Below are 144,179 nucleotides of genomic sequence, written 5' to 3'. Positions count from 1 at the left end.
CCTGATTCCTTTCCGCCGCCATTTTCTTGGTCCTCCTGCTGGCGGAATCGCTTCCGGCGCCATTTTCTTGAAGACACACTGCAGTGTGTCTTAAAGAAAATGGCGCCGGAAAGCGCGGACTGCGCAGGCGCCGATTCCGGCAGCAGGACCAAGAAAATGGCGGTGGAAAGGAATCAGGTGGCGTAAATAACAAATTGCTGTGGCATGAAGTGTCACAGCTTCATGCCACAGCAATTTGTTACTTACGCCATTCCTTTCCGCCCATTTTCTTCGTCCTCCTGCTGCCGGAATCGGCGCCTGCACAGTCCGCGCTTTCCGGCGCCATTTTCTTGAAGACACACCTGCAGTGTGTCTTCAAGAAAATGGCGCCTGCAATGTGTCTTCAAGAAAATGGCGCCGGAAAGCGCAGACTGCGCAGGCGCCGATTCCGGCAGCAGGACCAAGAAAATGGCAGCGGAAAGGAATCAGGTGGCGTAAATAAATTGCTGTGGCATGAAGTGTCACAGCTTCATGCCACAGCAATTTGTTACTTACGCCATTCCTTTCCGCCCATTTTCTTCGTCCTCCTGCTGCCGGAATCGGCGCCTGCACAGTCCGCGCTTTCCGGCGCCATTTTCTTGAAGACACACCTGCAGTGTGTCTTCAAGAAAATGGCGCCAGCAGTGTGTCTTCAAGAAAATGGCGCCAGCAGTGTGTCTTCAAGAAAATGGCGCCGGAAAGCGCGGACTGCGCAGGCGCCGATCCCGGCAGCAGGAATCGGCGCCTGCGCAGTCCGCGCTTTCCGGCACCATTTTCTTGAAGACACACTCCGGCTCCTCTGCCTGTGACTGGTCAGTCAGAGGGCAGCGCCGGCGTGCATTAAGCGCGTCATCGCGCCCTCTGAACTGTCACTGCATAGGACCCGGGAGACGGAGCCGCATGCAGCGCTGGAACGGGGAAAGGTGAATATACTTACCCTCCTGGTGGTCCCTGACTCTCCGGTGGAGATCGCGGTATGCGTTCAGTGCTTACGCATACCGCGATCTCCTGGGAGCGTCACTCTGTGGGGGCCAGACTGCGCCAGCGCTTGCGCTTGCGCAGTCTATAAAGGCTTCGGACAGAGTGACGCTCCCAGCGTTATATTATAGATACTGTACTAATGCGGAATATAGAACAAGCAATCAAATGAGAGCAGATTCAAGTCCCCAGAAAAGGAAAATTACCTGTAAAAAAAAGAAATAAAAGATGGCCACATGTATATAGGATCCATCTTTGGGCTCCACATTTTAAAAAAGATATTCAGAAGTTAGAATCAGTACAAAAGATCGTAATTAGATTCTTAAAAGGGATGGATGGTTGGAAACATTGAGTTTGTTTAGCTAAGAAAAAAGATGCCTCAGAGGAGATCTCATATAAATGTGTGGTCAGTAGTGTTGAGTAGAGTTGAGCGACCTTGACCTTTTTAGAGTCGAGCCGGGTTTCGCGAAACCCGACTATCTCAAAAGTCGGGTCGAGTGAAATCGGCCGATTATGACGTAAAGTCGGGATCGACCGAAACACGAAACCCAATGCAAGTCAATGGGGCAGCATAGTCGGCAGTGAGTGGGGGCCAGGAAAACACCTAGAGTGCCCATTTTAATGTCAAAACCATCCATTCTTCTTAATGAAGCTTGTCAAGCGTAATTTACCTTATAATAATTGGAAGGCATTTGAAATTGGGGGTCATTTGGCTAAAGTTGTGTGGGGTAGGGCTGGTTCAAGTAATTAGTGGGCCCAGGAAATCTGGACCACGTCACGGCAGTGGAGCAGGGAGAGGTAAGTATTTCAGCTTTGCAAGTGCTGTGATCCTGAGCAAGCAGGGGGGGCCCACTTGTTGGCATTGGCACTGGCACAGGGCCCCTCAAAGTACAGCGGTGTGTTTGCACGGCGGGGGCGCCTCCCACCGGCAGCAACACTTTTGCGTACTATGAGAGGCCCTGTGCCAGTGACGTCGCCAACTAGTATTCCTCCCTCCACCTGATGAAGGAACCTGCACTTTCATCTGCACCTTCCTCTTTGTCCCCGTGTAAGGTGGTATGGTATGCGGGAAGAGCAACCTGACTTTCAGCAGGGTCACAATGTTGTTGTGTAGCATGCACGGGGAATGTTGCGTTATGGGTCAATGTACCAGCAGACTCATCTATCACTGGCTGGGCAATGGGCACGATGAAGTGGAAACACAGATATAGGCCCAAAGAATAAAGTGGGCTAAATGCAGTTCAAAATTGGTAACACAGGAATAACCAGGGGGCATTGCAGTGGAGGACAACTGGAATGAGAGGCTGACACAGAGAGTAGGGCCAAATCAGTAAGTAGTCGAAATGCAGTTCAAAATTGGCAACCGTAGTAAACAGGCGGCACAGCTTTGTTCAGTGGAGGAGAACAGCAAGGAGTGGCAGACACCGATAGTAGGCCCCAACCCAACTAGTAGGCCAAATGCAGTCTAACATTAACAACTACTTAACAAGAGCCTGAAAATGGAATTTCAGGACAGGAAACCAGGAGAACAGCAAGGAGTGGCAGACACCGATAGTAGGCCCCAAACCAACTAGTACGCCAAATGCAGTTGTTCCATTTAACCACAATTTAATGAGAGCCTGAAGATAGAAGCTCAGGAAAGGCAACCTGGGGAACACCTTGGAGTGTAACACACCATCTCTCTCCACCCCATACCCATTTTGTAGGCCTAATGCAGTGTAGTTTTCTACAACTACTAAACGAAAGTCGGAAGACCGAAGCAATGGCAAGGAAACCTGGGGAACACCTTGGAGTGTAACACACCATCTCTCTCCACCCCATACCCAATTTGTAGGCCTAATGCAGTGTAGTTTCCAAGAACTACTAAACGAGAGCCGGAAGATCGAAGCTCAGGAAAGGCAACCTGGGGAACACCTTGGAGTGTAACACACCCTCTCTCTACACCCCATACCCAATTTGAAGGCCTAATGCAGTGTAGTTTCCAAGAGCTACTAAACGAGAGCCGGAAGATCGAAGCTCAGGAAAGGCAACCTGGGGAACACCTTGGAGTGTAACACACCCTCTCGCTACACCCCATACCCAATTTGAAGGCCTAATGCAGCGTAGTTTCCAACAACTACTAAACGAGAGCCGGAAGATCGAAGCTCAGGAAAGGCAACCTGGGGAACACCTTGGAGTGTAACAAACCCTCTCTCTACACCCCATACCCAATTTGTAGGCCTAATGCAGCGTAGTTTCCGACAACTACTAAACGAGAGCATGAAGATCGAAGCTCAGGAAAGGCAACCTGGGGAACACCTTGGAGTGTAACACACCCTCTCTCTACACCCCATACCCAATTTGAAGGCCTAATGCAGTGTAGTTTCCAAGAACTACTAAATGAGAGCCGGAAGATCGAAGCTCAGGAAAGGCAACCTGGGGAACACCTTGGAGTGGAACACACCATCTCTCTACACCCCATACCCAATTTGAAGGCCTAATGCAGCGTAGTTTCCAACAACTACTAAACGAGAGCCGGAAGATCGAAGCTCAGGAAAGGCAACCTGGGGAACACCTTGGAGTGTAACACAACGTCTCTCTACACCACGGAAGGGCTGATTCTTAGGAAGGAAGGCTGTTGGAAATAAGCATTGCGCGTCCGAGGGTGATTATATTCTTATTAGGTATATACTCACCCTCGGACGCGCCCTGCTTCTTTATTTGGAATGAATGTTTATTTGCAATGTGGTGTTGACTTTCTCTATTATTTTGGTAATTAATGATTTTATTATTTTCATTGTTTTGCATCTTCTCGGCAATAATATAAAGAAGACGCGACAGGACAACACTCGGTGGATGCCATATGTGTGTTTTCAATTTAAAAAACCTTTCAGTTAACTACTTGCAGGAGAAAGTAATTGTAGCTGGTGGCCATTTTTAGTACTGTACCAGATTTTAGTTGTGTGTTTGTTTTTAATGTTAAAATGTCTGCATTTGATATCTCACCAGTATTTTCTTTTTTATAAGCAAAATACTTTTTTTTTTATTTTATGATGTTGGTTCAAGGGGTACACGGGCAGCAGTAGACAGGTCAGTGGAGGCCTAGTGGAAGGAGGGACCGCAGACAGGCTTCGAAGCCCTAACATAATAAATTGGGCTGCCTGTAGGCAATTTAAAATTGGTTCCAGGGGAACACGGGCAGCAGTAGACAGGTCAGTGGAGGCCTAGAGGAAGGAGGGACCGCAGATGCGCCAATGTTTCCCCCATACCAAATTTGTAGGCCTAATGCAGTGTAGTTTCCAACAACTACTAAACGAGAGCCAGAATATCGAAGCTCAGGAAAGGCAACCTGGGGAACACCTTGGAGTGTAACACACCCTCTCTCTACACCCCATACCCAATTTGAAGGCCTAATGCAGCGTAGTTTCCGACAACTACTAAATGAGAGCATGAAGATCGAAGCTCAGGAAAGGCAACCTGGGGAACACCTTGGAGTGTAACACAACGTATCTCTACACCACGGAAGGGCTGATTCTTAGGAAGGAAGGCTGTTGGAAATAAGCATTGCGCGTCCGAGGGTGATTATATTCTTATTAGGTATATACTCACCCTCGGACGCGCCCTGCTTCTTTATTTGGAATGAATGTTTATTTGCAATGTGGTGTTGACTTTCTCTATTATTTTGGTAATTAATGATTTTATTATTTTCATTGTTTTGCATCTTCTCGGCAATAATATAAAGAAGACGCGACAGGACAACACTCGGCGGATGCCATATGTGTGTTTTCAATTTAAAAAACCTTTCAGTTAACTACTTGCAGGAGAAAGTAATTGTAGCTGGTGGCCATTTTTAGTACTGTACCAGATTTTAGTTGTGTGTTTGTTTTTAATGTTAAAATGTCTGCATTTGATATCTCTCCAGTATTTTCTTTTTTGTAAGCAAAATACTTATTTTTATATTTTCTGATGTTGGTTCCAGGGGTACACGGGCAGCAGTGCCCTGGTCAGTGTAGTAGTAGTTGAAAGAATGGACCGCAGACAGGCATCGAAGGCCTAAAATAAAAAAATTGGGCTGGCTGTAGGCAATTTTAAATTGGTTCCAGGGGTACACGGGCAGCAGTGGTGTGGTCAGTGGAGGCCTAGTGGAAGGAGTGACCGCAGACAGGCATCGAAGGCCTAAAATAATAACACATGGCTGTAGGCAATTTTAAATTGGTTCCAGGGGTACACGGGCAGCAGTGGTGTGGTCAGTGGAGGCCTACTGGAAGGAGTGACCGCAGACAGGCATCGAAGGCCTAAAATAATAACACATGGCTGTAGGCAATTTTAAATTGGTTCCAGGGGTACACGGGCAGCAGTGGTGTGGTCAGTGGAGGCCTAGTGGAAGGAGTGACCGCAGACAGGCATCGAAGGCCTAAAATAATAACACATGGCTGTAGGCAATTTTAAATTGGTTCCAGGGGTACACGGGCAGCAGTGACCTGGTCAGTGTAGTAGTAGTTGAAAGAATGGACCGCAGACAGGCATCGAAGGCCTAAAATAAAAAAATTGGGCTGGCTGTAGGCAATTTTAAATTGGTTCCAGGGGTACACGGGCAGCAGTGGTGTGGTCAGTGGAGGCCTAGTGGAAGGAGTGACCGCAGACAGGCATCGAAGGCCTAAAATAATAACACATGGCTGTAGGCAATTTTAAATTGGTTCCAGGGGTACACGGGCAGCAGTGGTGTGGTCAGTGGAGGCCTAGTGGAAGGAGTGACCGCAGACAGGCATCGAAGGTCTAAAATAAAAAAATTGGGCTGGCTGTACGCAATTTTAAAATGGTTCCAGGGGTACACGGGCAGCAGTGACCTGGTCAGTGTAGTAGTAGTTGAAAGAATGGACCGCAGACAGGCATCGAAGGCCTAAAATAAAAAAATTGGGCTGGCTGTAGGCAATTTTAAATTGGTTCCAGGGGTACACGGGCAGCAGTGGTGTGGTCAGTGGAGGCCTAGTGGAAGGAGTGACCGCAGACAGGCATCGAAGGCCTAAAATAATAACACATGGCTGTAGGCAATTTTAAATTGGTTCCAGGGGTACACGGGCAGCAGTGACCTGGTCAGTGTAGTAGTAGTTGAAAGAATGGACCGCAGACAGGCATCGAAGGCCTAAAATAAAAAAATTGGGCTGGCTGTAGGCAATTTTAAATTGGTTCCAGGGGAACACGGGCAGCAGTGGTGTGGTCAGTGGAGGCCTAGTGGAAGGAGTGACCGCAGACAGGCATCGAAGGCCTAAAATAATAACACATGGCTGTAGGCAATTTTAAATTGGTTCCAGGGGTACACGGGCAGCAGTGGTGTGGTCAGTGGAGGCCTAGTGGAAGGAGTGACCGCAGACAGGCATCGAAGGCCTAAAATAATAACACATGGCTGTAGGCAATTTTAAATTGGTTCCAGGGGTACACGGACAGCAGTGGTGTGGTCAGTGGAGGCCTAGTGGAAGGAGTGACCGCAGACAGGCATCGAAGGCCTAAAATAATAACACATGGCTGTAGGCAATTTTAAATTGGTTCCAGGGGTACACGGACAGCAGTGGTGTGGTCAGTGGAGGCCTAGTGGAAGGAGTGACCGCAGACAGGCATCGAAGGCCTAAAATAATAACACGTGGCTGTAGGCAATTTTAAATTGGTTCCAGGGGTACACGGGCAGCAGTGCCCTGGTCAGTGTAGTAGTAGTTGAAAGAATGGACCGCAGACAGGCATCGAAGGCCTAAAATAATAACACATGGCTGTAGGCAATTTTAAATTGGTTCCAGGGGTACACGGACAGCAGTGGTGTGGTCAGTGGAGGCCTAGTGGAAGGAGTGACCGCAGACAGGCATCGAAGGCCTAAAATAATAACACATGGCTGTAGGCAATTTTAAATTGGTTCCAGGGGTACACGGGCATCAGTGGTGTGGTCAGTGAAGGCCTACTGGAAGGAGTGACCGCAGACAGGCATCGAAGGCCTAAAATAATAACACATGGCTGTAGGCAATTTTAAATTGGTTCCAGGGGTACACGGGCAGCAGTGGTGTGGTCAGTGGAGGCCTAGTGGAAGGAGTGACCGCAGACAGGCATCGAAGGCCTAAAATAATAACACATGGCTGTAGGCAATTTTAAATTGGTTCCAGGGGTACACGGGCAGCAGTGGTGTGGTCAGTGGAGGCCTACTGGAAGGAGTGACCACAGACAGGCATCGAAGGCCTAACATAACAAAAATGTCAATACAATGGTATTGTCAGTGGCAGGCATTGAAGGATGTCAGCGCATAGACTAAACATTGGTGGAGCTGTGAGATAATTTTGCAAGTGGTAGAGCACTGTTTGAGCTGGGGTGGGGGGAAACTGTCTTGTGGCCGGCGGTACAGGTCCAGGGCCCCTCATATTACAACGGTGTGTCTGACGTTGGGTGCGCACCACCACCGCCAGAGACACTTTATTGTACTAGGAGGGACCCAGTGGCAGTGCCGTCGACCAAAAGCGGGCTCACCCACCTCTTCAGACAAACTGCACTCTCACGGGTGCTGTCGCCAAGTGTCGATACCACGGCCCCGTGTGGGGAGTTTGGCCATTTAGTGAGGTGTAAACATGTCGTATGCTGGACAATCAGGTGCTGAAAATTACGAGATTGGAAAAGGCATTCAGAATAGTCCACAGGCAAGACCTTTTCATAGGAAAGCTAGGTGTCAGCCGGGCAAGGTGGGGCAAAAGATTTCGAAATCCAGTTGTGGTTCATTTTAATGAAGGTTAGATCATCTACATTTTGGGTAGCCAGACGAGTCCTTTTTTCTGTTAGTATTGAACCTGCAGCACTGAATACTCTTTCTGATAGGACACTAGCTGCCGGGCAAGCAAGCTCCTGCAATACATATTCTGCCAATTCTGGCCAGGTGTCTAATTTTGATGCCCAGTAATCAAATGGGAATGACGGTTGAGGGAGAACATCGATAAGGGATGAAAAATAGTTTGTAACCATACTGGACAAATGTTGTCTCCTGTCACTTTGAATTGATGCTGCAGTACCTGTCCTGTCTGCGGTCATAGCAAAATCACTCCACAACCTGGTCAGAAAACCCCTCTGGCCAACGCCACTTCTGATTTCTGCCCCTCTAACTCCTCTGGTCTGCTGGCCCCTGCAGCTCGTGTGAGAACGATCACGGGCGCTGTGTGCAGGGAATGCCAGAAGCAAACGGTCAACAAGAGTTGATTGTTTGGTTGCTAATATTAGTTCGAAGTTCTCATGTGGCATTATATTTTGCAATTTGCCTTTATAGCGAGGATCAAGGAGGCAGGCCAACCAGTAATCGTCATCATTCATCATTTTAGTTATGCGTGTGTCCCTTTTGAGGATACGTAAGGCATAATCCGCCATGTGGGCCAAAGTTCCAGTTCTCAAATCTGCGGTTGTGCTTGGTTGAGGGGCAGTTTCAGGCAAATCCACGTCACTTGTGTCCCTCAAAAAACCAGAACCCGGCCTTGCCGCGCCACCAATTTCCAGTGGCCCCGGAAAAGCTTCCTCATTAAAAATATAATCATCCCCATCATCCTCCTCGTCCTCCTCCTCCTCTTCGCCCGCTACCTCGTCCTGTACACTGCCCTGGCCAGACAATGGCTGACTGTCATCAAGGCTTTCCTCTTCCTCAGCTGCAGACGCCTGATCCTTTATGTGCGTCAAACTTTGCATCAGCAGATGCATTAGGGGGATGCTCATGCTTATTATGGCGTTGTCTGCACTAACCAGCCGTGTGCATTCCTCAAAACACTGAAGGACTTGACACATGTCTTGAATCTTCGACCACTGCACACCTGACAACTCCATGTCTGCCATCCTACTGCCTGCCCGTGTATGTGTATCCTCCCACAAAAACATAACAGCCCGCCTCTGTTCACACAGTCTCTGAAGCATGTGCAGTGTTGAGTTCCACCTTGTTGCAACGTCTATGATTAGGCGATGCTGGGGAAGGTTCAAAGAACGCTGATAGGTCTGCATACGGCTGGAGTGTACGGGCGAACGGCGGATATGTGAGCAAAGTCCACGCACTTTGAGGAGCAGGTCGGATAACCCCGGATAACTTTTCAGGAAGCACTGCACCACCAGGTTTAAGGTGTGAGCCAGGCAAGGAATGTGTTTCAGTTGGGAAAGGGAGATGGCAGCCATGAAATTCCTTCCGTTATCACTCACTACCTTGCCTGCCTCAAGATCTACAGTGCCCAGCCACGACTGCGTTTCTTTCTGCAAGAACTCGGACAGAACTTCCGCGGTGTGTCTGTTGTCGCCCAAACACATCATAACCAATACAGCCTGCTGACGTTTGCCAGTAGCTGCCCCATAATGGGAGACCTGGTGTGCAACAGTGGCAGCTGCGGATGGAGTGGTTGTGTGACTGCGGTCTGTGGACGAGCTCTCGCTTCTGCAGGAGGACGAAGAGGAGGAGGAGGGGGTGCGAACGGCTACAGCCAATTGTTTCCTAGACCGTGGGCTAGGCAGAACTGTCCCAAACTTGCTGTCCCCTGTGGACCCTGCATCCACCACATTTAACCAGTGTGCCGTGATGGACACGTAACGTCCCTGGCCATGCCTACTGGTCCATGCATCTGTTGTCAGGTGCACCTTTGTGCTCACAGATTGCCTGAGTGCATGGACGATGCGCTCTTTAACATGCTGGTGGAGGGCTGGGATGGCTTTTCTGGAAAAAAAGTGTCGACTGGGTAGCTCGTAGCGTGGTACAGCGTAGTCCATCAGGGCTTTGAAAGCTTAGCTTTCAACTAACCGGTAGGGCATCATCTCTAACGAGATTAGTCTAGCTATGTGTGCGTTCAAACCCTGTGTACGCGGATGCGAGGCTAAGTACTTCCTTTTTCTAACCATAGTCTCATGTAGGGTGAGCTGGACTGGAGAGCTGGAGATCGTGGAACTAGCGGGGGTGCCGGTGGACATGGCAGACTGAGAGACGGTGGGAGATGGTATTGTTGCCACCGGTGCCCTAGATGCAGTGTTTCCTACTACGAAACTGGTGATTCCCTGACCCTGACGGCTTTGGCCTGGCAAAGAAACCTGCACAGATACTGCAGGTGGTGCGGAAAATGGTGGCCCTACACTGCCGGAAGGGATGTTGCGTTGCTGACTAGCTTCATTGGCCGAGGGTGCTACAACCTTAAGGGACGTTTGGTAGTTAGTCCAGGCTTGCAAATGCATGGTGGTTAAATGTCTATGCATGCAACTTGTATTGAGACTTTTCAGATTCTGTCCTCTGCTTAAGGTAGTTGAACATTTTTGACAGATGACTTTGCGCTGATCAATTGGATGTTGTTTAAAAAAATGCCAGACTGCACTCTTTCTAGCATCGGATACCTTTTCAGGCATTGCAGACTGAGCTTTAACCGGATGGCCACGCTGTCCTCCAACAGGTTTTAGCTTTGCCACGCGTTTTGGGCAAGATACGGGCCCGGCAGATGGAACCTGTTGCGATGTTGATGCCTGCTGTGGCCCCTCCTCCTCCGCTTCAGAACTGCTGCCGCCTGCACCCTGTTCCCCCAATGGCTGCCAATCGGGGTCAAGAACTGGGTCATCTATTACCTCTTCTTGTAGCTCGTGTGCAACTTCGTCTGTGTCACCGTGGCGGTCGGTGGTATAGCGTTCGTGATGGGGCAACATAGTCTCATCAGGGTCTGATTCTTGATCAGCACCCTGCGATGGCAATGTTGTGGTCTGAGTCAAAGGACCAGGATAGTAGTCTGGCTGTGGCTGTGCATCAGTGCACTCCATGTCAGATTCAACTTGTAATGGGCATGGACTGTTAACTGCTTCACTTTCTAAGCCAGGGACGGTATGTGTAAAGAGCTCCATGGAGTAACCCGTTGTGTCGCCTGCTGCATTCTTCTCTGTTGTTGTTTTTGCTGAAGAGGACAAGGAAGCGACTTGTCCCTGACCGTGAACATCCACTAACGACGCGCTGCTTTGACATTTACCAGTTTCACGAGAGGAGGCAAAAGAGCTAGAGGCTGAGTCAGCAAGATAAGCCAAAACTTGCTCTTGCTGCTCCGGCTTTAAAAGCGGTTTTCCTACTCCCAGAAAAGGGAGCGTTCGAGGCCTTGTGTAGCCAGACGACGAACCTGGCTCCACAGCTCCAGACTTAGGTGCAATATTTTTTTTCCCACGACCAGCTGATGCTCCACCACTACCACTACCCTCATTACCAGCTGACAATGAACGCCCCCGGCCACGACCTCTTCCACCAGACTTCCTCATTGTTTTAAAAACGTTAACAAACGAACGGTATTTGTTGCTGTCACACAACTTACACGGTGAGCTATAACTTCAGTATGATTTAGCTACCCCTTTACAGGTGGGTGAGACCACAACAAAAATCAGCCACAATGTTACACACTCTGTTGTTGTTGGCAACAAATGAGATGGCACACACGCAGGACTGTCACTGAAGCGCAAATGTAAATATTTATCTCCCACTGATTTGTGTTTGTTTTTTTTAAAAGGGAGACTTCAGAAAAAAAAAAATTAAAAAAAAATTATTTTTTACAGAAGAATTTATAATACAAATAAAATGAAATGATTGTTTCAGGGAGAATTTAGGAAAAAAAAAAAAAAAAAGGCTTTGTAGGGCCCACTGAGTGAGAGAGGACGCACACAGGAGTCAGGAGTGGCACACAAGCCCAGAGGCCAATATTAATCTCCCACCGATTGATTTAGTTATTTTTTTTGGTAGATTTTGGAACCCAAATCAAGCAAAAAAATTAATAGGCTTTCTATGGCCCACAATTGGGGAGAGAGAGAGATGGCACACCCAGGAGTCAAGACTGGCACACAAGCAGAAGGGGCAATATGAATCTCCCACAGATTTTTTTTTTTTTTTTTTTTCAGGGAGACTTGAGAGAAAAAAAAATACAAAAAAAATGATTCTTTTTCAGGAATAATTTAGAAACCAAAGAAAATAAAATGATTGTTTCAGGGAGAATTTAGAAAACAAATAAAACAAAAAATAGGCTTTCTAGGGCCCACTGAGTGACAGATGACGCACACAGGAGTCAGGAGTGGCACACAAGCCCAGAGGCCAATATTAATCTCCCACTGATTGATTTAGTGATTTTTTTGGGTAGATTTTGGAACCCAAATCAAGCAAAAAAATTAATAGGCTTTCTATGGCCCACAATTGGGGAGAGAGAGAGAGATGGCACACCCAGGAGTCAAGACTGGCACACAAGCAGAAGGGGCAATATGAATCTCCCACAGATTTTTTTTTTTTTTTTTTTTCAGGGAGACTTGAGAGAAAAAAAAATACAAAAAAAATGATTTTTTTCAGGAATAATTTAGAAACCAAAGAAAATAAAATGATTGTTTCAGGGAGAATTTAGAAAACAAATAAAACAAAAAATAGGCTTTCTAGGGCCCACTGAGTGACAGATGACGCACACAGGAGTCAGGAGTGGCACACAAGCCCAGAGGCCAATATTAATCTCCCACTGATTGATTTAGTGATTTTTTTTGGTAGATTTTGGAACCCAAATCAAGCAAAAAAATTAATAGGCTTTCTATGGCCCACAATTGGGGAGAGAGAGAGAGATGGCACACCCAGGAGTCAAGACTGGCACACAAGCAGAAGGGGCAATATGAATCTCCCACAGATTTTTTTTTTTTTTTTTTTTTCAGGGAGACTTGAGAGAAAAAAAAATACAAAAAAAATGATTTTTTTCAGGAATAATTTAGAAACCAAAGAAAATAAAATGATTGTTTCAGGGAGAATTTAGAAAACAAATAAAACAAAAAATAGGCTTTCTAGGGCCCACTGAGTGACAGATGACGCACACAGGAGTCAGGAGTGGCACACAAGCCCAGAGGCCAATATTAATCTCCAACTGATTGATTTAGTGATTTTTTTCAGGTAGATTTTGGAACCCAAATCAAGCAATAAAATTAATAGGCTTTCTATGGCCCACTATTTGTGAGAGAGATGGCACGCTCAGGACTGGCACACAAGCCCAGAGGCCAATATTAATCTCCCACTTTTTTTTTTTTCCAGGGAAAATTTATAAACCCAATAAAAAAAATAATAATAAATAGGCTTTCTATGGCCCACTATCTGAGAGAGAGAGATGGCACGCTTAGGACTGGCACACAAGCCCAAAGCCCAATATTAATCTCCCACTGATTGATTTAATGATTTTTTCAGGTAGAATTTAGAACCCAAATCAAGCAAAAAAATTAATAGGCTTTCTATGGCCCACTGAGTGAGAGATGGCACACACAGGAGTAAGGAGTGGCACACAAGCCCTGAGGCCAATATTTTTCTCCCACTGATTGATTGATTGATTTTTTCAGGTAGAATTAGGAACCCAAATCAACCCAAAAAATAAATAGGCTTTCTATGGCCCACTATTTGTGAGAGAGATGGCACGCTCAGGACTGGCACACAAGCCCAGAGGCCAATATTAATCTCCCACTTTTTTTTTTTTTCCAGTGAAAATTTATAAACCCAATAAAAAAAATAATAATAAATAGGCTTTCTATGGCCCACTATCTGAGAGAGAGAGATGGCACGCTTAGGACTTGCACACAAGCCCAAAGGCCAATATTAATCTCCCACTGATTGATTGATTGATTTTTTCAGGTAGAATTATGAACCCAAATCAACCAAAAAAATAAATAGGCTTTCTATGGCCCACTATTTGTGAGAGAGATGGCACGCTCAGGACTGGCACACAAGCCCAGAGGCCAATATTAATCTCCCACTTTTTTTTTTTTTCCAGGGAAAATTTATAAACCCAATAAAATAATAAAAAAATAGGCTTTCTATGGCCCACTATCTGAGAGAGAGAGAGATGGCACGCTTAGGACTGGCACACAAGCCCAAAGGCCAATATTAATCTCCCACTGATTGATTTATTGATTTTTTCAGGTAGAATTTAGAACCCAAATCAAGCAAAAAAATTAATAGGCTTTCTATGGCCCACTGAGTGAGAGATGGCACACACAGGAGTAAGGAGTGGCACACAAGCCCTGAGGCCAATATTTTTCTCCCACTGATTGATGTTGTGATTTTTTCTGGTAGATTTTGGAACCCAAATCAAGCAAAAAAATAAATAGGCTTTCTATGGCCCACTGAGTGAGAGATGACACAGACAGAGATGGCACTCTAGCAGAAATGTCAATCTTAATCTCCCACAAAAAAAAAAAAAAGGAACTGTCCTTCAATTACTATCTCCCTGCAGTAATCTCAGCCAGGTATGGCAGGCAGCAATAAGGAGTGGACTGATGCACAAATTAAATAAAAAGTGTGGACAAACAAACAAGATAGCTGTGCAGAAAGGAAGGAACAAGAGGATTTGTGCTTTGAAAAAAGCAGTTGGTTTGCACAGCGGCGTACACACAGCAATGCAGCTATCAGGGAGCCTTCTAGGGCAGCCCAATGAGCTACAGCGCTGAGGAAAAAAAAAAAAAAAAGGAGCTTCCACTGTCCCTGCACACCGAAGGTGGTGTTGGGCAGTGGAAATCGCTACAGCACAAGCGGTTTTGTGGTTAATGGACCCTGCCTAACGCTATCCCTGCTTCTGACGAAGCGGCAGCAACCTCTCCCTAAGCTCAGATCAGCAGCAGTAACATGGCGGTCGGCGGGAACTCCCCTTTATAGCCCCTGTGACGCCGCAGACAGCAAGCCAATCTCTGCAATGCCCTTCTCTAAGATGGTGGGGACCAGGACCTATGTCATCACGCTGCCCACACTCTGCGTTTACCTTCATTGGCTGAGAAATGGCGCTTTTCGCGTCATTGAAACGCGACTTTGGCGCGAAAGTCGCGTACCGCATGGCCGACCACGCACAGGGGTCGGATCGGGTTTCATGAAACTCGACTTCGCCAAAAGTCAACGACTTTTGAAAATGTTCGACCCGTTTCGCTCAACCCTAGTGTTGAGCATTCCGATACCGCAAGTATCGGGTATCGGCCGATATTTGCGGTATCGGAATTCCGATACCGAATTCCGATACTTCCCGCGTATCGGATACCGGAATCGGAAGTTCCCAGAATTCAAACTGAACGCAGCAGCCAATGAGGAATGATTGGAAGTGTGGGCACATCCTGTTTAGCATGGTGGGCATGTAAGTACTGGCAAGGCTTGGATTGGCTGCTGAAATGATGTCACTCTGCACTATAAAAAACGCTGCCGCCATTTTGCGCTCACTCTGCTGTGATTTCAGTTAGGGACAGGACGCTGTGTTCTAACTGAGGGCCAGTCGAGCTAGCTAATTGCTTTATTTTCCTTTCCAAAGGCTAATTTAGCAAAACGCTGTGTGTTCTTCACTGTTCACCTTGCTCTTGCCTTGCAGCGCTGTTTTAACAGCGTTCTGCAAGGTCTGTGTGTGTGTGTGTGTGTGCAGCTCACTCTGTAGTCTGTGTGCAGCCATATACCCGGTTGTATTCAGCTCAGGGGGGGTTCACACTGCCTCACACAGTTGTCCTTTTTTGCTCTTAGTGCAGCCTGCTGCACATTTTTTCTCAAATTTCCTATTAGTGTTTTTCCACCAGTCTCCAGCTCTATTGTGGAAAAACACTACATAGGATAACCTAGAGGGGGGTTTTTGGGCCTTGCAGCGCCGTTTACGGCTGTCTGCACGGTCTCCGTGTGAGCCCAGCTCGCCCTGTAGTCTGTGTGCAGCCATAGCCGGTTGGATTCAGCTCAGGGTTCGTTACTGGCTCATACCTTGAGAAAAATTTTACTTTTTTTCAAATAGTGCAGCCTGTTTAAAATTTGAAAAAAAAAAATTCCTATTAGTGTCTTTCCACTCGTATCCAGCTAAATAGTGGAAAAACACTATAGGATAACCTAGAGGAGGGTTTTTTGGCCTTGCAGCGCCGTTTACGGCTGTCTGCACGGTCTCCGTGTGAGCCCAGCTCGCCCTGTAGTCTGTGTGCAGCCATAGCCGGTTGGATTCAGCTCAGGGTTCGTTACTGGCTCATACCTAGAGAAAAATTTTACTTTTTTTCAAATAGTGCAGCCTGTTTAAAATTTGAAAAACAAAAATTCCTATTAGTGTCTTTCCACTCGTATCCAGCTAAATAGTGGAAAAACACTATATAGGATAACCTAGAGGAGGGTTTTTTGGCCTTGCAGCGCCGTTTACGGCTGTCTGCACGGTCTCTGTGTGAGCGCAGCTCGCCCTGTAGTCTGTGTGCAGCCATAGCCGGTTGGATTCAGCTCAGGGTGCATTACTGCCTCATACCTTGAAAAACAATTTCCTTTTTTTCAAATAGTGCAGCCAGTTTAAAATTTGAAAAAAAAAATTCCTATTAGTGTCTTTCCACTCGTATCCAGCTAAATAGTGGAAAAACACTATATAGGATAACCTAGAGGAGGTTTTTTTGGCCTTGCAGCGCCGTTTACGGCTGTCTGCACGGTCTCCGTGTGAGCCCAGCTCGCCCTGTAGTCTGTGTGCAGCCATAGCCGGTTGGATTCAGCTCAGGGTTCGTTACTGCCTCATACCTTGAGAAAAATTTAACTTTTTTTCAAATAGTGCAGCCTGTTTAAAATTTGAAAAAAAAAATTCCTATTAGTGTCTTTCCACTCGTATCCAGCTAAATAGTGGAAAAACACTATATAGGATAACCTAGAGGAGGGTTTGTTGGCCTTGCAGCGCCATTTACGGCTGTCTGCACGGTCTCTGTGTGAGCGCAGCTCGCCCTGTAGTCTGTGTGCAGCCATAGCCGGTTGGATTCAGCTCAGGGTGCGTTACTGCCTCATACCTTGAAAAACAATTTCCTTTTTTTCAAATAGTGCAGCCAGTTTAAAATTTGAAAAAAAAAATTCCTATTAGTGTCTTTCCACTCGTATCCAGCTAAATAGTGGAAAAACACTATATAGGATAACCGAGAGGAGGGTTTTTTTGGCCTTGCAGCGCCGTTTACGGCTGTCTACACGGTCTCCGTGTGATTTAAACTAGCTCTGTAGCCCGATCTGCACCAAAAAAAAGTTAAGTTCACCAAACACAACTTAACACTTGTGTAGGCCACATTTGAAAAATAATAAAGTTTAGTCCACAATTTACAACATTAGTGTTTCTTACACCTGTTAGGAGGAGCATTTCAGGAATAAGCACACTAAGGCCTTAGTACTTTTCTGCTTATCTTTATCTGTCAACCAAGATGAAGAGGGCAGGGAGTAAGGCACGTGGGCGTGGGCGCGGAGCAGGGAGAGGAGCAGGGAGAGGACGTGGTGATTCTGCGGGCGCCGGTGACTCGTCGTCACTCAGTTTCAGCAGGGAACAGTCCTTCATGCGCAGCTTTGTCGGAGAGCGCCGTGCACCGCTGCTACGTGAAGACCAAATTGAAGCCGTTGTCGGGTGGATGGCAGCTAACGCCTCGGCATCGACTTCAGTTAGTGCCACATCCTCTCAGGCACAGAGCACTGGAGAGCAGCCATCTGTCTCTTCACCACCTGCCAAATTGGCCAGGCAGTCAGAGAGCCCAGGACAGGAGCCGTCTCTACTTCTGTTCTCTGAATCTCTTGGCTTGGAAACAGGGGGCCAGCCAAGCAGCATTGGAGAAATGGAAGAAGAGGCAGTGTGCAGTGATGCCCAAAAGCTTTATCTCTCTGACTCTGAAGAGGCAGGTGGGCCAGTGCCTCCGGTGACCACAGCGCAGTACGCATCTGATGATGAAACTCAGGTGCCGCTTTCTGATGCGTACTGTGCTGCCGAGACTACCCAGGAGGAGCAGTTGGTGGCAGAGGGTAGTGGAGATGATGAGGTCCTTGACCCATCGTGGCGTGAGGAACAGGAAGGTGGTGGGAGCAGCTCTGAGGAAGAGCTTCCCCTTACGGGCCAAAGAGGGAGAGGGAGGGGGAAGACTGCGGAGCCTGTAGCCTCCACTTTGGCACCCGTTAGGAGCCTGTCTCTTTCCAAAGCCAAAAAGGGCGCTCCCAAGACTTGCAGTGCCTGGTCCTTTTTTGACACAGTTGCAGATGACATTTGTTTTGTCAAATGCAAGCTGTGTCATCAGAAAGTAAAAAGAGGTAAAAGTGTCAGCAACCTCAATACCACAAATATGTGGAAACATGTGCGGAACAGGCACGCGGTGGAGTTACAGAAACACAGTGAAGACGTAGGCCAACCAACAGCGGCAGCTACCACCTCTTCATCTCGTGTTGCCTCTTCCTCCACTGTTGTCCAGAGACCTAGTGTAATTCCACCCACAGCACCACCTTCCCAGTCATCCTCACACTCCCAGTCTACTCTACAGCCATCGGTAGTCCAGGCATGGGAGAAAAGGCGGGCATTCTCGGCCAACCACCCCCGAGCACAGGCTCTGAATGCAGGCATTGCCAAACTGTTGTCCCTGGAAATGCTCTCGTTCAGGCTGGTGGAGACTGACAGCTTCCGTGACTTGATGGCATTGGCAGTCCCACAGTACAAGGTGCCCAGCCGCTTTTACTTCAGCAGGCAGGCTGTCCCTGCCCTGCACAGGCATGTTGAGGCAAACATAAAACATGCGCTACTGAACGCCGTCAGTAGCAAGGTCCACCTCACCACCGATGCGTGGACCAGTCAGCATGGACAGGGGCGATATGTTTCCCTCACTGCCCATTGGGTTAATGTTGTTGAGCCAGGTACAGATCGTGCGAGTGGCGCAGGACGTGTCCTGCCCACTCCAAGGATTGCAGGAATCCAGTCTGTACGCATCGACTCCTCCTCTTACACCAGTTCCTCTGATTCCTCTCTGCAGGATCCGTCACAGTCCACCTCCACATGGACCCGTGAACGTTTACCTATGACCGACATGAGCACAGCCGTGGCCAAACGTCAGCAGGCCGTCTTGAAACTAGTTTCATTGGGGCATCGAAGCCACACAGCGCAGGAGCTCTGGAATGCCATCAAGCAGGAGAGCGATGTGTGGTTACTGCCAGCGAATCTCCAGCCAGGCATGGTAGTGTGTGACAATGGCCGAAATCTGGTGGCAGCTTTGGCCCTTGGCAACCTCACTCACATCCCATGTCTGGCACATGTGCTCAATTTGGTTGTGCAGAGTTTTCTGAGGGACTATCCGGATCTTGATGCCCTGCTGCACAAGGTCCGCCTAGAGTGTGCTCACTTGCGGCGTTCCAGCTTGGCCAGATCCCGCATTGCTGCTCTGCAGCGCCGATTCCGCCTTCCGGAACACCGCATCATATGTGACCTACCTACCCAGTGGAATTCCACGTTACATATGTTGGAGCGGTTGTGTGAGCAGCAGCAAGCAGTTATGGAGTACCAGCTGCATCAGGCGCAAAGAAGTCGCAGTCAGCGCCGATCAGACTTCACAACCACAGAGTGGGCCACTATGAAGGACGTCTGCCAGGTTTTGCGTCCTTTTGATTATTCCACGCGGATGGCAAGTGCAGATGATGCACTAGTCAGCATGACTGTCCCCCTTATCTGCCTGCTTCAGCAAACTTTGCAAGGGTTAAGGGATGATGTGGTGGAAGAGGTGGAGGATGAGGAGTCACCTTTTCCATCAGCTTCTGGAGAGTCAGCGCCACGTGGTTCCTCACAAAGGGGTACGCAGGGGCCAATTTGTGAGGAGGATGAGGAGGAGTCAATGGAGGAGGAAGAGCTCCGTCCAGAGGAGGGAGCGACACAATTGTCCAGTGGTCAGTGTGTACAGCGAGGGTGGGGTGATGACGAGCGGGCAGAGATCATGTCTCAAGCAGGGGACAGCGTTTCTGGGCCAGTTGGCACTCTGCAGCACATGGTGGATTTCATACTGCAGTGCCTGAGAAACGACCGCCGCATCGACCACATTCTCAACATGCCTGATTATTGGGTGTTCACCCTCCTCGATCCTCGCTACCGGGACAACGTCCAAAACCTCATCCCTGCGTTGACCCGGGAGCATAAATTGCGGGAGTACCACGACACACTGGTGAATTCCATCATCTTCTCCTGTCCAACTGAGAGGAGTGCTGCTAGTGCTTTACAAAGCAGCTCAGTGCGTCGAGGCAGTGGGGGAGGCTCTGCCCAAAGAGGGAGCAGAAGCAGTGCCTCTGCCCAAGGCAAGCCCAGTATGGCACAACTCTGGCACACTTTTGTGTGCCCGCCCCAAATGTCTACACCATCACCGGCGGCTCCAGTCAGCAGGAGGCAACGGTTCCGTCAGATGGTGACAGACTACATGGCTTGCCCTCTTACTGTACTCCCAGACGGCTCTTCCCCGTTCAAGTTTTGGGTCTCTAAGCTGGATACATGGCCAGAGCTAAGCCAGTATGCATTGGAGGTGCTGGCTTGCCCTGCGGCTAGTGTCTTATCAGAACGTGTCTTTAGTGCCGCAGGTGGTGTACTAACAGACCGTCGCATGCGACTATCCTCCGATAACGTTGACCGGCTTACTTTCCTGAAAATGAACCAGGCCTGGATCTCGCAGGAATTTGCCACTCCTCTGCCTGATTAAGTAATTGGGTGTCATCCAGGTCTCCTGCTGTGTTCATCTTTCTACCACCTGAACTGCTATTCCTGGGCTCCAACACCGCCAGTTGCGGCTCAGAAGTGCAGGCTGCACAGTAAAAACATACGACCCAGTGTTATTGGGTTTCAGTAACGTCAGCTGATCCCCAGCTGTGTAGCCGGCAATGTGTCCTGCGACCGCCACGCTGGCACAACAACCTAAATGTAAGGGAACCTGTCCCCCCCCCCTGTCGTTTGTTACTGAAAGAGCCATCTTGTGCAGCAGTAATGCTGCACAAGGAAAAGGTAGCTCTTTTTTTTTAGCTCTTTGCACACGCAGAACTTAACACTTATAAAATGTGTTCACTGATACCGTTATACCGTCCCGGAGCTGGGACTTTCCTTCGTAATGTGACGCAGCACAGCCGTCATTCCTACCCCCTTGGTGCCATGCGCTGCCTCCTCAGCGTTGTTTTAAGCTGTCACGGAGCCTGCGCTGTTCTGTTATCCCTTGGGCATGCCCTATTTGCGCTGCCTGTCTTCTGACATAATTTGGTGTCAGGCTGGCTGCGCCTGTGCGGCCGCGCTGCCCGAGATCCCGCCTCGCAGTGTCTTCTGATTGAGTCACACTGCGGGCCTGGGATCCATGGGCATGCACAGTGCATATCTTCCCCTCGGGCTCTCGCTCATTTCCCTCCGCCTTCTTTAGACTGTGCGCCGTCAGCTGATCTCTAGCATGCCACGGCCGTGACACCGCACAGTCTGAAGAAGAGGGAAGGAGGGGAGTGAGAGTCGAGGTTATGCACTGTGCATGCCCATGGTTCCAAGGCCCGCAGTGGGATTACGTTAGACGAGACTGCGAGGTGGGATCTGGAGCAGCGTGGACGCACAGGCACTGACAGCCTGACACCAAATTATGTCAGAAGACAGGCAGCGCTAATTGGGCATGGCCAAGGGCTAACAGAACAGCGCAGGCTCCGTGACAGCTTAAAACAACGCTGAGGAGGCAGCGCACGGCATCAAGGGGATAGGAATGACAGCTGTGCTGTGTCCCATTACGAAGGAAATTCGCACCTCCGGAACGGTTTAACGGTATAAAGGGACACATTTTTAGTGTTTACTTCGGTGTTTGCAAGGAGCATAATTAAAAGAGCAACCTTTTCCTTTTGCATCCTTAGTGCTGCACAAGATGGCTCTTTCAGCTACAAACGTCTTGGGGGGGGGTTAAAGGTTTCCTTTCAACTTGCTCCAATCAGGCTTCGGCCTACACGCTGTTCCTCTGCTCCTCCTGCTGTCCCTGGGCTCTAACACCGCCAGTTGGTGCCTGGAAGTGCTGTGTGCACAGTCAACAGTCGCTCCTCTGTTATTGGGGTTCAGTAACGTCAGCTGATCCCCAGCTGTGTGTGCGGCAATACCTCCAATCTGCTCCTCCTGCTGTCCCTGGGCTCTAACACCGCCAGTTGGTGCCTGGAAGTGCTGTGTGCACAGTCAACAGTCGCTCCTCTGTTATTGGGGTTCAGTAACGTCAGCTGATCCCCAGCTGTGTGTGCGGCAATACCTCCAATCTGCTCCTCCTGCTGTCCCTGGGCTCTAACACCGCCAGTTGGTGCCTGGAAGTGCTGTGTGCACAGTCAACAGTCGCTCCTCTGTTATTGGGGTTCAGTAACGTCAGCTGATCCCCAGCTGTGTGTGCGGCAATACCTCCAATCTGCTCCTCCTGCTGTCCCTGGGCTCTAACACCGCCAGTTGGTGCCTGGAAGTGCTGTGTGCACAGTCAACAGTCGCTCCTCTGTTATTGGGGTTCAGTAACGTCAGCTGATCCCCAGCTGTGTATCCGGCAACGTGTCATGCGACCGCCACGCTGGCACAACTAAAATGTAAGGGGACCTGTCCCCCCCCCCCTAGGCGTTTGTTACTGAAAGAGCCACCATGTGCAGCACTAATACTGCACAAGGGAAAGGTCGCTCTTGAAATTATGCTCCTTGCAAACGCTGAACTACACACTCATGTAATGTGTCCCCTCACACCGTCCAACCGTCCCGGAGGTGGGACTTTCCTTTGTAATGTGACGCAGCACAGCCGTCATTGCTACCCCCTTGGCACCGTGCGCTGCCTCCTTAGCGTTGTTTGATTCCGTCATGGACCCTGCGCTGTAATGTTATCCCTTGGCCATGCACAGTTTGCGCTGCCCGTCCTCTGACATCATTTGTTGTCGTCCTGGCTGCGCCTGTGCGTCCACGCTGCCCGAAATCACACCTCGCAGTGTCGTCTAATGTGATCCCACAGTGGGCCTGGTATCCATGGCCATGCGCAGTGCATATACTAGCCTCTCACTCCCCTTCTTCACGCTTCTTCAGACTAGGCGGCGTCAGCTGATCCCTAATAGCATGCCACGGCCGTGACGCCGCACAGTCTGAAGAAGCAGGAAGGAGGTGAGTGAGAGGCGATGATATGCACTGCGCATGCCCATGGATCCCTGGCCCGCAGTGGGACTACATTAGATGACACTGCAAGGTTGGATCTCGGGCAGCTTGGACGCACAGGCACTGCCAGCCTGACACCTACATGATCTCAGAAGACGGGCACCGCTAACTGTGCATGGCCAAGGGATAACATTACAGCGCGGGCTCCGTGACAGAACCAAACAACGTTGAGGAGGTGGCGCCCGGCACCAAGGGGGTTGGAATGACGGCTGTGCTGTGTCACATTACAAAGGAAAGTCCCACTTCCGGGATGGTTTGACGGTGTGAGGGGACACATTATATGAGTGTGTACTTCAGCGTTTGCAAGGAGCATAATTTTCGGAGCCACCATTTTCCATGTGCAGTATTACTGCTGTACAAGATGGCTCTTTCAGCAACAAATGCCTGGGGGGGGGGGGTTAAAGGTTCCCTTTCAACTTGCTCCACTGCAGGCTTCAGCCTACACTCTGCTCCTCTTTGATTCCCTGGGTTTCAACACTGTCAGTTGCCACCTGGAAGTGTTGTCTACACAGAAAAAACACTAGGTGATGTGTCAGTGGGGTTCAGCACCGCCAGCTGTTCCCCTGCTGTGTAGTCGGCAACGTGTCCAGCACAAGCCACGCTGCCACAACAGAACAAAAGCTGCCACCAGTGCAGGCTTCGGCCTACACTCTGCTCCTCTCCTCCTCCTGCTGACCCTGGGCTCAAACACCGCTAGTTTTTGCCCGGAAGTGCTAGCTGCACAGAGAAAAACACCAGCCAATGTGTTAGTGGGGTTCAGCACCGCCAGCTGTTCCCCTGCTGTGTAGCTGGCAACGTGTCCTGCAAACGCCACGCAGGCACATGAACTGAAATTGAAGGGAGCCTGCCCCCCACCCCCCCAGGTGTTTCTATGTATAACAGCCACCTTGTACAGCAGTACTGCTGCATTTGTACAAGGTGGCTGACTTTTTCTCCTTGCACACGTGGAACTCAAAAAGTACAAAATGTGTCTCATTACAGACCATTACAATGTCCCTGAGGTGTGACTTTCCTTTTTAATGACACGCAGCACCCCCATTGTTAGCGCTGCCCGTCTCCTGACATCATTGGTTGGCTGGCTGTGCCTGTGCGTCCCCCCTGCCCGACACAACGCCCCCCGTTGTCTCATATATTTTGACTGCGAGTGTGTGATTGATGGGCACGAGCAGTGCATATGTTCCCCTGTCTTCACTCCCCTCCTTCCGCCTTCTTCTGACTGTGCGGCCTCATGGCCGCGGCATGCGATAAGGGATCAGCTGAGGCCGCCCAGTCTGAAGCAGGTGTAAGGACATGTGTGAGCGGCGAACATATTTACTGCACAAGGCCACGAATCCCAGCACCGCAGTGTGACTTTAGGAAAAGCCACTGTGGGTCTGGGATTTATGGCCATCGTTAACCGCAACGGCCAACATGAAATGAGGTCATGAGACGGCCTGCACTAACAGGGTATTGCCAAGGGATAACACAAGAGCGCAGTTTCCTGTACTGCAAATAACAACGGTAAGGAATCTGCGCACAGCACCTAGGTGTAAATTTGTACACCTGTGCTGCGTCTCCTTAAAAAGACTAGTAGTCACGCCTCCACTACTGTTTGACAGTATAATGGGCTAAATAGTGTACGTGTTTAATTCAGCGTGTGCAAGGAGCAAAATTAAATAGAGCAACCTTTGACTTGTGCATCATTAATGCTGTTCAAGGTGTGGCTCTTGTACCTTGCAACACCTGAGGGGGGGGTTAAAGGTAACCTTTGAAATTGGTTCAACTAGGCTTCGGCCTACACTCTGCTCCTCTACTCCTCCTGCTGACCCTGGGCTCAAACACCGCTAGTTTCTGCCCGGAACTGCTAGCTGCACAGAGAAAAACACCAGTCAATGTGTTCGTGGGGTTCAGCACCGCCAGCTGTTCCCCTGCTGTGTAGTTGGCATCGTGTCCAGCACAAGCCACGCTGGCACAACCGACCAAAAGCTGCCACCAGTGCAGGCTTCGGCCTACACTCTGCTCCTCTCCTCCTCCTGCTGACCCCGGGCTCAAACACCGCCAGTTTCTGCCCGGACATGCTAGCTGCACAGAGAAAAACACCAGCCAATGTGTTAGTGGGGTTCAGCACCGCCAGCTGTTCCCCTGCTGTGTAGTCGGCATCGTGTCCAGCACAAGCCACGCTGGCACAACTGACCAAAAGCTGCCACCAGTGCAGGCTTCGGCCTACACTTTGCTCCTCTCCTCCTCCTGCTGACCCTGGGCTCAAACAACGCCAGTTTCTGCCCGGACATGCTAGCTGCACAGAGAAAAACACCAGCCAATGTGTTAGTGGGGTTCAGCACCGCCAGCTGTTCCCCTGCTGTGTAGTCGGCATCGTGTCCAGCACAAGCCACGCTGGCACAACTGACCAAAAGCTGCCACCAGTGCAGGCTTCGGCCTACACTTTGCTCCTCTCCTCCTCCTGCTGACCCTGGGCTCAAACAACGCCAGTTTCTGCCCGGACATGCTAGCTGCACAGAGAAAAACACCAGCCAATGTGTTAGTGGGGTTCAGCACTGCCAGCTGTTCCCCTGCTGTGTAGCTGGCAACGTGTCCTGCAAACGCCACGCAGGCACATGAACTGAAATTGAAGGGAGCCTGCCCCTCACCCCCCCAGGTGTTTCTATGTATAACAGCCACCTTGTACAGCAGTACTGCTGCATTTGTACAAGGTGGCTGACTTTTTCTCCTTGCACACGTGGAACTCAACAAGTACAAAATGTGTCTCATTACAGACCATTACAATGTCCCTGAGGTGTGACTTTCCTTTTTAATGACACGCAGCACCCCCATTGTTAGCGCTGCCCGTCTCCTGACATCATTGGTTGGCTGGCTGTGCCTGTGCGTCCCCCCTGCCCGACACAACGCCCCCCGTTGTCTCATATATTTTGACTGCGAGGGTGTGATTGATGGGCACGAGCAGTGCATATGTTCCCCTGTCTTCACTCCCCTCCTTCCGCCTTCTTCTGACTGTGCGGCCTCATGGCCGCGGCATGCGATAAGGGATCAGCTGAGGCCGCCCAGTCTGAAGCAGGTGTAAGGACATGTGTGAGCGGCGAACATATTTACTGCACAAGGCCACGAATCCCAGCACCGCAGTGTGACTTTAGGAAAAGCCACTGTGGGTCTGGGATTTATGGCCATCATTAACCGCACCGGCCAACATGAAATGAGGTCATGAGACGGCCTGCACTAACAGGGTATTGCCAAGGGATAACACAAGAGCGCAGTTTCCTGTACTGCAAATAACAACGGTAAGGAATCTGCGCACAGCACCTAGGTGTAAATTTGTACACCTGTGCTGCGTCTCCTTAAAAAGACTAGTAGACTAGTCACGCCTCCACTACTGTTTGACAGTATAATGGGCTAAATAGTGTACGTGTTTAATTCAGCGTGTGCAAGGAGCAAAATTAAATAGAGCAACCTTTGACTTGTGCATCATTAATGCTGTTCAAGGTGTGGCTCTTGTACCTTGCAACACCTGAGGGGGGGGTTAAAGGTAACCTTTGAAATTGGTTCAACTAGGCTTCGGCCTACACTCTGCTCCTCTACTCCTCCTGCTGACCCTGGGCTCAAACACCGCTAGTTTTTGCCCGGAACTGCTAGCTGCACAGAGAAAAACACCAGTCAATGTGTTAGTGGGGTTCAGCAACGCCAGCTGTTCCCCTGCTGTGTAGTCGGCAACGTGTCCAGCACAAGCCACGCTGGCACAACAGAACAAAAGCTGCCACCAGTGCAGGCTTCGGCCTACACTTTGCTCCTCTCCTCCTCATGCTGACCCTGGGCTCAAACAACGCCAGTTTCTGCCCGGACATGCTAGCTGCACAGAGAAAAACACCAGCCAATGTGTTAGTGGGGTTCAGCACCGCCAGCTGTTCCCCTGCTGTGTAGTCGGCATCGTGTCCAGCACAAGCCACGCTGGCACAACTGACCAAAAGCTGCCACCAGTGCAGGCTTCGGCCTACACTTTGCTCCTCTCCTCCTCCTGCTGACCCTGGGCTCAAACAACGCCAGTTTCTGCCCGGACATGCTAGCTGCACAGAGAAAAACACCAGCCAATGTGTTAGTGGGGTTCAGCACCGCCAGCTGTTCCCCTGCTGTGTAGCTGGCAACGTGTCCTGCAAACGCCACGCAGGCACATGAACTGAAATTGAAGGGAGCCTGCCCCCCACCCCCCCAGGTGTTTCTATGTATAACAGCCACCTTGTACAGCAGTACTGCTGCATTTGTACAAGGTGGCTGACTTTTTGTCCTTGCCCACGTGGAACTCAAAACGTACAAAATGTGTCTCATTGAGACCATTCCACTGTCCCTGAGGTGTGACTTTCCTTTCTAATGATACGCAGCACCCCCCTTGGTAGCGCTTCCCGTCTTCTGACATCATTGGTTGGCTTGTTGCGCCTGTGCGTCCGCCCTGCCTGAAACATTGCTCCTCGTTGTCTTATTTTGACTGCGAGGGTGTGATTGATGGGCACGAGCAGTGCATATCTTCACCTGTCTTAACTCATCTCCTTCCGCCTTCTTCAGACTGTGCAGCCTCATGGCCGCGGCATGCGAGAAGGGATCAGCAGAGGCCGCCCAGTCTGAAGCAGGTGTAAGGACGTGTGTGAGCGGCCAAAATATTTACTGCTCAAGGCCACGAATCACAGCACCGCAGTGTGACTTTATGAAAAGGCACTGTGGGTCTGGGATTTATGGCCATCGTTAACCGCACCGGCCAACATGAAATGAGGTCATAAGACGGGCAGCTCTAACAGGGCATTGCCAAGGGATAACACAAGAGCGCAGACTCCTGTACAGCAAATAACAACGCTCAGGAAGCTGCGCCAAGCACCAAGGCGTTATTTGGGACACCTGTGCTGCGTCTCCTTAAAAAGCCAAGTCACGCATCCACTACAGTTTGACTGTAGAATGGGCTAAATTGTGTACATCTTTCATTCAGCGTGTGCAAGTAGACAAATTAATAGAGCAACCTTTCACTTGTGCAGCATTAATACTGCACAAGGTGTGTCTCTTGTACTTTGTAACACCTGAGGGGGGGTTAAAGGTTTCCTTTGAAATTGGTTCAAATAGGCTTCGGCCTACACTCTGCTCCTCTCCTCCTCCTCCTGCTTCAACACGGGCTCTAACATCGCTAGTTTTTGACCGCAAGTGCTAGCTGCACAGAGAAAAACACACGCAATTGTGTTAGTGGGGTTCAGCAACGCCAGCTGTTCCCCCACTGTGTAGCCGGCAAAGTGTCCTGCAAACGCAACGCAGACACAAAGCTGCCTCCAGTGCAGGCTTCGGCCTACACTCTGCTCCCCCTGCTTACCCTTAGCTCCAACACCGCTAGTTGGGGCTCTAGGAAGACAATCTTTAATAGGCAACGCATCTGGGTTCCAGCACCGCCAGCTGGTTCTCGGCAGTGTTCTTGTCACAGGTACTCCCTCGTGCCAAGCCTGGTTTCAGCACCGTCAGCTGTTTCCGGGTTGTGTCAAGCTCACTGAGACGCCTATGCTTGCCCCGTCGTGGTGCGGTCGGGTTAGCCAACTCCAGGGTGCCTCCAGTTTAGGAGCTTCCTATGTGGGCTGCGTGAACTGGTAGTCAAGGCTGGTTCTGTAGTGCCAGTAGGCCCAGCTCCCCCTGTAGGACTGTTGGGGTTCGGTAACTGCGGCTGCCTCGCGGCCTAGCTGTTCTCTCCTCTCCTGTGGGCCTTGGGGTCCACCACCTGGTTCCAGCACCGTCAGCTGGTTCCAGGCCGAGCCTTTGGCTTAGGTGCCTCTTTCCTGGGTATCCGAGTTCCGCCAACGTCAGGCGGTCCTTGGTAGTGCTTTTAAGCGCGGGCACCTACAGCTTAGTAACCGGGTTCCAGCACCGCCAGCTGGTCCTCGGTCGTGCCATTGGCTCTTGCACACTGGGGCAACGCATCTGGGTTCCAGCACCGCCAGCTGGTTCTCGGCAGTGTTCTTGTCACAGGTACTCCCTCGTGCCAAGCCTGGTTTCAGCACCGTCAGCTGTTTCCGGGTTGTGTCAAGCTCACTGAGACGCCTATGCTTGCCCCGTCGTGGTGCGGTCGGGTTAGCCAACTCCAGGGTGCCTCCAGTTTAGGAGCTTCCTATGTGGGCTGCGTGAACTGGTAGTCAAGGCTGGTTCTGTAGTGCCAGTAGGCCCAGCTCCCCCTGTAGGACTGTTGGGGTTCGGTAACTGCGGCTGCCTCGCGGCCTAGCTGTTCTCTCCTCTCCTGTGGGCCTTGGGGTCCACCACCTGGTTCCAGCACCGTCAGCTGGTTCCGGGCCGAGCCTTTGGCTTAGGTGCCTCCTCCTGGGTATCCGAGTTCCGCCAACGTCAGGCGGTCCTTGGTAGTGCTTTTAAGCGCGGGCACCTACAGCTTAGTAACCGTGTTCCAGCACCGCCAGCTGGTCCTCGGTCGTGCCATTGGCTCTTGCACACTGGGGCAACGCATCTGGGTTCCAGCACCGCCAGCTGGTTCTCGGCAGTGTTTTTGTCACAGGTACTCCCTCGTGCCAAACCTGGTTTCAGCACCGTCAGCTGTTTCCGGAGTGTGTCAAACTCGCTGAGACGCCTATGTTTGCCCCGTCGTGTTGCAGTCGGGTTAGCCAACTCCAGGGTGCCTCCAGTTTAGGAGCTTCCTATGTGGGCTGCGTGAACTGGTAGTCAAGGCTGGTTCTGTAGTGCCAGTAGGCCCAGCTCCCCCTGTAGGACTGTTGGGGTTCGGTAACTGCGGCTGCCTCGCGGCCTAGCTGTTCTCTCCTCTCCTGTGGGCCTTCGGGTCCACCACCTGGTTCCAGCACCGTCAGCTGGTTCCGGGCCGAGCCTTTGGCTTAGGTGCCTCCTCCTGGGTATCCGAGTTCCGCCAACGTCAGGCGGTCCTTGGTAGTGCATTTAAGTGCGGGCACCTACAGCTTAGTAACCGTGTTCCAGCACCGTCAGCTGGTCCTCGGTCGTGCCATTGGCTCTTGCACAATGGGGCAACGCATCTGGGTTCCAGCACCGCCAGCTGGTTCTCGGCAGTGTTCTTGACACAGGTACTCCCTCGTGCCAAGCCTGGTTTCAGCACCGCCAGCTGTTTCCGGGTTGTGTCAAGCTCACTGAGACGCCTATGCTTGCCCCGTCGTGGTGCGGTCGGGTTAACCAACTGCAGGGTGCCTCCAGTTTAGGAGCTTCCTATGTGGGCTGCGTGAACTGGCAGTCAAGGCTGGTTCTGTAGTGCCAGTAGGCCCAGCTCCCCCTGTAGGACTGTTGGGGTTCGGTAACTGCGGCTGCCTCGCGGCCAAGCTGTTCTCTCCTCTCCTGTGGGCCTTGGGGTCCACCACCTGGTTCCAGCACCGTCAGCTGGTTCCGGGCCGAGCCTTTGGCTTAGGTGCCTCCTCCTGGGTATCCGAGTTCCGCCAACGTCAGGCGGTCCTTGGTAGTGCTTTCAAGCGCGGGCACCTACAGCTTAGTAACCGGGTTCCAGCACCGCCAGCTGGTCCTCAGTCGTGCCATTGGCTCTTGCACACTGGGGCAACGCATCTGGGTTCCAGCACCGCCAGCTGGTTCTCGGCAGTGTTCTTGACACAGGTACTCCCTCGTGCCAAGCCTGGTTTCAGCACCGCCAGCTGTTTCCGGGTTGTGTCAAGCTCACTGAGACGCCTATGCTTGCCCCGTCGTGGTGCGGTCGGGTTAGCCAACTCCATTGTGCCTCCAGTTTAGGAGCTTCCTATGTGGGCTGCGTGAACTGGCAGTCAAGGCTGGTTCTGTAGTGCCAGTAGGCCCAGCTCCCCCTGTAGGACTGTTGGGGTTCGGTAACTGCGGCTGCCTCGCGGCCTAGCTGTTCTCTCCTCTCCTGTGGGCCTTCGGGTCCACCACCTGGTTCCAGCACCGTCAGCTGGTTCCGGGCCGAGCCTTTGGCTTAGGTGCCTCCTCCTGGGTATCCGAGTTCCGCCAACGTCAGGCGGTCCTTGGTAGTGCTTTTAAGCGCGGGCACCTACAGCTTAGTAACCGGGTTCCAGCACCGCCAGCTGGTCCTCGGTCGTGCCATTGGCTCTTGCACACTGGGGCAACGCATCTGGGTTCCAGCACCGCCAGCTGGTTCTCGGCAGTGTTCTTGACACAGGTACTCCCTCGTGCCAAGCCTGGTTTCAGCACCGCCAGCTGTTTCCGGGTTGTGTCAAGCTCACTGAGACGCCTATGCTTGCCCCGTCGTGGTGCGGTCGGGTTAGCCAACTCCAGGGTGCCTCCAGTTTAGGAGCTTCCTATGTGGGCTGCGTGAACTGGCAGTCAAGGCTTGTTCTGTAGTGCCAGTAGGCCCAGCTCCCCCTGTAGGACTGTTGGGGTTCGGTAACTGCGGCTGCCTCGCGGCCTAGCTGTTCTCTCCTCTCCTGTGGACCTTCAGGTCCACCACCTGGTTCCAGCACCGTCAGCTGGTTCCAGGCCGAGCCTTTGGCTTAGGTGCCTCCTCCTGGGTATCCGAGTTCCGCCAACGTCAGGCGGTCCTTGGTAGTGCTTTTAAGCGCGGGCACCTACAGCTTAGTAACCGGGTTCCAGCACCGCCAGCTGGTTCTCGGTCGTGCCATTGGCTCTTGCACACTGGGGCAACGCATCTGGGTTCCAGCACAGCCAGCTGGTTCTCGGCAGTGTTCTTGACACAGGTACTCCCTCGTGCCAAGCCTGGTTTCAGCACCGTCAGCTGTTTCCGGGTTGTGTCAAGCTCACTGAGACGCCTATGCTTGCCCCGTCGTGGTGCGGTCGGGTTAGCCAACTCCAGGGTGCCTCCAGTTTAGGAGCTTCCTATGTGGGCTGCGTGAACTGGTAGTCAAGGCTGGTTCTGTAGTGCCAGTAGGCCCAGCTCCCCCTGTAGGACTGTTGGGGTTCGGTAACTGCGGCTGCCTCGCGGCCTAGCTGTTCTCTCCTCTCCTGTGGACCTTCAGGTCCACCACCTGGTTCCAGCACCGTCAGCTGGTTCTCGGCAGTGTCTTTTGCTCTTGTACCTTCTGCTCCCCATCCTGGTTCCAGTACCGTCAGCTGGTTCTGGGCAGAGCCTTTGGCTTAGGTGCCTCCTTCTGGGTATCCAAGTTCCACCAACGTCAGGTGGTCCTTGGTAGTGCTTTCGGGCACGGGTACCTCCTGCTTAGTAACCGGGTTCCAGTAACGTCAGCTGGTCCTCGGTAGTTCCATTGGCTCTTGGACCTTCGGCTACCCATCCGGGTTCCAGTACCGTCAGCTGGTTCTCGGCAGTGTCTTTTGCTCTTGTACCTTCTGCTCCCCATCCTGGTTCCAGTACCGTCAGCTGGTTCCGGGCAGAGCCTTTGGCTTAGGTGCCTCCTTGTGGGTATCCGAGTTCCGCCAACGTCAGGCGGTCCTTGGTAGTGCTTTTTAGCACGGGTACCTCCTGCTTAGTAACCGGGTTCCAGTAACGTCAGCTGGTCCTCGGTAGTTCCATAGGCTCTTGAACCTTCGGGTAGCCATCCGAGTTCCAGTTCCATCAGCTGGTTCTTGGCATTTTCTCAGCCTTCTTGTACCTTCTGCTACATTTCCAAGTTGAAAACCCTAAAGTCGACGACCCGGAAGACCACCCCGATGACGACGACGACGACCCGGAAGACCACCCCGATGACGACGACGACGACGGCGGAGACGACGACGGCTGAGACGACGACGGCAGAGATGACGACACTGGAGACGACGACCCTGGAGACGACGACATGGAAGACCGAGAAGCAGAAGAACAAGAGGCTGCAGAACAAAGAGCAGAAGAACATTAAGCCTAAGACTTAATATCAGAGCAAAAGATATTATCTAAATTATATGCAGAAGAAGACTAAGCAGTGTATGGGGGTGAGTCCGTTCCTCCTCGTGGTGCCCCTGGATAAAGCCTGATGCTGCAGGCCAAACTGAACGCGGACAAATGTAACTTTTGTGACTGGCAGAACGGAAGGTGTAATCTTCCAACTTTTATAGATAACAACTACGGGAATGCCTGTCACAAATGAGAATATGATGAAGAAGTAGAATAGGAAGAATAATAACAGTGGAATAAAAAGAATATGTAGAATAGGAAGAATAATAATAGTTGAATAAAATGAATATGAAGAATGTAATAAAAAAAAAAAAATAGGTAGAAGATGAAGAAGATGAATAAGGTGAAGAAGTTGATGTCAAAGATGCTGATGATGATGAAGATGAAAGTGTGGGAAAAGTAAAAAAAAAAAAGAAAAAAAAAGAAGGGGAAGGGCGTGGAATAGTGAAACATCAATATCTGACAAAATAAAAAAAAATTTACATACTCAATATCTTTTTCACTCCGAACGTCTTAAAAAAAAAAAAAACATGCTATTCTATTTGATTGGGCTAAACCTCATTGCCTTTAATGTCTCCGCCACCTCCCACAATACATCCTACATTATTCTTAGTTGTTTTCCTTGATGTAGAATGAACCTACAAGGAAAGAAAGGGTTTATTTTAATTCCGATATTTTGGTCCCATTGACTTGCATTGGGATCGGGTATCGGTATCGGCGATATCCGATATTTTTTGAATATCGGCCGATCCCAACCGATACCGATACTTTCCGATATCGGAAGGTATCGCTCAACACTAGTGGTCAGTAGTACCATGGCCTAACACATGATGTATTCCTTCCAAAGACCATACTAAGGTCCAAGAGGCACTCATTATGGGTGGAAGAAAGGTGATTCTGGCAGCTAAACAGGAAAGGGTTCTTTACAGTTAGAGCAGTCAGACTGTGGAATGCCCGACAACAAGAGGTAGTAAAGGCAGACATAATAACAGCTTTTAATAAGGGCTGGATGATTTCCTCAATACACATAACATTGTAGGTTATAGATAATTTAGTGACAAAATGTATAATTGGTGGAGAAAGGTTGAACTTGATAGACCTAGGTCTTTTTTCAACCTATGCAACTATGTAAAAAGACACTAAAGTTTGAATCACTCCTCTTTTCTACAGTTAAAAATAAATGAAAAACAAAACAGAAAATGGAATAAAAAGAGAGTAAAAGCATTATATGTACCCAAAATTGATTGTCATAAAACCCCGCTCAATAAACAAGACTTCACACAGTTCCATAGACAGACAAATTTAATTTTTGTTTTTGTAACCACTAAAAAAGTAATTGAAAAAAAGTGTTTAAGTTTGTTCTCACTTTAATTGTCCACTAATAGAATCATATTTTCAGGTTATTTTAAAGGCCATAAAGGCAAAATGGCAAAAAAAAGACAATCACAGAATTGTAATTTTTACTTCAAAATGTGGCTGCACTTGCAATTTGATTCCCAATTTTCAGTACAATATATTGAAAAATTAATGTACTGACAAACTGATGTGCGGCAAAAAACAAGCCCTTATATAGGTATGTCGATTGAAAAATAAAACAGTTAGGACTCTCGGAAGGAGAGATACAAAATAAAGGACAAAAATGAAAATTGGCCACCGTGGGAAGGGGTTAAAGCTAAGTTTTTTTCTCTCTTCTTTTCCCTGTCTCTTCCAGGGCTGCCTACCTAATTCTTTTTATGGACAATTTATCCAAAAGTCATAGGCAGAAAAACATTTATACAGATACATTGAACTATTAAGGTCGTTGCCTGGGACTGAACTATTGATGACCTACCCATAGGGCGCATGCAGATGACCATATTTTCAGGACCCTGGCTGCTGTATTCCCTTATAAATGCCAGGAGGGATGAAACGCGTCAGGAGATGGTGATCTTTTTTTAATGACATCATGGTCTCAGTCTATGGTGTTGAATGCTAACTAGAACTTTGGATGCTTGCAATCCTACATGAATGATGGAAGACAGATGTTAGAGGTCCATTGTTTGCCTATAGTGGGTAAGATCATTCCAACATCTTTACATGGTTATTGACCTACATTTGGTATATGACAACCCACTAGGGATCATTATCCTTTGTTTTGATTTCTTGCTAAAAATTGATTTAGCTATTTTCTGGCCGTGAACTCGTCCAATTTTTTCCTTATACAGAGTCTGTATGAGAAAAAAATTGTAGCATGACTGAGAAGCATCTGAATATCACATCACACTCGGTCATGCAAGTCAATGAGTCTGTTGAGAAAAATTGGATGACATCTGAGTGTAGTCCTATTTTCACAGAATAGAGAAAATGGAGAAATATTTCTTCTCATCTTCTCTTCATCTGAGAAAATCCGATCACACTATGATCACATATAATCAGAGTCTGATCAGAGTGTAATTATCATAATCGGACCAATTCTCTCAGATGAGAGAAAATATGCTGGTGAGCGCCTTGCCATAGGATAGGTCATCAATACAGGATCCTTTGGGTCTGACACTCGGTCTTTCCCATGATCTCTTAAAATCTGTAGCAGATGACGTATGTATGAGTAAAATATAGGGTGTAATACAGCAGCCTCTTACATACCTTAACAGTTGCTTCCAAGCACTGTGCCTTAAAGAGGTTGTCTGGTCCAAATCGATAAGTCTGCAGTCACTCTGTATGACTGCAGACTTATAAATACACGCAGCGTGCGCACTGTGCATTGTGGGGATTTTCCGATTTCTGAGGCGGGATCGGAGGGTATGTAGGCATTACGCAATGTACAGGGCAGTGTGTTCTCCGCTATACATTGCTTATATCCAGAGAAAATTGTATCCAACTGGCAGAAAAACACAAGTAGTCAGACCCCGACTGACCTCACATTGCTAACCTATCCAATGGGTAGGTCACGAATAAGTTCAGTCTTGGATAACCCCTTAAAGAAGAAAAGACACATATGGGTCCACACTTCAAAATATTGAGCAGTAGAAATTCAGGGAGCCTGTCTCCAGAAATATCGCTGTTAACCTGCAGATATGTGGTTACTCTGCAGGTTAACAGCGTTATGATGCAGCCGAATGCAGCGGGGAGAAAAAGATCTTCCAGGCAAGCAACATTCGATCTCAGTCATGTAGGTGGCGCCGGTTCAGTAACCGCTCTTAGTGTACAGTGTGGCCGATATAACTTAACTCCCAGCCCTGACTGACACTGGCTCTACATTGTGGCTGGTTGTCAGTCAGGGCTGGAGGAGCGGTTACAGCGGCCGCTCTGTATACTCAGAGCAATGACCGGACCACCGCCGCCCCATGACTGAAACCGAATTCTGGTTGGGGAAATAAAGATTATTATCTCCCTGCTGCATTCGGCTACGTGCAGGCGCCATGCAGAATTATAACGCTGTTAGCCTGCGGATTACCGCATATCTGCATGTAAACAGCATTATTCCTGCACACAGGTTCCCATTAATGTTTATTGTGAACTGTGAAATGAGGATAATTACCAGCAGAACAATTTGTACAAGTGTCTCCTGATCAAATTACATTTTACCGTATATATACGAGAGTATAAGCCGAGATTTTCAGCCCAAATTTTTGGGCTGAAAGTGCCCCTCTCGGCTTATACTCGAGTCACGGTCGGTGGTGGGGTCGGTGGGTGAGGGGGAGAGGGCGCTGAGGCATACTTACCTGCTCCCAGGGCTCCTGGCGCTCCCCCTGCCTGTCCCACGGTCTTCAGGTGCCGCAGCTCTTCCCCTATTCAGCGGTCACGTGGGACCGCTCATTAAAGTTATGAATATGGACTCCCATAGGGGTGGAGCCACATATTCATTTCTCTAATGAGAGGTGCCAGTGACCACTGACAGAGGAACAGGCTGCAGCACCCGAAGACCAGCTGTCCGGGAGAAGGAGCCAGGGACGCCGGGAGCAGGTAAGTATCTCATATTTACCTGTCTGCGTTCCACCCACCGGGCGCCGCTCTGTCTTTGCGTCCTCTTGCAGCGACTGTTCAGGTCAGAGGGCGCGATGACGTACTAGTGTGCGACGCCCTCTGCCTGAACAGTCAGTGCGGAGAGACGCCGAGACAGGACGCTGAGGAGCTGCAAGCAAGAGAGGTGAGTATGTCATTTTTTTCTCTAGTATCCCCCCACGACAGCACACCTGGAGGATGTTACCCCTTTCCTAATAGGGACAGGAAATGACAAGAGGTTAAATAACCCCTCCCTCATCCTCCCCCTCAGTGTTCTTTCCTGTCCCTACTAGGGATGAAGAGGTCATCCCAGGTGTACTGTGCCTGCAGCGGTCACCGGGGGGGAAATAGAGATTTTGGCCGGGCAGCGGGGATTGGACTTACGTCTATTCCCCTTCGCTGCTCCCGTCTCCTCCGACTTGGGACTTCTCTTGCACCATTCCACACCTGCGTGTAAGGTCTGGGGCATTCTTCGGCTGGAGGCCTCTCTGAGCTCTCCAGGCCTTCTCCTCCTCCACGCGCGTGTGTGGGGACTTCCGGTCTGAAGCCAGCGGCGGGATATGACGTCAGACGCCGGCCGGCTTCACTGAACAGGAAGTTCCTTGTGCGTTCCAGGGAACGCTGGGCAAACAGCGTGGAAGACGTTGGCGTTCTCCCCCCACGTACTTCCGGACACCGGAGGAGGAGGTCCTCATCCAGGAGGACAGGTGCTGCGGTCCGGTCGCCTATATATTTAGGCCCTGGACAGGAAGACATCGCAGGTAGGACCACTGTGTGGTGAAGACCTTGGAGATGTCTGCTTCCTCGCGCTCTGCACCTGCAGATCACAGCACCATCCCGGCCCCAGTGAGTAGTCTGGCCCAGGGTGTCCACTCCCTGATGTGGGTTGTAGTCTTATAATTCCTTCTCCCCTTCCTTTTAGGGGGACAAGGAACCCACATCAGGAAGCAAAACCAAAACTACCCGCAAATGCGCAGTTTGTATGAAGAAGCTGTCCTCTTCATACAAGAAATCATTGTGCAAAGAATGCACAGAAAAAATTATCAGGGAGGAACAGCCGTCTCTGATGGATGAGATCAAAGGCTTAATCCAGCATGAAATTAGAACATCTCTGGCCACTCTTTCCCAGCCTACACCATCTCCTAGTGCCCCTCCTGAGGCTAAGAAAAGGAAACTTAATCCACAGGAAGAAGGGCAGGAGGACTCTCAAGGGGAGACATCAGACGAACCCCCAGATGAAGGTGAATTATCCTTTGAACCTGAGACTGTCCAGCAAGAGAGATACTACTTCTCTTCAACTGACATAGAAGAACTCCTCACAGCTGTCAGGAAGACTATGGAAATTGAGGAAGAGAGACGGCCCAATCAGTACAAGAAGAGATGTTCGGGGGGCTTCGTTCTAAGAAGCGTGAGGTGTTTCCTATTCACCAAAATATCCGGGATTTAGTTCTGGAAGAGTGGGAAGCCCCAGAAAAGAAGCTGACTACTCCAGTGGAAATTAAGGACAGATTTCCTGTAGATGCCGAGACAGCTTCTTGCTGGTCGGAGGTTCCAAAAGTGGACGTCCAAATTGCCAGAGTAGCCAAGAAAACCACGCTACCATTCGAGGATGCCTCCCAACTGAGAGACCCTCTGGAACGTAAGATGGACGGACTACTTAGGAAATCGTGGGAAACGTCAGCGTCCTTATTGAACATTAACTCAGTATCCACTTGTGTGGCTAGATCAATGCATCGCTGGCTGGGGCAGCTAGAGGAGCACGTGTCCTCAGGTACTCCGAGAGAAGATATTCTAGCTTCTTTGCCTATCTTCCACAAAGCAACAGGCTTTTTAGCAGATGCTTCCGCGGAATCCGTGAGAGTGACGGCAAGATCAGCTGCATTATCAAACTCAGTAAGGCGTGCACTCTGGCTAAGATCCTGGTCTGGTGACATGACTTCTAAGATGAGGCTGTGTTCGATTCCCTTCAAAGGAAAGTATATGTTTGGACCAGCCTTGGATGATCTTCTGGAGAAGGCTTCAGACAAGAAGAAAACCTTACCAGAACCTAGAAACCCTAGGAAAAGACCCTTCCGCGCTCAGCAGGAGCATACTCCTCAATACAGAAGGGAAAAAGACAGGTCGTTGGAGTTATCCAAAAGGAGGGAAAGATAGGAATCTTTTTCTTTCCCAACCCCAAAATCAAAGAAAGCAATGACGCTATCATGGTAGGGGGTCGGATCTCGAACTTCCTCCCATACTGGCAAGAGATCGGTGTTGATCAGTGGACTTTAAGATTGGTCAAAGAGGGGATGAAAATAGAGTTCATATCATATCCCCAAAAAAGAATAAAAACAACAACATTATCCACACCAAAGCTACAATCCACATTGATAGCGGGGATAAAGGATCTCTTAGTCAACAATTTTTTTGGGCACCGGTGCTCAGGAAGGATATAATGGAACTAGAGAGAGTACAAAGGAGGGCAACAAAATTAATAAAGGGGATGGGAGAACTACAATACCCAGATAGATTAGCGAAATTAGGATTATTTAGTCTAGAAAAAAGACGACTGAGGGGCGATCTAATAACCATGTATAAGTATATAAGGGGACAATACAAATATCTCGCTGAGGATCTGTTTATACCAAGGAAGGTGACGGGCACAAGGGGGCATTCTTTGACACACATTCTTATCCTCCTTTGGAGGTATTCAGCTGGAGCTGCGGTGGTGCTTGACAACTCCCTTTCATCTCCCCTTCCCTGGGTCAATTCCTCTGCGCTCCCCTCTGACTGCTTTCACTTATCTTGCTTCTTCATGTCCGAGGAAATGGCCTACATCAGAAGTCGGCAGATATGCATAATCCCGTACCTCGACGACCTCTTGGTAGTGGCCCCCACGGTTCCAATTCTACAGGAACATCTTCAGACAACAATCCAGATCTTGTCATCCCTGGGATGGGTGGTAAACCACAAAAAATCAGATATGGTTCCGTCCACAATGAAGATCTTCTTAGGGGTCTTATTAGACTCCCACAACCAAACATCTTTCTTACCCGAACAAAAGCGGTCCCTGCTTACATCAAAAATAAGAATGTTGCGGGACAAGAAGATAATATCTCTAAGATGGGCCATGTCGGTTCTAGGGACCATGACATCATGCATCCAGATGGTGGCATGGGCACAAGCCCACACCAGGATACTCCAGACCCATATCATATCAAGCTGGGACGGATCCCCAGGTTCCCTAGACAAAAAGATCCGGATACCACCGCATGTAAGGTCCTCATTGACATGGTGGCTACAGAAGGAGAACTTAATGAGAGGAGTTCCTTGGTTGCAAGACCCAGCAGTCACCATAACAGTGGATGCCAGCGGGAAAGGTTGGGGAGCTACGGTAGACCAGCACATATTCCAGGGATACTGGTCAACCGAAATAGCACAGCAATCCTCAAATTTCAAAGAGCTAAAACCAGTGGAGGAAGTTCTCAAAGCGGCAGTAACTCTTGTGCAGAATTCCCATATAAAAATATACTCGGACAACATGACAACAGTTGCCCACCTTCGCCATCAGGGAAGTACAAGACACGAAGATCTAAAAACAATATCAGCAAGAATATTTTCGTGGGCCGAAGAACATGTTCTCTCCATATCCGCCCTACACATAAAAGGAGAAATAAACGTACAAGCCGACTTCCTGAGCAGGACAAAGATCCATCCAGGAGAATGGAGCCTAAACCCGGAAGTCTTTCAGATACTGGTCAGAAGATGGAGACAACCAGAAGTGGACTTGTTCACGAACAGTCAGAACACAAAGGTAGACCAGTTCTTCTCGCTAGACCCAATCAATCCGGGATTAGCCGTGGACGCATTGGTCCAGCCGTGGACATTCACACTAGCATACGCTTTCCCGCCATTGCCAGTTCTACCAAGAGTCCTGCAGAAGATAAGGGCAGAGAAACTCAGGGTTATCTTGGTGGCTCCACTTTGGCCCAAAAGAAGCTGGTTTGGGGCCCTCATCAGCCTAACAATAGATGGACCAATAGCACTTCCTCTGGTCAAAAATCTTCTCTACCAAGGGCCAATACTCCATCCAGATCCCAAAATGCCTGGCTTCTGAATTCTCAATTCTGAGGACCAGAGGGCTATCAAAGAGAGTCATTAAGACACTACAAAAAAGCCGGAAAACAGTAACTAATTCTATCTACCAGAAGATCTGGAAGACTTTTATCACATGGTGTGCTCCTGAACAACCTAACCCAGATAGACCGAACCTAGTCAGGATCCTGGATTTCCTACAAGATGGGCTGGACAAAGGTCTCAGACCCAGCACCCTCAAGGTACAAGTGGCAGCCTTGAGCTCTTATTTTGACCAGTCTTTAGCTGACCATAGATGGGTGAGAAGATTGATGACGGCGGCATCCCGCATATCTCCAAGACCCATAAATATAGTTCCATCCTGGGACCTGAATATAGTCCTGAAAGGACTTACACTGCCACCGTTTGAGCCCTTGTCATCTATAAGTATGGATAAACTTGCCTGGAAGACCACCTTCCTGGTGGCTATAACAACAGCCAGAAGAGTTGGTGAACTACAAGCCCTGTCAATCAATGAGCCCTACATGAAGATTCTACAGGACAGGCTTATCCTGCGATTGGATCCATCCTTTCTCCCAAAGGTCGTCTCTGACTTCCACAAATCGCAGGAGATAATTCTTCCTTCTTTCTATCAGGAGCCAAAGAATAAGGAAGAGGAACATTTCCATACTTTGGATGTTCGGAGAATGGTACTCTATTATCTTCAAGCGTCAGAGAAGATTAGAAAGGATCAGAATCTGTTTATTCATCTTCTCGGCCAGAATAAGGGGAAGAAGACTTCCAAATCTACAATTGCGAATTGGATAAAAAGGGCAATCCTGGAGGCCTATCAGATTCAAGGCCTTCCACCACCAGAAAAGCTCACAGCTCATTCTACTAGGGCAACAGCTGTCTCCTGGGCCGAGAAAGCCAGTGCTTCCATTGAGCAAATATGCCGAGCGGCTACGTGGTCCTCGGTCCATACGTTCTCCAAACATTACAAACTTGACCTGATGTCAAAAGAAGACTTAGCCTTCGGAGAAAAAGTCCTTAGTGCTGTAGTCCCTCCCTAAATGTTACTCTTGGGTACTGCTCCCGGTGTGCTGTCGTGGGGGGTTACTAGAGAAAATAGAATTATTCTTACCGTTAATTCGGTTTCTAGTAACCCACCACAACAGCAGGAGTAATCCCTCCCTTTGCTTGTTATACGTTCTGAAAAGAATAAATATAATTTGAAGCATTCCTTCTCCTGTGGTCCTTTATAATAACACTGAGGGGGAGTATGAGGGAGGGGTTATTTAACCTCTTGTCATTTCCTGTCCCTATAAGGAAAGGGGTAACATCCTCCAGGTGTGCTGTCGTGGTGGGTTACTAGAAACCGAATTAACGGTAAGAATAATTCTATTTTTTTTTGTATTGCAGCAGCATTATATATGGCACAGTTTTATATGGCACATCTATGGGGCAATAATCAACAGTGCAGAGCATTCTATATGGCAGAGCACTATATGGCACAGCTTTCTATGGCACATCTATGGGGCAATAATGAACGGTGCAGAGCACTATATGGCACAGCTTTATATGGCACATCTATGGGGCAATAATGAACGGTGCAGAGCACTATATGGCACAGCTTTATATGGCACATCTATGGGGCAATAATGAACGGTGCATAGCATTCTATATGGCACAGCTTTATATGGAGCATCTATGGGGCCATAATGAACGGTGCAGAGCATTATATGTGGCACAGTTTTATATGGAGCATCTATGGGGCAATAATGAACGGTATAGAGCATTATATGTGGCACAGCATTATACGGAGCATCTATGGGGCCATAATGAACGGTGCAGAGCATTATATATGGCACAGCTTTATATGGAGCATCTATGGGGCCATAATGAAAGGTATGGAGCATCTATTTTTATTTTTGAAATTCACCGTTAGCTGCTGCATTCCTACCCTACGCTTATACTCGAGTCAATAAGTTTTCCCAGTTTTTTGTGGCAAAATTAGGGGGGTCGGCTAATACTCGGGTCGGCTTATACTCGAGTATATAATTTTTTTACAGATGATGGAAAATGTGCAGTATTTTCATAGATTGTACAGGAATATCTGGAAATTGGCAACCATGATCTCTTTCTCTCTGTCTTTTTTCCTGGCTGAGTGGATAGATTGAGTGTTAAAGAATTAAGAGAATGACGAAACCACATCACTTACCAAGATGTGCGCTAATGTGCTCAGATAAATGAAGGCCTTTATTCATCAAATATGCATGTTCGATGAAGTTCTTCATTCATTTTCCTTCACTTACTGCTGTGCGGTAAAGCAATATGTTCAAAACAGATCCCTCCTGGGACAACCGCATTTATTAACTAAATAATATTCTGTATACCAAGAGAAATGCTAGCAAGTCTACTTACATGATCACCTGAGAGCAGTTTCAGCTCTTTCTCATAGGGCATCAATAGTAGTATGTATGTAAACATGCAAACAGGTATGATCCAACTCACCTAAGTTGAGGCTTCAAATGGTTCCTAGCACGGAAATTCCACTCCTGTCTTTTATTTTCAAAGACTGCCTAACAATTAGAATATTTTCCAGCCAACTCTTGACTAAAGTATTTAATAAACTTTTATTACATTTTGCAAAATTTTTGCACTCACAATGAAATCAAGCATGATATACTTTCCCATGATTTTCAGACTAAAAATAGACCTTGATCATAGATGATGGCCTTTTTTGTGTCTGAAACGCATAGGAAACTTCAACATGCTTGGATTTATTGCGAGTGACAATTTTTACATTCTGGAATCAATATAAATACTTTTATTCCCAAAAATGACAAAAGTATTCTTGGAGTGATACCTATATTCCCTAACCAGAAAACATATATTTGCAAGCTTTCAGAGCACATGTGCTCCATCAGGCAGGTTTACAAATGAATTTGTTAACCTGCCTGAAGAAGGAGCCCATGTGCTCTGAAAGCTTACAACTATATGTTTTCTGGTTAGCCAATAAAGGTATACTTTTGTCATTTTTGGGAATAAAAGTGTGGCACCCCAGGAGTCCGGTTGCCACAGTGGGATTGCCTCCCTCACAGGGGTGATGTCATGCCTGGAAGCAAGGCGGGGTCCCCTTATCAGGTAATACCAGCATCCAACATCTTCCTGACTCCAGGGGGAGCTCTAACATCCGGTTTCAGGGGAGCTACCCTATAAGTTCTGGCCTGGAGGCGGAGTTAGTTAGTCAAGTCTAAGAGTGAGAGGAGAGCAGACGAGGAGAACCTGGGGAGTAAAGCTGTGACCAAGCTCACCCCAGAACAGAGTGCTGACACAGAGGACACCAGAGTCCTTGGCTGTGTGGGTGCTCTACGCCCCTACAGACGAATCTGGGGGGCAGGGAGCTGCAAGCTCCCTGGCCACACTGAACACCCAGAGGCACCACAGCAGACCAAGAGCTGGGGCTGTCACTGAAAAGGCAATACCCATGATGGGTTCACGCTGTCTGCCATATGGGTTAGAAGCAACATGCAGGAGAGGAACTTGAGCAGAGCTAAAAGCAGCAAGGACCTAACAGAATAGCGCAGAAGGCAGGCCTCCAAACCCACCTGTCTAGGTGGATCCTAAGTTGCTTCTAGGCTGCCCAGACCCCATCATCGCCTGTTACCGGACTGCACCTGCAACTAACAAGTAAAGGTAAAGGAAACTGCAATCCTTGAGTCCTCCAGTCATTTCCCGCACCCTCAGACCTGCACCCCATCGTCTACGATCCCTTACCAACTGTACTGGTAGCCTTGGGGCCCCACTCCACCTGTGGGGAGCAGAAGCATCCCACCAGCATCATCATCGGTCCCAGCGGTCCCCTTAAGCATCGTCGTCCATCCATTGCCGAACACAATAGGTGGCGTCACAAACTAACTCCCTATAGACTTTATTTCCCCTTAATTTCATTAATTTTATTGGAAGCCCTGGGCCACGGACCGGGTCACTGCTGCCGTGATAACCCTCGAAGTACCGTCGGACCCAGCCCGAGTACCCCACGGCCCTAGCGGGCGCTCCAAAAGTATGTACATTGATTTTCCTGGATGTGACGGTATCACAATATAATTTGTTATTGTAAATTACAATCTGAAATAAAACTTTTTACAATATTTTAATCAAGAATCATCTGGAAAATGTTCTATTTGTTATGTAGACATGAATTTTTTTTCATATGTATTACTCAGTCCTATTTAAATAAAATAAACAAGAACCTACTTATGAGTATAATGGGTTTACTAGAAAACCTAAAAGATTTTGAACTCTGGCTGGACCTAAGTGTTGACTCAGGAACAGAGAGACACAGAAACATTAGGTAAATAATTAACATTTTATGGCGAGTGACACCACCTCTTTATGGGAGGTGTTTCAGTAGCTTAGTCAGGAATCTTCAGTTAGAATACACTTTTTTTATTAGGGATACCCAAAAAAAGGACAGCACAGCGAGGTTCAAGAAGATATTGTATATGCTGAATTTTTCTTTAAAAACAATCCTGATGACGGCTTTTCATTTACTTTGCTATTGATGACCTGCTTTACTTTGTAATCTGTAGTGCACCGAAACAACACCAAAGAAAGTTAGCTAAAGTGTTTTGAGAATACATTTTCTCCAGAGCCCTCAGCTTGTTCCCAGGAAGGCTAATGTTTTTGCTGAAGAAGAAATAAACACATTAGTGAGACAGATGAACGACATTTATCTCTGACATTAATGCAATTCACTAAAGAAAATTTCACCAAATAGACCATATGTAGTGATGAGCGAATATACTCATTACTTGAGATTTCTCGAGCACGCTCGGGTGTCCTCCGAGTATTTTTTAGTGCTCAGAAATTTAGTTTTTATTGCCGCAGCTGAATTATTTACATCTGTTAGCCAGCATAAGTACATGTGGGGGTTGCCCGGTTGCTAGGGAATCCCCACATGCACTTATGCTGCCTAACAGATGTAAATCATTCAGCTGAGGCAAAGAAAACTGAATCTCCGAGCACTAAAAAATACTCGGAGGACCCCGAGCGTGCTCGAGAAATCTCGAGTAACGAGTATATTCGCTCATCACTAACGATATGTCATCTACTGGTCCACCTATTAAGCAGCAGAATCCCTGCACATAAAAAAGGCTGTACCTATCCAATAGTATTTACTTCAGCGTCATTGTAAAATATAATATTAAAAATATAACATTTCTCAAACCCACACATTTGGCATATTACTAAAGTGGAACTACTCTTGCTATAAAACCACTTTAAGGCCAGTTTCACACGTCAGTGGCTTCGGTACGTGAGGTGACAGTTTCCTCACGTACCGGAGACACTGACTCACGTAGACACATTGAAATCAATGTGTCTCTGCACATGTCAGCGTGTTTTCACGGATCATGTGCTTTAGCGTGTCAGGTACTAGAAAACGGGGAAAAAGTTGCAAAAAAAGTGCAATCCCAAACTTGTTTTTTGGGGGGGCTTTTTTGCTAGGTTCACTAAATGCTAAAATGCTAATACAGACCTGCTATTTTGTTTCTCCAGGTCATTACGAGTTTATAGACATCAAACATGTCTAGGATATTTTTCATCGTTTAGCGATTAGGTTAATCCTTTTTTCTTATTGATAGACAGGGTGATTCTGAACGCGGCAATACCAAATATGTATATATTTGATTTTTGTTTTATTTTGGATAGGGCGAAAGGGGGGTGATTTAAACTTTTATATTTTTTTTATTTTTTTCATATTTTTTTAAATATTGTTTTTTGCTTTTGCCATGCTTCCATTGGAGGCTAGAATCTGGCATAGCCTGATCGGCTCTGCTACATAGGAGCGAAGCTCAGATTGCTCCTATGTAGCAGAATTACAGGCTTCCTATGAGCGCCGACCACAGGGTGGCGCTCATAGCAATCCAGCATCAACAACCATAGAGGTCTCAAGGAGACCTCTGGTTGTTATGCAGACGCATCGCTGACCCCAATCACGTGACGGGGTCAGCGATGCGCTCATTTGCGGCCCGATGGGTGGAAGGGCTAGTTAAATGTCGCTGTCACGTTTGACAGCTGCATTTAACTAGTTAATAGCGTCGGCTGGATTGTGATTCCACCTGGCGCTATTGCGGGCACATGTCAGCTGTACAAAACTGCTGACATGTCTCGGCTTTGATGCGGGCTCACCATCGGAGCTCACATCAAAACAGGGGATCTGACCTCGGACGTACTATCCCGTCCGAGGTCAGAAAGGGGTCACCCTGTTGTACAGTACAAGGAGCCTAACTAATGATTCTCAATAGAGGGAAAGAAAAAGTTCTGACATCATTTTTTTTTTTTTTTTTCTGCTCTGTGTTCATTTTTTTTTTTTTTTCCCCCCTAGACATTTGGGTGATTCTGGACACAGGTCTGGACATGGATATTCAGGGTCTGTGCTCTTCAATAGATAATCTCGTTATAAATGTACAAAAAATTCAAGATACTATTGATCAGAAATCTATGTTAGAACCAAGAATTCCTATTCCTGATTTGTTTTTTGGAGATAGAACTAAGTTTCTAAGTTTCAAAAATAATTGTAAGCTATTTCTGGCCTTGAAACCTCATTCTTCTGGTAATCCTATTCAACAGGTTTTGATTATTATTTCTTTTTTGCGCGGCGACCCTCAAGACTGGGCATTTTCTCTTGCGCCAGGAGACCCTGCATTGAGTAGTGTCGATGCGTTTTTCCTGGCGCTCGGATTGCTGTACGATGAGCCTAATTCAGTGGATCAGGCTGAGAAAAATTTGCTGGCTTTGTGCCAGGGTCAGGATGATATAGAAGTATATTGTCAGAAATTTAGGAAATGGTCAGTACTCACTCAGTGGAATGAATCTGCGCTGGCAGCTTTGTTCAGAAAGGGTCTCTCTGAGGCTCTTAAGGATGTCATGGTGGGATTTCCTATGCCTGCTGGTTTGAATGAGTCTTTGTCTTTGGCCATTCAGATCGGTCGACGCTTGCGCGAGCGTAAATCTGTGCACCATGTGGCGGTACTGCCTGAGGTTAAACCTGAGCCTATGCAGTGCGATAGGACTATGACTAGAGTTGAACGGCAGGAATACAGACGTCTGAATGGTCTGTGTTTCTACTGTGGTGATTCCACTCATGCTATTTCTGATTGTCCTAAGCGCACTAAGCGGTCCGCTAGGTCTGCCGTCATTGGTACTGTACAGTCCAAATTCCTTCTGTCCATTACCTTGATATGCTCTTTGTCGTCGTTTTCTGTCATGGCGTTTGTGGATTCGGGCGCTGCCCTGAATCTGATGGATTTGGATTATGCTAAACGTTGTGGGTTTTTCTTGGAGCCTTTGCGGTGTCCTATTCCATTGAGAGGAATTGATGCTACACCTTTGGCCAAGAATAAACCTCAATACTGGGCCCAGCTGACCATGTGCATGGCTCCTGCACATCAGGAAGTTATTCGCTTTCTGGTGTTGCATAATCTGCATGATGTGGTCGTGTTGGGGTTGCCATGGCTACAAACCCATAATCCAGTATTGGATTGGAATTCCATGTCGGTATCCAGCTGGGGTTGTCAGGGGGTACATGGTGATGTTCCATTTTTGTCGATTTCGTCATCCACCCCTTCTGAGGTCCCAGAGTTCTTGTCTGATTATCAGGATGTATTTGAAGAGCCCAAGTCCGATGCTCTACCTCCGCATAGGGATTGTGATTGTGCTATCAATTTGATTCCTGGTAGTAAATTCCCTAAAGGTCGATTATTTAATTTATCCGTGCCCGAACACGCCGCTATGCGCAGTTATGTGAAGGAATCCCTGGAGAAGGGACATATTCGCCCATCGTCATCACCACTGGGAGCAGGGTTCTTCTTTGTAGCCAAGAAGGATGGTTCGCTGAGACCGTGTATTGATTACCGCCTTCTTAATAAGATCACTGTTAAATTTCAGTATCCCTTGCCATTGTTATCTGACTTGTTTGCTCGGATTAAGGGGGCTAGTTGGTTCACTAAGATAGATCTTCGTGGTGCGTATAATCTGGTGAGAATCAGGCAAGGAGATGAATGGAAAACTGCATTCAATACGCCCGAGGGTCATTTTGAGTATCTAGTGATGCCGTTCGGACTTGCCAATGCTCCATCTGTGTTTCAGTCTTTTATGCATGACATCTTCCGTGAGTATCTGGATAAATTCCTGATTGTTTACTTGGATGACATTTTGATCTTCTCAGATGATTGGGAGTCTCATGTGAAGCAGGTCAGAATGGTTTTTCAGGTCCTGCGTGCTAACTCTTTGTTTGTGAAGGGATCAAAGTGTCTCTTCGGTGTGCAGAAAGTTTCATTTTTGGGGTTCATCTTTACCCCTTCTACTATCGAGATGGATCCAGTTAAGGTCCAAGCCATCCAGGATTGGATTCAGCCGACATCTCTGAAAAGTCTGCAAAAGTTCCTGGGCTTTGCTAATTTTTATCGTCGCTTCATCTGTAATTTTTCTAGCATTGCCAAACCATTGACCGATTTGACCAAGAAGGGTGCTGATTTGGTTAATTGGTCTTCTGCTGCTGTGGAAGCTTTTCAGGAGTTGAAGCGTCGTTTTTGTTCTGCCCCTGTGTTGTGTCAGCCAGATGTTTCTCTTCCGTTCCAGGTCGAGGTTGATGCTTCTGAGATTGGAGCAGGGGCGGTTTTGTCACAGAGAGGTTCTGATTGCTCAGTGATGAAACCATGTGCTTTCTTTTCCAGGAAGTTTTCGCCCGCTGAGCGTAATTATGATGTGGGCAATCGAGAGTTGCTGGCCATGAAGTGGGCATTCGAGGAGTGGCGTCATTGGCTTGAAGGAGCTAAGCATCGCGTGGTGGTATTGACTGATCATAAGAACTTGACTTATCTCGAGTCTGCCAAGCGCCTGAATCCTAGACAGGCCCGTTGGTCGTTATTTTTTGCCCGCTTCGACTTTCTGATTTCGTACCTTCCGGGCTCTAAAAATGTGAAGGCGGATGCTCTGTCTAGGAGTTTTGTGCCCGACTCTCCGGGTTTATCTGAGCCAGCGGGTATCCTCAAGGAAGGAGACATTGTGTCTGCCATCTCCCCTGATTTGCGGCGGGTGTTGCAAAAATTTCAGGCGAATAAACCTGATCGTTGTCCAGCAGAGAAACTGTTCGTCCCTGATAGGTGGACTAATAAACTTATCTCTGAACTTCATTGTTCGGTGTTGGCTGGTCATCCTGGAATCTTTGGTACCAGAGAGTTAGTGGCTAGATCCTTCTGGTGGCACGGGATGTACGTACTTTTGTGCAGTCCTGTGGGATTTGTGCTAGGGCTAAGCCCTGCTGTTCTCGTGCCAGTGGGTTGCTTTTGCCCTTGCCGGTCCCAAAGAGGCCTTGGACACATATTTCGATGGATTTCATTTCTGACCTTCCCGTTTCTCAAAAGATGTCAGTCATTTGGGTGGTCTGTGATCGCTTTTCTAAAATGGTCCATCTGGTGCCCTTGGCTAAATTGCCTTCCTCCTCTGATTTGGTACCTTTGTTCTTTCAGCATGTGGTTCGGTTGCATGGCATTCCTGAGAATATTGTTTCTGACAGAGGTTCCCAGTTTGTTTCAAGGTTTTGGCGAGCCTTTTGTGGTAGGATGGGCATTGACCTATCCTTTTCCTCGGCTTTCCATCCTCAGACTAATGGCCAGACCGAAGGAACCAATCAGACCTTGGAAACATATCTGAGATGTTTTGTTTCTGCAGACCAGGATGATTGGGTGTCCTTTTTGCCCTTAATAATCGGGCCAGCTCGGCTACCTTGGTTTCTCCATTTTTTTGCAATTCTGGGTTCCATCCTCGTTTCTCTTCAGGACAGGTTGAGTCTTCGGACTGTCCTGGTGTGGATTCTGTGGTGGATAGGTTGCAGCAGATCTGGACTCAGGTAGTGGACAATTTGATCTTGTCCCAGGAGAAAGCTCAACTTTTCGCTAATCGCAGACGCCGTGTGGGTCCCCGACTTCGTGTTGGGGATCTGGTTTGGTTATCTTCTCGTCATATTCCTATGAAGGTTTCCTCTCCTAAATTTAAACCTCGTTTTATTGGTCCGTATAGGATTTCTGAGGTTCTCAATCCTGTGTCTTTTCGTTTGACCCTCCCAGACTCCTTTTCCATACATAATGTATTCCATAGGTCGTTGTTGCGGAGATACGTGGCACCTATGGTTCCATCTGTTGAGCCTCCTGCCCCGGTTTTGGTGGAGGGGGAATTGGAGTATATTGTGGAGAAGATTTTGGATTCTCGTGTTTCTAGACGGAAACTCCAGTATCTGGTTAAATGGAAGGGTTATGCTCAGGAAGATAATTCCTGGGTTTTTGCCTCTGATGTTCATGCTTCCGATCTTGTTCGTGCCTTTCATGCGGTTCATCCTGGTCGGCCTGGGGGCTCTGGTGAGGGTTCGGTGACCCCTCCTCAAGGGGGGGGTACTGTTGTGAATTCTGTGGCTGAATTCACTCCTGTGGTCACAAGTGGTACTGCAGCTTCTGAGCTTCTCCCTCAGGTGTTCTGGTGAGCTCGTTAACTGCTTCATTACTTAACTCCGCCTGATGCTGCTATCCTTGCTCCTTGTCAATGTTTCAGTGTTGGATCTGAGCTTCTCCTGATTGTTCCTGTGACCTGCTGCTCTGTATAGCTAAGTGCTTTTTGCTTTTTTGTTGCTTTTTTTCTGTCCAGCTTGTCTTTTGTTTTGCTGGAAGCTCTGAGACGCAAAGGGTGTACCGCCGTGCCGTTAGTTCGGCACGGTGGGTTTTTTTTTGCCCCCTTTGCGTGGTTTTGCTTTAGGGTTTTTTGTAGACTGCAAAGTTCGCTTTACTGTCCTCGCTCTGTCCTAGAATATCAGGCCCCACTTTGCTGAATCTATTTCATCCCTACGTTTTGTCTTTTCATCTTACTCACAGTCATTATATGTGGGGGGCTGCCTTTTCCTTTGGGGAATTTCTCTGGGGCAAGTCAGGCCTATTTTTCTATCTTCAGGCTAGCTAGTTTCTTAGGCTGTGCCGAGTTGCCTAGGTAGTTGTTAGGCGCAATCCACAGCCGCTTTTAGTTGTGTTTAGGATAGGATCAGGTGTGCAGTCTACAGAGTTTCCACGTCTCAGAGCTCGTTCCTGTATTTTTGGGTATTTGTCAGATCACTGTGTGCGCTCTGATCGCTAAGCACACTGTGTTTCTGGATTGCCTTCATAACACCTGTCATTAACAAACATAACATCACCCATTGCATTCATTGTACTCTGTTTAAAGGGAACCAGTCGCCACGAAAATACGTCTGACGCTTGCTAGAGAGCATTTGGATTATCCAGAAGAGTATTGGGAGAATGTCATATGGTCTGATGAAACCAAAGTAGAACTGTTTGGTAGAAACAAAACTCACCGTGTTTGGAGGAGACAGAATGCCGAGCTGCAGAATGCTGAGTTGCCTCCAAAGAACACAATACCTACTGTGATGCACGGGGGTGGCGACATCATGCTTTGGGGCTGTTTCTCTGCAAAAGTGTATGGGGGCCAGGGTGGTAGTCATGGCAAGGGGCTTCTGTATTTCCATCACACCCCAACGCCCCATTGCGTTAACAAAGTGTCCTTTCTCTGTTGTGCTGTGTGTTGTGCATTTCAGCCACCTGTGGGTCAGAGTTTTCCTCAGACTGCAGAGTCTCAGCTTTCTTCAGCAACACACAAACATTCTCAAAGTCCAAATTCATTTTCAACAAAACTTTACTTAGCTCATCCAGTTTAGAAGCAGACACCGCACATCAATCTTGCAATCTTCACATGTTACGAACACTCTTTTTTTCCTGAGCGGTCCTTCATCCTTCCGGACCACATATGTTCCCATACCATATCTCTCAGTACCGCAGTTTTCTGAGTAGCCTCACTAGCTTGTTCCTGGTGCTCCCCATCCATTTTCCCCATCCTGGGCAACAGTAAAGGATGCCGCTGCCAATCCTTGTCAGACCGTAGGTCTCGGACGTTACGGAAGTTTCCCTTAAGCTTAAATGCTATTTCTCTCATGCTGCCCAGATCTGCTTGTGCTCCAATGTCTGTCCACCCATAGGGCCTGGATTGGGGAGCCTCGGTATTTACACAGCTCCAGTCTGCAACATCACTGTTCTCCTCCCTATACCTCAACTACTAACCTTCTAGAACAATTCTTCTCACACTGCTCTAGCTCCTCCCACTAACTAGCATCCTATTGGCTTAACTATTTCTTGTCTGAACTCACTCTAAACTCCTACTCTATAGTGCCCCCACTACTGTAAGTTCTATATTAACCCTTTCTAACACTGAACCTTACCCAAATACTACATTTCCCTATCTCTATCCCTAATCATGAAACATACACAATGCATGAACAGCAGTACATTGTTTAACACATTCATGTATAATAAAACAGTTACACTTCACGTGTACAACGTGCCCGGTTTTATAAAGCAGGTATGCAAAGGAATTTATAGCACAAACTAGCCTCCAGAACACCCCCTACAAAGGGACCAGGGCGACTGATCCGTGTACACAAAAGAATGAATGGGGCCATATATTGTGAGATTTTGAGTGCAAACCTCCTAACATTAGCAAAGGCATTGAAGATAAAATGTGGATGGGTCTTTCAGCATGATAATGATCCCAACCACACTGCTAGGGCAACATACGAGTGGCTTCGTAAGAAGCTTATGAAGGTCCTGGAGGGACCTAGCCAGTCTCCAGATATCAACCCCATAGAAAACTTTTGGAGGGAGTTGAAAGTCTGTGTTGCCCAGCAACAGGCCCAAAACATCACTGCTCTAGAGGAGATCTGCATGGTAAACACAATGCACACAACATGTTCACACTCCAGGCCAGGAGAGGGAGCTCTAAACCAGGATTAAGGGTGAACTTCCCTGATATAGATTCTGGTCTGAAGGGAAAGTCAGACAGTTTGTGCCAGACAGCAGACTGGAGCAGTCTGAGGCAGAGAGACGTGTTTGGGGCCATGTAGCAAGGGTTGCTGCAGCTCCAGGATTGAGAGATAACGAAGGAAGAACAGTGTTAGTGAGCGTGCAGGAAAGTGGAGCACAGGAGAGAGACACCAGGGGAGAATAGCAGCGTTTTGACTACCTCCCTGGCCGAGCGCAGTTTCCGGTAGCCAGAAGCCCGAGGTTGTGTCGGACTCTAGGAGGCACAGCAGAAACCGTCAGGACAGCTGGATTGCATATCACCTGTCTGCCCTAATACCCAGGAGGCACAGTGGCACATAGAGCCCGGGTCGTGATAGAGACCCTGTAAAAAGGCTCGAGCCACCTGTCATATAGGTTTGTGTCCCACCTTTATGGAGGACAGAGAGAACTGTGAGGACCTTGCCAGAAGCCATAGGCAGTAAGGGACTACATCACCGCGCTGATAGGAAGGCTGGTAAAGGGGACTCCGGATGCGCTTCCAAGCCGGTCGGACCCTGCCTGTACCTGTGATCTGGTGCCCTGGACTGCGGTGGCCTGAAGCTTCAGTAAACCAGGTAAATAGAATGCAAACCTGTGTCCTCCATTCTTACTGCACCACTCACCAACTCCAGCTACACACCCGGAGCCCTGGAGACCAACTTCACCTATGGGAAGTTATACCATCTTAGCTGCCATAACATCACCCCAGAGGACCCCTTTAAGCAGCGTCGGTCCCCTCTGACCGAATACCACAGGTGGCGTCACGAACACAAACTTTATTCACCAATTCCCTTTTACACAGGGCCCAGGGCCACGGACCAGGTTGCTGCCGTGACACATCCCTTTAAGTACCGGACCCGGTACTGAGTATCCCCACGGCCCTGGCGGGCATTTCACTTGCAGAAATCCATAACTTATCAGAAAATGTGATATATGGCTATGTTAATAAATTAATGTGCCATCTGACATGTTAGGAGTTACTATATCTGTATTTATATAGACCATTATACAATTTTAATTATATAATTATAAAATTAAGCATTGTAGCTTGAACAATACAAACATCATGAAATATACTCATTGTCAGGATCTGGCTCTGCATGCCCGGTCCAGAGGTCTTTAAATAATCTCTCATATGTGATTTTCATTCTTACAGCAACGAGACAACTAGCTTCTCTACCTGCTTCTCTCAATAAAGCAGGCGCTACAGTTTATCACTTAATGTAGAGAGAATTCGGAAGGGCAGCTAGTTGGCACATGACTGTAAGTATGCAAATGGAATATGAGTGGTCACATAACTACTCAAACCGCTTAAGCTGTGTTAGTGGAAGGCACCAAACTAAATTTTGTCTCGGGTGCAGGAAAACTTAAGATTAATCTATGTCATGAGAAATTCATCTTTAAATTGAAATTGCACAGGGAGTCATGGACATTTAGAATGTCAGCAGGGGATAGTAGAGCACCCTGCCAGGGCCGCGGGGATACTCGGTACCAGGCCGGTTCTTAAAGGGATGTGTCATGTCAGCAGTGACCCGGTCCTTGGCCCTGGGTGTCCAATAAAAGAGTGATGTGTAAAAGGGGAATAAAGTTTATGGGAAAAGGGGAATTGTTCGTGACGCCACCTGTGGTATTCGGCAAATAGGAGATGTTAGCCGACGCTGCTTGAAGAGACCGCTGGGGCTGATGGAGGTGCAGCAGTGTTGTTACAGCTCTCAACAGGCAGAGCTACAACCCAGGGCAGTGATGGTGTTAAAGGGTGATGATGATGGTTGTAGTGTATGGCAGGTGACGCAGTAATAATTCAGAGGACACAGCAGGGTGCAGTCTCCACACATTTGCTCACAGTTCTTAGTTGCAGTCCTCAGCCGGGGTGCTGTGTCTTCCGGGTCTGTGGTCCAGCAAGCTTTCAAGTAAATTGGGTGCACCTTCCAGAACCCCCTTTCTATGTTCCTTTCCTGGCCCTCTGGCTCTCACCCTTCTGCCCTGTGCCTACACACACAGTGTCCCAATCCAGCAGCCTCAGATCTTGTCAGGCGACACTCTTTGGATCCTATGTGGCTGCCTTTTCAGCAAATGTGTTGGATTTGTTTGCAGCACATTCAGATGCTGCAGCCTCCGACTGGCTAGCTGAATCTTGTAGTCCTCCACTAGTCTTGGGGGCCGGTTCCCCACTGCGACCTGGTCCCTCCACCTGGCGATGGTCAGCGTGGATGCGGGCCTCATGGGTGGATTGCTCACTACCCGTGCCCCTAAGACCCCTTCTTTCTCTTCTGAAGCTTCTTTTCCTCTACTCTTCTTTCTCTAGCTCCCTCTGACAGGGAGCTTCTTTCTGCACATCTTACTCCATTCAGCTCCTCTCACAATCTGACTTATTTTCCCTCCCCTTTTCCTACCTACCCCACCCACTCCCCAATACCATTTCCTATCCAGTCTGGGATGAGGCCGTCCTCCCTAAGGGTACACCTAGATGCCCCGACTGAACTGGTGTGTGTTGGATGTGAGTACTGGATAGTGCTCCCTCCTTACCTGAAAGTGGGATACCACACCTCTGGGTGAAGTACAGTACCTTTGTGGCGACTGGACCCCAGGGGCGCAACATTAGCAATGTGTATGCATTTTTATTCTTTTCATCTTAGGAAGAAGGTTCTCAATTAGCGTCCAAGCAGTAATAAATGTATACAGAATATCAGTGGATGCACTTTTTCTCTAATGAGAGATAGTTGGAAAAACACAATTCGCTTGTGTAATGCCCCAAATTTAGGGATTACATTAATATTTTTATAGTGTGAATTGTTCTTGAAATATGACTTCAAATATGATTTGAAGTACTGTTTTAATGTGTAGTATGCAAAAAACACTAAGGGTTACCCCCCCACTTAGCTGACAGACAAAAAATAGTTATATGGATGGAGATTAGTTAAAAAAATGCAAGTACCCGGTTGCTAGATATAGTAGAGTATCTGGAGGAATATCAGTGAAACAGCCACTAAAAGATGTAGGAGACCAGCTCTTTCCCTGTACCAGTAGGCTGACACAGCAGAACTATCTGAAGAAAATGTAGTTAACCCCTTAATCCCATATGACGTACTATCCCGTCAAGGTGCCCTGGGACTTAATTCCCAGTGACGGGATAGTACGTCATATGCGATCGCCGACGCTCACGGGGGGAGCGCGGCCGATCGCGGCCGGGTGTCAGCTGCCTATCACAGCTGACATCCGGCACTATGTGCCAGGAGCGGTCACAGACCGCCCCCGGCACATTAACCCCCGGCACACCGCGATCAAACATGATCGCGGTGTGCCGGCGGTGCAGGGAAGCATCGCGCAGGGAGGGGGCTCCCTGCGGGCTTCCCTGAAACCCCCGCAGCGAGGGTCTCCTTACCTCCCTCCCTGCTGCAGGCTGGGATCCAAAATGGCCACCGCATCCGGGTACTGCAGGGAGGGAGGTGGCTTACCAAGTGCCTGCTCAGAGCAGGCGCTTGGTAAGCCTGCAGCGCTGCAAATCAGATCGCTGATCTGACAGAGTGCTGTGCAAACTGTCAGATCAGTGATCTGTGATGTCCCCCCCCCCCTGGGACAAAGTAAAAAAAATAAATTTCCACATTTATTAAAAAAAAAAAAAAAATTCCTAAATAAAGAAAAAAAAATATTATTCCCATAAATACATTTCTTTAAATAAGGTAAAACAAACAATAAAAGTACACATATTTAGTATCGCCGCGTCCGTAACGACCCAGCCTATAAAACTGCCCCACTAGTTAACCCCTTCAGTAAACACCGTAAGAAAAAAAAAACGAGGCAAAAAACAACGCTTTATTATCATACCGCCGAACAAAAAGTGGAATAACACGTGATCAAAAAGACGGATATAAATAACCATGGTACCGCTGAGAAACGGCATCTTGTCCCGCAAAAAACGAGCCACAATACAGCATCATCAGCAAAAAAATAAAAAAGTTATAGTCCTGAGAATAAAGCGATGCCAAAATAATTATTTTTTCTATAAAATAGTTTTTATCGTATAAAAGCGCCAAAACATAAAAGAATGATATAAATGGGGTATCGCTGTAAACGTACTGACCCGAAGAATAAAATTGCTTTATCTGTTTTACCAAACGCGGAACGGTATAAACGCCTCCCCAAAAGAAATTCATGAATAGCTGGTTTTTGGTCATTCTGCCTCACAAAAATCGGAATAAAAAGCGATCAAAAACTGTCACATGTCAGAAAATGTTACCAATAAAAACATCAACTCGTCCCGCAAAAAACAAGACCTCACATGACTCTGTGGACCAAAATATGGAAAAATTATAGGTCTCAAAATGTGTAGACGCAAAAACTTTTTTGCTATAAAAAGCGTCTTTTAGTGTGTGACAGCTGCCAATCATAAAAATCCGGTATAAAAAACGCTATAAAAGTAAATCAAACCCCCCTTCATCACCCCCTTAGTTAGGGAAAATAATAAAATTAAAAAAATGTATTTATTTCCATTTTCCCGTTAGGGTTAGGGTTAGGGCTAGGGTTAGGGCTAGGGTCAGGGTTGGGGCTCGGGTAGGAGCTAAAGTCAGGGTTAACGTTGGGGCTAAAGTTAGGGTTAGGGTTGGAGCTAAAGTTAGGGCTAGGTTTGGGGCTAAAGTTAGAGTTAGGGTTGGGGCTAAAGTTAGGTTTAGGGTTGGGGCTAAAGTTAGGGTTAGGGTTGGGGCTAAAGTTAGGGTTAGGGTTTGGATTACATTTACGGTTGGGATTGGGGTTTGGATTAGAGTTAGGGGTATGTCAGGGTTAGGGGTGTGGTTAGGGCTGCTGCTGGGATTAGGTTTAGGGGTATGTTTGGATTAGGGTTTCAGTTAGAATAGGGGGTTTCCACTGTTTAGGCATATCAGGGGCTCTCCAAACGCGGCATGGCGTCTGATCTCAATTCCAGCCAATTCTGCGTTGAAAAAGTAGAACAGTGCTCCTTCCTTTCTGAGCTCTCCCGTGCGCCCAAACAGGGGTTCACCCCCCCATATGGGGTATCAGCGTACTCGGGACAAATTGGACAACAACTTTTGGGGTCCAAGTTCTCTTGTTACCCTTGGGAAAATAAAAATTTTGGGGGCTAAAAATCATTTTTGTGGGAAAAAATGATTTTTTATTTTCACAGCTCTGCGTTGTAAACTGTAGTGAAATACTTGGGGGTTCAAAGTTCTCACAACACATCTAGATAAGTACCTTGGGAGGTCTAGTTTCCAATATGGGGTCACTTGTGGAGGGTTTCTACTGTTTGGGTACATCAGGGGCTCTGCAAATGCAACATGACGCCTGCAGACCAATCCATCTAAGTCTGCATTCCAAATGGCGCTCCTTCCCTTCCGAGCTCTGCCATGCACACAAACAGTGGTTCCCCCCCACATATGGGGTATCAGCGTACTCAAGACAAATTGTACAACAACTTTTGGGGTCCAATTTATCCTGTTACCCTTGTGAAAATTCAAAACTGTGGGCTAAAAAATCATTTTTGTGAAAAAGGAAAAAAAAATTATTTTCACGGCTCTGCATTATAAACTGTAGTGAAACACTTGGGGGTTCAAAGCTCTGAAAACACATATAAATAAGTTCCTTAGGGGGTCTACTTTCCAAAATGGTGTCACTTGTGGGGGGTTTTAATGTTTAGGTACATCAGGGGCTCTCCAAACGCGACATGGTGTCCCATCTCAATTCCAGTCAATTTTGCATTGAAAAGTAAAACGGTGCTCCTTCCCTTCCGAGCTTTGCCATGCACCCAAACAGTCGTTTACCCCCACATATCGGGTATCAGCGTACTCAGGACAAATTGCACAACAACTTTTGTGGTCCAATTTCTTCTCATACCCTTGGGAAAATAAAAAATTGGGGGCGAAAAGATCATTTTTGTGAATAAATATGATTTTTTATTTTTACGGCTCTGCATTATAAACTTCTGTGAAGCACTTTTTGGGTCAAAGTGCTCACCACACATCTAGATAAGTTCCTTAAGGGGTCTACTTTCCAAAATGGTGTCACTTGTGGGGGGTTTCAATGTTTAGGCACATCAGGGGCTCTCCAAACGCAACATGGCGTCCCATCTTAATTTCAGTCAATTTTGCATTGAAAAGTCAAATGGCGCTCCTTCCCTTCCGAGCTCTGCTATGCGCCCAAACAGTGGTTTACCCCCACATATCGGGTATCAGCGTACTCAGGACAAATTGCACACCAACTTTTGGGGTCCAATTTCTTCTCATACCCTTGGGAAAATAAAAAATTGGGGGTGAAAAGATCATTTTTGTGAAAAAATATGATTTTTTATTTTTACGGCTCTGCATTATAAACTTCTGTGAAGCACTTGGTGGGTCAAAGTGCTCGCCACACATATAGATAATTTCCTTAGGGGGTCTACTTTCCAAAATGGTGTCACTTGTGGGGGGATCCAATATTTAGGCACATCAGGGACTCTCCAAACGCAACATGGTGTCCCATCTCAATTCCAGTCAATTTTGCATTGAAATGTCAAATGGCGCTCCTTCCCTTCTGAGCTCTGTCATGCACCCAAACAGTGGTTTACCCCCACATATGGGGTATCAGCGTACTCAGGACAAATTGTACAACAACTTTTGTGGTCCATTTTCTCCTGTTACCCTTGGTAAAATAAAACAAATTGGAGCTGAATTAAATTTTGTGTGAAAAAAAATTAAATGTTCATTTTTATTTAAACATTCCAAAAATTCCTGTAAAACACCTGAAGGGTTAATAAACTTCTTGAATGTGGTTTTGAGCACCTTGAGGGGTGCAGTTTTTAGAATGGTGTCACACTTGGTTATTTTCTATCATATAGACCCCTCAAAATGACTTCAAATGTCATGTAGTCCCTAAAAAATATTGGTGTTGTAAAAATGAGAAATTGCTGGTCAACTTTTAACCCTTATAACTCCCTAACAAAAAAAATGTTGGTTCCAAAATTGTGCTGATGTAAAGTAGACATGTGGGAAATGTTATTAATTATTTTGTGTGACATATCTCTGTGATTTAAGGGCAGAAAAGTTGGAAAATTGCAAAATTTTCAAAATTTTCGCCAAATTTCCGTTTTTTTCACAAATAAATGCACGTTATATCGAATAAATTTTACAACTATCATGAAGTACAATATATCATGAGAAAACTTTGTCAGAATCGCCAAGATCCGTTGAAGCGTTCCAGAGTTATAACCTCATAAAGGGACAGTGGTCAGAATTGTAAAAATTGGCCTGGTCATTAACGTGCAAACCACCCTCGGAGCTTAAGGGGTTAAAGGGCCTCTGTCACCCCCTCCAGCCGTTATAAACTAAAAGAGCCACCTTGTGCAGCAGTAATGCTGCATTCTAACAAGGTGGCTCTTTTAATTTTTGGTGCATTTATTCCCAAAATAAAGCATTTTATAACTTTTCCAAAATACCTGTCTTTAGACAGGGAGGCAGGTCTTAACCCCCCTGCTTGAAACGCCACACTACCGTCACTCAAATCTTCAGGGGCGCTAGGCGCCGCCCCCTCCGTGCTGTTTTAATTGATAGTTTTGATGCCTTCAGTGTGAATTTACAATTTTCATAGTCATGAAAATACAGAAAAATCTTTAAATGAGTAGGTGTGTCCAAACTTTTGCTCTGTACTGTAAGTCTACGAGTAAGAGTCAGCTAGACTCAAAAGGCGTCATATATATATATTTTATGCCTCCTTCATCCATGACTTCTTCCTTTCTAATTCTCTTAACCTCCTGGCTCTTACTGAAACTTGGATCCAGCAGTCAGACACCACCGCTGCTGCTCTTTCATATGGTGGACTACACTTTTCTCATACCCCAAGATCGGACAACAGAGCAGGTGGAGGCGTTGGTCTGCTCCTATCAAACAAATGTACCTTCCATGTTATCTCCCAAGTACCCTCACTTGTCTTCTCTTCTTTTGAGGTCCATGCTGTCAGACAGTATATCCCCTTTTGCATGTGAGTTGCCTTGGTGTATCGTCCTCCGGGCCCATCCCAACAGTTCCTGGATCAGTTTGCCACCTAGCTTCCACATTTTCTCTCCTGTGATATCTGTTGTGAATTCTGTTGTCGGGCTCCCTCCTGTGGTCATGAATGGTACTTCGGCTGGTTCTGTCCATGGACTTCCTCTGGTGGGTGTTTCTGAGTTTCACAGGTGACGAGGTTAATTCGTTAGCTGCTGCTCTATTTAACTCCACTTAGATCTTTGCTCCATGCCACCTGTGAATGTTCCAGTATTGGTCTGTTCACTCCTGGATCGTTCTTGTGACCTGTCTTCCCATCAGAAGCTAAGTTCCAGCTTGTATTTCTTTGGTTTGCTATTTTTCTGTCTAGCTTGCTATTTAATTTGTTGTCTTGCTTGCTGGAAGCTCTGGGACGAAGAGGGAGCGCCTCCGCACCGTGAGTCGGTGCGGAAGGTCTTTTTGCGCCCTCTGCGTGGTCTTTTTGTAGGTTTTTGTGCTGACCGCAAAGTAACCTTTCCTATCCTCGGTCTGTTCAGTAAGTCGGGCCTCACTTTGTTAAATCTATTTCATCTCTGTGTTTGTATTTTCATCTTTACTCACAGTCATTATATGTGGGGGGCTGCCTTTTCCTTTGAGGAATTTCTCTGAGGCAAGGTAGGCTTTATTTTTCTATCTTCAGGGCTAGCTAGTTTCTTAGGCTGTGCCGAGTTGCATAGGGAGCGTTAGGCGCAATCCACGGCTATTTCTAGTGTGTTTGATAGGTTTAGGGATTGGGGTCAGCAGAGTTCCCACGTCCCAGAGCTCGTCCTTATTATCAGTAACTATCAGGTCATTCCGTGTGCTCTTAACCACCAGGTCCATTATTGTCCTGACCACCAGGTCATAACAGTACAGGTGGCCCAAAGTACTAATGCATCTCAATAGAGGGATAAGAGAAGTTCTGAGACCATTTTTTTTTCTTTGCAGTGTGTTTTGTCTCTATTTTCCCCTGTACCTCTGGGTGGTTCAGGACACTGGTGTAAACATGGACATTCAAGGTCTGTCCTCTTGGATGGATAATCTCACTACAAGGATACAAAACATTCAAGATTTTGTGGTTCAGAATCCGATGTCAGAGCCTAGGATTCCAATTCCTGATTTGTTTTTTGGTGATAGATCTAAGTTCTTGAATTTCAAAAATAATTGTAAATTGTTTCTTGCCTTGAAACCTCGCTCCTCAGGTGACGCTGTTCAACAAGTAAAGATCATTATTTCTTTGTTACGTGGTGACCCTCAAGACTGGGCATTTTCCCTTGCGCCAGGAGATCCGGCATTGCGTGATGTTGATGCGTTTTTCCTGGCGCTTGGATTGCTTTATGACGAACCTAATTCAGTGGATCAGGCAGAGAAAATCTTGCTGGCTCTGTGTCAGGGTCAGGATGAAGCGGAGATATATTGTCAGAAGTTTAGAAAGTGGTCTGTGCTTACTCAGTGGAATGAATGTGCCCTGGCAGCAATCTTCAGAAAGGGTCTCTCTGAAGCCCTTGAGGATGTCATGGTGGGGTTTCCCATGCCTGCTGGTCTGAATGAGTCTATGTCCTTGGCCATTCAGATCGATCGACGCTTGCATGAGCGTAAAGCTGTGCACCATTTGGCGGTACTATCTGAGCATGGGCCTGAGCCTATGCAATGTGATAGGACTTTGACCAGAGCTGAACAGCAAGAACACAGACGTCGGAATGGGCTATATTTTTACTGTGGTGATTCCACTCATGCTATCTCCGATTGTCCTAAGCGCACTAAGCGGTTCGCTAGGTCTGCCACCATTGGTACGGTACAGTCTAAATTTCTATTGTCTGTTACTCTGATTTGCTCTTTGTCATCCTATTCTGTTATGGCATTTGTGGATTCAGGCGCTGCCCTGAATTTGATGAACTTGGAGTATGCTAGGCGCTGTGGTTTTTTCTTGGAGCCCTTGCAGTATCCTATTCCATTGAGAGGAATTGATGCTACGCCTTTGGCCAAGAATAAGCCTCAGTATTGGACCCAATTGACCATGTGCATGGCTCCTGCACATCAGGAGGATATCCGCTTTCTGGTGTTGCATAATCTGCATGATGTGGTCGTTTTGGGGTTGCCATGGCTACAGGTTCATAATCCAGTATTGGACTGGAAATCTATGTCTGTGTCCAGCTGGGGTTGCCAGGGGGTACATGGTGATGTTCCATTTTTGTCTATTTCGTCTTCCACTCCTTCTGAAGTTCCAGAGTTTTTGTCGGATTATCGGGATGTATTTGATGAGCCCAAAGCCAGTGCCCTACCTCCTCATAGGGATTGCGATTGTGCAATTAATTTGATTCCTGGTAGTAAGTTTCCTAAGGGCCGATTGTTCAATTTATCTGTGCCAGAACACGCCGCTATGCGGAGTTATATAAAGGAATCCTTGGAGAAAGGCAATATTCGCCCGTCGTCATCACCGTTAGGAGCAGGGTTCTTTTTTGTGGCCAAGAAGGATGGTTCTTTGAGACCTTGTATTGATTACCGCCTTCTTAATAAAATTACAGTCAAATTTCAGTATCCTTTGCCGTTGCTGTCTGATTTGTTTGCTCGTATTAAAGGGGCTAGTTGGTTCACCAAGATAGATCTTCGAGGGGCGTATAATCTTGTGCGTATTAAACAAGGCGATGAATGGAAAACAGCATTTAATACGCCCGAGGGCCATTTTGAGTACCTGGTTATGCCATTCGGGCTTTCCAATGCTCCATCAGTATTTCAGTCCTTTATGCATGACATCTTCCGAGAGTACCTGGATAAATTCCTGATTGTGTATTTGGATGATATTTTGGTCTTTTCGGATGATTGGGAGTCTCATGTGAAGCAGGTCAGAATGGTGTTCCAGGTCCTTCGTGCGAATTCCTTGTTTGTGAAGGGGTCAAAGTGTCTCTTTGGAGTTCAGAAGGTTTCATTTTTGGGGTTCATTTTTTCCCCTTCTACTATTGAGATGGACCCTGTTAAAGTCCAGGCCATTTACGATTGGACTCAGCCGACATCTGTGAAGAGCCTGCAAAAGTTCCTGGGCTTTGCTAATTTTTATCGGTGCTTCATCGCTAATTTTTCTCCTGTTGCTAAACCGTTGACTGATTTGACCAAGAAGGGTGCTGATGTGGTCAATTGGTCTTCTGCGGCTGTAGAGGCTTTTCAGGAGTTGAAGCGTCGTTTTTCTTCTGCCCCTGTGTTGTGCCAGCCAGATGTTTCGCTTCCGTTTCAGGTTGAGGTTGATGCTTCTGAGATTGGAGCAGGGGCTGTTTTGTCGCAAAGAAGTTCTGAGGGCTCGGTGATGAAGCCATGTGCTTTCTTTTCTAGAAAGTTTTCGCCTGCTGAGCGTAACTATGATGTTGGTAATCGTGAATTGTTGGCCATGAAGTGGGCATTTGAGGAGTGGCGTCATTGGCTGGAAGGAGCCAAGCATCGCATGGTGGTCTTGAGAGATCACAAGAATTTGACTTATCTTGAGTCTGCCAAACGGTTGAATCCGAGACAGGCTCGATGGTCATTATTTTTCTCCCGTTTTGATTTTGTGGTTTCGTACCTTCCGGGCTCTAAGAATGTGAACGCTGATGCCCTGTCAAGGAGTTTTGTGCCTGACTCTCCGGGTGTTCCTGAGCCGACGGGTATTCTCAAAGAGGGGGTAATTTTGTCTGCCATCTCCCCTGATTTGCGGCGGGTGCTGCAAAAATTTCAGGCTGATAGACCTGACCGTTGCCCAGCGGAGAAACTGTTTGTCCCTGATAGATGGACTAGTAGAGTTATCTCTGAGATTCATTGTTCAGTGTTGGCTGGGCATCCTGGAATCTTTGGTACCAGAGATTTGGTGGCTAGATCCTTCTGGTGGCCGTCTTTGTCGCGGGATGTGCGTTCTTTTGTGCAGTCCTGTGGGACTTGTGCTCGGGCTAAGCCCTGCTGTTCTCGTGTCAGTGGGTTGTTTTGCCCTTGCCGGTCCCGAAGAGGCCCTGGACGCATATTTCTATGGATTTTATTTCGGATCTCCCCATCTCTCAAAAGATGTCGGTCATTTGGGTGGTTTGTGATCGCTTTTCTAAGATGGTCCATTTGGTACCTTTGTCTAAATTGCCTTCCTCCTCTGATTTGGTGCCATTATTTTTCCAGCATGTGGTTCGTTTACATGGTATCCCGGAGAACATCGTTTCTGACAGAGGTTCCCAGTTTGTTTCAAGGTTTTGGCGATGCTTTTGTGCTAGGATGGGCATTGATTTGTCTTTTTCCTCGGCTTTCCATCCTCAGACAAATGGCCAAACCGAACGAACTAATCAAACTTTGGAAACATATCTGAGATGCTTTGTTTCTGCTGATCAGGATGATTGGGTGTCCTTTTTGCCGTTGGCTGAGTTCGCCCTTAATAATCGGGCCAGCTCGGCTACTTTGGTTTCGCCGTTTTTCTGCAATTCTGGTTTCCATCCTCGTTTCTCTTCAGGGCAGGTTGAGTCTTCAGACTGTCCTGGTGTAGATACTGTGGTGGATAGGTTGCAGCAGATTTGGACTCATGTGGTGGACAATTTGACATTGGCCCAGGAGAAGGCTCAACGTTTCGCTAACCGCCGGCGCTGTGTGGGTCCCCGACTTCGTGTTGGGGATTTGGTTTGGTTGTCGTCTCGTTATGTTCCTATGAAGGTTTCCTCTCCTAAGTTTAAGCCTCGTTTCATTGGTCCGTATAAGATTTCTGAGGTTATCAATCCTGTGTCATTTCGTTTGGCCCTTCCTGCTTCTTTTGCCATCCATAATGTGTTCCATAGGTCGTTATTGCGGAGATACGTGGCGCCTGTGGTTCCATCCGTTGATCCTCCTGCCCCGGTGTTAGTTGAGGGGGAGTTGGAGTATGTGGTGGACAAGATTTTGGATTCTCGTGTTTCGAGACGGAAACTCCAGTACCTGGTCAAGTGGAAGGGTTGTGGTCAGGAAGATAATTCCTGGGTTTTTGCCTCTGATGTTCATGCTGCCGATCTGGTTCGTGCCTTTCATTTGGCTCATCCTGGTCGGCCTGGGGGCTCTGGTGAGGGTTCGGTGACCCCTCCTCAAGGGGGGGTACTGTTGTGAATTCTGTTGTCGGGCTCCCTCCTGTGGTCATGAATGGTACTTTGGCTGGTTCTGTCCATGGACTTCCTCTGGTGGGTGTTTCTGAGTTTCACAGGTGACAAGGTTAATTCGTTAGCTGCTGCTCTATTTAACTCCACTTAGATCTTTGCTCCATGCCACCTGTCAATGTTCCAGTATTGGTCTGTTCACTCCTGGATCGTTCTTGTGACCTGTCTTCCCATCAGAAGCTAAGTTCCAGCTTGTATTTCTTTGGTTTGCTATTTTTCTGTCTAGCTTGCTATTTAATTTGTTGTCTTGCTTGCTGGAAGCTCTGGGACGCAGAGGGAGCGCCGCCGCACCGTGAGTCGGTGCGGAGGGTCTTTTTGCGCCCTCTGCATGGTCTTTTTGTAGGTTTTTGTGCTAACCGCAAAGTAACCTTTCCTATCCTCGGTCTGTTCAGTAAGTCGGGCCTCACTTTGCTAAATCTATTTCATCTCTGTGTTTGTATTTTCATCTTTACTCACAGTCATTATATGTGGGGGGCTGCCTTTTCCTTTGGGGAATTTCTCTGAGGCAAGGTAGGCTTTATTTTTCTATCTTCAGGGCTAGCTAGTTTCTTAGGCTGTGCCGAGTTGCATAGGGAGCGTTAGGCGCAATCCACGGCTATTTCTAGTGTGTTTGATAGGTTTAGGGATTGCGGTCAGCAGAGTTCCCACGTCCCAGAGCTCGTCCTTATTATCAGTAACTATCAGGTCATTCCATGTGCTCTTAACCACCAGGTCCATTATTGTCCTGACCACCAGGTCATAACAGATATTCCCACCCTCATCATGGGTGATTTCAACATCCCCATTGCTTTTCCCCTCTCCTCATCTGCTTCTCACCTTTTATCTCTAACCTTTTTTGGCCTCTTGCATCATACTAACTCTCCAACTCATGAAGACGGAAACTCCCTTGTCTTGGTCTTCTCCCGGCTTTGCTCAGTTAATGATTTCACAAATTCCCCTCTCCCACTCTCTGACGTAACCTTCTTCCATTGTCTATCAAGAACTGCCATCCCGGTCAGGTCACCCCCACTTTCCACACTTATAGAAACATCCAGGCCATTATCACCTAGAAACTTATGAAGAACTTGCAGTCTTCATTGGCCGAAGATTTCATCCATTTTAAGTTTATGCTTAAAACATACAACTCTGACCTTCACCTCTCCAAACAAACCTATTTCAACACCCACATCACCTCACTGTCCAATAACCCTAAACGCCTCTTTCAGACTTTTCATTCCCTACTCAACCCAAGAGTGCAGGCCCCAACCACGGATCTCCATGCTGACGATCTGGCCAATTACTTCAAATAAAAAATTGACCACATCCAACAGGGAATCATCTCCCAGTCCCCTCATACCATGCACTGTCCTACCACCCCCACTGCATCTAGCTCACTCTCTGACTTTGAACCAGTCACAGAAGATGAAGTAATCAGGCTCCTTGCATCTTCTCGCCCGACCATTTGCACCAGTGACCTCATTCCGTCACATCTCCTCCAGTCCCTTTCCCCTGCTGTCACCTCTCACCTAACGAAAATATTCAACCTCCCTCGCTCTGCCGGTATCTTTCCCTCTTCTTTTAAGCATGCCATCATGCATCCATTACTTAAAAAACCATTGCTTGGCCAAAACTGTGCTGCTAACTATAGGCCTGTCTCTAATCTTCCCTTCATCTCCAAACTCCTCGACCGCCTGGTCCACTCCGGTCTTATCCACTATTTCTCAGGTAACTCCCTTCTCGACCCTCTTCAATCTGGTTTCCGCTCTTTACACTTTACTGGAACTGCCCTCACTAAAGTTTCTAATGATCTACTAACAGCTAAATCTAATGGTCACTACTTCATGCTAATTCTCTTGGATCTCTCCGCATCATTTGACACTGTGAATCTTCAGCTAATCCTCACTATGCTCCACTCCATCGGCCTCAAGGACACCTTTTTCTCCTGGTTCTCCTCCTATCTCTCTGACCGCTCTTTCACTGTATCTTTTGCTGGCTCCTCCTCCTCTCATCTTCCCCTTCCGGTTGGGGCTCCTCAAGGATCAGTCCCAGGCCCCCTCCTTTTCTCTTTGTATACCTCCCCTATTGGACAATCAGTAGATTTGGGTTCCAGTACCATCTCTATGCTGATGACACCCAATTATAAACTTTTGCTCATGATATCACGCCTGCCTTTTTAGAAAACACCAGTGATTGTCTTACCGCTGTCTCTAACATCATGTCCTCCCTCTATCTGAAACAACCTGTCAAAAACTGAACTCCTTGTGTTCACTCCCTCTACTAACCTACCTTTGCCCGACATTGCCATTTCCGTGTGTGGTTCCACCATTACTCCCAAGCAACATGCCCGCTGCCTTGGAATTACAGTATACTTGATTCTGAGCTTTCATTCACCCCCCACATTCGATCACTGGCTCGCTCTTGTTGCCTGCACCTCAAAAACATTTCTAGAATTCACCCTTTTCTTACTTTCGACTCTACAAAAACTCTGTTTCTCTTATTCATTCTCATCTGGACTATTGTAACTCTCTACTAATTGGCCTCCCTCTTACCAAACTCTCCCTGCTCCAATCTGTCCTGAATGCTGCAGCCAGGATCATATTCCTCACCAACCCTTTTTCCGATGCCTCTACCTTGTGCCAGTCATTACACTGGTTACCCATTCACTCCAGAATCCAGTACAAAACTATTACCCTCACCCACAAAGCATTCCATGGCTCAGCTCCACCCTACATCTCCTCCCTGGTTTCAACCTGCCATCCTACCCGTGCCCTCCGTTCTGCTAATGACCTGATGTTAACATCTTCAATGATTAGAACCTCCCACTCCCGTCTACAAGACTTTTCACGTGCTACGCCAATTCTTTGGAATGCACTACCCAGGTTAATACGATTAATCCCCACAGTTTTAAGTGTGTCCTAAAAACGCATTTGTTCAGACTGGCCTACCACCTCAACGCATTAACCTAACTATCCCTGTGTGGTCCATTCAAAAAACTTAAACCATAATCAGGTTCCTTGCATCATGTTCTCATACGCTTTATGTATTTAATAGCCCTCTGTGTCTGTGCTGTTACATACAGAACTTAGGCTGATAACCGGTTCATGCAGCATTTCATGAACATCCAAACAACTAAAGCAATTGTTACCATCCACCTCTCGTGTCTCCCCTCTTTCCTCATAGATTGTAAGCTTGCGAGTAGGGCCCTCACTCCGCTTGGTATCTGTTTTGATCTGTGTTTATTGTTATGCTGTAATGTCTATTGTCTGTACAAATCCCCTCTATAATGGAAAGTGCTGCGGAATATGTTGGCGCTATATAAATAAAAATTATTATTATTATGCCCATACTACTATTTTAAAGGGAATCTGTCACCGCATTTGACCTATCTAAACTAATAATATAGCCACACAGGTTATAGACTGCTGAAAAAAGCCATCACTGTATGCCTCACATCAGATGTCTTGTTGTTAAGAAATCATCTTTTATCATTTTATGTAAATAATCTCTTCCAGTCTCTGGGGCAGAGGTTGCCTGGACGATAACTCTGCCTCCAGAGCTTGTTTCACATGAAGGTGACGTTAACATTGTGATGTGTAATGTCCGCTCTCTGCACTCCTGATCTCACTGCAGAGCTGTATGTGATTGTACCTGACAGTGACACTTCTGCAGGTTCCTCTCAGCTGGCTTCAATATTGTTGCAATACAGCAGAGCTCAGGGACCTGCAAATAATGTGTTTGCAATAAGACACATTTAATTTCTCCTGTTCTGTGTTAGTTACTTGTCTCACACTGGTAACTCCTCCTTCATTTAAAATAAGCTTTGGAGGCAGAGTAAGCTTTCAGGCAACATATTCCCCATGAGTCTGGAAACCATCATTTACATATAAGAAAATTGTGGATTTTCCTAAGACATCAGCTTTCTATGATCTGCTTGCCCATATAGACTGCTCAGGACGGTTGATCTTAATGATTCCCTTTAGTGAATCAAATGCCTCTTATGCTACTAAGCCCATTACTTTCCAGTCTTAACCCTGCTGTTCTGTTCGGTCTGGGGAGACCTATTTTGAACTTTGGTATTTTTTGGGGTGTTCAAGATGCGGTTCTGAAACTTGTGGTTGATTGACTTAAATGAGGATGGGTCGGTCGGCCACGGGTTTCAGAGCCGCATCTTGAATATTTTAAAGAATATTGAAGTTCAAAGTCGGTCATTTTTGACCAACAGAACAGCAGGGTTAATTAATCAGTTTACCCTCCACCCCCACCCCAAGCCTGTTTTCACCTCCGTGACAATGCGAAATTTTGCAATCCCAACCACTGTCAATTATGAGGTAACAACGGTGCACGGTGGCGCAGTGGTTAGCACTGCAGCCTTGCAGCGCTGGAGTCCTGGGTTCAAGCCCCACTAAGGACAACATCTGCAAAGAGTTTGTATGTTCTCTCCGTGTTTGCGTGGGTTTCCTCCGGGTACTCCGGTTTCCTCCCACATTCCAAAGACATACTGATAGGGAATTTAGACTGTGAGCCCCATCGGGGACAGTGATGATAATGTGTACAAAATGTAAAGCGCTGCGTAATATGTTAGCGCTATATAAAGATTATTATTATTATTCTGAGACAGTTTTTTTCATGACATATTGTACTTCATGATAGTGGTAAAATTTCTTTAATATGACACTCTTATTTATAAAAAAAAAATCTGAAATTTGGCAAAAAGTTTTAATATTTAGCAATTTTCAAACTTTCAATTTTTATACCCTTAAATCAGAGAGATATGTCACATAAAATAGTTAATAAATAACATTTCCAATATGTCTACTTTACATCAGTACAATGTTTGAAACATAATTTTTTTTTTTGTTAAGAAGTTATAAGGGTTAAAAGTTAACCAGCGATTTATCATTTATACAACATAATTTACAAAACTATTTTTTTTAGGGACCACCTCACATTTGAAGTGACTTTGAGGGGCCTATATGACAGAAAATACCCAAAAGTGACACTATACTAAAAACTGCACCCCTCAGGGTGCTCAAACTCACATTCAAGAAGTTTACTAACCCTTCAGGTGCTTCACAGGAACTGAAGCAATGTTGAATGAAAAAATGGACATTTAACTTTTTTTCACAAAAGTAAAAGGAGAAGGGGACTGCAAAATTGTTGTACAATTCCTCCTGAGAACGCACATACCCCATATGTGGGAGAAAACCACTGTTTGGGCGCACGGCGAAGCTCGGAATGGAAGGAGCGTCATTTGAATTTTTTAACGCAAAATCGCATTTGGAAAACCTTTGATGTGCCTAAACAGTAGAAACCCCCAACAAATGACCACATCTTGGAAATCAGACCCCTCAGGGAACTTATCTGCATGTGTGGTGAGTAATGATGAGCCAATTTGTTCAAAAAATGATCGGCAAACATAAATTCGGCAGGAATATGGCACATTCGGATTCGTGATCGGAAACACAATCAAAATTTTATAGAATCGTAAAAAAGGTAACATTTGGTAAAAGTGCCAGAAAATATTTGCGTTGCCACTAAAGTATTTTCAGCACTTTGGCTAAGATAATGGTGGTGTATCATTAGCGTGGGGCACATGTTTGATGAGGGGAGGGGGTTTGCAGAGCTCAGAGGCACGGTCTGCTTGTAAACAATAATTTATTTATTTTTTATAACTTTATATGTGCACATTGCGGCTAGCCAAATAGGGCGCAGGAAACATCCACAATATCCTGACACAACTGCTTGTATCATTGACTGCTGAAATCACATGTGCATATCCATATAAAGAGCGGACATCTTGTTTTAGCGCCATTTTGACACTAACAAAACAGAGAGGCTGCTCCTAACACTGGCACAGTTAGCAGCTAGGTTTTAGGTAGTTAGCTAGGTGGTTGTTTCTTACTTAGTTTAGCTAGATAGTGTCCTCTGTGGCTGTGAAATCGACCTTCCTGCTATATTTTTTTGCCATTACTGATGTCCACAGAGACAGCAGGGCACATGTCATACAAATGTGTTGTGCACTGTTTCTATTAAGCTCCATGCACAAGTAGACCGTTCTGAATCTTATTTTTTCACTTACTAAATGTGAAACAGCATGCCGTATCCCACCTTGTCATTTAGTGCTGTGGTGACATTGTTCTGAGATTTGAGCTTTTGCACATGAAGAAATATTTTTTGGGACAGTTGCTACCGTGAGTCACCATCCCATATCTCACCTTGTTATTTAGTGACAGTGAAATTCCACAGTGTGCATAGCTCATCTACATTAAAAAAATCTGTTGCTAAACGTGATACAGCCTGCCGTATTCCATGTTATAATTTTGTGGAGGTGATATGAAGCTGTCTGAAGACCTCACACACATTACGAACACCCATTGTTCGTGCACGAACCCCGAACATGGACTTCAGCAGGAAGTCTGTCTTACTGTTCGGGTCCGGCTCTGATCGGTGGTAAGATTAATGCCACCGGTCACAGAGCCGAGTCTCCCATGCTGTCAGATGACAGCATGAGCCTGAAGCTGTGAATGTAGGTAAAAAGTTTACCTACAGTCACAGGCATTGACTGATGGGACTACTACTCCCATCAGACTACGTTTGCTTGTGCTGTTCTCTTCATGTCCTTTTCATATCTTTGATTTTACTGTTGTATTATTAGCTTGCTTTCCATGCTTGTCTGCTGCGACCTACTGACCAGAGACATTGTGTCACTCCCTCGCTCCTCATTTTACATTTTTCTAGACCATGGGAGTGTCCTGCAGCCTTGTGTATGAGCTCACTTCCTGGCATCCATTTTACTTTCAGCCATTGTGTGAGAAGTACGCATCTCTTTTGGGCTGCAGAAAGCAAAGTCTTTTAACCACATTCAGTAGTGGCTCCAGGGGTGAATACCCACAAGACAATCACAGGCTACTTGTAAAAAATTTTTTTTTTTTTTTTTTTTAAGTCCGGGGGTCCCCCCGCCCACCCACCTCAGTCCCAGTTGCTGCGGGGGAGGGGGTCTCGGGCGCAAGGCAGCCATAAGGGCATTGCTGCCCTGACCACTGTATGGGGCAGAAATGGGTGCTGTACCTTTAAGCCGCAGCAGCCCAAGTGCATCATGTTCCTCCTGACATCGGTCATGTGACACGCTGCGCGCTCTTCTTACTGTAAGAGCACTGGAGCAGACTGCAGAGAAGCAGGTTTGTGGGAGAAGATACTGAAGTCGGCGGTGAGCAGGGAGAGGAGGAGGCGGGCAGTGTGTGAGGACTCAGAGGAGAGGAAGCTGCAGAGAGGAGTGAGGTGAGAGAGGAGACGGGAGTCTGCTGATGTGAGTGAGTGAGGAGAGGGGAGGCTGCTAAGGGGAGGGGATGAGAGGCTGGTAAGGAGATGAGAGGCAGGAGAGGAGAGGCTGGAAAGGAGATGAGAGGCAGGAGAGGAGAGGATGGAAAAAAGAGGAGAGGCAGGAGAGGAGAGGCTGGTAAGGAGAGGAGATGAGAGGCTGGAAAGGAGAGGAGATGAGAGGCTGGAGAGGAGAGGCTGGAAAGGAGAGGAGAGGCTGGAAAGGAGAGGAGATGAGAGGCTGGAAAGGAGAGGAGATGATAGGCTGGAAAGGAGAGGCTGGGAAGGAGAGGAGATGAGAGGCTGGAGAGGAGAAGCTGGAAAGAAGAGGAGAGGCTGGAAAGGAGAAGAGATGAGAGGCTGGTAAGGAGAGGAGAGGCTGGAAAGGAAATGAGAGGCAGGAGAGGAGAGGCTGGAAAGCAGAGGAGAGGCTAGAAAGGAGAGGAGATGAGAGACTGGTAAGGAGATGAGAGGCAGGAGAGGAGAGGCTGGAAAGGAGAGGAGAGGCTAGAAAGGAGAGGAGATGAGAGGCTGGTAAGGAGATGAGAGGCAGGAGAGGAGAGGCTGGAAAGGAGAGGAGATGAGAGGCTGGTAAGGAGAGGAAATGAGAGGCAGGAGAGGAGAGGCTGGAAAGGAGAGGAGAGGCTGGAAAGGAGAGGAGATGAGAGGCTGGTAAGGAGATGAGAGGCAGGAGAGGAGAGGCTGGAGAGGAGATGAGAGGCTGGAAAGGAGAGGAGATGAGAGGCTGGTAAGGAGAGGAAATGAGAGGCAGGAGTGGAGAGGCTGGAAAGGAGAGGAGAGGCTGGTAAGGAGAGGAGATGAGAGGCTGGAAAGGAGAGGAGATGATAGGCTGGGAAGGAGAGGCTGGGAAGGAGAGGAGATGAGAGGCTGGAGAGGAGAAGCTGGAAAGGAGAGGAGAGGCTGGAAAGGAGAGGAGAGGCTGGAAAGGAGAGGAGATGAGAGGCTGGTAAAAAGATGAGAGGCAGGAGAGGAGAGGCTGGAAAGGAGAGGAGATGAGAGGCTGGAAAGGAGAGGAGATGAGAGGCTGGTAAGGAGAGGAAATGAGAGGCAGGAGTGGAGAGGCTGGAAAGGAGTGGAGAGGCTGGAAAGGAGAGGAGATGAGAGGCTGGAAAGGAGAGGCTGGGAAGGAAAGGAGATGAGAGGCTGGAGAGGAGAAGCTGGAAAGGAGAGGAGAGGCTGGAAAGGAGAGGCTGGAAAGGAAAGGAGAGGCTGGAGAGGAGAGGCTGGAAAGGAGAGGAGAGGCTGGAGAGGAGAGGAGATGAGAGGCTGGTAAGGAGAGGAGATGAGAGGCTGGTAAGGAGAGGAGATGAGAGGCTGGAAAGGAGAGGAGATGAGAGGCTGGAAAGGAGATGAGAGGCTGGAAAGGAGAGGAGATGAGAGGCTGGAGAGAAGCTGGAAAGGAGGAGAGGCTGAAAAGGAGAGGAGAGGCTGGAGAGGAGAGGCTGGAAAGGAGAGGAGAGGCTGGAGAGGAGAGGCGATGAGAGGCTGGTAAGGAGAGGAGATGAGAGGCTGGTAAGGAGAGGAGATGAGAGGCTGGAAAGGAAATGAGAGGCTGGAAGGGAGAGGAGATGAGAGGCTGGAGAGGAGAAGCTGGAAGGAGGAGAGGCTGAAAAGGAGAGGAGAGGCTGGAGAGGAGAGGCTGGAGAGGAGAGGCGATGAGAGGCTGGTAAGGAGAGGAGATGAGAGGCTGGTAAGGAGAGGAGATGAGAGGCTGGTAAGGAGAGGAGATGAGAGGCTGGTAAGGAGATGAGAGGCTGGAAAGGAGATGAGATGAGAGGCTGGAGAGGAGAAGCTGGAAAGGAGAGGAGAGGCTGGAAAGGAGAGGAGAGGCTGGAAAGGAGAGGAGATGAGAGGCTGGAGAGGAGATGAGAGGCTTGTGAGGAGAGGCTGCTGAGGAGAGGAGATGAGAGGCTGGTGAGGGGAGGCTGCTGAGGAGAGGGGAGGCTGGTGATGGGAGGATGTGAGAGGCTGGTGAGAAGAGGGGAGGCTGCTGAGGAGAGGGGAGGCTGCTGAGGAGAGGAGATGAGAGGCTTGTCTCATGCTGTATATGGGGAGGCTGTGTGGGGCTCATGCTGTATTTAAGGGGCTGTGGGGGTTTAAAGATATATAGGGGGTGTCAGCATACTTAATTCTGCTCAATATTAAGTGATACAATTAATATTAATTAATATTGAGTAGAATTATTTTCATGCTATTGGTTCGGCCTCCACAACAGTCATGGTCTTTCATCTGGCCCCTCGGGAAAATAAATTGCCCACCCCTGATGTAGAGACATGGAGTGAGAAGCCCACAGATTAGTCCGTTCTCTCACTAAATTACCCATCCAGCTCTTCAAACTATTCTCTCTGAAACATCCCAGCATTGCAGAGATAAACTTCCCTGTTTGCAGTCTGAGTGATGCTGCTCGTGGTTTTGGTAGTATGAATCGACTGACAGGTTCCCCTTAAAAACCTGTCAGCCAAACCTTGCAACCGTGGCAGAATCAACTGACCATGTACTGTGTATGAGATCCACCACATTCTCACATGACAACTAATGGAAAGGTTTGCTAAGGCTGCTTTCACATCAGCGATTTTCTCCGTTCGCGGCAGATACTGCAGTTTTTCCGCCTCTGTCGTGTAACATATCACTTACAGGCCGGCAACTCTGCGTTCGGCCTCATTCATTCCCTATGGGACTTGCGGACATGTGCAGCACTTGAGGTGAGACAAAAAAAAACACTGCTAGCAGCATTTTTTTTCCTGTTGCTGCAAGTACCGCATTTGCCGGATCGCAGCAAAACCGCAAGTGCCGCAAGTCCCATAGGGAATGAATGAGGCCAAACACAGTGTTGCCATAAGTGATCCATTACGGATGCGGAAAAACTGCCGGATCCACCGCAAATGTCAAAAATCGCTGATGTGAAAGTAGCCGAAGTCTCTGCCGATAGTGTCTGCATTAGTCATACTCACCAATGGCGGAGGCAGCACGAAAAGTGCCTAGGGCAGCAGAAACTCTAAATACGGCCCTGACCATCTGCATCGTACTACCTCATGTCTTTGGGTTATGGTTCAAATAAACCACTGCTGATTCAGCTCTCTGCGTCCACGCTTGAATCCATCCACCCAGGAGCGATTCTTGGTCCTCTCTGCTCCACTGCAAGGACATGAAGGTAGAACTTCTCAAACCTTCGCCATACTACACACCTTCAATTGCCTTTGGTGGGGGCAGAACACTGCTGCCGCTAATAACAGCGAGAGCAGGCGGCGGCTGATGGGAGCATAGTGTCACTACATTGCGCTCTGCTTTCACCCTTTCTCAGCAGCTGCCAAATTAACGTCTTAGGGAGGCCTTTCTGATATTTGCAGACAGTGCTGCTGACTGCAGTAGCTCGCACAGAAAGGCATTTGAAAAGTGGGATGCTGGTATAAAAGTTATCTAAGTAGAAGTGGTAATTTTGATCCAGCAGTGGATGCACCAAATCCCACACAATTTTTACCTCACTCCCAGGAAAGGGATATATTCAGGGGGTTGTATCTGGGTGTCCTTCTCTTCATAAATTATAACCCATAGGTACACTCACACATTTTGTAGACCTTAATTGCATACCTGACCCTCTTACTGGGCATGTATTGTATGAATTTGAGCCTTCCTTTGAAATACATTAGGGACTTATCCATGCAGATGTCCCTTTGGGGCTTGTACACCTCAGCAAACTTGTTGCTGAAGTGATCAATGACTTTGAAAAGTTGCAGCTAATGAATTCTTTTGAGAACCCTGCTATTAGTAGTGGAAATAAAGAACAAAAACAACAAATTCTGAATGAAAATAGAGAAGCAAGAGAAGCCGACTACAAGCTAAGATGTCCCTATATAAATGCACAGAGCATGAGAGAATTGTCGCTGTTAACACAGGAAGAGAAATATTATGTCATAGGCATCACTGAAAATTGGTGGGATAATACACTTGATTGGAATACAAAACTTGAAGGCTACAAATTCTTTATTTTAAACAGAATTAACAAGAGGGGTGGAGGTGTTGCATTGTATGTTAGAAAAATGCATATCTCCCAGAGATTCAAGCATCAGAGAATGGTAGCTCTGCAGAAACTATTTAGGTAAGTATTCAAGGAGAGAGGAATAGAAAGTACACTATTGTAGGTGTTTACTCTAGGCCACATGCACAGACTGAAAATATGGATAAACTCATTTTACATCAGATGTCTCTGTTCTCAGAAAAACTACGCCATAGTGATCATGTGAGATTTTAACTACCCAGATGTTTATTGGAAACCTCTGTCAGGCAAAAGTAATGGGTCCAAAAAATTCTTATCTTCTCTTGCTGACTTTATCTTTCAAAAAGTAAAAGAGAGAACAAAAGGATCTACAATTTTGGACCTAATTCTTACCAACAGGGCGAAATGGTTGAGGAAGTAAAGGTGGCTGGGAATTTAGGAGGCAGCGATCACGCTATCCTCAAATTTTGAATTACAAGAGAAGGAAGACCAGCGAGGACTCAGACTTTTTATGGCTGTACTTCAGAAAGGTAGATTTGAATGGACTCAGAAAGAGGGTTGGAAAGGTCCAATGGCTAGATGGTCTAAAGTCATAAATGTCTTGTAAAAGACTTGTTAAAAAAGGAAAAAAGAAAGGCATATTAAAAGGAAAGATAGGGGCATATCGAAAAAAGAAAGAAATGCAGGGCAAGCGCTAGAAGAGCTAAAGCAAGTAATGAAGTGAAGATTGAAAGGAAGACCTGTCACAAGTGTATCACATCCTCCTAGGAGATCTGGGGTTAGGTGATCATTACATATTGTGAATCACAAATTTTCCATTTAACCTGTTTTGTTCCTCATATTAACTGGACTTTGTTTATTTTGGCACTGAAGAGTTTTATGACTCTTTGTACTCTGGTTAGAGACATGCAGCTCCATCTCATAGCTGCTATTTACCTGCTCATGTTCTCTCTATAAAATCTGGCTAGACTTTCTCATCCCCACCTTTGAAAGTTTACTTCCTGTCTCACTGGAGTTGGTGTACTGAAGTTGGAGTTCGTAGCTGCTGCTGGAGATTGTTGTATGCTGTTTTTTGGTGTATGCTTTCTCCATTATCCTACAGTATTCCCATTTGGTTTGCACATTCTTATCCTTCCCTTTATTCTTCTCTACTCTTGGTGATTGTTTTTGTATGGAAGTTCCTTTTAGTTATCCCTGTTTGTCTTACGTGTTTATATACTAACATATCTGTTCCAAACTTCCTGGGGGATGGAGACAGGTTAGGACATTAACAGGACCACCTCTCTACCTTCAACAGTACCCCTGGGGCAGGGATAGTTAGGGTCCCAGTTCAAGGACAGTTTGAGGTCCCCCTTCCTTATCGAAAACTGCAAGCATGGCATGACAAGATCAAAAGCAATAAAAAAGGATTTGGGGGGTATCTCAAAAGCAAAAGAAAAAAGTCAAAGATACTATAGAGTTTATACAGGATGAAAAGGGTGAAGTGGTCAAAAATGATGTTGAGCAGGCCAAACTTTTAAATTCCTATTTTGCATTTTTGTTCTCTAAGAAAGCACTTGTAGCATCTACTAATCTTCACAGTGCTACTAAGGAATATAATAATCCACACTATCTATAAACAGAGATATGGTGAGGGAATACTCAGCTAATTTAAATACATTTAAAAATTTGGTCCAGATAAATTGTATCTTCGGGTACTGAAAGAGTTAGCAGATGCAATAGCAGAAGCCAGAATCTTTGAAAAATCCTGTAGAACTGGAGAAGTCCCAGAATATTGAAGACTATTGAAGAAGGGCAAATGTCCCTATCTTCAAAAAAGGAAAGAAGATAGAGCCAGGAAATTACATTTCAGTGAGCCTTACTTCTATACCAGGAAAGATCTTTGAACAAATTATTAAACAGCATGTATGTACTTGGATTGAAATACAGTGATTAACCTGAGCCAGCATGGATTTTTAACAAACTAGTCATGCCAAACTAATCTAATTTAATTCTATGATGGAATCACTGACTGGGTGGATCAGGGAAATGTGGTAGATATAGTAAATCTCGACTTCAGCAAAGCATTTCATAAAGTATGGGATTGACAAAGCTCCGGTTAAGTGGATTCATAACTTGGTCAGTGATCATACTTAAAGAGTGGTAATAAATGGTTGCACATCCAATTGGAAGAGTGTTTCAAGTGGGCTTTGTCCTGGCCCCATTGTTGTTCAACATTTTTATAAATGAACTAAATAAGGGAAGTGCTTTTTCACTTGTGGTGCAGCTCACACTCCCTTGTGCTGAGATCCTAGGTTCCTCTTGCAGAAGCATACAATTTCTGCTGAAAGTCTGGGTATAGACCGAAAATGTTCAACTTGTATATGCAAAATAAAATGAAACTTTTTCTCTCATTACTACCTCTTTGACTGATCAGCGCTCTGCAGCTGCCGGACACATGATAATGAAAAAAGCTGCCAAAGATCGAGCAATCAAGTACTGATCAGTGATCAACTACTTACCAGCATTCAGAGGTAAAAGTGGGTGTGATAGAGTCGGAGAGGATGAAGAAGGGGGGAAAGTGGTGGGAGAGGAATTGCGGTGGATTCGAAAAGATCAGGAACAGCTCAGGAAGGGATCAGGAAAATCTTCTTTCTTCTTCTTCAGCAGCAGGGGGAACCAGAAGTGATGGCTTAGGGTTGAAAAAGTCTGTGTCACCATGAGGGCCAGCACAGAGCACAGAATGACACAGTGACTGAACTGTACAAGTTCGCAGCTAGAATGAGGAACTATGTCACTGTGGGGTCAGATTGCGTCTGTGCACTCTGATTGATACGATCGACATCATCATTGACTGCACTAATCAGAGCTGGCCTTGGTGACGTCGGCGTTGCTAGGCTTCAGCCTATGATCAGTGCTCTCACAGCACCGATCATAGGCTGGACATCAGACATCAGATTTTCAGGCAATCTGATTGCCTGAAATACTGAAAACGCTGTGATTGGCTGTTCAGAGTTGAATAGCCAATCACAACAATTGTAGTTGCAGGGGGTGGTGCCACACCCCGGGATGACGACTCCATGTGCACTGCTACAAGACTGAGCAGACACATGGATGCGATCATCTCATGATGTACCCAGTACACGTAAGGTCGGTAAGTACTTGCCGACCAAGATCTACTGGGTACATCTAAGGTCATGAAGGGGTTAATCAGGGTTTATGTGTTTACACCGAGCTTTAATATGCATTTAAAAATAATTTGAAAGAATATAAAAGTACAAAAAAAGTGTTAGGATACAGGACAGTGATGGCGATATTTGCATGCGTCACTCCAGCATCCAGGCATGTAATGATCATGGTTGCAGAGGATGTGATGGGACCCAGGCAGGAGGGATGCCCGCCGATGCCAATTTCATAATGATGTGTGTCTGAGGACACACAATCAGGTGAACTGTATTGCTGTGCATAGATCCACCAGTTCCCTATGCTGCAATACACATCACTGGCCAATCAGAGGCCAACACCAGATGTCGTCTTGCCAGTGACGCGTGCCATATGGCAGTGACGTAATGCGCTGCCCATACCGGCACACCGAAGTCTGCGGCCAGATTCTGCGCCGGCTACAGAAGAAGACACTGCATGGTGTGAGAGCAGAGAATGGAAGGCGCTCAGATGGGGACATTATACCAAAATGGGAACATTTTGCCAAGATGGGAAACATTATACCATGATGGGGCATTATATCAAGATGGGGACATTATACCGGAATGGGAAAAAAAACTCAGTATTCAGGTTAAATTGCATTGTTGGCACTTTGCGATAAGTACAGAAAGTGGGTTTTGGGTTTGGCACTTGGTTTTTAAAATGTTCACCATCAGTTATATAGGACTTATTGTAGTAATAATTTGAAATCAATTGCTAACATATATCCACAGATACAACCTTACAAAATGTAAAATTCTCTTTCCAGTTTTGGAAAAATCCTTAAAAAAGGACAATTTTTTTTTTGCCTTTGGAAGAAGTAAAGCATGGAAGCGTTGGTGGAAATGTCCCCTGCCCTGCAAATTAACCTGTCAACTTTCCCTTAACCACAAGATGAATAATGCATAGCCTTTAATCCCTCTCACTTCCATTTAGGCGGATGTTAGATCCATTTTAGCACACACATAACACAATCCTTCCCTCCTCATATGGAAGAGATCTGCCCACTCCTCCCAACCCCCTCGCTGTGAACACTGAGTCCTCAGTACCAGCCTTGGGGACAGTCATACATACAGAAGAGATCTGCCTCTCCTCTCCTTGTAGCTAAGGTAAAGTCACTAAGCCTTTCCTTAAAACCTCTTCGTAAGAAGGTGCATTGAAGCTTTTTCGCATTGATTCCTTTAGATTGCTTTTTTACAGCAAGCGAGACCAGGAAACCATTTCAGCACCCTCTATAAACCCAGCACATGGCGAAATATACTGCATCTGTTCCCCTACCTAATGCAGTGTTATTATAGGAAGAGCTCAGCAGTTGAACAGCATGATTCAGACTCCTGATTCATTTATTAGGTGGATGTATTGTGTGCTTGTTTTGTGTGTCATTGCAACGAGGTTTCTCGATGCGCTTTATTTTATACCATTGACCATTTTGGAATGAGGCATAAAGAAGGGATCTGTCTCTGCTTGCTTCGGAAGGATTAGGCTATTAATGGGAGCATCGTTAGGCCTGACGGGTAAGAAAACACTGTTATGCATGTGGTTTATATGTTTTAGGGCTGTCATTTGTCATCTGCGTTTTAGATGAGACTGGAGGTGGAACTATTGCGTTACCCCAATTCATAGAAGAAACAAAAATGTCGGGAGTCCTAAAGTGTGTGTGTCTATCAGGATACGAATTTGCGTTGCAATGCTAAAATTCATATGTACATTGTCAGGGATGTAGTTTGGGGTGTAGGGTGCTATGGGTGCTAGACGCCAGGTTGTCAACAATATACTCTGTCCAGGATAAGGTGTTTAGATACAAGGTAGGGCATCAGAGGAAGCTTTGTTCTGCAATGGCTGCATCCTCAGATGTGGATGTGATGTCCTTAATGGCTTGGCTTTGCTGCTTTACATTGGCATAGGTACGGTGATGATGACTGCACCTGTCATTCATGGAGGGTTAATTTGCATCAGTGTTTCCAGGTAAATACAATGTGTTTATATTCCATTGAGTATCCATCTGGCAAAGGCGGAGGACATAAGATGACATCCTACAGCCTCGGGTGTACGGTATTCCTTGATTTCCATAATGTCAGGAAAATAAATGGTTTAATGATATATGTAATGTCATTAACAACAAATTAAACCATTTTTAATCTGGACTTATTGTGCTCTAGCTGTGATGCATCTAGACATCATTACGCAGCCTAGTGAAATGCTCGGTATTTCCTGAGTAACCTAATTCAGACTGGATTTATAATTTATGTAACAGGAAAACTGGTGTATAACTTAATGTCAGTGTGTGTTATGTTATTGGCATTTTCATGGATTAGTAAACCTTCACTAATGGATTCCATCTTTCAGAATTTAGAGATAAAAGATCGTTGTTGTTGTCATGTAATAATATGAGGCCTTTAAGTTGTTGTTATATATTGAACAAGATTTTATTTGTTGCCCACAGCAACCAATCAGAGATAGCCTTTAATTTCTTAAACTGCTCAGTTTAAATGTAAGCTGTGATGTAATTGGCCAATAGGGGCAACAAAGACAGTTTCATAGTTAGGCTCGCCATATTCTTGAGAACTGTCGGCCGACCAATTGTTCGGCAGACGGCTATCTCTCCCAACTCCCCCATACACATGAGCCCTCACATTCATGAGATTTCCACAAGGGGAATGCTGCTAAAATACTGTCTTTCCAGCGACTTATACACAGAAACCAAAATGATTGTATGTTAAAACTATAATGAAACTGTCTAATCCTTCTCTCCACCATCCTCATCTCAGAGGAGATCTGGGAGGCCATCATACACATCAAAGAAAAGGCAGTTCCCCGTGGGTTTGGCCCACTTTTGTCTAACGTTTATGAAGCCTTTAGTCCATTTTGATAAATGAGGCCCCAAATTTTTCACAGTTATCCTGACTACAGAAGGGTTTTAGATTTTACATGCCTAGGGCATTTATGCCTTAGGGTTCATTTACATAACCAAACAAAGTGCTTGAAGAGGGCAATTTATGAAATCAAAAATGTATCAAGTCAATCAGTGGTCATTTAATTCTGTATACATGTTTTAACTATTGGGAGTGTTTCACACAGTCATTGAAATCTTTAACAATATTATCGGCAACGCATTTTCTGTTTAAGAGAGAGGATATACTGCTGGCCAACGAGGACTTTTTGTTCGGCATAAAAGGGTAATCATCGATAATCAATCGAATAATCGTTAATCATTTGGTTGACTCTATTTGAATGAGCAATGAACAGGTACAATTGTTCCTACAAATGATCATGTGAGCATTGAAACATTCCCTTTAGGTCAGGGTTTCTTATTTCTAGTCCTCAGGTACGCCCAATAATACTATATGACTTGGGCTTTGTGGTAGATGCTAAATTGGGAGCAATTTTGGTTTAAAATATTGTTCTAGGGTAATAAAGTCATACTCGATGCTCTGTATACCTTATTTTGTCCATCTGTGCTGAGAAAAGTCTAGTTGAATGATAGCAGTTTTCTTAGTCTTGTGTCACATTTACACATTCAGTATTTGGTCAGTATTTTACATCAGTATTTGTAAGCAAAAACCAGGAGTGGGTGAGAAATATAGAAGTGGTGATGTGTTTCTATTAAAGTTTTCCTCTGATGTTTTCCTTCTGATTTTGGCTAACAAATACTGAGGTAAAATACTGACCAATACTGAATGTGTGCACGTGGCCTTAAAGTCACAAAATTGCACTTTAAAATGGTGCAAGAGCAGTTGCAACATTGTGTACCATATGTTTCGGACTATAAGATGCACTGGACCATAAGACGCACCTGGGTTTCAGAGGAGGAAATTAGGAAAAAAATTGAAGCAAAAAATGTGGTCAATTCTGTACTTAATATCCCCTATCCTGGTATATATGGTCCCCTCATCCCCATCCTGATACACATGGCCCCCTCATCCCTACCCTGGTATGCATGTCCCCCTCATCCCTTTCCTGGTATGCATGGCCCCCTCATTCCCATCCTGATACACATGGCCCCCTCATTCCTTCCCTGGTATGCATGGCCCACTCATCCCTATCTTGGTATGCATGGATCCCTCATCCCTTTCCTGGTGTGCATGGCCCCCTCATCTCTATCCTGGTGTGCATAGCCCCCTCATCCCTATCCTGGTGTGCATGGCCCCATCATCCCTATCCTGGCAGGAATGAACACCCTCATCCCTATCCTAGTATGCATGGCCACATCCCTATCCTGATATGCAGGTCCCCCATCTTGTCCTAGTATGCATGGACCCATCACTATCCTGGTATGCAGGGCCCCCATCTTGTCCTAGTATGCATGGCCCCATCCCTATCCTGGTAAGCAGGGCTCCCATTTCATCCTAGTATGCATAGCCCCTCCCTATCCTTGCATGCAGGACCCCCATCTGGTCCTGGTATGCATGGCCTCCATTCTTATCCTCATATGCAGGGCCCCCATCTCCTTCTAGTATGCATGGCCCCATCCATGTCCTGGTATGCAGGGCCCCATCTCCTCCTAGTATGCATGGCCCCATTCCTTATGATATTATTGGCTTCCATCCCGGTCCTGGTATGCATGGCCTCTTAGATATAATTGGCCCCCACCCCCATCCTGGTATGTATGGCCCCATCAGAAAACATTAAAAAAACATTACACTTACCCTCCCGGTGCTCCCTCACAGCATCTTGTTCCGGTGCCAGCAGCTGCTTGATGCTTGTAAGCAGCGCATGGCAGGGATGTCATGCACTGCTCACAAGCAATGCACAGCTACCAGAATACTCACCATTTCCCACTGTGGGACTGTGTGCGTACAGAGCAGTGAGTATTCCTTGCTCTTCAGTAGAGCGCACAGTGTCAGCCGGAGCCTTCCAGTAGCTGCCGGCGGTCACATGTGCCACTACTTAAGAGAAATTAATATTCACCTCTCTGGGGATGGAGAGAGGTGAATATTCATTTCTTTTAAGTAGCGGCATAAGCGTACGAGGGCAGCAGCAGGTAGCCAGCGCATGAAAATGTGCTCGCTACTGGAAAGCAATGAATACTCACTGCTCTCTGTGCGCACAGTCCCGGCGTGCAGCGCAGTGAGTGTTCTGGCAGCTGCCCTTTGGCTTGCAAGCAGCACATGACTTTCCTGCCATGTGCTGATTACAAGCATAAAGCAGCTGCTGGCATCAGAGCAGGATGCTGTGAGGGAGCGTCGGGAAGGTAAGTATAATGTTTTGGGTTTTTTTATGCTTTCTGATGGGCCCATGCATACCAGGATGGGGGTGGGTGGTGCCCATTCATAAGGATGGGGCCATGCATACCAGGACCGGGGTTGGGGGCCAATTCTACCAATACGCTATTAAAGAGAAATGAATATTCATTTACCTCCACGCCCATGTGGAATGCAGTGAATATTCATTTCTCTTTAGCAGTGGGCACAGGGGTTATCCGCAGCTGCTGGCTCCAGCCTCCTGTGACCCGCTGATCCACCGATGACACTTCCCCACCACAGCCAGTGCAGTACATCCGGACTATACGAGGCACCACCCATTTTCTTCCACATTTTTGGAGGAAAAAAGTGCGTTTTATAGTCCGAAAAATACAGTAACTTTATATTGTATATTTTATCCCCATACTGCTTCTCTGTACTAGATGGCGAGATGTAAAAAACACATTAGGGACATCTTGTTCATGAATTCTTCCCCTGTGTAGAGCAGCACTGTAATTCCATTATGTATGACTTCTGCACATAGCAGACTACTTTTCCATTGTTCTTTGTTATACCATCCAATTAAGGACCCAAAAATGAGTCTGAAATTACATTATTGTGGCAATACTTTCCCCATCGAGTCTAAACATATAATGTAAGCCCTCACATATTTATTCCAAAGTTCCATTTCACTTTCCAACTTACGGTACGTCTCCTCCATTAGGGGAGCAAAATACTCACTTCTTCCATTCTCCATCTACCTTAGATTCATAATCTGTGATATTCACATTCTCTTCTCTGGAGTCAATGTATTATAGTGGTTGCACCATCCCATTATTTTTATTAACCCACGTAATGAAAATGCATAAACAGTATCTCAAGCCATGGCGACTTGAAGGATGAACGATCTGTAGGAATATCGATTTTGTGTACATAAGCCTAGATAGGTCCACCAGAGTCTTTATAGTATCAAGCCATTGAATTGCTGGTCTTCCTTTTCGGCTTGATCCTTCTATTCTTCCGACCATAATGTCCTTCTTCAGTGATTGTTCTCTCTATTTTAAGTGTCACCTGTTGCTATATCACATAATGGATCTCTGAAGATATGTGCACAGGGAGTTTTTTTGTGGATCTTGAAGCAGATTCACTTCAAAATGACCATAAAAAATCTAGGTGAACTAACCCTTAAGATTGAATCTACAGAAAAAAAACGTTTGGTATTCCATGTGTTGAGTACTACCTTACACATGCATTAAATACCAAGTAATGAGGTATCTATTTTGCATCTGACCAAATTATTGTAGTTTTTGTTGTAGTACGTGCTTTTCTCGTTTACAATTAGAATACATTGGTCAATCGATCTATATAGGGTCCAATTTTTGAGGGGAAAACGAGAAAATAATAAGTGAATCCATGTTCTCATTGTATTCTGTCAAACAGAGGTTTATGTAACTGGGTCATTTTAGTCCAAACTACTGAGGTTCTGTAATGATTATCAATAACTGAGAATGATGTCCCTCTCTGAGGTGCCTGCTCTGAAGGCAATTAGTTGTATCGAACTCGGGCTGTGGCCATGATGACGTTCTCTTTTTCAGCTTGTTTGTGTAAATGGAGCAGACTGAAGACGAGGCAGCAGATGGCTAGGCCTGTGGTTGCTATGGAGCTGCCTCTTATGGAAAGCTCTTTAGCTAGGAACACTTGCAGTGAGGAGGAGAAAGGCCTTTTTACAATGTCGGGAAGCCACATTACCTCATCTATACATTCGTCTGATAGTTTTACATTATCGTCCACATTGTAGTCAGCATTGAATAAAGTTGAGATAAATAGAAAAAAAAGGATAAAAACAAATCGAGATACATTAAAGGGGCTCCACAAAGAGCCAAAATGGGAAGTAATCTTGAATGAACCTTAAAATGGTAAGACATCATCCTAAGGCCTCATTCAGTGATTTTTTCAGTTTTTTGGATCATCAGTGTTCGGTAAGTGGGTCAGTTTTTACAGTCTAGGCTTCACTAGTTCTTCTCATACAGAAAAAAAAGATGGAGGTTTCAAACAGCTTCAAACAGTGTGTGACAAACTGGCAGCACACAGATGGCATTTGACTGCTGACCAATTTATTTTTCACTCAGCTATCGACTTGCATTGACGAGTTTTGGATCCATGATTCAGATCAAAATTGGACAGATCGTCACATAAAAATACATGGATGTGTGAATAGCCCCATGTACTATAATCGGTACAAGTTCTGTCCATGAAAACCAAAGGTAGAATTCATACAACTGATATCTGAATAAGCTCAAAGGTATCATTCAGAAGTCCATGTTCTAACCCTGATTGATACAGATAGAACATATACCCACATGGTCTATTGTGCAGTTCACATGTCCATGTTTTTCTGCACATCGTGTGTCTGCAAAAAATCACAGTTACATGATCTGAGGCACCCTAAGGCCGGAATCACACATGCGAGAATCACGGCCGAGTCTCGCATTTTAATACCCGACACTCAGGAGCGGAGCGTGTGGCTGCATAGCAATACATGCAGCCGCACGCTCTGCTCCCGAGTGTCGGGTGCAGTGCTGGGTATTAATATGCGAGACTGGCCGTGTTTCTTGCATGTGGGATCCCGGCCTTACACGTCAATGGGTCTATGAAAATCTCAGGTGTCTATGTGCTGTCCATTTTTAGCATTCTAATGAGTAGGAGAAACCTTGATACTTTTCTTTTTTTATCTTTTTTTTTGGCATTTAAGTAAATCACCAATGGAACACTAATGGTAAAAATAGGGATACTGACCAACTACTGATGAAAATCTGATCCAAAATGATGAAAAAAAAAAAGGTCATCTTTTATGTGTACAAAAAAAATGGAATTCTGAGTGAGGGCTAAGGAAAAGTATAACAACAGAGCAGTGAAATGAGAAAAGGCGTATTTACACTGGTCGACCACTGGAGTTAAATGATTGCCAGTAGGCAACATGTTTATCAGTTGGCAGTCATTTAAAAGTCTGTTTCAAGAGGCCAACTGCGCTTCTGTCGCACACAGGCAAATAGGCTTCCAATGTTTTTTTTAGCCCTGGTCCTGTTTAAACAGGATGATGTGCTGCCAAGAACGATGATTTTTTTCAGGCAATCCAAGAGATCATTTCACCTGATGAACCATTGTTTTCCTCTTTCATCGAGTGATTCGCAGCCTGTTTACACAGCACAATTATTGGGAACCAAGCCTTGTTAGGAATCATTGTTTTCAATAATCTTGTAATGTAAATGTACCTTGAGATTGGGTCATCCACCATCTCCCTACGATGGAAGGTTAAACACTATCTTGAAAGCAATTTAGACATCCATAATAATGCCATTTTTTATGGTCCATATTATGGCTGCAATGCCTCAACTTGCCACACTGTTATTGGATGATATTTAAGGCCCCAATATGCATTAGATAAAAGTCGACCAAACTCTGATTTCGATGAGATAGGCTGACCATCCAATATGTACGGGCCTCCCGATGATGTTAGGATTCAAAGATCTGGCATGTTAAATTTCTACAGCCGATCCTTTTGCTTGTGACAGAAATAATAGTAATCTTTATTTATATAGCACCAACATATTCCGCAGCACTTTACAGTTTAACAGTTTCAAATAAAACAGTCATAAGTAACAGCGTTAACAATCCAATAATTAAAGCAAAATAGGACAACCCTGCTCGTGAGAGCTTGCAATCTACAATAAGGTGGGGAGATACAAAGTACAGGTGTGTATTTACAATGATGGTCCAGCCGTCTTGAGGGAGTGGGGGATAGACAGAGATAGTAAATGGGCTACACACACACACACTTACACATAAAATGACTTTGATTAGGGAACGTGATAGGCCGCTCTGAACAAATGTGTTTTGAAGGAACGCCTAAAACTGTGTAAGTTGTGGATGGTCCTAATATTTTGGGGTAGAGCATTCCAGGGGATTGGCGCAGTGCGGGAGAAGTCTTGGAGTCGGGAGTGGGAGGTATGGATTAGTGCAGAGGTTAGTCAAAAGTCGTTTGCAGAGCGCAGCGATCGTCTAGGCCAATAAACAGAAATGAGGGAGCAAATGTAAGGTGGTGCCGCACTGTGGAGAGCTTTGTGGGTGAGAACAAGTACTTTGAATTGAATCCTGTAGTGAATGGGCAGCCAGTGTAATGACTAGTGAAGAGCGAACACGTCTGAGTACCAATTAGCCAGATGGACGACGTTGGCTGCTGCATTAAGGATAGACTGGAGAGGGGAAAGTTGAGTAAGGGGGAAGCCAGTTAATAATAATAATAATAATTTTTATTTATATAGCGCCAACATATTCCGCAGCACTTTGCAATTAAGCGGGGACATGTACAGACAATAAATGCAGTACAAGTTAAGACAGTTTAAACAGTGACATTAGGGGTGAGGTCCCTGCTCGCAAGCTTACAATCTACAAGGATAGTGTGTTACAGTAGTCCAGGCGGGAGGAGATCAAGGTAACAGTGAGGGTTTTTGTTGTTTCCATGGTGAGAAAAGGGCAGATTCTAGAGATGTTCTTTAGGTGTAAGTGGCAAGAGTGGGCAAGGGATTGAATATGGGAGGTGAAGGAGAGATTGGTGACATACGTAACACCCAGACAGTGCGCCGGCTGCCGGGGTGTTATTATGGTGCCACCCACGGAGAGAGCAAATAAGCTGACAGTGGCTCTTTTATAAAGAATATACAGTCGCATGTAAAAATTTGGGCACCCCTGGTCAAAATTACTGTTATTGTGAACAGTTAAGCAAGTTGAGGATGAAATGATCCCAAAAAGGCCTAAAAGTTGGGCACCCTTGGGAATTTGTATGCCAACATAATTTTGACCAAAGTTTCAGACCTTAATTAGCCTGTTAAGGTCATGGCTTGTTCACTACAATCGTTCAGAAAGGCTAAGCGATTCAAATTTACCAGCTTTATAAAAACCTAGACTCCTCTAACCTTGCACAAAAAACAACAGCCATAGGTTCTTCTAAACAGAGGCCTAGCACTCTAAAAATGAAAATGGTGGAGGCCCACAAAGCAGGAGAGGGATAGATGAAGATAGTACAGCGTTTTCAAGTTGCCCTTTTCTCAGTACATAATGTTATTAAGAAATGGCAGTTTACATGACCAGTGAAGGTAAAGTTAAGGTCTGGAAGACAAAACAAAATTTCAGCTAGAGCTGCTCATAGGATTGCTAGAGAGGCTAATCAGAACCCGGCTTGACTGCAAAAGACCTTCAGAAAGATTTAGCAGACTCTGGAGTTGTGGTACAGTGTTATGCTGATCAGATACACCAGCACCAATATGGCCTTCATGGAAGAGTCATCAAAAGAAAACATCTCCTGCATCCTCACCATAAAATTCAGTGACAAAAGTATGCATGGGGGGTCTTTTTTCCAAAATAGTGTTACTTTTGGGCAGTTTACACTGTTTAGGCACATGAAAGGCTTTACAATCGCGACTTGACATCCACTAATTATTTCAGTAAATTTTACATTCAAAAAGTCAAATGGTGTTCCTTCCCTTCTGAACCCTGCTGTGTGCCCAAACAGTAGTTTTCCCACACATATGGGGTATCAGCATACTCAGGAGAAATTATACAACATATTGTATGGTACAATTTATCCTGTTACCCTTGTGAAAATGCAAAATTTGGGGGCTAAAAAACATTTTTGTGGGAAAAAATCATCATAAATTTATGTGAAGCACCTGGGGGTTCAAGGTGCACACCACACATCTAGATAAGTTCCTTCAGTGGTTTAGTTTCCAAAATGGTGACGCTTGTGATCATTTTCCACTGTTTAGGCTTATCAGAGGATCTCCAAACGCAACATGGCGCCCACTATTCCAGCAAATCTTACATTCAAAAAGTTAAATGGCGGTCCTTCCCATTCGAGTTTTGCCTCGTGCCCAAACAGTAGTTAACTGCCACATATTGGATATCAGCATGCTCAGTAGAGATTGCACAACAAATGTTTGGGTCCATTTTTCCCTGATACCTTTGCGAAAATAAAAAAATGGGGTCTAAAGTCAAACTTTTGTGAAAAAAGTAAAATGTTCATTTTTTCCTTCCACATTCCATTAATTCCTGTGAAGCACTGGAAGGGTAAACTTCTTGAATGTGGCTTTGAACACCTTGAGGGGTGCAGTTTTTAAATTGGTGTCAATTTTGGATATTTTCTGTCAAATAGGCCCCTCAAAGTCACTTCAAATGTGATGTGGTCCCTAAAAAAAATAGTTTTGTAAATTTTGTTGGAAAAATGAGAAATCGGTGGTTAATTTTAACCCATATAACTTCCTAACAAAAAAAAAATATGTTTCAATAAATGTGCTGATGTAATATAGACATGTGGGAAATGTTATTTTTTAACTACTTCGTGTGACAAACCTCTCTGCTTTAAGGGCATAAAAATTGAAAATTTGCAAATTGCTATTTTACGACTATCATGAAATACACTATGTCACAAAAAATGGTCTAAGAATCAGTGTGATCCGTTGAAGCATTGCAAAGTTATTATTACATAAAGTGACACTGGTCAGAATTCTTAAAATTGGCCTGGTCATGAAGGTTAAAACAGACTTGGAGGATGAAGAGGTTAAAAAAGAACTCTTTGGCCACAATGTTCAAAGGTATGTGTGGAGAAAAAAGGCACAGAATTTCAGGAAAAGAACATCTAACCAACATTAACCAAGGGGATGGATCAATCACGCTTTGGGGTTGTGTTGCAGCTTACCCTATTTCTCGGGTAGAGGGAAAAATGAATTCAATTAAATTTCAACAAATTCTTGATGCAAACATAACACCATCTGTAAAAAAGCTGAAGTTGAAAAGAGGATGACTTTTACAAATGGTTAATGATCCTAAGCACCCTGCAAAATCCACAATAGATGACCTCAAAAAGCGCAGCTGAAGATTTTACAATGGCCCTCACAGTCCCCTGATCTGAAAATTATTAAAAATCTGTGGCTAGACCTCAAAATAGCAGTGCATGCAAGACGACACAGGAATCTCACAGAACTGAAAGAATGGATGAATATCCATCAAACAAGAATTGAAAGACTCTTGGCTGGCTACAAAAAGTGTTTACAACCTGTGATACTTTCAAAAGAGGGTCCTACTAGGTACTAACCTTGACTGCCCCCTGACGAAGCTGACGCGAAACGCGCGTTGGGGCCACTGCGTGGAGCATCCTAACTGCCAGCATCTGGGTAAGGTTTATCTGGGCACTTTTGCATGTAGGTATGAATATACTCTTACTAGTAGTCCTCTGAGCCTATGCGCACGGCTCAGTGTATTTGGAAATAACAATTGTCATTACGTATTTTGGATACTTTATAGTGCCTTGATCCTAGCCCAGTTTTGATTTGCACTAAGCACTTTAGGAAAGGATTTTTTGGCATTGGGTATATCCACGCAGTGTCTTTCCATCTTTTTGCTACCACCATCCCTCTTTTTGTTTTAGGTTTATATGTATTGTTGAAACTTGTTGTATCAATATTAGAATTTTGTGGTTGATAACTAATAAAAATTTGATTATTTATGGACAGTAACTCCGTTTCCTCATGATTATTTCTGTATTGTGGAGTGTCCAGCCTATAACTGTGGCTCTCTTTGTGAGGCTCCCCCACTAGGGTTGTGAGCATGTTAGAGAAATTTGTGAAATATTTAAATTTGGTCTTTTTCCGTTTAGGTACTAACCATGCAGTGTGCCCAATTTTTGCATCAGCCCATTTCCCTTTTTGTAAATTTTAAAATGTAAACGATGAAAATATATTTTTTTGCCTAAAATATGAAGGAAATTTTGGCCTTTTCATCTTCAACTTGCTTAACTGTTCACAATAACAGTAATTTTGACCGGGGTGCCCAAACTTTTACCACTGTAGGAGCATGTTGCCGAGCATTTTTCTTTATAGGGAAAATAGGAGAAATAGCTAATGTTATCTAATGTGTATGGCCAGTTTTAGAACACCATAGAACTCTTTGATTATCTAAGTTCACTTCTTGAGAACTAACATATTTGGCAACTTTTCAAAATCTTTTTCCGAGAATTTTGGAATTTCTATTTTCATAGCAACACCACTTTTCTGCCCTTTGAATCAACTTCTCTTTGCAGGGATTTTGGGGTCCATTAAAGAACAATATGGGAAGCACTGCTTGCTGAGATGTTCCTAAAGGATTTTGCATTTACCACTTCTTCCAGGAGTCAAGGAGCTTCCCCCTTTTTCTGGAAACATCCTGGAGGTCTTGGTTGAATTGGCAAGTACAAGAATCACTTGGGGTCTAGGTGTTGGACCTGTAATATGGACCCATTAATGCAGACAAGCTACAGTTTTCTGAAGTTTGTCATTGGCTGTGTTCACACTTTGCATTTTGGTGCAGTTCAGTCATTACATGTCTCACACTGATATCGACTCATTTAATTTAAAATAAGTTCTGGAGGCATATTCTCAGGGAGATCAGTGTCCGGCCCATAGATCTTAACAGCTAATTTACATTTAAGAATTTTTTTCTTGGATTTCTCTGGAACAAGACATGGGATTGAAGACCTCAAGGTGACATTTTATTCAGCTTCCTATGACCTACATGCCCATATAGACGGTTTAAGAAGGTTGGTCCCACTGACAGATTCCCTTTACAAGCTGCAGTATGCCAGCATTTGCTTATGCGGTAAATCCAGTGGTACCAATGATAATGTTTATCATTATATAATGATTATAGCAGAATAGTAATTTAAGAAAATCCACTCTCACTGTGTGCAGAACTTCAGGAGCACAATGTCTTTGCAAAGGTGAAGAAGTATTTTCCCCTTGAAATTGCATGTGTTCTAAAGTTTCATTTTTGCCACATGTGATTGCACCCGAAAAAATCAGCACCCAATACAGTATAAGAAATGTGCAGTAGCTGGATACATCGATAACAAAAAAAAAAGATTGCAAGCAAGTCCAATAATTAATTTCCCCTTTGGGCAAAATTGTCCTGACATTCACTGGAGTTTGATAGATTCTTATCTACACAAATACATCATAAAGCTGATTAGCGGCCATTCAAGTAACACGATTTCCTATGTCTTTTCCAGTAATAGATTATGACAGTGCGAGTAAAGTGTGAAGTGTTCCAGCTTAGGGTTGTGAGAAAAAGGAACTATTGTGACTGAGGCGAGCCGGGAGTGGGATGTGTCATGGGATGCATGACATTTCAGCTAAATATAGTCAGGATCCATTCTAAATATACGTCTGGGAGAAACGCCTGATGGTTTAATAGCTGATAGGATATTTCATTCATCCCCAAGAAAACACAGGGACAGCTAATACCCCCCATCTGCCATTCCAGCCATGACTTTTACTAGGTTTTACATTATCCCCCTATTGATTGGATAAAAAATAACTTACAGATTACTGAAGGTTTCACTGCTGGGACCCCTAGCAATCCCGAGAACAGAGCGCTACAGAGCCCTGTGTGAATGAAGGCCGAGTGTGCACACCTCTTATCCGTTCATTCTTTGTTGCATGTGGTATTGCCACAACTGTAAAAGTCCAATATATTAGAATATAAAATTAATTAACCTGCACAGTAAAACTATACAAATTTGCTGTACACTGACCTAGAGAAATTTGTTTCCAGCAGTGGCATACCGCCAATGGCGACAGACCACGCTGCCACTATGGTGCTGGCATCGGGCCCCCCACCTGACATCGTACTTTCAGTTGTATCAACATCTAGGTCCTGAATGATGATACAATTGAGCAGTGGTGGTAGAAGAGAGCTGTCAACTAACGCTCCCTCTTCCATCATTTCCCCTCTAATGTGTCAGCACAGAGGGCAGTGCAGAGGGTCAGAAGACACGCTGCAGAGACCGGAGTAGCGGGAATGGGGAGAGGTGAGGGTATTTTTAATGTGGGGCCCACAATACTGTATGGAAGACTACATGGGGCACATAATATTGTATCGAGGACTATATGGGGCCCATAATAATGTATGGAGGACTATATGGGGCCCATAATAATGTATGGAGGACTATATGGGGCCACTAATACTGTATGTAGGACTACATATGGCCTATAATAATGCATGGAAGACTACATGAGACCTATAATAATGTATGTAGGACTATGTGGGGCCCATAATAATATAAGGAGAACTATATGGGGCCTGTAATAATGTATGGAGGACTATATGGGGCCCATAATAATGTATGGAGGACTATATGGGGCCCATAATAATGTATGGAGGACTATATGGGGCCCATAATAATGTATGAAGGACTATATGGGGCCACTAATACTGTATGTAGGACTACATATGGCCTATAATAATGCATGGAGGACTACATGAGACATATAATAATGTATGTAGGACTATGTGGGGCCCATAATAATGTAAGGAGAACTATATAGGGCCTGTAATAATGTATGGAGGACTATATGGGGCCCATAATAATGTATGGAGGGCTATATGGGGCCCATAATAATGCATGGAGGACTACATGAGACCTATAATAATGTATGTAGGACTATGTGGGGCCCATAATAATGCAAGGAGAACTATATGGGGCCTGTAATAATGTATGATGGAGTACTATATGGGGTCCATAATAATGTATGGAGGACTGTATGGGACCCATAATACTGCATGGAGGACTATATGGGACCGATAATACTGTATGAAGGATTATATGAGGCCTATAATATTGTATGGTGGATTATATGGGGCCCATAATAATAAATAGAGGACTATATGGGACCTATAATATGTATGGAGCACTATATGGGGCCCATAATACTGTATAGAGGACTATGTGGGGCCCATAATATTGTATGCAGAAATGTGTGGGGTCCATAATACTGTATGTAAGACTGTGTGGAGCCCATTAGACTATATGTAGGACATGTGGGGTCCATAATACTGTATGGAGGACCATCTAGGGCCTATTATACTGTATGGATGAATATGTGGGACCATTACACTGTCACTACTAGTTTGTTCATTGTAATTTCAATTTGTGTATTGTATGTTTCCCCTTCTCATGTACAGCACCATGGAATCAACGGTCCTTTAAAAATAAATAATAATAATATTATGCTGTTTTGAGGGCTGGATGGGGGACATTATACTGTTTGGAGGGCTGGTGAGGCCCATTATACAGTGTGGATGGTTATGTTGGGGCCATCATACTGAGTGAAGATGTAAGGGTGCCATTATACTGATTGGAGGGCTGTGTAACGATCACAGTTAGGGCATGATACTGAGTTGTGGTCAACATACTCTGCCGAGAGATATTTGACACGGAGGGTGGCACAGTAGTGTGGAGGGTTCTGTGGAAGAATTCACTGTGGGAGTATCATACATTGTGTTTTGAGGGAAGACTTGTTGCCATCTTACTTTGGGGGACAATGAAAGGGCAATCTAGGGGCTTCAATAAGAGTAAATTACATTGTAAGGCTGCCAAGCTCTGAGATGTGCTCTTCTGTGACCTCGACGAATATTTTTTTTTTTTTTGGGGGGGGGCGTCCCAAATTAGAACTTCTGCTATGGGGCCCCATAATTTCTATGCATGCCCCTAGTTTCCAGGTTATGATTTTTAACACACAATGAATGATATAAACCAAACCCCCCACCCAACATCCACCCCAAAATGTGAGAATTACTATTTTTTTTCACCACACTTGCCATCTGTTTCTTGCTTTCCAGCACATTGTACAGTACAGACCAAAAGTTTGGACACACCTTCTCATTTAAATATTTTCTGCATTTTCATGACTATGAAAATTGTTAATTCACACTGAAAGCATCAAAACTATGAATGTGGAATTATATACTTATCAGAAAAGTGTGAAACAACTGAAAATATGTCTCATATTCTAGTTTCTTCAAAGTAGCCACCTTTTGCTTTGATGAGTGCTTTGCACACTCTTGGCATTCTCTTGATGAGCTTCAAGAGGTAGTCACCAGGAATGGTCTTCCAACAATCTTGAAGGAGTTCCCAGAGATGCTTAGCACTTGTTGGCCCTTTTGCCTTCACTCTGCAGTCCAGCTCACTACAAACCATCTCGATTGTGTTCAGGTCTGGTGACTGTGGAGGCCAGGTCATCTGGCATAGCATCCCATCACTCTCCTTCTTGGTCAAATAGCCCTTACACAGCCTGGAGGTGTGTTTGAGGCCATTGTCCTGTTGAAAAATAAATGATGGATGGAATAGCATGCCACTGCAAGATGCTGTGGTAGCCATGCTGGTTCAGTATGCCTTCAATTTTGAATAAATCCCCAACAGTGTCACCAGAAAAGCACCCCCACACCATCACACCTCCTCCTCCATGCTTCATGGTGGGAACCAGGCATGTAGAGTCCATCCGTTCACCTTTTCTGCGTCACAGAAAGACACGGTGGTTGGAACCAAAGGTCTCAAATTTGGACTCATCAGACCAAAGCACAGATTTCTACTGGTCTAATGTCCATTCCTTGTGTTCTTTAGCCCAAACAAGTCTCTTCTGCTTGTTTCCTGACCTTAGCAGTGGTTTCCTAGCAGCTATTTTACCATGAAGGCCTGCTGCACAAAGTCTCCTCGTAACAGTTGTTGTAGAGATGTGTCTGCTGCTGGAACTCTGTGTGGCATTGACCTGGTCTCTAATCTGAGCTGCTGTTAACCTGCGATATCTGAGGCTGGTGACTCGGATAATCCTCAGAAGCAGAGGTGACTCTTGGTCTTCCTTTCCTAGGGCGGTCCTGATGTGAGCCAGTTTCTTTGAAGCGCTTGATGGTTTTTGCAACTGCACTTGGGGACACTTTCAAAGTTTTCCCAATTTTTCGGACTTACTGACCTTCATTTCCCCACCCCATTTATAAGACAAGAAATCCCTCTTATTAAACCAGACAGGGCACACCTGTGAAGTGAAAACCATTTCCGGTAACTACCTCTTGAAGCTCATCAAGAGTGTTAGGTCTAGCGGAACGCACCAAATAATTAGAAAGATGGTATAAGGTACGTTCGCAGCCCGGGGTCCACTGTGCAGAGATGGAATCTGCTGCTGAGTAATGACGGACTGTATGGCGGTTTAAAGTAGATACACACATGGGTTAGCTTCACCCGGTATGAAGGAAGCGAACCCTGTTGAGTCACAGGTAGAGTTGAGCGACCTTGACCTTTTTAGAGTCGAGCCGGGTTTCGCGAAACCCGACTATCTCAAAAGTCGGGTCGAGTGAAATCGGCCGATTATGACGTAAAGTCGGGATCGACCGAAACACGAAACCCAATGCAAGTCAATGGGGCAGCATAGTCGGCAGTGAGTGGGGGCCAGGAAAACACCTAGAGTGCCCATTTTAATGTCAAAACCATCCATTCTTCTTAATGAAGCTTGTCAAGCGTAATTTACCTTATAATAATTGGAAGGCATTTGAAATTGGGGGTCATTTGGCTAAAGTTGTGGTGGGTAGGGCTGGTTCAAGTAATTAGTGGGCCCAGGAAATCTGGACCACGTCACGGCAGTGGAGCAGGGAGAGGTAAGTATTTCAACTTTGCAAGTGCTGTGAACCTGAGCAAGCAGGGGGGGCCCACTCGTTGGCATTGGCACTGGCACAGGGCCCCTCAAAGTACAGCGGTGTGTTTGCACGGCGGGGGCGCCTCCCACCGGCAGCAACACTTTTGCGTACCATGAGAGGCCCTGTGCCAGTGACGTCGCCAACTAGTATTCCTCCCCCCACCTGATGAAGGAACCTGCACTTTCATCTGCACCTTCCTGTTTGTCCCCGTGTAAGGTGGTATGGTATGCGGGAAGGGGGACCTGACTTTCAGCAGGGTCACAATCTTGCAGTGTAGCGTGCACGGGAAATGTTGCGTTATGGGTCAATGTACCAGCAGACTCATCTATCACTGGCTGGGCAATGGGCAGGATGAGGAGGAAACACAGATATAGGCCCAAAGAATAAAGTGGGCTAAATGCAGTTCAAAATTGGTAACACAGGACTAATCAGGGGGCATTGCAGTGGAGGACAACTGGAATGAGAGGCTGACACAGAGAGTAGGCCCAAATCAGTAAGTAGTCGAAATGCAGTTCAAAATTGGCAACAGTAGTAAACAGGCGGCACAGCTTTGTTCAGTGGAGGAGAACAGCAAGGAGTGGCAGACACCGATAGTAGGCCCCAACCCAACTAGTAGGCCAAATGCAGTCTAACATTAACAACTACTTAACGAGCGCCTGAAAACGGAATTTCAGGACAGGAAACCAGGAGAACAGCAAGGAGCGGCAGACACCGATAGTAGGCCCCAAACCAACTAGTACGCCAAATGCAGTTGTTCCGTTTAACCACAATTTAATGAGAGCCTGAAGATAGAAGTTCAGGAAAGGCAACCTGGAGAACACCTTGGAGTGGAACACACCATCTCTCTACACCCCATACCCAATTTGTAGGTCTAATGCAGCGTAGTTTCCAACAACTACTAAACGAGAGCATGATGATCGAAGCATTGGCGAGGAAACCTGGGGAACACCTTGGAGTGGAACACACCATCTCTCTACACCCCATACCCAATTTGTAGGCCTAATGCAGCGTAGTTTCCAACAACTACTAAACGAGAGCATGATGATCGAAGCATTGGCGAGGAAACCTGGGGAACACCTTGGAGTGGAACACACCATCTCTCTACAGTGGAACACACCATCTCTCTACACCCCATACCCAATTTGTAGGCCTAATGCAGCGTAGTTTCCAACAACTACTAAACGAGAGCCGGAAGATCGAAGCAATGGAGAGGAAACCTGGGGAACACCTTGGAGTGTAACACACCATCTCTCTACACCCCATACCCAATTTGTAGGCCTAATGCAGCGTAGTTTCCAACAACTACTAAACGAGAGCCGGAAGATCGAAGCTCAGGAAAGGCAACCTGGAGAACACCTTGGAGTGGAACACACCATCTCTCTACACCCCATACCCAATTTGTAGGCCCAATGCAGCGTAGTTTCCAACAACTACTAAACGAGAGTCGGAAGATCGAAGCAATGGAGAGGAAACCTGGGGAACACCTTGGAGTGTAACACACCATCTCTCTACACCCCATACCCAATTTGTAGGCCTAATGCAGCGTAGTTTCCAACAACTACTAAACGAGAGCCGGAAGATCGAAGCAATGGAGAGGAGACCTGGGGAACACCTTGGAGTGTAACACACCATCTCTCTACACCCCATACCCAATTTGTAGGCCTAATGCAGCGTAGTTTCCAACAACTACTAAACGAGAGCCGGAAGATCGAAGCAATGGAGAGGAAACCTGGGGAACACCTTGGAGTGGAACACACCATCTCTCTACAGTGGAACACACCATCTCTCTACACCCCATACCCAATTTGTAGGCCTAATGCAGCGTAGTTTCCAACAACTACTAAACGAGAGCCGGAAGATCGAAGCTCAGGAAAGGCAACCTGGGGAACACCTTGGAGTGGAACACACCATCTCTCTACACCCCATACCCAATTTGTAGGCCCAATGCAGCGTAGTTTCCAACAACTACTAAACGAGAGCCGGAAGATCGAAGCTCAGGAAAGGCAACCTGAGGAACACCTTGGAGTGTAACAAACCCTCTCTCTACACCACGGAAGGGCTGATTCTTAGGAAGGAAGGCTGTCGGAAAGAAGCAGGGCGCGTCCGAGGGTGATTATATTCTTATTAGGTATATACTCACCCTCGGACGCGCCCTGCTTCTTTATTTGTAATGAATGTTTATTTGCAATGTGGTTTTGACTTACTCTATTTTTTTGATAAATAATGATTTTATTATTTTCATTGTTTTGCATCTTCTTGGCAATAATATAAAGAAGACGCGACAGGACAACACTCGGTGGATGCCATATCTGTGTTTAAAATTGAAAAAACCTTTCAGTTAACTACTTGCAGGAGAAAGTTATTGTAGCTGGTGGCCATTTTTAGTACTGTACCAGATTTTTGTTGTATGTGTTTGTTTTTAATGTTAAAATGTCTGCATTTGATATCTCTCCAGTATTTTCTTTTTTATAAGCAAAATACTTATTTTTATATTTTCTGATGTTGGTTCCAGGGGTACACGGGCAGCAGTGGTGTGGTCAGTGGAGGCCTAGTGGAAGGAGTGACCGCAGACAGGCATCGAAGGCCTAAAATAATAACACATGGCTGTAGGCAATTTTAAATTGGTTCCAGGGGTACACGGGCAGCAGTGGTGTGGTCAGTGGAGGCCTAGTGGAAGGAGTGACCGCAGACAGGCATCGAAGGCCTAAAATAATAACACATGGCTGTAGGCAATTTTAAATTGGTTCCAGGGGTACACGGGCAGCAGTGGTGTGGTCAGTGGAGGCCTAGTGGAAGGAGTGACCGCAGACAGGCATCGAAGGCCTAAAATAATAACACATGGCTGTAGGCAATTTTAAATTGGTTCCAGGGGTACACGGGCAGCAGTGGTGTGGTCAGTGGAGGCCTAGTGGAAGGAGTCACCGCAGACAGGCATCGAAGGCCTAAAATAATAACACATGGCTGTAGGCATTTTTAAATTGGTTACAGGGGTACACGGGCAGCAGTGGTGTGGTCAGTGGAGGCCTAGTGGAAGGAGTAACCGCAGACAGGCATCGAAGGCCTAAAATAATAACACATGGCTGTAGGCAATTTTAAATTGGTTCCAGGGGTACACGGGCAGCAGTGGTGTGGTCAGTGGAGGCCTAGTGGAAGGAGTCACCGCAGACAGGCATCGAAGGCCTAAAATAATAACACATGGCTGTAGGCAATTTTAAATTGGTTCCAGGGGTACACGGGCAGCAGTGGTGTGGTCAGTGGAGGCCTAGTGGAAGGAGTGACCGCAGACAGGCATCGAAGGCCTAAAATAATAACACATGGCTGTAGGCAATTTTAAATTGGTTCCAGGGGTACACGGGCAGCAGTGGTGTGGTCAGTGGAGGCCTAGTGGAAGGAGTCACCGCAGACAGGCATCGAAGGCCTAAAATAATAACACATGGCTGTAGGCAATTTTAAATTGGTTCCAGGGGTACACGGGCAGCAGTGGTGTGGTCAGTGGAGGCCTAGTGGAAGGAGTGACCGCAGACAGGCATCGAAGGCCTAAAATAATAACACATGGCTGTAGGCAATTTTAAATTGGTTCCAGGGGTACACGGGCAGCAGTGGTGTGGTCAGTGGAGGCCTAGTGGAAGGAGTCACTGCAGACAGGCATCGAAGGCCTAAAATAATAACACATGGCTGTAGGCATTTTTAAATTGGTTACAGGGGTACACGGGCAGCAGTGGTGTGGTCAGTGGAGGCCTAGTGGAAGGAGTAACCGCAGACAGGCATCGAAGGCCTAAAATAATAACACATGGCTGTAGGCAATTTTAAATTGGTTCCAGGGGTACACGGGCAGCAGTGGTGTGGTCAGTGGAGGCCTAGTGGAAGGAGTCACCGCAGACAGGCATCGAAGGTCTAAAATAATAACACATGGCTGTAGGCAATTTTAAATTGGTTCCAGGGGTACACGGGCAGCAGTGGTGTGGTCAGTGGAGGCCTAGTGGAAGGAGTGACCGCAGACAGGCATCGAAGGCCTAAAATAATAACACATGGCTGTAGGCAATTTTAAATTGGTTCCAGGGGTACACGGGCAGCAGTGGTGTGGTCAGTGGAGGCCTAGTGGAAGGAGTCACCGCAGACAGGCATCGAAGGCCTAAAATAATAACACATGGCTGTAGGCAATTTTAAATTGGTTCCAGGGGTACACGGGCAGCAGTGGTGTGGTCAGTGGAGGCCTAGTGGAAGGAGTGACCGCAGACAGGCATCGAAGGCCTAAAATAATAACACATGGCTGTAGGCAATTTTAAATTGGTTCCAGGGGTACACGGGCAGCAGTGGTGTGGTCAGTGGAGGCCTAGTGGAAGGAGTGACCGCAGACAGGCATCGAAGGCCTAAAATAATAACACATGGCTGTAGGCAATTTTAAATTGGTTCCAGGGGTACACGGGCAGCAGTGGTGTGGTCAGTGGAGGCCTAGTGGAAGGAGTCACCGCAGACAGGCATCGAAGGCCTAAAATAATAACACATGGCTGTAGGCAATTTTAAATTGGTTACAGGGGTACACGGGCAGCAGTGGTGTGGTCAGTGGAGGCCTAGTGGAAGGAGTGAACACAGACAGGCATCGAAGGCCTAACATAACAAAAATGTCAATACAATGGTATTGTCAGTGGCAGGCATTGAAGGATGTCAGCGCATAGACTAAACATTGGTGGAGCTGTGAGATAATTTTGCAAGTGGTAGAGCACTGTTTGAGCTGGGGTGGGGGGAAACTGTCTTGTGGCCGGCGGTACAGGCCCAGGGCCCCTCATATTACAACGGTGTGTCTGACGTTGGGTGCGCACCACCACCGCCAGAGACACTTTATTGTACTAGGAGGGACCCAGTGGCAGTGCCGTCGACCAAAAGCGGGCTCACCCACCTCTTCAGACAAACTGCACTCTCACGGGTGCTGTCGCCAAGTGTCGATACCACGGCCCCGTGTGGGGAGTTTGGCCATTTAGTGAGGTGTAAACATGTCGTATGCTGGACAATCAGGTGCAGAAAATTACGAGATTGGAAAAGGCATTCAGAATAGTCCACAGGCAAGACCTTTTCATAGGAAAGCTAGGTGTCAGCCGGGCAAGGTGGGGCAAAAGATTTCGAAATCCAGTTGTGGTTCATTTTAATGAAGGTTAGATCATCTACATTTTGGGTAGCCAGACGAGTCCTTTTTTCTGTTAGTATTGAACCTGCAGCACTGAATACTCTTTCTGATAGGACACTAGCTGCCGGGCAAGCAAGCTCCTGCAATGCATATTCTGCCAATTCTGGCCAGGTGTCTAATTTTGATGCCCAGTAATCAAATGGGAATGACGGTTGAGGGAGAACATCGATAAGGGATGAAAAATAGTTTGTAACCATACTGGACAAATGTTGTCTCCTGTCACTTTGAATTGATGCTGCAGTACCTGTCCTGTCTGCGGTCATAGCAAAATCACTCCACAACCTGGTCAGAAAACCCCTCTGGCCAACGCCACTTCTGATTTCTGCCCCTCTAACTCCTCTGGTCTGCTGGCCCCTGCAGCTCGTGTGAGAACGATCACGGGCGCTGTGTGCAGGGAATGCCAGAAGCAAACGGTCAACAAGAGTTGATTGTTTGGTTGCTAATATTAGTTCCAAGTTCTCATGTGGCATTATATTTTGCAATTTGCCTTTATGGCGAGGATCAAGGAGGCAGGCCAACCAGTAATCGTCATCATTCATCATTTTAGTTATGCGTGTGTCCCTTTTGAGGATACGTAAGGCATAATCCGCCATGTGGGCCAAAGTTCCAGTTCTCAAATCTGCGGTTGTGCTTGGTTGAGGGGCAGTTTCAGGCAAATCCACGTCACTTGTGTCCCTCAAAAAACCAGAACCCGGCCTTGCCGCGCCACCAATTTCCAGTGGCCCCGGAAAAGCTTCCTCATTAAAAATATAATCATCCCCATCATCCTCCTCGTCCTCCTCCTCCTCTTCGCCCGCTACCTCGTCCTGTACACTGCCCTGGCCAGACAATGGCTGACTGTCATCAAGGCTTTCCTCTTCCTCAGCTGCAGACGCCTGATCCTTTATGTGCGTCAAACTTTGCATCAGCAGACGCATTAGGGGGATGCTCATGCTTATTATGGCGTTGTCTGCACTAACCAGCCGTGTGCATTCCTCAAAACACTGAAGGACTTGACACATGTCTTGAATCTTCGACCACTGCACACCTGACAACTCCATGTCTGCCATCCTACTGCCTGCCCGTGTATGTGTATCCTCCCACAAAAACATAACAGCCCGCCTCTGTTCACACAGTCTCTGAAGCATGTGCAGTGTTGAGTTCCACCTTGTTGCAACGTCTATGATTAGGCGATGCTGGGGAAGGTTCAAAGAACGCTGATAGGTCTGCATACGGCTGGAGTGTACGGGCGAACGGCGGATATGTGAGCAAAGTCCACGCACTTTGAGGAGCAGGTCGGATAACCCCGGATAACTTTTCAGGAAGCACTGCACCACCAGGTTTAAGGTGTGAGCCAGGCAAGGAATGTGTTTCAGTTGGGAAAGGGAGATGGCAGCCATGAAATTCCTTCCGTTATCACTCACTTCCTTGCCTGCCTCAAGATCTACAGTGCCCAGCCACGACTGCGTTTCTTTCTGCAAGAACTCGGACAGAACTTCCGCGGTGTGTCTGTTGTCGCCCAAACACTTCATAGCCAATACAGCCTGCTGACGTTTGCCAGTAGCTGCCCCATAATGGGAGACCTGGTGTGCAACAGTGGCAGCTGCGGATGGAGTGGTTGTGCGACTGCGGTCTGTGGACGAGCTCTCGCTTCTGCAGGAGGACGAAGAGGAGGAGGAGGGGGTGCGAACGGCTACAGCCAATTGTTTCCTAGACCGTGGGCTAGGCAGAACTGTCCCAAACTTGCTGTCCCCTGTGGACCCTGCATCCACCACATTTACCCAGTGTGCCGTGATGGACACGTAACGTCCCTGGCCATGCCTACTGGTCCATGCATCTGTTGTCAGGTGCACCTTTGTGCTCACAGATTGCCTGAGTGCATGGACGATGCGCTCTTTAACATGCTGGTGGAGGGCTGGGATGGCTTTTCTGGAAAAAAAGTGTCGACTGGGTAGCTCGTAGCGTGGTACAGCGTAGTCCATCAGGGCTTTGAAAGCTTCGCTTTCAACTAACCGGTAGGGCATCATCTCTAACGAGATTAGTCTAGCTATGTGTGCGTTCAAACCCTGTGTACGCGGATGCGAGGCTAAGTACTTCCTTTTTCTAACCATAGTCTCATGTAGGGTGAGCTGGACTGGAGAGCTGGAGATCGTGGAACTAGCGGGGGTGCCGGTGGACATGGCAGACTGAGAGACGGTGGGAGATGGTATTGTTGCCACCGGTGCCCTAGATGCAGTGTTTCCTACTACGAAACTGGTGATTCCCTGACGGCTTTGGCCTGGCAAAGAAACCTGCACAGATACTGCAGGTGGTGCGGAAAATGGTGGCCCTACACTGCCGGAAGGGATGTTGCGTTGCTGACTAGCTTCATTGGCCGAGGGTGCTACAACCTTAAGGGATGTTTGGTAGTTAGTCCAGGCTTGCAAATGCATGGTGGTTAAATGTCTATGCATGCAACTTGTATTGAGACTTTTCAGATTCTGTCCTCTGCTTAAGGTAGTTGAACATTTTTGACAGATGACTTTGCGCTGATCAATTGGATGTTGTTTAAAAAAATGCCAGACTGCACTCTTTCTAGCATCGGATACCTTTTCAGGCATTGCAGACTGAGCTTTAACCGGATGGCCACGCTGTCCTCCAACAGGTTTTAGCTTTGCCACGCGTTTTGGGCAAGATACTGGCCCGGCAGATGGAACCTGTTGCGATGTTGATGCCTGCTGCGGCCCCTCCTCCTCCGCTTCAGAACTGCTGCCGCCTGCACCCTGTTCCCCCAATGGCTGCCAATCGGGGTCAAGAACTGGGTCATCTATTACCTCTTCTTGTAGCTCGTGTGCAACTTCGTCTGTGTCACCGTGTCGGTCGGTGGTATAGCGTTCGTGATGGGGCAACATAGTCTCATCAGGGTCTGATTCTTGATCAGCACCCTGCGAGGGCAATGTTGTGGTCTGAGTCAAAGGACCAGCATAGTAGTCTGGCTGTGGCTGTGCATCAGTGCACTCCATGTCAGATTCAACTTGTAATGGGCATGGACTGTTAACTGCTTCACTTTCTAAGCCAGGGACGGTATGTGTAAAGAGCTCCATGGAGTAACCCGTTGTGTCGCCTGCTGCATTCTTCTCTGTTGTTGTTTTTGCTGAAGAGGACAAGGAAGCGACTTGTCCCTGACCGTGAACATCCACTAACGACGCGCTGCTTTGACATTTACCAGTTTCACGAGAGGAGGCAAAAGAGCTAGAGGCTGAGTCAGCAAGATAAGCCAAAACTTGCTCTTGCTGCTCCGGCTTTAAAAGCGGTTTTCCTACTCCCAGAAAAGGGAGCGTTCGAGGCCTTGTGTAGCCAGACGACGAACCTGGCTCCACAGCTCCAGACTTAGGTGCAATATTTTTTTTCCCACGACCAGCTGATGCTCCACCACTACCACTACCCTCATTACCAGCTGACAATGAACGCCCCCGGCCACGACCTCTTCCACCATACTTCCTCATTGTTTTAAAAACGTAAACAAACTAACGGTATTTGTTGCTGTCACACAAATTACACGGTGAGCTATAACTTCAGTATGATTTAGCTACCCCTTTACAGGTGAGTGAGACCACAACGAAAATCAGGCACAATGTTACACACTCTGTTGTTGGTGGCAACAAATGAGAGAGATGCCACACACGCAGGACTGTCACTGAAGCACAAATGTAAATATTAATCTCCCACTGATTTGATTTTTTTTTTTTTTTCAGGGAGACTTTAGGAAAAAAAAAAAATAGAATAAAATGATTTTTTCAGGAAGAATTTAGAAACCAAAGAAAATAAAATGATTTTTTCAGGGAGAATTTAGAAAACAAATAAAACAAAAAAAGGCTTTCTATGGCCCACTGAGTGAGAGATGACGCACACAGGAGTCAGGAGTGGCACACAAGCCCAGAGGCCAATATTTTTCTCCCACTGATTGATGTAGTGATTTTTTCAGGTAGATTTTGGAACCCAAATCAAGCTAAAAAAAATAATAGGCTTTCTATGGCCCACAATTGGAGAGAGAGAGAGAGATGGCACACCCAGGAGTCAAGACTGGCACACAAGCAGAAAGGGCAATATTAATCTCCCACTGATTTGTTTTTTTGTTTTTTTTTCAGGGAGACTTTAGGAAAAAAAAATAGAATAAAATGATTTTTTCAGGAAGAATTTAGAAACCAAATAAAATAAAATGATTTTTTCAGGGAGAATTTAGAAAACAAATAAAACAAAAAAAGGCTTTCTATGGCCCACTGAGTGAGAGATGACGCACACAGGAGTCAGGAGTGGCACACAAGCCCAGAGGCCAATATTTATCTCCCACTTTTTTTTTTTTGTTCCAGGGAAAATTTATAAACCCAATAAAAAAAATAATAAATAGGCTTTCTATGGCCCACTATCTGAGAGACAGAGAGAGATGGCACGCTTAGGACTGGCACACAAGCCCAAAGGCCAATATTAATCTCCCTTTTTTTTTAAGGGAGAATTTATAAAACCAAAAAAAAATAAATAAATAGGCTTTCTATGGCCCACTATTTGTGAGAGAGATGGCACGCTCAGGACTGGCACACAAGCCCAGAGGCCAATATTAATCTCCCACTTTTTTTTTTTTTCCAGGGAAAATTTATAAACCTAATAAAAAAAAAATAAAATAAATAGGCTTTCTATGGCCCACTATCTGAGAGAGAGAGATGGCACGCTTAGGACTGGCACACAAGCCCAAAGGCCAATATTAATCTCCCACTGATTGATTTATTGATTTTTTCAGGTAGAATTTAGAACCCAAAAAAAAAAAATGGCCTTTCTATGGCCCACTGAGTGAGTGATGATGCACACAGGAGTCAGGAGTGGCACACAAGCCCTGAGGCCAATATTTTTCTCCCACTGATTGATGTAGTGATTTTTTCAGGTAGATTTTAGAACCAAAATCAAGCAAAAAAATAAATAGGCTTTCTATGGCCCACTGAGTGAGTGATGATGCACACAGGAGTCAAGAGTGGCACACAAGCCCTGAGGCCAATATTTTTCTCCCACTGATTGATGTAGTGATTTTTTCAGGTAGATTTTATAACCCAAATCAAGCAAAAAAATAAATAGGCTTTCTATGGCCCACTGAGTGAGAGATGACACAGACAGGGATGGCACTCTAGCAGAAATGTCAATCTTAATCTCCCACAAAAAAAAAAAAAAAAAAACAGGGAGTGTCCTTCAATTACTATCTCCCTGCAGTAATCTCAGCCAGGTATGGCAGGCAGCAATAAGGAGTGGACTGATGCACAAATTAAATAAAAAGTGTGTACAAACCAAAAAGATAGCTGTGCAGAAAGGAAGGAACAAGAGGATTTGTGCTTTGAAAAAAGCAGTTGGTTTGCACAGCGGCGTACACACAGCAATGCAGCTATCAGGGAGCCTTCTAGGGCAGCCCAATGAGCTACAGCGCTGAGGGGGAAAAAAAAAAAATGTAGCTTCCACTGTCCCTGCACACCGAAGGTGGTGTTGGGCAGTGGAAATCGCTACAGCACAAGCGGTTTGGTGGTTAATGGACCCTGCCTAACGCTATCCCTGCTTCTGACGAAGCGGCAGCAACCTCTCCCTAAGTTCAGATCAGCAGCAGTAACATGGCGGTCGGCGGGAACTCCCCTTTATAGCCCCTGTGACGCCGCAGACAGCAAGCCAATCACTGCAATGCCCTTCTCTAAGATGGTGGGGACCAGGACCTATGTCATCACGCTGCCCACACTCTGCGTTTACCTTCATTGGCTGAGAAATGGCGCTTTTCGCGTCATTGAAACGCGACTTTGGCGTGAAAGTCGCGTACCGCATGGCCGACCCCGCACAGGGGTCGGATCGGGTTTCATGAAACCCGACTTTGCCAAAAGTCGGCGACTTTTGAAAATGAACGTCCCGTTTCGCTCAACCCTAGTCACAGGGCCGCGGTACCGCACTAAGAGCGCAAGCAAGGAGTCACAGAACTCTGTCCCAAGACTCAGGGAAAGAGTTCCTCTAGACCTCTTGCACTCGACACTGCTACTGGGGTGTAATAATAATTTAATGCACAAGAGTGCGTGCAGTGCCGCTCTGTCGGACGCCACTAATCACCCAGACTTGGGCCAGGAAATCGCTCTATTAGCGCACAGCGCCGCACTGGCTGTCACTGCAATCAGATGCTGTATCGTGTGCTAGATATGCAGGTAGCACTGTCGGGTGCCAGATAGCATCCACCATTCGCGAGCAGTCAACAACACTAGGAAGGGGATGATTAATGAACGAGTGTCACACATCTACGCACAGACGTTATCAAGTATACACTAGCGCATGGCCGAGCGGCCATGTGAACCTTTTATAGCAGCAGTGCTACGGGACCTTCCAGATGGTCCAATAGGGCCCTGCAACAGGACCCGAGCATGTGACCCCCGCCCTCGTATGGGAGGTCATCCCATGGGCATGCTCAGTATGGGAAAAGCAGGACTTAGTCCCAGAAATACCTGCTCGTTGCTGATCAGTGCTGGCTACAAAGGCAGAGCCTGGAAGGGCAGCAGTAACCAGTCGCAGAGTATCAGCCTGAGCCAGACGCTGGGACCGACGTCTCCGCCGAGAAGGCTCCACTGCGGCTGGATAAGAATGGGAGACCACAGCGGAGATGGTTCGAGATTCCACCTGTGCAGTGGTGGGAACTTGACTCCTAACAAAGAGAATGCCAAGAGTGTGCAAAGCAAAAGGTGGCTACTTTGAAGAACCTAGAATATAAGACATATTTTCAGTTGTTTCACACTTTTTTGTTAAGTATATAATTCCACATGTGTTAATTCATAGTTTTGATGCCTTCAGTGTGAATTTACAATTTTCATAGTCATGAAAATACAGAAAAATCTTTAAATGAGAAGGTGTGTCCAAACTTTTGGTCTGTACTGTATGTTAAAATAAATACTATCCTCCCAAAACTACCACTTGTCCCCCAAAATACAAGTTCTCATACAGTTATATCAATGGAAAAAAAATATATACTGTAGCTCTTAGAAGAAGCAGAGGAAAACATGAAAGATCAAAGATGAAAGTTGGCCTTGGTAGAAAGGAATAGATGGGTATTCCCAAGGGTGTCATAAAAGGGGATGGACAGAAAGCAGTTGCACCAGGTCCTTGTGCCTGGGAAAGGTACAAAGGCCTCTTTGCCACATGAGGAAACTCCAGTATTATAGTTTTTACTATATAAAATACCATTTTATATACTTTGTAGTGATGAGAAGCTTCAAGTTACAAACCTGAGATTGCCCATTTTATTAATAATATTATAGTGTAATCAGTGTCAAAGTACTTAATTTAGGATCAGACTGAAATCACGTAGTTTACAATTCATTAAGGTTTCTAATAGGTTTGACAGTGCAGTGGATAGATTAAATGCAGTATGCTGCCATGAGGTAATTGCACAAAAAAACACTTTCTTCTGACCACTGAGGACAGGAGGCTTAGCTGATGGTGATTGCAGAAGAATGTAGGCTGCCAGAAGTATGTTGACTACAGGTACGCTGTTTTGGGATCTCCCACAATTATGGGCCTATTTGGTGTACCAGGAATTTTGTGGGATCCTTTGGCAAACCAATCAACAATGCGGAGACAGTTGCGATCCTTTTTCATGCCCTTTTCTAACCCTTAAAAGGTGTCCAGTGTAAATATGCAGGTTCACACCAGAGGCAGCACACTCAAAGCAACTGGCAACTAAAAAGCTAATGTAAATGCCAATCAAGCCGCGATTCCCCTAAAAAAACAACCCTCAAGGAATGGCAGTAGTTGTCCAGGAACTGAAGACAAGAGTGGATCTTACTATACTGGTAAAGCGGCAGCCTACAAGTCCAAATCAAAGAGTGGACAGAGAAAGGAGCAGGGTGTGGTTTCTCAAAGATTTTCGGCAGCAAACAGTGTCAACAGTCAGGAGGAGTACTGAAGCTGTCAAAGGGAGGATAATGTGAAGATTGTATTGTTGACCCCAGTAATTGGAAATATTAATGAATGGTAACGGGAATATGATTCTTTCTGCTTGCAATGTGGTATATGCTGTGCCCAGCAATAGGGTGTGGTTGCCCTTAGGGAAATGTTCGTAAATGAAATAAAACATTCCTGGTTCATCTCGTGGACTATTATAGTTTTTTTTCACATGCCGCCTCTGGTTGATGTAATCTGGCTGCCTGCCTGATATTCATAAGCCTGTTTCTTTTACATCACAAGCTGCTGGCTGGAATGAAATGATGCTACTTATCAAAAATCTTCTCCATGTTCTTATAATCATTTCCTTTGATGTTTGTCTTTTATCAAATAGTTTTATTGGATGTTAAAAAAATATGGGTAATATGGAAGGCTTATTATGGAGGCTTGTCGCAACAAAGCGGATATGTTTCTTTACATTCCATTCAAAATGTAATGAAGATCTAGCCACCTTTAAGCATTTGAGAGTACCGTCCCCTCCCTGTTACTTGGAAGTGAGATTATTTTTTGTAAAATAGATTTCAGGTATTGTGGCTGAAGAAAGCATTTGACACCCAATTCTGTCTTGCGCTACCGTGAATGGAGGTTAAACCCAGTGGCGCATGTCTCCATTTACATCTATTAGAGTCCTGAAAATAGTCAGGCAGGCATTTTTGTGGATATTCCATGAATATTTCACATCAAAATACACCTTTAAATAGAACCTGCCACTTGCCATAAATGTGTATTATTTCACCTGGGGTAACTGCAGCTGTTTCCTCTGAATCTTGCATAATATTTGTTCCTGTACCTATTCATTTCTGAGATTTAGCTCCTTCTTTCCTGCATGTTAGTTTTGTCTTTTAATCCAAATGATCATGGTCTTCAATAATACTCCCAGAGAGGAACTGATGACCTGAGCAATATCTCAGCAATGGAAAGGTGCAGAAGCAAAAAATAAATTATGGAAGATTTGGGAGAACATCCGCATCTACACCAGGTGGGAAAAATACACATTTATATATTTATAGTCACTGGTACAAAAAGGAAAAGCGGCACTCACCAATCCTTTTTAAAATGGTCAGTCCTTTATTGGTCAATTCATCAGGTCATCCATATGGTATGCAGGAGAATTCAGGGTGCAGGAGAGATTGTGGACTATGGCCATTTCGAGCCCATCTGACTCTTCTATCTGGACTCGTAGAAGTGCCAGACAAACGCGAAACACCCAAAGTCCACAATCTCTCCTGCACCCTGAATTATCCTGCGTACCATATGGATGTCCCGATGAATTGACCAATAAAGGACTGACCATTTTAGAAAGGATTGGTGAGTGCCGCTCTTCCTTTTTCTACCAGTGACTGTTACATTTTACTTTCAAGCTAGCACCACGATATTCTTTAATTTGTTGCAAAAACCCATGAAAAGGGGCACAATTATATACGTGTGGCAGGTCGTTGTGTGATCCCTCAGCTCTCCCTGTTGTTATACATTTATAGCAAGTGACCGGTGCTATTAAAGGTGTATTTTAATCTCAAATATTCGTGGCATAGCTATGAGAACTCCTGCTTGGTTATTTTCAGGACTCTAATAGAAGTAAATGGAGCCCTTCACCAATGGACCAACCTCCATTTACAGTCACCTGTTGTTGAGTTTGGTCTTTAAGAGGTGAGACAATAGAAATGCCATAACTGTCGGGAATTGAAATACCTCTTTTAAGAAAAGATTGGAAATAGAATACATATTTAAGACTAGGCATTATGAGAAATAAGTGGAACCGTATAATGAAATAAGAAAATAACATTGGTTTCTTTTATTGCAGATTAATCAAGATGGCAAAAAGGTTTTGGATTCACCTTGCATTAATCTCCTTCTTTCTCATAATCACGGTAACTGCTAAGAAAGGGGGAAAAAGTAAAGGTGGTGGCTGGAGTTCTGGAACCAACCGAAATCCAAGTAACCCAGGCAACACTGGAAGCAATTGGAACCCAAGTCATACAGGCAACACTGGAGGCAATTGGAATCCCCATTACCCAGCCAATCCAGGGAGCAATTGGAATACTGGTGGCAACTGGGGAAATAACTATAATCCAGGAGGAAGCAACTATAATAAGCAGTTTAAGCCTCCTAAAAGTAAGACCAACATGAAAATGGTGGCCGCAGGAGCTGCTGCAGGAGCAGTTGGAGGTTTCATGTTGGGCAGCGCAGTTAGCAACATGAGGTATAACTTTGACAATGCTAATGACTATCGTTATTACAACAGCTACCAAAACCAAATGCCCAGGCAGGTTTACCGACCAATGTACCAAGAAAATACACATGTTCCCCAAGAAAGATTTGTCACTGACTGCTACAACATGTCCATGACCGAATATGTGATGAAGCCAAATGAGGGGAAGAATGACTCTGACATAGACCAAACTGAGTTCAGAGTGAAGAGCAGCGTCATCCGGCAATTGTGTGTTACCGAATACAAGAGAGGAAATGAATATTATAGTGGTTATAATGGCTATCCTGGCTCTGGGATGAATCTCCTCTGTAACCCAAGTCTCATCCTCTTCATCACACTTTTGGTATACTTTGTGGTGGAATGATGGGAGAAGTGGATGCTCACTAGTGGAAAAGGCTTCTGTACATATAGATGAAATCAGTACAGATCCTGCGCCGCTACTTAATCCAATATTCTTTCTTCTGATTCCCTGTATCATCGCTATGTTATGGGATCCCTTTACAACATATGCTGTGTCCTATATTAGTGTACACATCACACATCAGAGCCGTATAATAATTTTAATAAGGAGCAATCTGTCAGTCTTGCTTGGAATCAGGTCTTAACCGCCATGTTAGTAACATAAACTTTTTTTATTATTGTAAAGAAAAAACTGCCTTCACTGTGTTTTAGTTTTTATGGGTTTTTGTATTTTGTTTTCTCTTTTATTGTTCATCCACCCAGGTCACTTTTTTTCTTTCATGGATACTTCATTAATGTCTAACACCCATTGATCAGTTAACCAGTGACATTATACACATGAGCTCTGTATATAGTGTTTAATGTAGGCAGGGGATCACATGAGCTCTGTATATAGTGTGTAATATGCACAGGGGATCGGTAGACATTGATGCCACTTCCATATTGAGTTTCTTTACTATTACTATGAAAGTTCTTTTAGCAGTTGTCGTCATGAGTAGCAGTCGTTTAGTAAGACACAAAGGACTGTCATGAAATCCCTGCAACATAATGGAATGGACTGTAAAGACATCTGCAAGTGGTAAAAAGATGAACTATAGGTGAACCAAATAAAGTATCACTGACTGACCAACCAGAAAATATTCAATTCTGAGCTCATTGCAACATATTATTACAAAGATAGGAACTCTCCAAGGCCTTTAGTGCAGAACTGTCACCCATGACGTAGGACATTTTACCGTAAGGTGGCCATACACATTGGACTGAAGTAGAAAAAAAAGATCAATTCTTGGCTGAAATTTAACTTTGTTTTCGCCAATGTTGAATTCCTTATCATCGTCTTGTAAGAACTCCCCCTATAGATTTAGCTGCCTGATGTCGTCCTGTCTGCAGTCGTCTTATAAGAAGTCCATGAAATATCTTTATTGAAAAAACAGAAAATGTTTTCAGAAGGTTCCCAGAAGGCCAAGTGTCATTGAGCAAGTATGGCCAGTGGGAATAACCAACAGCCAATGTGAACTAAAACGTGTATGACATTGATCACTCCCCAGAGGACCAGGGGCATAACTAAAGTAGGTGCAGGGGCTGAAATCGCACCCGGGCTCTAAAGCGTAAGGGGCCAAAAAAGTCCCTTTGGCTTGTATGAGAAGACCAATACTATAACAGACTTGCAAAAATTGGGGGATCCATTGGAGCTTTTGCATTGGGGCCCATGAGCTTCCACTGCAGATCACCATTCACTCAACGGTTCTTCAGCCTACTTTTAGAGTGTATAACCATCTCTACAGCCCTAGGCTCCATCAGATGTGCTGACTACATTGGTTTCCTCCTCCTTCTCTTTTGGTTGATGGCAGCTGATCTTTCCAATTAACCTCCTATCGATAAAGGTTTGATAAATGTAATATTTACATGCCCAATCTTAACATCTTTTTCCTCATTTAGAGTGATTTTTGTGTGCCGTTGGCCATCCTACACCCAGTCAACAAAAAACCAGACCACATTAAGGACCTCTATCAAATATATATTGTCACTGAACTTTTTTATATTTCTCGCGCACAATTTAGATGCGCTAAATTTATCAAGAGGTTCAAGACTGTCGTATAAAGCACCACATTGTCCTTAAAGGGAATCTGTCAACAGGTTTTGCTTGGTAATCTGAATACTCGCTGAGCTACCGACAGAGACCACAATTCCAGCGATGTATCACTTAGTTTAATGGGTGCAAAGGTTATGATAGTCACAGTTTTCTCTGCTGCAGTTCTAGCAGAGCTCAGTTGTTGAGCTGTGTATATAACCTCACCCACGCAAAAGATTTCTGTGTACATTGTATAGTGACAGAGAGCTCCTAATCAGTGCTTGAGGCAGGGTTGGACTAGGAGGCACGAGGCCAGTTGTCCTGTAGTGATAATCTCCTGCTGTTAAAAAACTGATTGTATTGAAACAGCAACACACAGCCAAGTAAGTGACACATCACTGGAATCAAGGTCTTTTTACCTATATCACGGTGCTCGCAGATTACATAGCAAAACTTGGTGACAGATTTCCTTTAATCTATACAATTTGACACTTTTTTCAATGTAGCACAAAAATTATATCATCACGCCTATTCATAAACCTCTGAAAACGTATGGGAAATACCAGTGCATGTTATGAACCTGTACCCCGTGAGAGGTTACTTTGGTTTACTCTATAGCACATCTGGTTTCACATCCACGATTTTAAAATCCCAATATGAAAGTCCAACTTTGCTTTCTTAGGGACATAGGTTTTACAATTTGGAGGTCCTGCAAAGCGCTAAACTGGCTTACAATGAAGTAAAATAGGTAACTGGCTTTGGTTATCCATTCCAATGAGACTCTGAGGTGTACGGATAATTCTGGGCCATGAAGTTAATCAATGTAAAAATTGCTTACAGGGTACTACACTGCTACATTTGTAACACTTTTCTTAGCTATGTCTAGGCTAAACATTTGCGTGCAAATAAGTATAGATGTGAGCGACACAATGTATACATATTCAGTATCTATGTGCACATTCAATACGCTGCATAATTCATATATGTATCCAGAGTGTGAGCTCAACACTGCCAATATCATATAGACACAAGAACCATTGTTCAGAGGCCCAAACAATGAAGCACGTGTCGCATTTGTGGATATATACAATAGTTTAGCACGAGGCTGATGCCACAGATGTCCCTCCGACTGTGCCTCCCAACGCTGCCCCCAGATTGTACCCCCGACTGCTCATCTAGATATCAGAGGTGATCGCCTGCCGGGGATTGACAGCACTAAGACCACATCTTGTAGATGTTTTTCTCACGAGCTTTAAAGGTCTCCAGACTTTGTATGTGATGGGGTACCTTTATACCACAGAATTCAGTCTTGGCATTACAAAGGGTAAAATGCCCTGTAAAAATCCATAGCATTGATTGACATGCTTAAAGGGACTCTGTCAGCTCAGTATGAGTGTTCAAACCAAGCACTCTGCGCTTCACGGTGTGGACAGTCATTCACATACACCTTCCAACCTCCTTTGTCTCCATCTATCTCCTTCCTTCTCTGGCTCTAGGGAGGATGGAGATAGAGGGAAACCAAGCAGGCGGGAACATGTAAGTAAATGATTGGCGCCGCCGTCAATCACCAAGCGTCGGTGCGTAGTATGAACGGTCATTCTGTGCGGACGGAGTCCCTTCTGTGTCAGCACTAAACGACTCTTCAAACAAAGCACGAGGGCTTGGTGCACCCTTGGAGTAGCCAAACAGGTCAGTCCTGCCTACTTGTTTTCCAACTATCTCCACCCTCCTCTGCTTCCTGTGAAGCCTGGTTTGTCAGTCAAGAAATAGGGTGAGGAATTAGATGGAAAACAAGAAGGTGGGAGGGTGTATGTAAATGATTGCTCCCACCGTGAATCACCAAGCGTCGGTGCTTAGTTTGAATGGTCATTCTGTGCAGACAGAGTCCCTTCTGTGTCAGCACTAAATGACGGTTCAAACCAAGCACGAGGGCTTGGTGCACCCTTGGAGTAGCCAAACAGTTCGGTCCTGTCTACTTGTTTTCCAACTATCTCCACCCTCCTCTGCTTCCTGTGAAGCCTGGTTTGTCAATCAAGAAATAGGGTGAGGAATTAGATGGAAAACAAGTAGGTGAGCAGATGTGCGGAGGAGCTCGGTGATGCCAAGGGTGCACTGCGGTCGTTTCAAGGCTCTCTTTAAAATCTGCACTGCAGTTCAATTTCCATTGTAGATTTTTTTTTTCCATTATTTGCAGCACTTGAATATGATTTTGTAAAATCTCAACCACTTTGCAGCAAAGATATTACATTGTTCATTTCCCTCCTGCAAATCAGGATAAAATATCCATAGAGTATTCGCCCCATGTGAACATACCCCTATGGACCAGGCACTCATGCAGCAAGATGGCAGTGCAGTTCGCTTCCATGTTTGTCTGCAGATTGTACAGCGTCAGTATAGGTATTTATACAGGCATTTGCCACTGTGTTCCTTCCTATGTTTAAAGCAATGTATTGAACTGTGTTCTTGTATCCTCGGAGAACGTCTCACCTCATATATATCCTGCATTCTGTTTTGCACGTTGTATGGAATGGTTTATAATAAACTACTGTAGATTGTACAGATACTGAGTCGGTTGTCACATTTATCTAGGACAAATGACTACATAGAAAGCCTCTGAAATCCTCTTACAGAAATCACTGTACAGATCCCTTAAATAGCCAAAGCGTCTTAATGGTCAGGTATGACAGAAGCCATTAGTGTTATTGAATGCAAGGAAGAAGCATTATGTCCCTGCTCAAAACTAAATATTATGACTTTACTCTACCAGGCCGTTAATAGATTGATATTTATCTGAAAGGACTAATTTATGTGAGATTCTATCTGTCAGCGTATAAGGAAAACTGCTTAATACACTTAAAGAAGTGCCTCTCCTCCACCTCCTTCTCCTCCCATCAAGGTTGTATCCTCATAATATATCACAGTCATCAAATTATATAGCAGTGAGTACTTACAATTGCTCATTTTACCTTTCTGCCCAGCTAATTCTTCTCGTATCCCTGCTCTGTGTAGAAATAGGAAGTGTCTTATCCCTGCATTTATCATTACTTTATTCCACTTTTGACCCAGCTGCTACCTCCACCCCCCTTCCAGGGACTTTTGCAGTGACTCATGACTCATACAGGGAAAATTGACCTCCTGTTTCTGCAAAGAGCTTACAAAGGAATCAGCTTTGTTGTAAACTTTGCAGACGAGTCTTGACTGGAAGAAATTGTGATGCTGATCTGAGCCAGATGAAAAAGAATGAACAACTGCATCAGAAAGAACATCAGCGCAAGTTGTCACACTGTACGTAACTATAGTATAATCTCTTGGGGTACGTGCCCACGGTCAGGAACTGCTGCGGATTTGACGCTGCGTATTTATGCAGCATCACACCCGCAGCGTCCAGCTGTGACAGCATAGTGGATGGGATTTCTATAAATCCCATGTCCACTATGCATCCATAGTCACCTGCGGCCCGACTGTGGACACTGACATGCAACGTGTCTATCAGGACCGCAACATGTTAATTTCTAGCGTCTCCGAAAATGAATTTCACCGATAGACCTGTGTTCAATGGACCGCAGCACTTTCAACGCAGCGAACATACGATGCATCCAAAGTGCTGCTAGTTCCGGATCGTGGGCACCTGGCCTTAATATGTTCTTCAGAAGTGGTATCTACCACTATATTTACCACTACATGGTCACCATTAAACAGGAAGGAAGAAAAAGCCTCAGAATGCATCTGTGTTGTATTGTCACGTCCATCAACTACATGTATTAGTCTAAGTCCGCTGACAAACGGGAGTAAATTGGGTTATCGCATCTTTATAAAATCTGCAACATTTTATTCATACAATATATAAAAATAGATGACCACCATGGCAGACGTGAAAACCAAGCTGTCACTCTGACGCGTTTTTGGCATTACCGCCCTTAGTCATCATGGGATGCCATATTTAAAGGTGGCTGCACCAATCACATGAAGCTGGGAACGCACCATTAGAAAAGGAACAATTGTCAGCAATACCTTATCAAACAAGATTACAAGACTATTGACATCTATGCAAAATGATCAGTAATTGTTAATAAATGAACATAGTGTCAGCTCTATAATTCAATCGGCACTTTGGTGTCCAAATTTATAATCCTAGGTGCTTCTCTCAAAACAGAGTTTCTTTTGCCAGTCTCCTGACCTTAGCAGGTGGGTTCATTTTTCGATGCCACAAAAAGGAAAAACTGCCCATTGCTGCTCCGTGTGCGTCTAAAAATGTTTCCCCCTCCCCAGAATATGTTCTGTTTTATTATTGATATTTTATATGTGTTCTGAAATACTTTTTTTTAGTTTATGACAAGTGCATCCTTTGTATTTCAAATTGCAGGTATTACAAGAAATCAGGGTATTCAGGCAATATACAGTATTCTTCATTTTATTGCATTGCATACTTCGTTTTTTTGGATTGTAATGTGATAATTCTGGTATCATTTTCTGTTTAGTGAAAGAAATCTCAATATTGCTTTTTTTGCAACCTTTATTTGACAACTTGAATTTATTTGATGAATGTAGTTTTGCAAGGTGGAAACTATCTGTCCACAATTAAAATAGTATCAAAAAAGTATCCTTACTAGATGCAAAGAGAGATAGTAAGAGGTCTTTTCCAAAGAAAGAAAGAGAATACCCGAATAATTGCATCTAAGCTACTGGACAAAACTTATATAGTTCTATGTTAATTTAAATAGGAACATATAGACAAAAAACGTATATTGAACAAAGTAGAAAATGTATTAATAATCGCAACAAAGCAAAACAAAAATTATTTAAAAAGTAGCCATGAGTGCCTGAAAGGCTCCAAAATAGATCTCAGTGGCACCACCTTGGGAAAACAAGCAAGGCAGGTACAAGTACAGTAGAGATAAAGCGGAATTTCTAGATGTGACTCTTGTGAAGGATGGTGAAGGATTTATCTCGACAAATGTATTTCGTAAGTCCACTGCCACCAATGCCTTATTACATGCTACGTCATCGCACCACCCCCAGACATTCAAATCAGTGCCTACTAGCCAATTTTTACGCATAAAGCGTATTTGTTCTGATGATCATATTTTTGAGCAACAGGCCAAGATCCTTAAGAGCAATCTCCAACAACGAGGATATAATCACAAAGTGATACGGGCAGGCTACAGAAGGGCTAAGTTTGCGTCACGTGACACACTTTTGGCTCAAACTGGACATAAGTCCCCCAACAAATATCAGGACAACTTACCGGTCCGATTTATAACTTCCTTCAATTCCGAGTGGAGGGAGATATCGAGTGTCTTGAGGAAATATTGGCCAGTACTATTGGCAGATGAGGATGTGGCCTCACACATTTCTGATTATCCGTCTGTGACGTGGCGTAGGTCTAAGAATTTAAAAGACATGTTAACTAGAAGTCATTATGTGGCACCTCAAAGAACATTTTTCTCCGAAAGGATTGGACAAAGATGGGGATCATTCCAATGTGGGGACTGCTCTGCATGTCAATTCATGGAGAGAACCTCCACATTTGGGAATAGTAGTGGTGATAGGGTGTTCTCTGTTACCCATTTCATTAACTGCAGGACAAACAACGTGATCTACCATGCCACATGCACATGTAATTTAATTTACATCGGTATGACTACACGTGAATTACGTGTACGTGTCCTAGAGCATGTACGGGACATTAAAAATGGGGCCATGGCAGTGGACATAGAGGCTTTGAAAACTATACCTAAGCACTTTCGTAAATATCATAACAGTAACCCCAAAGATTTCAAAGTGAGAGGGATTGACCGGGTGCAATTAGGTATTAGGGGGGTAATTATAAGAAGGAGCTACTGAAAAAAGAGACTCGATGGACAGTTGTGTTGGGCACTGTGGCCCCTAAAGGGTTGAATGAGTATATTAGCTTCAAATCCTTCCTAGGCTAGCGCGAATTTTATATTGTATTTTTTGGTGTTGTTGTTTCCATGTTTTTTATCTTTAGGTCCCTGTCCCTGCTTCCTTTTCCTTACCCTCCCCTCTTTCATTTTTATGCCCCTGGTGACCTATGTGCACCACCAGCTGTAGCGGTTAAATATATATATAACCTGTGAATAACTATAACCCTTTCTCCAACTTTTGCTACAGTTGTTTTTGACACTCTTCGGTGTTTGTGGTCAAGCCTAAACCCTACCAAGGGTCACCCTATAAGTATGGACGACATGATGGCTACCTTTGGACAATCGAGGCAGATTCAAGGAAGAATGAAGAAGGCTTTTATGATCATAATATGTTATGCCCCCATATGGGGATTGTATGACTTACGATCTGATTATTCTATATACCTGTAGCATTATGTGTAATGTCACTCATGCCTTGATGGTTGGCCCGCAGTCTAGTAGTGGGTATGTGGGGGTTTATATATATCTTGGATAGTATGGCATTTTACCCATGTATTATCCCTTGTTTACTATCTCCTCTTGATATCCATTCGGTTATATCTGTGCATAGGTCCCACTTTGGGTGGGTAGATAATAGACTCACCATGGGGTAGTATTTTTTACTGTAGGGAGGGTGCACGTTCTGGTGGTTTAATGTCAGATGTATTGTCTGTATACACTTAGATATTAGTCTTCTATCGGTACCTGTGAGCACACGGTGAGCATGCACTGTTTTGCCGCTGTGGGGAAGCGCTCTTCTGATGTGCTTCGTCGCCTTGGTTACGTGCCCGGTCATGTGACCGGAACACGTGACCGGGTGACGCGCACATTGAGCGCGGTCCCCTAGGTGACGCCGCAACATGGCGCTGGTGCGCCGCCGTACAGGTGCCGGACATTTATACATTAGGGTCTAGGATATAAGGGCTTCAGCAACCATGGAACCTTACCTCCTGACGAAGCTGCTGTTGCAGTGAAACGCGCGTCGAGGTGCGCTCAGTCTGTACGACCCCTCTCTCCCTGGTTCAAGCATGACCACAGGTAGATATTACTCTTAGCTGTGACTTATTATATCATTGTAGATTACTGCACTTATTATGGGATGCTAGAGTCGAGTGTGGTTACACGCATGTTGTGGTCCTGCTACACATGTAGTAATACTAGGGAGTTGCTAGCATGTCATGATTATATATATTTTATGGTTACTCGCTATCTGACATGTGATACATAGTAGGGGTCCTATCAGTCTGTAGCTTCTGCTCCGATCCTGTATCCATTTATTGTAACGTCTCACCAGTATGTTATTTGATTTATATGTATTTTAGATTGTTTGTAATAAAAGTTGTGGTTTTTTAATATTTATTCTATGATCCAGAGTCTTCATAGTTCTCTATTGGTATGCAGTATCTGCTTATGAAGGGATCCTGTTATTGGATATGAGGGTGTGTCGTTTTGTGCTACAAGTACAACTAAATGGCAAGGAATGGCGATGTTATACTAAGTGTCTGTGACATAGACAAATAAATGCATCCTGAAACAATTGGTAATCCATATCAATGGCAATACATAATTACAGTCATATGACATGAGGATGAAGGTTTTAGGATTAGTGCAAAAAGACGCCAATGCTGCCAGAAAAAGGATTGAAAAAACTTAAATGATAGCAAAAAGTTGCCTTACCTAAACCCAGATGGTGGTACCACTTCCCCTACGTGATGGTGTCTCCGCGGTGTTGGATGTTTTGATCTCCCCGAGGTCATTCATACTTATGTTTATAGTCCTTTTACTAGGCACTGCTCCTAATAGCCAGTTTCCTACTCCACACTGATGAGGGGCAAATACCCCGAAACAGCTGTCTGTGGATGGATACCATGTTTTGGCATAGGTGGTTTTCCTTTTTGGATGCTGCCCTTCCCGTGGTTGTTCCTTCCCTGTGAAAGACCCGGCTATTTATTGCTTGCATTGAGAAACACATGATGGTGCTGTAGAATAAGCTGCATGCGCAGATTGGGATCACTTGTTCCCAGCCGTTGTAAGTCCATTTGCAAAGTACAGTCCATAGTCTCCTTAACACTGGCATTGCGGGCATTTCCATCAGGCATCTCCGGTGCAAGAGCTAGCATTGCTCGGTCTCTCGGAGATGAACTCTCTCCTTGGCCAGATGTTCCAGCACTTTGCTCCATGTCCTGCTCGACCAAGGCGCATATCAGCAGCTCCCTGGATCTGTTGGCCATCTCTATTCCCCTCTGCTCATAGAGGCCGGTCAGAGTCTCTTTGCTCTGTTTCTTGTACTGGGCTGCCATATCGATGAACAGCCTTTGCCAAATAAAAGATAGAAAAGAAAAACGTGGAGGGGAAACTGTTTGCAAGTATGTTTAAGTAAGCACTGATTGGAACCTTGTAGAACTGGTGCACTCCTCGCAAGGATACCAATTCTTTAGCACGGGGAATAATTGTTTAAACCATGCACTAATGCGCTAATAGAAATATTTCTATCCCACCACCAGGGCCGCCATCAGGGCATGACAGCCGTGACTGGCGTATGGGGCCCGGTGAGCAGAGGGGGCCCGCATCGGGCCCCGTCTCATCTGGTCACCGGGCCCCCCCTGTAGGCGCTGCGGCAGCGGCACACTATTGACGTGCGGGCCCGCGCCCGCACGTCAATAGTTAACAGCCGCCAGCCAGTCTGAGGCTGGCGGCTGAATAGGGCCGCAGTGCGCACTCGCCGCCGCCGGCGTCTGACGTCATTGTCAGCCGCCGGGCCCGGCGGTGAGTGCGTCTGTGAGGAGCCTGGAGAGGGAGCTTCACCCGGCGCTGGAGCTTGGCCAGGTAAGAAGTTGTGTTTTTTTTTTTTCTTTGAGAGCTGCTGCGATCCAGGGGGGCCCGGGGGGCAGGATGATGGACACACAGGGGCAGAAATGCTGGACACACAGGGGCAGAATGGTGGACACACAGGGGCAGAAATGCTGGACACAGTGGGGCAGAATGGTGGACACAGTGGGGCAGAATGGTGGACACAGTGGGGCAGAATGGTGGACACACAGGGGCAGAAATGCTGGACACAGTGGGGCAGAATGGTGGACACACAGGGGCAGAAATGCTGGACACAGTGGGGCAGAATGGTGGACACACAGGGGCAGAATGGTGGACACACAGGGGCAGAATGGTGGACACAGTGGGGCAGAATGCTGGACACACGGGCAGAAATGCTGGACACAGTGGGGCAGAAATGCTGGACACAGTGGGGCAGAAATGCTGGACACAGTGGGGCAGGATGCTGGACACAATGGGGGCAGGATGCTGGACACAGTGGGGCAGAAATGCTGGACACAGTGGGGCAGAAATGCTGGACAAAGGGGCAGAAATGCTGGACACAGTGGGGCAGAAATGCTGGACACAGTGGGGCAGGATGCTGGACACAATGGGGGCAGGATGCTGGACACAGTGGGGCAGAAATGCTGGACACAGTGGGGCAGAAATGCTGGACACAGTGGGGCAGAAATGCTGGACACAGGGGCAGAAATGCTGGACACAGTGGGACAGAATGGTGGACACACACAGGGGCAGAAATGCTGGACACACAGTGGGGCAGAAATGCTGGACACAGTGGGGCAGAATGCTGGACACACAGGGGCAGAAATGCTGGACACAGTGGGGCAGAAATGCTGGACACAGTGGGGCAAAAATGCTGGACACAGGGGCAGAAATGCTGGACACAGTGGGACAGAATGGTGGACACACACAGGGGCAGAAATGCTGGACACACAGTGGGGCAGAATGCTGGACACAGTGGGGCAGAATGCTGGACACACAGGGGCAGAAATGCTGGACACAGGGGCAGAAATGCTGGACACAGGGGCAGAAATGCTGGACACAGTGGGGCAGAATGCTGGACACACAGTGGGGCAGAATGCTGGAGACAGGGGCAGAAATGCTGGACACAGTGGGGCAGAATGCTGGACACAGTGGGGCAGAATGCTGGACACACAGGGGCAGAAATGCTGGACACAGTGGGGCAGAAATGCTGGACACAGTGGGGCAAAAATGCTGGACACAGGGGCAGAAATGCTGGACAAAGTGGGACAGAATGGTGGACACACACAGGGGCAGAAATGCTGGACACACAGTGGGGCAGAATGCTGGACACAGTGGGGCAGAATGCTGGACACAGGGGCAGAAATGCTGGACACAGGGGCAGAAATGCTGGACACAGTGGGGCAGAATGTTGGACACACAGTGGGGCAGAATGCTGGACACACAGTGGGGCAGAATGCTGGACACACAGTGGGGCAGAATGCTGGACACACAGTGGGGCAGAATGCTGGAGACAGGGGCAGAAATGCTGGACACAGTGACAGGGGCAGAATGCTGGACATTGGGGCAGAATGCTGGACACAGTGCGGCAGAAATCCTGGACACAGTGACAGGGGCAGAATGCTGGACACAGTGACAGGTGCAGAATGCTGGACACAGGGGCAGACTGTGAGACCCAGGGGCAGAATGCGAGACACGGGGCAGAATGGAGATACGGGGCATGATTGGAGACACGGGGCAGGATGAAAGACATGGGGGCATGACTGGAGACAGATGGGGCAGGATTGGAGACAGATGGGGCAGAATGGAGACACAGGGGGCATGATTGGAGACAAGTGTCAGGATTGCAGACATGGGGGCATGGTTGGAGACATAGGGGGCAGAATGGAGACATGGGGCATGATTGGAGACACTGGGGGCAGAATTGGAGACAGATCGTGCAGGATCATGGGGCAGGATGGATATGATGGAGACAGATGGGGCAGGATGGAGAGATCACATGGGGCGATCATATGGGGCAGGATAAGGAGATCATATGGGGCAGAATGGATACTCATGAGGGCAGGATGGGAGAATATCTGGCTGACGCCAGGAATGAGACACACGGGGCCAGGCTGGGTGATATTATTAATACCATAGGGGCTAATTTAGGGATATTATTACTGCAGTGATGTATTTATTTTATTTTTTGAGTATACTGTTTTAAATGGGGGGCGGTCCTGTTACTGTATAGAGTGATACTATGTCGCCTTCTTCATGTGGTGTAATGTAGAAGTTGTGAAAAATTAAGTATTGTGTTCTGCAAGCGGAGCTCGAGATAACTGTGTTATTTCCTGCAGAGAGAAGTCCTGGCTGGATGAAATGATGGCGGTCTGTGCTGGATGAAAGATGAAGGACTTCACCTTGAGACGTCACTGGTGAGTCAGTGTGTTACCTATACACTGACACTATACACTGTATACAGAGCTCCTGTGTATAATTTCACTAGTGATCACTATATTATCTGTACACAGACACTGCATACTAAGTACAGATCTCCTGTGTATAATGGCACTTATGGTGATAGTATGGTGCTTTTTTAAAAATTACTGATCAGAATTGTAGTATTCAGTCACTATGTGGTGGTAATATGTGGTCTGGACATGGTGTTGTGGTATTTGTTCCTTGTATGTGATATTATTCGATCACTGTGGTGGTAATATGTGGTCTGGTCATGGTGTTGTGGTATTTGTTCCTTGTATGTGATATTATTCGATCACTGTGGTGGTAATATGTCATCTGGTCATGGTGTTGTGGTATTTGTTCCTTCTATGTGATATTATTGGGCATTTTAAAAATTGAAAAATAAATAAAAATATACCTAAATTGTATTGCATATTTTAACAAATATTTAATAGGTTACAGCAGAGTAGGGCCCGGCCAAAAGTGTCTACCGTGTTATGGTGGCGGCTTAAAAAATCTTTTGGCCAAAACAAAAGCTGCCTGCTATATGTGTGATCTGGTGATGGGAACTGTTAATGTGTGATTGGTGAGAAGTGGAGTTTTTCCAAGAGAGAGCGGTGGGACTGTGGACAGTTCGAGGGGTGGAGCCTGGAGGCGGGGCTGGGGTGGAGCCTGGGCGGAGTCTCAAAAGGGCCCCGAAAATTTTGCCAGTATGGGGCCCCGAAATTTCTAGTGGCAGCCCTGCCCACCACTCTCTGCCCTCTGCCACCAATTGTCACGGATCCCCACTCCGTGATGTAACTAATTTGTCACATGCCCGCTCTTAGCACGTGACTTGGAGTTGTGCCTGCAAGGGTTAATCTATCTCCCCTCTCTCAGTCCAGCATTCAACCTCTGTCTTATGCTGTAATGGAAGCATAAATCACACACTGACCCAGGCCACACACCCGCTCATACACGCTGCCACCACTCACCGAATACATGGGCGATGAGTCCCGGAAATATTAGTACTAATAATGTCTACCACTCATAAGGCTCACACACCTCAGGCTATGGATTCTTTAAGAACATTCAAGGTTCAACTTGTTAAAGTTTTATACTTTAATACAAAAAGGTTTATAACGCTCGCGCCCAGACTGGTTGGCGCGGGGGTGCGGGGGTGTGGCCCCACTGGACCACAAACCAGACTTCCCTGGAAGGGGCATAACTAAGTAGCTTCCTAGGTCTTCCCTGGCGCCTCTGATGGTGAGGTCAGACTTGTGCGGCAGGTAGCTACCAGGTACCACTCAAGGGTGGATTCTGACTGTGGATGCTGATCCCACTGGGGGACAGGACACAGGCAGGCACGGCAGTGACACTGGCTGACGGACAGGTATGGAAGAGGCCCTGACAGGTAGACTTGCTTGACGGAGATACAGGCAGGCATACGGGCATGGCTGGCACTCTGGCAGACAGGCGGGCACGGCTGGCACTCTGTCAGACAGGCGGGCAAGGCTGATACTCTGGTAGGTACAGATATACAGGCGGATGTATGGAGACAGGTAAAATCCTGTTCAGACTGGAGGGTATACGGGAACAGGTAGGACCTGTTCGGACTGGTGAATGTAAATAAACAGGTAGAGACCTGTACGGCAAGTGGCAGAACAGAGGTGGAGCAAAAGCAGATGCAAAGTTGAACCTCAGGAGGCGGGGTTAAGAACAGAAATGCAGGAGGCAGAGCCAGAAACAGAATCGCAGGTAAGAGCAGAGAAGGAGAAGATCTCCGGAGTTAAGGGCAGAGAAGATGAAGGCAGAGCTAAGAGCAGAGAAGAAGAAGGCAGAGCTTAGAGCAGAGAAGGAGAAGGCAGAGTAAAGGATGGAGCCACTAGAGGCGGAACCCAGAGCGGAGACGCTGGAGGCTGAGCTAAAAGCAGATATGCTAGAGGCGGAGCCAAGAGCGGCGACACTGGAGGCGGAGTCAAGAGCGGAGATGCTGGAGGCGGGGCTAAGAGCAGAACCACTGGAGGCAACGCCAAGAGCCAGAAGGCTCAGAGCCACAGGTAGTGGCAAGCAAAGCAGAGAAGCACAGAGCCATGGGTAGTGGCAACGAGAGAAGAGAGGTGCAGAACCACTGATAGTGGCAAGCAGAGCAGAGAGATTATGCAGAAATACACACAGCAGAGTGGGCAAACAAACAAAGTAGGAACAGAAACGGACATAGACCAGAGTTCAGATGCAGAAGTAACGGAACACAGATTCAGACCAGAGTACAACGCCCCACAGGGTGGCGAACACAGACCAGGGTAAAACGCCCTACTGGGTGGCGGACACAGAGACAGAACAGACACCTCAGCAGCAAAGTACTGACTGAGGAAGTAAGTTTGCTCAGGCATCCTCCAAAGGGTGAGGATGCCTTAAGTATCAGAGGCCTCTAGGCTATTAGCCAGGGACACCTTAGGGAGATGCACACAGTCTCAATAAGCATCCAGAGTTGCTGGCGCCGCCCCTTATGCACACAGCCAGGAAGTGTACACAGAGTAAGCGGCAATGAAGCACATGGCATGGAGCCGGCAGCAGACAGATCTCACAGCATGGCACAGAGTGAGTGAGTTGATGTAACAGGCAGGTGGGGGATGGAAGGCCATGCAGTGATGCCAAACAGTATAAAATAACAGGAGAAAACTTACAGAAATCATCTAACTTAGTAGTCTGCTTTCTGCTCCCTGAGGGTAGGATGAATGTAGATTGGATCACACCAGCCCCCATTATATGAACACGTTTCTCTGTATTCAGGTCTAATTTATAGCTTTGGTCTGGAGGTCAGGTTTCTAGACCAGCCCCTCAGGTTAATATCGTAATTGCTTGTTTTTTGATTGGACCACGGCCTGCAGCCTTCAGGACAGATGTTCCTAGTCACACAATACCTATACATAAGGTCACTGCACACACACACACACACACACATATATATATATATACATATATATATATACACACACACATATTTCACCACAATGAGCATTGTCTGTCACATCTGTAAATGTTTTACAAGAAATGCAGCTATGTGATTGTCTGAATGCATTCGATATACAGTATTTTAATCTGGATTCCAAATCGACATTTTTTATATTCGCCATTTGTACATTTGAGGCAGCCAAAGTTATGGCTCTCAAGGAGAGAAACTAATATAGTCGACAAAGAAATATTTGTAATGAACTACTGAGCCAAACAAACAGCATTGCTTTATGAAATGTATATGAAGTGTATTGTGTCCAATGTGAGCAACCAGGCAACACAAAAAGGAGTTTTTCAAGTGAGCTATTTAAGGTACACAAATGTTATAAAGTCTTTGCTAACAAGGATGTGGTTTCACCAATGTGGGGTACCTTTTTTAAAAATATACTATTGCCATCACAGCCCCCCTTGCTCAAAATTCTGTGGCCTATAAAAGTACAGAACACGTTCACCCAGGTCATGTCGTTGGAGATAAGGAAGAGACATTGCAGGAAACAGAGTTAAGAAGTAGGCCCAATATACGGGTGTGGATCTCTGAGACTTGTAATGGAGGGCATGAGCTGACAAACAATTCCCCAATGTGGGGTCCTTTTTTTACTAAATAAAATAGTGCCATCACAGCCCCCTTGCCCAAAATTCACCGTACAGAGGAAGTTCACCCTGGTCATCGAGTGGCAGTTAACCCCTTCATGACCCAGGCTATTTTGACCTTAAAGACCTTGCCGTTTTTTGCAATTCTGACCAGTGTCCCTTTATGAGGTAATAACTCAGGAACGCTTCAACGGATCCTAGCGGTTCTGAGATTGTTTTTTCGTGACATATTGGGCTTCATGTTAGTGGTAAATTTAGGCCGATAACTTTTGCGTTTATTTCTAAAAAAATCGGAATTTTGGCGAAAATTTTGAAAATTTCGCAATTTTCAAATTTTTAATTTTTATTCTGTAAAACCAGAAAGATATGTGACACAAAATAGTTAATAAATAACATTTCCCACATGTCTACTTTACATCAGCACAATTTTGAAACCAAAATTTTTTTTTGCTAGGAAGTTATAAGGGTTAAAATTTGACCAACGATTTCTCATTTTTACAACAAAATTTACAACACCATTTTTTTTAGGGACCACCTCACATTTGAAGTCACTTTGAGGGGTCTATATGAGAGAAAATACCCAAAAGTGACACCATTCTAAAAACTGCACCCCTCAAGGTACTCAAAACCACATTCAAGTAGTTTATTAACCCTTCAGGTGTTTCACAGCAGCAGAAGCAACATGGAAGGAAAAAATGAACATTTAACTTTTTAGTCACAAAAATGATCTTTTAGCAACATTTTTTTTATTTTCCCAAGGTTAAAAGGAGAAACTCAACCCCAAAAGTTGTTGTCCAATTTGTCCTGAGTACGCTGAAACCTCATATGTGGGGGGGAACCACTGTTTGGGCGCACGGCAGGGCTCAGAAGGGAAGGAGCGCCATTTGATTTTTTGAATGAAAAACTAGCTCCCATCTTTAGCGGACACCATGTCGCATTTGGAGAGCCCCTGTGTGCCTAAACATTGGAGCTCCCCCACATGTGACCCCATTTTGGAAACTAGACCACCCAAGGAACTTATCTAGATGCATATTGAGCACTTTGAACCCCCAGGTGCTTCACAAATTGATCCATAAATATGAAAAAGTACTTTTTTTTCACAAAAATTTTATTTTAGCCTCAATTTTTTCCATTTTCACATGGGCATCAGGCTAAAATGGATGCTAAAATTTGTTGGGCAATTTCTCCTGAGTGCACTGATATCTCACATGTGGGGGTAAACCACTGTTTGGGCGCACGGCAAGGCTCGGAAGGGAAGGAGCGCCATTTGACTTTTTGAATGAAAAATTAGCTCCAATCTTTAGCGGACACCATGTCGTGTTTGGAGAGCCCCTGTGTGCCTAAACATTGGAGCTCCCCCACATGTGACCCCATTTTGGAAACTAGACCACCCAAGGAACTTATCTAGATGCATATTGAGCACTTTGAACCCCCAGGTGTTTCACAAATTGATCCATAAGTATGAAAAAGTACTTTTTTTTCACAAAAATTTTATTTTAGCCTCAATTTTTTCCATTTTCACATGGGCATCAGGCTAAAATGGATGCTAAAATTTGTTGGGCAATTTCTCCTGAGTGCACTGATATCTCACATGTGGGGGTAAACCACTGTTTGGGCGCACGGCAAGGCTCGGAAGGGAAGGAGCGCCATTTGACTTTTTGAATGAAAAATTAGCTCCAATCTTTAGCGGACACCATGTCGTGTTTGGAGAGCCCCTGTGTGCCTAAACATTGGAGCTCCCCCACATGTGACCCCATTTTGGAAACTAGACCACCCAAGGAACTTATCTAGATGCATATTGAGCACTTTGAACCCCCAGGTGCTTCACAAATTGATCCATAAGTATGAAAAAGTACTTTTTTTTCACAAAAATTTTATTTTAGCCTCAATTTTTTCCATTTTTACATGGGCATCAGGCTAAAATGGATGCTAAAATTTGTTGGGCAATTTCTCCTGAGTGCACTGATATCTCACATGTGGGGGTAAACCACTGTTTGGGCGCACGGCAAGGCTCGGAAGGGAAGGAGCGCCATTTGACTTTTTGAATGGAAAATTAGCTCCAATCTTTAGCGGACACCATGTCGCGTTTGGAGAGCCCCTGTGTGCCTAAACATTGGAGCTCCCCCACATGTGACCCCATTTTGGAAACTAGACCACCCAAGGAACTTATCTAGATGCATATTGAGCACTTTGAACCCTCAGGTGCTTCACAAATTGATCCATAAATATGAAAAAGTACTTTTTTTCACAAAAATTTTATTTTAGCCTCAATTTTTTCTATTTTCACATGGGCATCAGGCTAAAATGGATGCTAAAATTTGTTGGCCAATTTCTTCTGAGTACACTGATATCTCACATGTGGGGGTAAACCACTGTTTGGGCGCACGGCAAGGCTCGGAAGGGAAGTAGCGCCATTTGACTTTTTGAATGAAAAATTAGCTCCAATCTTTAGCGGACACCATGTCGCGTTTGGAGAGCCCCTATGTGCCTAAACATTGGAGCTCCCCCACATGTGACCCCATTTTGGAAACTAGACCACCCAAGGAACTTATCTAGATGCATATTGAGCACTTTGAACCCCCAGGTGCTTCACAAATTGATCCATAAGTATGAAAAAGTACTTTTTTTTCACAAAAATTTTATTTTAGCCTCAATTTTTTTCCATTTTCACATGGGCATCAGGCTAAAATGGATGCTAAAATTTGTTGGGCAATTTCTCCTGAGTACACTGATATCTCACATGTGGGGGTAAACCACTGTTTGGGCGCACGGCAAGGCTCGGAAGGGAAGGAGCGCCATTTGACTTTTTGAATGGAAAATTAGCTCCAATCTTTAGCGGACACCATGTCGCGTTTGGAGAGCCCCTGTGTGCCTAAACATTGGAGCTCCCCCACATGTGACCCCATTTTGGAAACTAGACCACCCAAGGAACTTATCTAGATGCATATTGAGCACTTTGAACCCTCAGGTGCTTCACAAATTGATCCATAAATATGAAAAAGTACTTTTTTTTCACAAAAATTTTATTTTAGCCTCAATTTTTTCCATTTTCACATGGGCATCAGGCTAAAATGGATGCTAAAATTTGTTGGGCAATTTCTCCTGAGTACACTGATATCTCACATGTGGGGGTAAACCACTGTTTGGGTGCACGGCAAGGCTCGGAAGGGAAGGAGCGCCATTTGACTTTTTGAATGGAAAATTAGCTCCATTCATTAGCGGACACCATGTTGCGTATGGAAGGTACGTAGTGTATGTCAGGTTGTTGTGTGTGGTGTAGTATTCACCACACACACACACCAACCTGACGTACTCTATACCAAACTACACACCAACCTGACGTACACAACGCCATACACACCAACCTGACACACTACGTCAGGTTGGAGTGTGTGGTGTAGTGTACGTCAGGTTGGGGTGTGGTGTAGTGTACGTCAGGTTGGTGTGTGTGGTGTAGTGTACATCATACACACACACCAACCTGACGTACACTATACCACACCACACAACAATCTGACGTACACTACTCCATACACACCAACCTGACACACTACGTCAGGTTGGAGTGTGTGGTGTAGTGTACGTCAGGTTGGGGTGTGGTGTAGTTTATGTCAGGTTGGTGTGTGTGGTGTAGTGTACACCATACACACACACCAATCTGACGTACACTATACACCACACACCAACCTGACGTACACTACGCCATACACACCAACCTGACACTACGTCAGGTTGGAGTGTGTGGTGTAGTGTACGTCAGGTTGGGGTGTGGTGTAGTTTGTCAGTTTGGTGTGTGTGGTGTAGTGTACACCATACACACACACACCAATCTGACGTAAACTATACACCGCACACCAACCTGACGTACACTACGCCATACACACCAACCTGACACTACGTCAGGTTGGAGTGTGTGGTGTAGTGTACGTCAGGTTGGGGTGTGGTGTAGTGTACGTCAGGTTGGGGTGTGTGGAGTAGTGTACACCATATACACACACACCAACCTGACGTACACTATACCACACCACACACCAACCTCATGTACACTACGCCATACACACCAACCTGACACACTACGTCAGGTTGGAGTGTGTGGTGTAGTGTACGTCAGGTTGGGGTGTGGTGTAGTGTACGTCAGGTTGGGGTGTGTGGAGTAGTGTACACCATATACACACACACCAACCTGACGTACACTATACCACACCACACACCAACCTCATGTACACTACGCCATACACACCAACCTGACACACTACGTCAGGTTGGAGTGTGTGGTGTAGTGTACGTCAGGTTGGGGTGTGGTGTAGTGTACGTCAGGTTGGGGTGTGTGGTGTAGTGTACATCATACACACACACCAACCTGACGTACACTATACCACACCACACACCAATCTGACGTACACTACTCCATACACACCAACCTGACACACTACGTCAGGTTGGAGTGTGTGGTGTAGAGTACGTCAGGTTGGGGTGTGGTGTAGTGTACGTCAGGTTGGGGTGTGTGTGTGGTGTTGTGTATATCAGCCTGGTGTGGGTGAGTTCTGTAGGGGAATGTCAGGATGTGTTTAGTCCACGGACGCGTGATGAATTCTGAAGCATTCATTCAAACACAGTCCAGGTTTGTCGGGACACGTTTCACATTGGAAACGAGTTTCCCTTCGAATCCCCCTTTTATAGCACACCCGGCACCTTTTTTTTGCTCTCCCCTCACAAGGAAAATGTTGCCCTGGTACCATACGGGAGACTTGAGTTCCAGGGGTGCTGGGGCCCGCTCCTTCCTCGCCTCCAAACATTAGGGCCTTTATCACCGCCTCCTGGAACTGAAGGAAGGTGTTGTTGGTCTGGCCTGCACATCGTGATAGCACGTATGCGTTATACAGTGCCATTTGCACGATGTGCACAGCCAGTTTTTTATACCACACCTTCGTCTTCCGCATGGCACTATAGGGCTGGAGGACTTGATCAGAAAGATCAACTCCCCCCATGTGTTTGTTGTACCCCAGGGCACAGTCCGGTTTGTGGACCTGTGCTGGGGTACCTCGAACAGTGCTGGCCGTGGTGCCGGGACCATGGATTGTGGTCAAGAAAAAGACGTCCCTTTTGTCTTTGAACTTGACCGCAAGCATGTTGCCTCTACATTGGGCCCGGCTCTCACCCTTTGGGAGAACCTGCTCAATTAGTGACAAAGGGAGACCCCTCTTGTTTCTGCGCACGGTACCGCAAGCGACGGTAGCTCTGGCAGAGAGGGATTGAAAGAGTGGGATGCTTGTATAAAAGTTATCAACGTACAGATGGTAACCTTTATCAAGCAGTGGGTGGACCAAATCCCACACTATTTTCCCACTCACCCCCAGAGCAGGTGGACAATCTGGGGGCTGGATACTGCTGTCCTTTCCTTGATAAACTCTAAAGCTGAGAGTGTACCCTGAGGTACTCTCGCAGATCTTATAGAGTTTTATCCCGTACCTTGCCCTTTTGCTGGGCAGGTACTGACGGAACTGAAGCCTCCCTTTGAAGTGGATGAGGGATTCATCCACACAAATTTCCCTTTGGGGAATGTACACTTCAGCAAACTTGTTGCTGAAGTGTTCGATGACCGGCCGAATTTTGAACAGTCTATCAAAATTCGGGTCATCGCGAGGAAGGATGTCCGTGTTGTCCCTAAAGTGGAGAAATTTATGAATCGCCTCAAAACGTTTGCGTATCATAACCATGCCATATAATGGAGTTTGATATAAAATATCAGTACTCCAGTATTGGCGAATTTCTGGTTTCTTCACAATTCCCATGTGAAGGACCAGTCCCCAATATTTCATCATTTCTACAGAGTCAACGGGACTCCAAGTAGTAAATGATGAACTTGGGTTTTCGGCAAAAAATTGCAGGGCGTACAAATTTGTTTGCTCCACCATGAGACTGACGATTGACTCCGAGAAAAAGACTTTGAAAAAGTCTATTTCCCGGAGGTTGGCAGTCTCAAATTGGATTCCTGATTGGGGAATGAAATCAGGAATCCGTGGAGCAAAATTTTCAGGGACAGGGGTCCAGACGGGGGCACTAGTGCTAGGTTGGGCGTCACTAGCACTAGGTTGGGGGTCACTTACACTTGGCTCCGACTCTCCTCCCCTGGGCTCCGGCTCTCCTCCCCTGGGCTCCGGACGATTTCTCGACCTGCGACATCTTGGGGGTGGCGAGTCGGTGTCACTAGAGGAGGAAGAGTGGGAGGAATACAGAAAAGTGGGGTCCTCTCCCTCACTATCAGCTTCGGAGGCAAGAAAGGAATATGCCTCCTCAGCTGTGTACAGCCTTTGTGACTGGGATGACTGGGATGAGCGGGACATTGTGTGTGTGGTGTGTGTAAAAAGCTAAACTTTATTATAGTGTGCGTGTGTGTATGTGCGAGTGTTTGGTGAAACTTTCTACTGCAGGAGGGGGCTGCCAGGCGCGGGGGCGGCTGCCAGGCGCGGGGGCGGCTGCCAGGAGCGGGGGCGGCTGCCAGGAGCGGGGGCGGCTGCCAGGAGCGGGGGCGGCTGCCAGGAGCGGGGGCGGCTGCCAGGAGCGGAGGCGGATGTCAGGAGCGGAGGCGGATGTCAGGAGCGGAGGCGGATGTCAGGAGCTGAGGCGGATGTCAGGGGTGGCTGCCAGGAGCGGGGGCGGCTGCCAGGAGCGGGGGCGGCTGCCAGGAGCGGAGGCGGATGTCAGGAGCGGAGGCGGATGTCAGGAGCGGAGGCGGATGTCAGGAGCTGAGGCGGATGTCAGGGGTGGCTGTCAGGGGCGGGGGCGGCTGTCAGGGGCGGAGGCGGATGTCAGGAGCGGGGGCGGATGTCAGGAGCGGGGGCGGATGTCAGGAGCGGGGGCAGATGTCAGGAGCGGGGGCGGATGTCTGGAGCGGAGGCGGATGTCTGGAGCGGAGGCGGATGTCAGGAGCGGGGGCGGATGTCTGGAGCGGAGGCGGATGTCTGGAGCGGGGGCGGATGTCAGGAGCGGGGGCGGATGTCAGGAGCGGGGGCGGATGTCTGGAGCGGAGGCGGATGTCAGGAGCGGGGGTGGCAGAGGCGATGCAGTAGCAGATGGAATCAGCAGCAGCAGGGGTGATCGGGGGACGGGGGGTGATCAGGGGGATGGGGGGTGATCAGGGGGACGGGGGGTGATCAGGGGGACGGGGGGTGATCAGGGAGGCAGGGGGTGATCAGGGGGGCAGTGGGTGATCACTGGGGACAGGAGGGGGCTGTCAGGCGCAGGGGGGCAGAGGCGATGCAGTAGCAGCAGTAGATGGAATCGGCGGCAGCAGCAGGGGATGATCTGGGGGACGGGGGTGATCAGGGGGGCAGAGGGTGATCAGGAGGGCAGAGGGTGATCAGGGGGGCAGAGGGTGATCACCGGGGGACAGGAGGGGGCTGTCAGGCGCGGGGGGCAGAGGCGATGCGACAGCAGCAGATGGAATCGGCAGCAGCAGCAGGGGGGTGATCAGGGTGGCGATCAGGGGGGCAGGGGGTGATCAGGGGGGCAGGGGGTGATCAGGGGGGCAGGGGGTGATCAGGGGGGCAGGAGGTGATCAGGGGGGCAGGGGGTGATCACCGAGGGGCAGGGGGAGGCTGTCAGGCACGGGGGGCTGAGGCAATGCAGCAGGAGCAGATGAAATCTGCTGCAGCAGCAGGGGGGCGATCAGGGGGGCAGAGGGTGATCAGGGGGGCAAGGGGGGGGAGGGGGTGATCAGGGGGTGATCAGGGGGGCAGGGGTGATCAGGGGGGCAGGGGGTGCTCAAGTGGGCAGGGGGTGATCACCAGGGGGCAGGCGGGGGCTGTCAGGAGCTGGGAGAGCTGAGGTGATAGAGTTGGCAGCAGCAGCAGGGGGGGGGGGTGAAAAGGGGGGCAGGGGGTAAGATCGGGGGGGAGGGTGATCAGGGGGGCAGAGCGCAGAGGTGGATGGCAGAGAGGGGAGTACCTGGCGGCGGCGGCGGCGGCAGGAGCACAGGCAGCGGCGGCAGGAGCAGCGGCAGAGGCGGCAGGAGCCGCGGCAGAGCAGCAGCAGCGGCGGCGATCGGCGGCGATCGGGGGCAAGTATAAACGCAGGGTCCTCGTTCTCCAGCTTCCAGCAACGGGATGAGTCTGGAGAACGAGGACAGACATATTTTACTCCGCCCCTACAGATCTGATTGGAGAGCTAGCGTCACATGGACGCTAGCTCCAATCAGAGCTGAAGGGGGTGAAATAAAGGTCACCCGGAGCGATCGTACACCCGGGGGGGCAAAGCCACCCCCCCTGGGGTGAAGTACAGGTCCCCCTGCACCTGCGGGTACGGTGACATTTAAATGACCCCGGTCACCGGACCCGCAGGGAAGCATTCCCGCCATGACGCCACGTAGGCGTCACAGGTCGGATTGGCACCGACTTTCATGACGCCTACGTGGCGTCAAAGGTCGGGAAGGGGTTAAAGGACACATTGCAGGAGACAGAGTTAAGAAGTAGGCCCAATGTAATGTAATGCCCAATTCCCCAATGTGGGGTCCTTTTTTTACTAAATAAAATAGTGCCATCACAGCCCCCTTGCCCAAAATTGACCGTACAGAGCACGTTCATCATGGTCATCTAGTGGCAGTTAAAGGACACATTGCAGGAGACAGAGTTAAGAAGTAGGCCCAATGTAATGCCCAATTCCCCAATGTGGGGTCCTTTTTTTAACTAAATAAAATAGTGCCATCACAGCCCCCTTGCCCAAAATTCACCGTACAGAGCACGTTCACCCTGGTCATCTAGTGGCAGTTAAATAACACATTGCAGGAGACAGCGTTCAGAAGTACTGTAGGTCCAATGTAATGTAATGTCCAATTCCCCAATGTGGGGGTCCTTCTTTACTAAATAAAATAGTGCCATCAAAGCTCCCTTGCTCAAAATTCACCGTACAGAGCACGTTCACCCTGGTCATCTAGTGGCAGTTAAAGGACACATTGCAGGAGACAGAGTCAAGAAGTAGGGAGCTGACAAACAATTCCCCAACGGGGGGTCCTTTTTTTAATAAATAAACTAGTGCCATCACAACCTCCTTGCCCAAAATTCAGTGTCCTATAACAGTACAAAGCACGTTAACACTGGTGATCTAGTGGCAGTTAAAGAAGAGACATTGCAAGAGACAGAGTTAAGAAGTAGGTGTTACGGCTGGCGGAAGGCACCGAATAGATTAAAGATGGTAAAGGTGCGTTCGCAGCCCGGGGTCCACCGTGCAGAGATGGAACCTGCTGCTACGTAATGGCAGCACTATATGGCGGTACTATGCTGGAGTAAATTCGGATTCAGACACCCGTTAAGAACTAAAGCGAACTCTGCTGCTTCACAGAGTCGCAGTGAAAGACAGGGATCGTCGAACGGTGTGCTGCCTACCTGGCGCTCGAGTCCGACACATCTCTGATCGGGTGGACAGATTACTGGGAGGGGCTGGTGAGGACCCAGAGGTCATGGTGCACATTGGCACTAATGACAAAGTTAGAGGTAGGTGGAAGGTCCTTAAAGATGATTTCAGGGAATTAGGCTGCAAGCTGAAAGCAAGGACCTCCAATGTGGTATTTTCTGAAATACTGCCTGTACCACGTGCCACGCCAGAGAGGCAACGGGAGATTAGGGAGGTTAATAAGTGGCTCAAATATTGGTGTAGGAAGGAGGGGTTTGGGTTCCTGCAGAACTGGGCCGACTTCTCAGTTGGCTACAGGCTCTACGCTAGGGACGGGCTGCACCTCAATGGGGAGGGTGCAGCTGTGTTGGGGGAGAAAATGGCTAGAAGGTTGGAGGAGTGTTTAAACTAGGAATTGGGGGGAGGGTATTCATTTTATAGGAGGAGAAGATAGTGCAGATAGAGACCTGGGCACAAATAAGGAAGTTGGGGGTGGCGGTGGCATGGGGGGTGGGGTTAGAACAGTTAATAATTTAAGAAAGAATAGAGGTGCAGAGAGATACATAAAATGTATGTATAGTAATGCCAGAAGCCTCGCCTACAAAATGGACGAATTAGAACTAATGTTGTTGGAGCATAATTATGACATGGTGGGGATACCTGAGACATGGCTGGATGAGAGCCATGACTGGGCTGCTAACTTGCAGGGCTATAGCCTCTTCAGAAATGACCATACAGATAAGCGAGGGGGAGGTGTTATGACCTGGTGGTCAGGACAATAATGGACCTGGTGGTTAAGAGCACACGGAATGACCTGATAGTTACTGATAATAAGGATGAACTCTGGGACGTGGGAACTCTGCTGACCGCAATCCCTAAACCTATCAAACACACTAGAAATAGCCGTGGATTGCGCCTAACGCTCCCTATGCAACTCGGCACAGCCTAAGAAACTAGCTAGCCCTGAAGATAGAAAAATAAAGCCTACCTTGCCTCAGAGAAATTCCCCAAAGAAAAGGCAGCCCCCCACATATAATGACTGTGAGTAAAGATGAAAATACAAACACAGAGATGAAATAAATTTAGCAAAGTGAGGGCCGACTTACTGAACAGACCGAGGATAGGAAAGGTTACTTTGCGGTCAGCACAAAAACCTACAAAAAGACCACGCAGAGGGCGCAAAAAGACCCTCCGCACCGACTCACGGTGCGGAGGCGCTCCCTCTGCGTCCCAGAGCTTCCAGCAAGCAAGACAACAAAATAAATAGCAAGCTGGACAGAAAAATAGCAAACCAAGGAAATACAAGCTGGAACTTAGCTTCTGATGGGAAGACAGGTCACAAGAACGATCCAGGAGTGAACTAGACCAATACTGGAACATTGACAGGTGGCATGGAGCAATGATCTAAGTGGAGTTAAATAGAGCAGCCAGCTAACGAATTAATCTCGTCACCTGTGGAAGGAAACTCAGAAGCCGCAGCCCCACTCACAACCACCAGAGGAAGCCCATGGACAGAACCAGCCGAAGTACCATTCATGGCCACAGGAGGGAGCTTGACAACAGAATTCACAACACTTCTCCAATTCCTCCATTTGCAGCTGCTTAATGTCCACCATAGGCAGGAGCAGCAGCTAACGAATTAACCTCGTCACCTGTGAAACTCAGAAACACCCACCAGAGGAAGTCCATGGACAGAACCAGCCGAAGTACCATTCATGACCACAGGAGGGAGCCCGACAACAGAATTCACAACAGTACCCCTCCTTGAGGAGGGGTCACCGAACCCTCACCAGAGCCCCCAGGCCGACCAGGATGAGCCAAATGAAAGGCACGAACCAGATCGGCAGCATGAACATCAGAGGCAAAAACCCAGGAATTATCTTCCTGACCATAACCCTTCCACTTGACCAGGTACTGGAGTTTCCGTCTCGAAACACGAGAATCCAAAATCTTCTCCACCACATACTCCAACTCCCCCTCAACTAACACCGGGGCAGGAGGATCAACGGATGGAACCACAGGCGCCACGTATCTCCGCAATAACGACCTATGGAACACATTATGGATGGCAAAAGAAGCAGGAAGGGCCAAACGAAATGACACAGGATTGATAACCTCAGAAATCTTATACGGACCAATGAAACGTTGCTTAAACTTAGGAGAGGAAACCTTCATAGGAACATAACGAGACGACAACCAAACCAAATCCCCAACACGAAGTCGGGGACCCACACAGCGCCGGCGGTTAGCGAAACGTTGAGCCTTCTCCTGGGACAATGTCACATTGTCCACCACATGAGTCCAAATCTGCTGCAACCTATCCACCACAGTATCTACACCAGGACAGTCTGAAGACTCAACCTGCCCTGAAGAGAAACGAGGATGGAAACCAGAATTGCAGAAAAACGGCGAAACCAAAGTAGCCGAGCTGGCCCGATTATTAAGGGCGAACTCAGCCAACGGCAAAAAGGACACCCAATCATCCTGATCAGCAGAAACAAAGCATCTCAGATATGTTTCCAAAGTTTGATTAGTTCGTTCGGTTTGGCCATTTGTCTGAGGATGGAAAGCCGAGGAAAAAGACAAATCAATGCCCATCATAGCACAAAAGGATCGTCAAAACCTTGAAACAAACTGGGAACCTCTG

At 46.5% G+C, this 144,179-nt stretch overlaps 1 protein-coding gene across 2 annotated transcripts; it reads left to right on the top strand.

Annotated features, from left to right (window-relative positions):
* The first annotated feature begins 82,288 nt into the window (after window positions 1-82,288).
* Window positions 82,289-119,940, top strand: PRNP (prion protein (Kanno blood group)). Of its 2 annotated transcripts, none has more exons than XM_069766590.1 (2): window positions 82,289-82,376; window positions 114,944-119,940. In XM_069766590.1, the coding sequence occupies exon 2, from the start codon at window positions 114,954-114,956 to the stop codon at window positions 115,713-115,715; it is 762 nt and encodes a 253-aa protein (XP_069622691.1). In that variant the 5' UTR covers window positions 82,289-82,376; window positions 114,944-114,953; the 3' UTR covers window positions 115,716-119,940. The 2 variants fall into 2 exon arrangements, with proteins under 2 accessions (XP_069622691.1, XP_069622692.1); XM_069766591.1 differs by lacking the exon at window positions 82,289-82,376 and adding an exon at window positions 82,667-82,781.
* The last annotated feature ends 24,239 nt before the right edge of the window (window positions 119,941-144,179 follow it).

This window comes from Ranitomeya imitator, chromosome 4 (genome assembly GCF_032444005.1).
Source record: "Ranitomeya imitator isolate aRanImi1 chromosome 4, aRanImi1.pri, whole genome shotgun sequence".
In the NCBI taxonomy this organism is placed as follows: domain Eukaryota; kingdom Metazoa; phylum Chordata; class Amphibia; order Anura; family Dendrobatidae; genus Ranitomeya; species Ranitomeya imitator.
This window is presented reverse-complemented; position numbering and strand designations above follow the sequence as displayed.

What these genes read in the sequence shown, in the direction of transcription:
- PRNP (XM_069766590.1), top strand. Translation starts at nt 114,954, where the DNA reads ATGGCAAAAAGGTTTTGGATTCACCTTGCATTAATCTCCTTCTTTCTC.